The 118,363-nt window shown below is 41.6% G+C and overlaps 1 protein-coding gene across 1 annotated transcript; it reads left to right on the forward strand.

Annotated features, from left to right (window-relative positions):
- Positions 1-887: 887 nt before the first annotated feature.
- LOC117548924 (secreted frizzled-related protein 1-like) lies at positions 888-47,046 on the forward strand. Its single transcript, XM_034220456.1, has 3 exons — positions 888-1,631; positions 23,450-23,530; positions 45,275-47,046. The coding sequence occupies exons 1-3, from the start codon at positions 1,124-1,126 to the stop codon at positions 45,598-45,600; spliced, it is 915 nt and encodes a 304-aa protein (XP_034076347.1). The 5' UTR covers positions 888-1,123; the 3' UTR covers positions 45,601-47,046.
- The last annotated feature ends 71,317 nt before the right edge of the window (positions 47,047-118,363 follow it).

Below are 118,363 nucleotides of genomic sequence, written 5' to 3' on the forward strand. Positions count from 1 at the left end.
CACAGCATCATCCAGAGCTTTATTAAAGCCAGGGTCACAGAGATGGAAATCCTTCATTTACAAGAAAACATTTGGGGAAAAAGTGGGAAAATTACTAAAAATATTTAAACGTATTGTCTAGAAAAATGTTCCTGAGTTTATAACCTCACACATTTACAGAAAGAAAGTTTGAAAGTAATTTGTTTTGTTTTTCTCTGTAAGGTTGATCATTTGCTCTTAACTGAGCATCTCTCTCTGTGTGCATTGCATTTAGGAATACCTCATCATACATTCATTACAGTTGCATCCATTAATGAATGGAACTTCCCAGAGAACTCATGGGGTGTCCTGTGCCACACTTTGGGAACTTTCATTTGAAAAGAAAATATGCAAAATAGTTTTTAACTCTGTTTAATTCCATAACACTGTGTGTTTATGAGTGCTAATGTCTCATTCTGTGTTTTGTTCTGACAAAGGAAGTGCACGCTGGGGAGTGAAAGGGTGTGTGTGTGTGTGTGTGTGTGCGTGTGGGGGGAGGGGGTGGGGTCTCCTGCAGAGTTTAACACACTGTGTAATTAAGCTCTCTCTGACTGACAGCGCAGTGCCAAAAGGCGCAAGACGCGTTCCCATTGGCCGGAGCGCGCTTTACAATCTGCTCTTGTTTCCGAGCACACACACACACACACACACACACACACACACACACACACACACACACACACACACACACACACACACACACACACACACACACACACACACACACACACACACACACACACCACACACACACACACACACACACCACACACACACACACACACACACACACACACACACACACACACACACACACACACACACACACACACACACACACACACACACACTCTCAGAGGATCTACTTCACCCTCCTCTCAGAGCAGGAGCAGTCAGACGCGCAGCAGCAGCGGAAGGAGCCGGTGGACTTTACGCAGAGCAGAAAAACACGCTTTTTTCCTCCATGAAGTTGTGACTCTTTTTTCTCTGAGTTGATTCCCTCGTGCTTCAGACTGACTTTCCGCACAGCAGGAAACCCAGCATTTGTTTCTCCTTTTTCTTCTTTCCTGCGCTGATTCCTCCCCTCAGTGTCCTCTCTGAAGCCATGACGTCGCGCTGCAGGATGGAGCGGCTCGCGCTCACCCTGGTTCTCCTGTCGGTCTCGTGCAGCGCGTCAGAGTACGAGTACCTCTCCTGGAAGTCTGATGCGTACTCGCGCGGTTACGGGAAGGCCCCGCAGTGCGTGGACATCCCGCAGGACCTGCGGCTGTGCCACGCGGTGGGCTACGATCAGATGCTGCTGCCCAACCTGCTGGAGCACGAGACCATGGCAGAGGTGAAGCAGCAGGCGAGCAGCTGGGTGCCGCTCGTGCACAAGAGCTGCCACCCGGGCACGCAGGTGTTCCTGTGCTCGCTGTTCGCGCCCGTGTGCCTCGAGCGCCCCATCTTCCCGTGCCGCTGGCTGTGCGAGGCGGTGCGCGATGGCTGCACCCCCATCATGGAGTCTTTTGGGTTCCCGTGGCCCGAGATGCTCGCGTGCGACAAGTTCCCGCAGGACGACGTGTGCATCGCGATGACGCAGCCCAACGCGACCGAGAGCCCCAACCCGACAGGTAACTTTAACTTGATTAACCCCACAGGTAACATTTGCGTAACGGTTGACAGGTGTGGAAGAAGTACTCGGATACTTGACTTAAGTAAAAGTAGAAATACTACAGTCTTGAAATACTTTCAAATAGCAAAGAGTATTTCGATGTTGTCAAAGCAACACACATTTATCCTAGGGGTTAGGGTTATTAAGAGAGTCTGAAAAAAACAAAAAAAGTGGCGACAGATAACCCACAAGTACCAAATATTACTTAAAAAGCACACATGAGATATTAAAGATATAAGTACAAATTACACCATTTACAAAATACACATCCAGTACCAGTATTTAAAAGTATTAGTAATAGTTGTAAATTAGCAGCAGAGTGGTATTAAAACTTAAAGTGTCCTGCTTTGTCCGCATTTGTCCCACACATTGAGAAGATGTCCTGTATTTAATTGACAGTCAGAGTTTAAAGTGTGTCTTTTACCCAATGGCTGTTTAGACAGAGGGTTATCTCCATTAGCTGTGTCAGTGTCAACAAAGACATGTATTTATATTACATTTAGCTGTCATCCAAAGTGACAATAAGTGCCGCAACCAAAATGATTCAAGCTGAGGACGAAAACAGCTGATATATTCACGATAGCATTACAGCTGAATACACATTGATTCGACTCTAAAATGAATCACGTGTCAGTTGTTTGTTAGAGAAAAAATCCATTCGAACCAAATATCTTGAAGTCCTTTACTTGTTTGTGGAATCAACCGATTTTTAAACATTAAACTAACTCTTATCGTGTCTCACACACTCTCTGTCACGGAGGAACACTGAGACCTCCATATCGTTATTGTTCTGTTACGAGGAACATTCAGATATTAAAGTATACATCTCATTACATTTGAAAACACTGAAATGTTAACTTTAATTGAATGTATTGAATCCGCGCGTTTAACATAACTGTATTAGGTTACAGTTGGAAGCATTCACGTTAAGTTGAACCTGATATTTGATGTGAAAAGCAGTTATTTATGATCAGCTTTTCAGTGTGTACTCCATAAGAGAAGAGAGAGGAGTGTGCAGAGGAGCAGGACATATCTATAAGGTAGAGGTGGAAGAAGTACAACAGTAAAAGCAGAGACATAGTAGTATTTAAATACTCAATTGCAAGTAAAAGTATTTCAGTGTTGTAATATATCAGATTTGTGCCAATTTAATGTACTTTCTGTGTAGTTTTGTGTTTTTTACGAGTACTTTACTGAGAAGAGACATGAGGGTGCAAAGGGCTTTGGATGAGTTGAATATATATATTTTTTAAATACCTCGATATTGTTGCCACACGTGGAAGAAGTACTCGGATACTTAAGTAAAAGTAGAAATACTATGGTCTTAAAATACTACTCCAGGAGCAGTTCGATGTTGTGATACGTCACATCTTCCTGGTTAGATGACTGTGTGCAAAGGACTCGGCAATATGGAAGAAATGATCAAATGTTTCTGATCAAATACCTCGAAAGTAAAAGTACTCATTATGCAGAATGGCTTTTCCCCGAGTAGTAAAGTATTAAGTCACTTTAAGTGTTAAATAAATGTATAAAAGTGAGATATTTGCCTACAAAATGTACTGGATAGAAGTATATCAGAGTACTAGTATGTCTTTACTGCAATACTTGAGTACATTTGGTGCATTTCACCACATTTCTGATGCATGATTTCATGGCTTGAATACGGTCTCATATCACATATACATACATATACTATTGATACAACCTGATTACTGCCAAGAGAACTCAGCATGCCATCTATTTATGTACTCATACTTTATTAAGATGCACTTTGAACCACTGTTGTGGACGTCTGGAGGTGTGATGCCTTTTAAACATTTAAATATTTAATGTTATAGTCTAAGTCTGAAACAGAGGAAAGCACCAGATTCTCACATTTAATTCACACGGAAACAGCAAATATTTATTTATTTAATATTCTTAAACGTTTGTTTTGCAATCAGAACAGAATGTGCATTTTACATCACAGTCCTTTTTAAAATCATATCCTTTGTTTGCAAAACAAAACAAACTATTGATTAGAAGTCTGTCGTGTTTCTGAGAAGAGATGCAACTAAAGAGTATCTATTTTCCTGTCCGTCTAAATGCAGATTCAAAGCCTTCTCCACATGACTGTAAAGGTGGATACAAGTGGTGTTATTTAAATATAATGTGCTTTTATACTTCTTAAACTGAGAAACGCTTGATCCATTCATGTAGAATCTGGAAACAGAGAACATTGAGCATTTGCTGCTTGAAAACGGTTTGAAAAAAAGATTGCAGCCATTTGTGACTCTTTTATAAACCTGGCATTAAGCAGAGACTGAGGGAAGACAAACAGCTCTGCTGCGTTAGAGTCGACACCTGTGCAGCAAATGATCCTGAGAATGTTGTTTCAGGGAGGAAGGTGTTGGCAGACGCACATCCCCACGAGAGCAAAGCAAACACAACCTTTTGGGGGAAATCAGCTGTGAAACTTAAACTCATTTAAACCCCCCTCTGTAGCGTCTCTACTTAAAGAGTCCTCTCCTGCTGATGTTCAGGTGTATATCAGTATGTAGTGTCTCTACTTTAAAGAGTCCTCTCCTGCTGATGTTCAGGTGTATATCAGTATGTAGTGTCTCTACTTTAAAGAGTCCTCTCCTGCTGATGTTCAAGTGTATATCAGTATGTAGTGTCTCTACTTTAAAAGAGTCCTCTCCTGCTGATGTTCAGTGTATATCAGTATGTAGTGTCTCTACTTTAAAGAGTCCTCTCCTGCTGATGTTCAAGGTGTATATCAGTATGTAGTGTCTCTACTTTAAAGAGTCCTCTCCTGCTGATGTTCAAGGTGTATATCAGTGTATGTCTACTTTAAAAGAGTCCTCTCTGCTGAGTTCAGGTTTTCAATATGTAAGTCCTACTTTAAAAAGAGTCCTCTCTGCTGATGTTCAGGTGTATATCAGTATGTAGTGTCTCTACTTTAAAGAGTCCTCTCCTGCTGATGTTCAGGTGTATATCAGTATGTAGTGTCTCTACTTTAAAGAGTCCTCTCCTGCTGATGTTCAGGTGTATATCAGTATGTAGTGTCTCTACTTTAAAGAGTCCTCTCCTGCTGATGTTCAGGTGTATATCAGTATGTAGTGTCTCTACTTTAAAGAGTCCTCTCCTGCTGATGTTCAGGTGTATATCAGTATGTAGTGTCTCTACTTTAAAGAGTCCTCTCCTGCTGATGTTCAGGTGTATATCATAATGTAGTGTCTCTACTTTAAAGAGTCCTCTCCTGCTGATGTTCAGGTGTATATCAGTATGTAGTGTCTCTACTTTAAAGAGTCCTCTCCTGCTGATGTTCAGGTGTATATCAGTATGTAGTGTCTCTACTTTAAAGAGTCCTCTCCTGCTGATGTTCAGGTGTATATCAGTATGTAGTGTCTCTACTTTAAAGAGTCCTCTCCTGCTGATGTTCAGGTGTATATCAGTATGTAGTGTCTCTACTTTAAAGAGTCCTCTCCTGCTGATGTTCAGGTGTATATCAGTATGTAGTGTCTCTACTTTAAAGAGTCCTCTCCTGCTGATGTTCAGGTGTATATCAGTATGTAGTTCTCTACTTTAAAGAGTCCTCTCCTGCTGATGTTCAGGTGTATATCAGTATGTAGTGTCTCTACTTTAAAGAGTCCTCTCCTGCTGATGTTCAGGTGTATATCAGTATGTAGTGTCTCTACTTTAAAGAGTCCTCTCCTGCTGATGTTCAGGTGTATATCAGTATGTATGTCTCTACTTTAAAGAGTCCTCTCCTGCTGATGTTCAGGTGTATATCAGTATGTAGTGTCTCTACTTTAAAGAGTCCTCTCCTGCTGATGTTCAGGTGTATATCAGTATGTAGTGTCTCTACTTTAAAAAGAGTCCTCTCCTGCTGATGTTCAGGTGTATATCAGTATGTAGTGTCTCTACTTTAAAGAGTCCTCTCCTGCTGATGTTCAGGTGTATATCAGTATGTAGTGGTCTCTACTTTAAAGAGTCCTCTCCTGCTGATGTTCAGGTGTATATCAGTATGTAGTGTCTCTACTTTAAAGAGTCCTCTCTTGCTGATGTTCAGGGTGTATATGAGTATGTAGTGTCTCTACTTTAAAGAGTCCTCTCTTGCTGATGTTCAGGTGTATATCAGTATGTAGTGTCTCTACTTTAAAGAGTCATCTCCTGCTGATGTTCAGATGTATATCAGTATGTAGTGTCTCTACTTTAAAGAGTCCTCTCCTGCTGATGTTCAGGTGTATATCACTATGTAGTGTCTCTACTTTAAAGAGTCCTCTCCTGCTGATGTTCAGGTGTATATCAGTATGTAGTGTCTCTACTTTAAAAAGTCCTCTCCTGCTGATGTTCAGGTGTATATCAGTATGTAGTGTCTCTACTTTAAAGAGTCCTCTCCTGCTGATGTTCAGGTGTATATCAGTATGTAGTGTCTCTACTTTAAAGAGTTCTCTCCTGCTGATGTTCCGGTGTATATCAGTATGTAGTGTCTCTACTTTAAAGAGTCCCTGCTGATGTTCAGGTGTATATCAGTATGTAATGTCTCTACTTTAAAGAGTGCTCTCCTGCTGATATTCAGGTGTATATCAGTATGTAGTGTCTCTACTTTAAAGAGTGCTCTCCTGCTGATGTTCAGGTGTATATCAGTATGTAGTGTCTCTACTTTAAAGAGTCCTCTCCTGCTGATGTTCAGGTGTATATTAGTATGTAGTGTATCTACTTTAAAGAGTCCTCTCCTGCTGATGTTCAGGTTTATATCAGTATGTAGTATCTCTACTTTAAAGAGTCCTCTCCTGCTGATGTCCAGGTGTATATCAGCATGTAGTGTCTCTACTTTAAAGAGTCCTCTCCTGCTGATGTCCAGGTGTATATCAGTATGTAGTGTCTCTACTTTAAAGAGTCCTCTCCTGCTGATGTCCAGGTGTATATCAGCATGTAGTGTCTCTACTTTAAAGAGTCCTCTCCTGCTGATGTTCAGGTGTATATCAGTATGTAGTGTCTCTACTTTAAAGAGTTCTCTCCTGCTGTTGTTCAGGTGTATATCAGTATGTAGTGTATCTACTTTAAAGAGTCCTCTCCTGCTGATGTTCAGGTGTATATCAGTATGTAGCGTCTCTACTTTAAAGAGTCCCTGCTGATGTTCAGGTGTATATCAGTATGTAATGTCTCTACTTTAAAGAGTGCTCTCCTGCTGATGTTCAGGTGTATATCAGTATGTAGTGTCTCTACTTTAAAGAGTCCTCTCCTGCTGATGTTCAGGTGTATATCAGTATGTAGTGTATCTACTTTAAAGAGTCCTCTCCTGCTGATGTTCAGGTTTATATCAGTATGTAGTATCTCTACTTTAAAGAGTCCTCTCCTGCTGATGTTCAGGTGTATATCAGTATGTAGTGTCTCTACTTTAAAGAGTGCTCTCCTGCTGATGTTCAGGTGTATATCAGTATGTAGTGTCTCTACTTTAAAGAGTCCTCTCTTGCTGATGTTCAGGTGTATATGAGTATGTAGTGTCTCTACTTTAAAGAGTCCTCTCTTGCTGATGTTCAGGTGTATATCAGTATGTAGTGTCTCTACTTTAAAGAGTCATCTCCTGCTGATGTTCAGATGTATATCAGTATGTAGTGTCTCTACTTTAAAGAGTCCTCTCCTTCTGATGTTCAGGTGTATATCACTATGTAGTGTCTCTACTTTAAAGAGTCCTCTCCTGCTGATGTTCAGGTGTATATCAGTATGTAGTGTCTCTACTTTAAAAAGTCCTCTCCTGCTGATGTTCAGGTGTATATCAGTATGTAGTGTCTCTACTTTAAAGAGTCCTCTCCTGCTGATGTTCAGGTGTATATCAGTATGTAGTGTCTCTACTTTAAAGAGTTCTCTCCTGCTGATGTTCCGGTGTATATCAGTATGTAGTGTCTCTACTTTAAAGAGTCCCTGCTGATGTTCAGGTGTATATCAGTATGTAATGTCTCTACTTTAAAGAGTGCTCTCCTGCTGATATTCAGGTGTATATCAGTATGTAGTGTCTCTACTTTAAAGAGTCCTCTCCTAATGATGTTCAGGTGTATATCAGTATGTAGTGTATCTACTTTAAAGAGTCCTCTCCTGCTGATGTTCAGGTGTATATCAGTATGTTGTATCTCTACTTTAAAGAGTCCTCTCCTGCTGATATTCAGGTGTATTTCAGTATGTAGTGTCTCTACTTTAAAGAGTCCTCTCCTGCTGATGTTCAGGTGTATATCAGTATGTAGTGTCTCTACTTTAAAGAGTCCCTGTTGATGTTCAGGTGTATATCAGTATGTAATGTCTCTACTTTAAAGAGTGCTCTCCTGCTGATGTTCAGGTGTAAATCAGTATGTAGTGTCTCTACTTTAAAGAGTCCTCTCCTGCTGATGTTCAGGTGTATATCAGTATGTAGTGTCTCTACTTTAAAGAGTCCTCTCCTGCTGATGTTCAGGTGTATATCAGTATGTAGTGATATCTACTTTAAAGAGTCCTCTCCTGCTGATGTTCAGGTGTATATCAGTATGTAGGATATCTACTTTAAAGAGTCCTCTCCTGCTGATGTTCAGGTGTATATCAGTATGTAGTGTCTCTACTTTAAAGAGTCCTCTCCTGCTGATGTTCAGGTGTATATCAGTATGTAGTGTCTCTACTTTAAAGAGTCCTCTCCTGCTGATGTTCAGGTGTATATCAGTATGTAGTGTCTCTACTTAAAGAGTCCTCTCCTGCTGATGTTTAGGTGTATATCAGTATGTAGTGTCTCTACTTTAAAGAGTCCTCTCCTGCTGATGTTCAGGTGTATATCAGTATGTAGTGTCTCTAATTTAAAGAGTCCTCTCCTACTGATGTTCAGGTGTATATCAGTATGTAGTGTCTCTACTTTAAAGAGTCCTCTCCTGCTGATGTTCAGGTGTATATCAGTATGTAGTGTCTCTACTTTAAAGAGTCTCTCCTGCTGATGTTCAGGTGTATATCAGTATGTAGTGTCTCTACTTTAAAGAGTCCTCTCCTGCTGATGTTCAGGTGTATATCAGTATGTAGTGTTTCTACTTTAAAGAGTCCTCTCCTGCTGATGTTCAGGTGTATATCAGTATGTAGTAGTCTCTACTTTAAAGAGTCCTCTCCTGCTGATGTTCAGGTGTATATCAGTATGTAGTGTCTCTACTTTAAAGAGTCCTCTCCTGCTGATGTTCAGGTGTATATCAGTATGTAGTGTCTCTACTTTAAAGAGTCCTCTCCTGCTGATGTTCAGGTGTATATCAGTATGTAAGTGTCTCTACTTTAAAGAGTCCTCTCCTGCTGATGTTCAGGTGTATATCAGTATGTAGTGTCTCTACTTTAAAGAGTCCTCTCCTGCTGATGTTCAGGTGTATATCAGTATGTAGTGTCTCTACTTTAAAGAGTCCTCTCCTGCTGATGTTCAGGTGTATATCAGTATGTAGTGTCTCTACTTTAAAGAGTCCTCTCCTGCTGATGTTCAGGTGTATATCAGTATGTAGTGTCTCTACTTTAAAGAGTCCTCTCCTGCTGATGTTCAGGTGTATATCAGTATGTAGTGTCTCTACTTTAAAGAGTCCTCTCCTGCTGATGTTCAGGTGTATATCAGTATGTAGTGTCTCTACTTTAAAGAGTCCTCTCCTGCTGATGTTCAGGTGTATATCAGTATGTAGTGTCTCTACTTTAAAGAGTCCTCTCCTGCTGATGTTCAGGGTGTATATCAGTATGTAGTGTCTCTACTTTAAAGAGTCCTCTCCTGCTGATGTTCAGGTGTATATCAGTATGTAGTGTCTCTACTTTAAAGAGTCCTCTCCTGCTGATGTTCAGGTGTATATCAGTATGTAGTGTCTCTACTTTAAAGAGTCCTCTCCTGCTGATGTTCAGTGTATATCAGTATGTAGTGTCTCTACTTTAAAGAGTCCTCTCCTGCTGATGTTCAGTGTATATCAGTATGTAGTGTCTCTACTTTAAAGAGTCCTCTCCTGCTGATGTTCAGGTGTATATCAGTATGTAGTGTCTCTACTTTAAAGAGTCCTCTCCTGCTGATGTTCAGGTGTATATCAGTATGTAGTGTCTCTACTTTAAAGAGTCCTCTCCTGCTGATGTTCAGGTGTATATCAGTATGTAGTGTCTCTACTTTAAAGAGTCCTCTCCTGCTGATGTTCAGGTGTATATCAGTATGTAGTGTCTCTACTTTAAAGAGTCCTCTCCTGCTGATGTTCAGGTGTATATCAGTATGTAGTGTCTCTACTTTAAAGAGTCCTCTCCTGCTGATGTTCAGGTGTATATCAGTATGTAGTGTCTCTACTTTAAAGAGTCCTCTCCTGCTGATGTTCAGGTGTATATCAGTATGTAGTGTCTCTACTTTAAAGAGTCCTCTCCTGCTGATGTTCAGGTGTATATCAGTATGTAGTGTCTCTACTTTAAAGAGTCCTCTCCTGCTGATGTTCAGGTGTATATCAGTATGTAGTGTCTCTACTTTAAAGAGTCCTCTCCTGCTGATGTTCAGGTGTATATCAGTATGTAGTGTCTCTACTTTAAAGAGTCCTCTCCTGCTGATGTTCAGGTGTATATCAGTATGTAGTGTCTCTACTTTAAAGAGTCCTCTCCTGCTGATGTTCAGGTGTATATCAGTATGTAGTGTCTCTACTTTAAAGAGTCCTCTCCTGCTGATGTTCAGGTGTATATCAGTATGTAGTGTCTCTACTTTAAAGAGTCCTCTCCTGCTGATGTTCAGGTGTATATCAGTATGTAGTGTCTCTACTTTAAAGAGTCCTCTCCTGCTGATGTTCAGGTGTATATCAGTACATAGTGTCTCTACTTTAAAGAGTTCCTCTCCTGCTGATGTTCAGGTGTATATCAGTATGTAGTGTCTCTACTTTAAAGAGTCTCTCCTGCTGATGTTCAGGTGTATATCAGTATGTAGTGTCTCTACTTTAAAGAGTCCTCTCCTGCTGATGTTCAGGTGTATATCAGTATGTAGTGTCTCTACTTTAAAGAGTCCTCTCCTGCTGATGTTCAGGTGTATATCAGTATGTAGTGTCTCTACTTTAAAGAGTCCTCTCCTGCTGATGTTCAGGTGTATATAGTATGTAGTGTCTCTACTTTAAAGAGTCCTCTCCTGCTGATGTTCAGGTGTATATCAGTATGTAGTATCTCTACTTTAAAGAGTCCTCTCCTGCTGATGTCAGGTGTATATCAGTATGTAGTGTCTCTACTTTAAAGAGTCCTCTCCTGCTGATGTTCCAGGTGTATATCAGTATGTAGTGTCTCTACTTTAAAGAGTCCTCTCCTGCTGATGTCAGGTGTATATCAGCATGTAGTGTCTCTACTTTAAAGAGTCCTCTCCTGCTGATGTTCAGGTGTATATCAGTATGTAGTGTCTCTACTTTAAAGAGTCCTCTCCTGCTGTGTTCAGGTGTATATCAGTATGTAGTGTCTCTACTTTAAAGAGTCCTCTCCTGCTGATGTTCAGGTGTATATCAGTATGTAGCGTCTCTACTTTAAAGAGTCCTCCTGCTGATGTTCAGGTGTATATCAGTATGTAATGTCTCTACTTTAAAGAGTGCCTCTCCTGCTGATGTTCAGGTGTATATCAGTATGTAGTGTCTCTACTTTAAAGAGTCCTCTCCTGCTGATGTTCAGGTGTATATCAGTATGTAGTGTATCTACTTTAAAGAGTCCTCTCCTGCTGATGTTCAGGTTTATATCAGTATGTAGTATCTCTACTTTAAAGAGTCCTCTCCTGCTGATGTTCAGGTGTATATCAGTATGTAGTGTCTCTACTTTAAAGAGTCCTCTCCTGCTGATGTTCAGGTGTATATCAGTATGTAGTGTCTCTACTTTAAAGAGTCCTCTCTTGCTGATGTTCAGGGTATATGAGTATGTAGTGTCTCTACTTTAAAGAGTCCTCTCTTGCTGATGTTCAGGTGTATATCAGTATGTAGTGTCTCTACTTTAAAGAGTCATCTCCTGCTGATGTTCAGATGTATATCAGTATGTAGTGTCTCTACTTTAAAGAGTCCTCTCCTTCTGATGTTCAGGTGTATATCAGTATGTAGTGTCTCTACTTTAAGAGTCCTCTCCTGCTGATGTTCAGGTGTATATCAGTATGTAGTGTCCTCTACTTTAAAAGTCCTCTCCTGCTGATGTTCAGGTGTATATCAGTATGTAGTGTCTCTACTTTAAAGAGTCCTCTCCTGCTGATGTTCAGGTGTATATCAGTATGTAGTGTCTCTACTTTAAAGAGTCCTCTCCTGCTGATGTTCAGGTGTATATCAGTATGTAGTGTCTCTACTTTAAAGAGTCCTCTCCTGCTGATGTTCAGGTGTATATCAGTATGTAGTGTCTCTACTTTAAAGAGTCCTCTCCTGCTGATGTTCAGGTGTATATCAGTATGTAGTGTCTCTACTTTAAAGAGTCCTCTCCTGCTGATGTTCAGGTGTATATCAGTATGTAGTGTCTCTACTTTAAAGAGTCCTCTCCTGCTGATGTTCAGGTGTATATCAGTATGTAGTGTCTCTACTTTAAAGAGTCCTCTCCTGCTGATGCTCAGGTGTATATCAGTATGTAGTGTCTCTACTTTAAAGAGTCCTCTCTGCTGATGTTCAGGTGTATATCAGTATGTAGTGTCTCTACTTTAAAGAGTGCCTCTCCTGCTGATGTTCAGGTGTATATCAGTATGTAGTGTCTCTACTTTAAAGAGTCCTCTCCTGCTGATGTTCAGGTGTATATCAGTATGTAGTGTCTCTACTTTAAAGAGTCCTCTCCTGCTGATGTTCAGGTGTATATCAGTATGTAGGTATCTACTTTAAAGAGTCCTCTCCTGCTGATGTTCAGGTGTATATCAGTATGTAGTGTATCTACTTTAAGAGTCCTCTCCTGCTGATGTTCAGGTGTATATCAGTATGTAGGATATCTACTTTAAAGAGTCCTCTCCTGCTGATGTTCAGGTGTATATCAGTATGTAGTGTCTCTAATTTAAAGAGTCCTCTCCTACTGATGTTCAGGTGTATATCAGTATGTAGTGTCTCTACTTTAAAGAGTCCTCTCCTGCTGATGTTCAGGTGTATATCAGTATGTCTCTACTTTAAAGAGTCCTCTCCTGCTGATGTTCAGGTGTATATCAGTATGTAGTGTCTCTACTTTAAAGAGTCCTCTCCTGCTGATGTTCAGGTGTATATCAGTGTGTCGTGTCTCTACTTTTAAAGAGTCCTCTCCTGCTGATGTTCAGGTGTATATCAGTATGTAGTGTCTCTACTTTAAAGAGTCCCTGCTGATGTTCAGGTGTATATCAGTATGTAGTGTTTCTACTTTAAAGAGTCCTCTCCTGCTGATGTTCAAGTGTATATCAGTATGTAGTGTTTCTACTTTAAAGAGTCCTCTCCTGCTGATGTTCAGGTGTATATCAGTATGTAGTATCTCTACTTTAAAGAGTCCTCTCCTGCTGATGTTCAGGTGTATATCAGTATGTAGTGTCTCTACTTTAAAGAGTCCCTGTTGATGTTCAGGTGTATATCAGTATGTAGTGTCTCTACTTTAAAGAGTCCTCTCCTGCTGATGTGCAGGTGTATATCAGTATGTAGTGTTTCTACTTTAAAGAGTCCTCTCCTGCTGATGTTCAGGTGTATATCAGTATGTAGTGTCTCTACTTTAAAGAGTCCTCTCCTGCTGATGTTCAGGTGTATATCAGTATGTAGTGTCTCTACTTTAAAGAGTCCTCTCCTGCTGATGTTCAGGTGTATATCAGTATGTAGTGTCTCTACTTTAAAGAGTCCTCTCCTGCTGATGTTCAGGTGTATATCAGTATGTAGTGTCTCTACTTTAAAGAGTCCTCTCCTGCTGATGTTCAGGTGTATATCAGTATGTAGTGTCTCTACTTTAAAGAGTCCTCTCCTGCTGATGTTCAGGTGTATATCAGTTAGTTAGGTGTACTGTTCTCTACTTTAAAGAGTCCTCTCCTGCTGATGTTCAGGTGTATATCAGTATGTAGTGTCTCTACTTTAAAGAGTCCTCTCCTGCTGATGTTCAGGTGTATATCAGTATGTAGTGTCTCTACTTTAAAGAGTCCTCTCCTGCTGATGTTCAGGTGTATATCAGTATGTAGTGTCTCTACTTTAAAGAGTCCTCTCCTGCTGATGTTCAGGTGTATATCAGTATGTAGTGTCTCTACTTTAAAGAGTCCTCTCCTGCTGATGTTCAGGTGTATATCAGTATGTAGTGTCTCTACTTTAAAGAGTCCTCTCCTGCTGATGTTCAGGTGTATATCAGTATGTAGTGTCTCTACTTTAAAGAGTCCTCTCCTGCTGATGTTCAGGTGTATATCAGTATGTAGTGTCCTCTACTTTAAAGAGTCCTCTCCTGCTGATGTTCAGGTGTATATCAGTATGTAGTGTCTCTACTTTAAAGAGTCCTCTCCTGCTGATGTTCAGGTGTATATCAGTATGTAGTGTCTCTACTTTAAAGAGTCCTCTCCTGCTGATGTTCAGGTGTATATCAGTATGTAGTGTCTCTACTTTAAAGAGTCCTCTCCTGCTGATGTTCAGGTGTATATCAGTATGTAGTGTCTCTACTTTAAAGAGTCCTCTCCTGCTGATGTTCAGGTGTATATCAGTATGTAGTGTCTCTACTTTAAAGAGTCCTCTCCTGCTGATGTTCAGGTGTATATCAGTATGTAGTGTCTCTACTTTAAAGAGTCCTCTCCTGCTGATGTTCAGGTGTATATCAGTATGTAGTGTCTCTACTTTAAAGAGTCCTCTCCTGCTGATGTTCAGGTGTATATCAGTATGTAGTGTCTCTACTTTAAAGAGTCCTCTCCTGCTGATGTTTCAGGTGTATATCAGTATGTAGTGTCTCTACTTTAAAGAGTCCTCTCCTGCTGATGTTTCAGGTGTATAATCAGTATGTAGTGTTTCTACTTTAAAGAGTCCTCTCCTGCTGATGTTCAGGTGTATATCAGTATGTAGTGTCTCTACTTTAAAGAGTCCTCTCCTGCTGATGTTCAGGTGTATATCAGTATGTAGTGTTCTACTTTAAAGAGTCCTCTCCTGCTGATGTTCAGGTGTTATATCAGTATGTAGTGTCTCCTGCTTTAAAGAGTCCTCTCCTGCTGATGTTCAGGTGTTATCGTATGTAGTGTCCTCTACTTTAAAGAGTCTCTCTCCTGCTGATGTTCAGGTGTATATCAGTATTGTCAGTGTCTCTATTTAAGAGTGCCTCTCCTGCTGATGTTTCAGGTGTTTAATTCAGTATGTAGTGTCTCTACTTTTAAGGAGTCCTCTCCTGATTGATGTTTCCAGGTGTTAATCCGTATGTAGTGTCTCTACTTTAAAGAGTCCTCTCCTGTTGATGTTCTAGGTTGGTATATCAGTATGTTAGTGTCTCCTACTTAAAGAGTCCTCTCCTGCTGATGTTCAGGTGTATATCAGTATGTAGTGTTTCTACTTTAAAGAGTCCTCTCCTGCTGATGTTCAGGGTGTATATCAGTATGTAGTTGTCTCTGCTTTAAAGAGTCCTCTCCTGCTGATGTTCCGGTGTATATCAGTATGTAGTGTCTCTATTTTAAAGAGTGCTCTCCTGCTGATGTTCAGGGTATATCAGTATGTAGTGTCTCCTACTTTAAAGAGTCCTCTCCTGCTGATGTTCAGGTGTATATCAGTATGTAGTGTCTCTACTTTTAAAGAGTCCTCTCTGCTGATGTTCGGTGTATATCAGTATGTAGTGTCTCCTACTAAAGAGTCCTCTCCTTCTTGATGTTCAGGTGTATATCAGTATGTAAGTGTCTCTACTTTAAAGAGTCCTCCTCTGCTGATGTTCAGTGTTAATCAGTATGTAATGTTCTCTATTTAAAGAGTCTCTCTGCTGATGTCATGGTGTTATACAGTATGTAGGTGTCTCTTTTTAAAGAGTCTCTCCTCTGATGTTCAGTGATATCCAGTTATGTCGTGTCTCTACTTAAAGAGGTCCTCTCCTGCTGATGTTCAGTGTTATCAGTATGTGTGTCTCTACTTTAAAGAGTCCTCTCTGCTGATGTCAGTGTATATCAGATATGTAGTGTCTCTACTTTAAAGAGTCCTCTCCTGCTGATGTTCAGGTGTTTATCAGTATGTAGTGTCTCTACTTTAAAGAGTCCTCTCCTGCTGATGTTCAGGTGGTTTTGTCCTTAAATCTCAGTATAAATTCCAGTTGCTTTCGACTGGCCGTAACATATTGGAAAACAGCAGCAGATGGAAGTGATTTTTTCCGAAGTGTTTGTTGAGAACAATGCTGGCAGGAAGTCCAGCAGCGAAAAGTGAATACCTGAATATCTATTAATTCCCATTTTCTACTGCGCAATCACTGACGAATGCATCAAGAGATGGAAACAGAGGGGAAGACATAATGTGAAAAACATGCAGCGTCCAAATAACGTGCGTTAAATTCTCCGTCTGGAGGCCAGCGGCTCTAAACAAAGCCAGACACCTCGAAAGGAAAAATGCTCTTACAGAATAAACAAGATGCACCAGACCGATAAATAACAGAGCAAATCTGAGGAGCTCCAAAATCTCAATTTAAAAGGGACATTAACGGAGCGTCCACACTACAGCTTCAAAAAAAGCTTGGAGCTGGGCGTGTCTGAAGCTTGGGGATTGTATTCGAGCAACACGACCAACAACCAATCACATGAATCTCCCGCCCCCGACATACAAAGCAAAAAACCCCGGGGATTTTATGCGAGCAATATATATATATATATAAACTCCCCAAACAGGCGAAAACCTACCAGTTTCACCCACTGTCTCTGCCACCTCCCTCCATGCCTGGTTCCTCCGGTTTGTATCCCGGTAGGTGAAGAGGGTCTGCTCATACAAAACTGGGTGATTTGCTACGGCGATAATTAGTTTCTCCTCCATCTTTTTTTGAAATATATAAATGAACGGCGGGATATCTCTCCCAGCTTAGTCGCGGTTTGATTGGCTACGGCTTGATCTGTCAGATTTTCAGAAACGGGATTTGATTGGCTGGCGCTGGCTACGCTGGAGACGCACCGCTATGCTACCCACAATTCAGTTCGGCGAAAAGCGAGGCGACGTGACGTCACCCCATTCAAAGTGAATGGGCAGACGTGTTGGAAACCGTTTTTGAAGCTGTCGACGCTGTAGTGTGGACGGGCCGTAAGCGTGCTTTACCTACAGTACAGTAAATAAGAGCCATTGTTCATACAACATACTGTAAACCTTGCCCATTACAATGTACATTTCTTCATCATTTTACCCCTTCAAATTGTGACATATTTCACTTTCTTCTGAATATTTTGTGCATATTTATATTTCTTGTAAATATTTCTTAGGTTTTTATAATAGATGTTATGAGGCATCTATACTTGCTCCATTTGTGTAAATTAATTCCTATTGTTGTTTTTATGTTTCCACCAAAGAAAATTCCTTATCTGTGTCAACCGGCGATTTTGATCCAGTACTAATAGCAAGAAGCTCGCGGCAGATTAACGTATTTCAGGCACCTAAACATATACAGAATCTGAATTAATGTGTATAATATATTTAGGATATTATCACTGATTCACCTCGCTGTCAGAAAGTTAAACGGTCTGTTTTTTAAGTTTTTTATTATGAACACCAGACGTCATTTACAAAAACAGGATACAAATTCCATGATACATTTAGTTGTGTAATTATGTGACTTTGGTTAGTTTAGATTCACTAAAATGACACAATAACACAAAGTAATTAACCAAATCGAGGCAACGTTAAACCAGAAACTCCAACAGCTCCAACATCACTTAAAAGGGGGAGTTTTGACTGTAAGTTAGTTTGTATGTGGTACTTCTCCATAGTAAATGTATTACCTACAGTAGATGACAGTAGAAACAGACAGGAGGAAGCTAAGCTATGCTAAAGCAGCAAAGCATATATTAGCATCCTTCGCTAGCAGCTACGTAGCAACTCCACGCTATATTTAGGATATTTACATAGATTTACCTCGCTGTCAGACAGCTAAAGACTCCGTGTTTTGGAGAGGTATTGAAGCTATACAAAACAAAGACACCACATAACACAAACTACCTTAAGTGATTAAGGCCATGGTAAACCAGTAACTCCCATTCTTAGGCTTTAAATTCACCATTTAGGTAACTAAAGTTGGTGAAACTAAGTCCATTTACTCCAATTTAAACGGGAAATAACACATATTTACTCCCATTTTTCTTTCAGATTAATATTTCCTCTTAAAAGACGTGTGATTCACGTCATCGTCTCGGCCCCAAGCCTGTTTTTCAGGTTTCAGGCTCGAAAATGACATTCCCAGAACAAATGACCATATCTTCCCTTCTAAAAGGGTTACATTAATAATCTTTTTTCTCAAAGTAATGATAAACCTGTGAGTTGGATGTAGAAGAGTCAGAATCAATATAGATGTTTTTTATTTTAAACAAAATTCAGATTGAACATGGTAAAAAACTGTAAATTATAGTGTCCGTCCAAAACATATTTTGTACTTATAGTGAAAACTAACCTTGGATGATGGGTTAGTAGACTAAAAGCTTTAGGAATCCAAAGTACAACATATAATAAGTACCCTGTATCAAGATTGATGCAAAACAAGTGAAATTTGACCTTTTTAGAGAGATTTAGCAAAAAAGAAACCTCTTCTGGGGCCATTTGGGTGGATTTTCCTTATCTCTGGCCCCCCTTGTTCGATTTTGACACGTGACATCTCTTTCTGACCGTTAGAGCCAATAGAATCGAAGGGAAATCATCCTGCACACACTCATGTTAAAAAAAAAGGTAGCCTGTCTGTGCATGCTAGCTTGCAGCAGAGGGGAGAAATATCGCTGCTCTGATATCAAGCAACGGAAAAGCTGTTTTATTGCTTATGGATTATCAGAACATTTCAAAGGGGACGCAGACACATTGGATTATGAACCTATGGATTAACTACACCATCGTTTTTATCGTTTTAATGCCATTGAAGATTTTTGGGTAAAAATGGTTTGTATCGTCAGTTAGCTGAGATTATTCCCGTTAATCTGGTATAACACATTAATAGGTTCTTAAATATTAAGATCCCCAGTGTCGTGAAAAAAAAAAACTAAATTACCCGCCGGCGGGGACCTTCGGGCTTAAGATTAAACCAGTAAAAGGGTCTACAATTGTAAAATTATCCAATATATTACAAAAAAAGGTGTAAACTTGTACAGTTCTTGAATCAGATCTTGATGCAACGTTGCCATTACTTTGACATTTATGTATCCGTATTTCCACCATTAGTGACGGTTAATAGAGCTAACAGTGATTATAATGAATGTTAATAGAGGTCAGCTAACAGTGATAATTGATTTAAAGGAGCAGCAGGCGGAGGAACTCTTTAAACAGTCTCTGTTTTCATTAGCTCTTCACACCTAGCCGTGACTTTCACGAGTTCTCGCTGAACAACTGGTGACGGAGAGAGAGACTCCCCTACTACTACTACTACTACTACTACTACTACTACTACTACTACTACTACTACTACTACTACTACTACTACTACTACTACTACTACTACTACTACTACTACTACTACTACTACTACTACTACTACTACTACTACTACTACTACTACTACTACTACTACTACTACTACTACTACTACTACTACTACTACTACTACAGGGAAGTAGTATAGTGAGAGTCTGGCAAGACCGCAGAGACAGGTTCAGCCACGACTCGAAGTCCAGGACTCAGATCCAGTGCTCAGGATAGAGGATCCAGGACACACGACCACAGCAACAGGATTAGCCTCGACTCAGGATCCCGGCGTATGTATGGACACAAAAAAGAGATTTGGGGGAAGCTGGGTTAATCGGAACATGAGAGTACACAGGTACAAACAGCCAGAAAGACAGAGTAAGGTGCCCCCCCCCCCAACAGTCCAAGCCTATAGCAGCTAAACTAACGTGTATACATACATGCACTCCCTTAGGATAGGTTAAGGGAAAAGGGTAGCAAGTAAGAAGTAGGAAACAGAGGTGGAGAGGCACACGCAGGGAGAAAGGTCCCCGCTGGAACCTGAATTGGTTAGAGGTAAGGAGTAGGTCTGTGGCTACGTTCCACACTCCCGGGCCGGGCTCGGCCTTCTCTGCAACCTGTTACCCTCTAATAACCTCGAGAGGTCAGAGAGGGGAAAGGTTTGGATAAAGTTTTAAATATAAGATCTAAGTTTTTAGGATTTAAGTGAAAGAGTAAGAACTAAAATGTATAGGTGAAGAGGCACAACGTATCTACGATAATGCACTCTTATTAGATTATTTTATTTGATCACTATAAGCTTTATCAAAAAGGAAGGTCTTAAGCGCACTCTTAAAAACGGATAGGGTGTCTGCCGCCCGAACACAAACTGGAAGCTGATTCCACAAATGTGGAGCTTGATAAGAAAAGGCTCTGGCTCCCATTGTACTTTTAGAGACTCTAGGAACAACCAACAACCCTGCATTCTTGGAACGCAATGCCCTAGTAGGACAGTAGGGTATAATGAGTTCTTTAAGGTAAGATGGCGCCTGCCCATTAAGGGCTTTGTAGGCGAGAAGAAGAATTTTAAATGATATCCTGTGTTCTATAGGGAGCCAGTGTAAGGCAGCCAGAACAGGAGTAATGTGGTCCCTTGTCCTAACTCTGGTTAGTACACGAGCTGCAGCATTTTGAATCAGCTGAAGCGACTTGACTGACTTCTTGGTACACCCTGATAATAAGGAGTTACAATAATCCAGCCTTGAAGTAACAAATGCATGGACTAGTTTCTCTGCATCGTTTTGAGGCAAGATATGCCTGATTTTTGCAATGTTACGTAGATGGAAGTAGGCGGTCCTTGAAATTGATTTTATGTGGGCGTTAAAGGATAAATCCTGATCAAATATAACACCAAGATTCCTTACAGTCTCACTGGAGGCCAAATTAATGCCATCCATAGTTAGTGTATCTTTAGATAATTTGTTTCGTAGATTCTTCGGGCCAAGTACAATAACTTTTTAGCCGTGTTTAACATCAAAAAGTTCAAAGTCATCCACGTTTTTAAGTCCTTGAGGCAGTCTTGAATTTTATTTAGATGATTAATTTCATCAGGCTTGATTGATAAATATAGTTGAGTATCATCCGCATAACAGTGGAAATGTACAGAATGATTCCTTATAATATTGCCTAGCGGAAGCATATATAATGTGAACAAAATAGGTCCGAGCACTGAGCCCTGTGGCACTCCATGGCTAACTTTGGTTTGCGTGGAAGATTCATCATTGACACGTACAAACTGAGAGCGTTCAGATAGATAGGACCTAAACCAGTCTAAAGCAGTTCCCTGTATGCCAACTAAGTGCTCTAGTCTTTGCAATAAGATATCATGGTCGATAGTATCAAATGCAGCACTGAGATCGAGCAAAACAAGAATAGAGACACGTCCCTTGTCAGAGGCTATTAGAATGTCATTTGTGACTTTAACCAGAGCTGTCTCTGTGCTATGATGTGTTCTAAAGCCAGACTGAAAAGCTTCAAATAAATCATTGTTTTTTAAGTAATCACACAACTGTTTTGCGACCGCTTTCTCAAGAATTTGAGAGGAACGGAAGATTAGAAATAGGTCTATAGTTGGCTAAAACCTCTGGATCGAGGTTATGCTTTTTAAGAAGCGGTTTTATCACTGCTACTTTGAATGATTGTGGAACATAGCCTGATAATAAAGACATATTCATAATATTTAATAAATAAGTGCTAATTAATGGAAAAACTTCCTTCAACAGCTTAGTTGGAATTGGGTCTAACATACACTTTGATGGTTTAGAAGAGAGAATCATTGAATTTAATTGTTCAAGGTTTATGGCTGAAAAGCATTCTAGTTTACTATCTAGTGTAATATTAGAAGTGGAACGCCATATCCTTTCAAGTTGTCTCGACTTTTGCTTTATTTTGCGGGTTTCGGCATTATGCCATGGAGCTAATCTATGTTGTTTTATTTTCTTCTTTTTCAAAGGAGCAACAGAGTCTAATTTTATTCGCAGCGCATCTGTAGCACCATCAACAACATGATCAATTTGGGGTGGTGTACATTTTGTATAAGTTTCCTCCCCTACATGCAGACATGCTATCGAGTTAAGTATTGGTGGAATCTCTTCCTTAAATTTGGCTATAGCACTAACAGATAGGTTTTCTGCTGCAGGAGCCTTTTGACTAATGCTTTGTAGTCTCGTAACAGTACTTCAAAGTTACTAAAGAAATGGTCGGATAAAGCAGGATTATGCGGTTCGGACTAATAGTTTGCTCAATTTCAATACCATAAGTCAGAACAAGGTCGAGAGTGTGATTATAGCAGTGGGTTGGGTTATTTACACTCTGACAGAAACCAACATAATCTAATATAGAGTTAAATGCAACAGTAAGGCTATTTTTATCATCGTCAACATGAATATTAAAGTCACCTACGATAATTACTTTATCTGTTTTAAGAACCAAAGTTTCTGAATCTCCTCCTCCTCCTCCTCCTCCTCCTCCTCCTCCTCCTCCTCCTCCTCCTCCTCCTCTCCTCTCCTCCTCCTCCTCCTCCTCCTCCTCCTCCTCCTCAAGTAGAGTCAGCTGTTTGGCACGGAGTGATCATTTGAAAAATGTTGTCAGTTAAATATCAGCAGATAATCGAGTGAATGACTCTCTGGCAAACACACACGTTGTCTTCAGGAGGTCTGTTATAATAATATTACGATGTATTTGTTTTTTATCTGGGAATGTCAGAGCATTCCTTTGAATGTGATTCCCATGCACGTTGGCAGTGCTTTTTGTGAGGTGTATACGAGTTTTATTGAAATGTCCTTTCTGAGCGCTGTGTTAAAGGATCTCTCCGTTACAGCTGGTTAATACAAACTGCAGACATTCCTGAGTGATGTCATCAGAGCGAGACACCGTCACTCAGCACATCTGCAGGAAGCACACTTTCATTAAAAAATGAGTTTAAATCCACATTTGTGCAATTATCCAACTGTGCAAAACTCATATTATATCGAAAGGTGGTCACACATGCACACATTAAGGCAGCTATTGTACAGTGCCCGGGGAGCAATGGGAGTGGGGGGGAAGGGAGGTGTCCGGTGCCTTGCTCAAGGGCACCACGGCAGGGCCAAGGAGGTGAACTGGGACCTCTCTAAGTAGCAGTCCACACTCCATCTTTTGGTCTGGTCGGGGACTTGAACCGGCGACCCTACGGCTCCCAGTCCCTACTGACTGAGCCACTGCCACTATGTCTGTATCAGCTGGCGTCCCCCAAACCCTAAATATTCTTGAATGGACGAATAACAAAATACAAAATAAATCAAGCATGGGTGTCCAGAAAATACTTGAAAATGAAATATATAAATATTTTATTTCACATTGTCTGTTTTCTGTTTACTTTAAATCTATTTAAGTGTTCTTATTGCAATTTCTTACTTATTTTATTTATACTACTCCAATTGCTGTATTCGTCCTTTATTTTACTTCTTGTGTTTGTATTAATATTTGTATTTTATATTATATATTATTTTACAAATTCACACTTTTCTTTCTGATGTTAATATAGATTTATTTCCTATTCTCTATTATTTGTTTCATGCACATTTTGATTTTGCCTTTTATTTTATCTTGTTATTTATTTAATTCTAAAATAGAGCAACTGTCAAAAAAACTAATTTCCCACCCAGAATAAATCAAGTGTTCTGATTCTGATCCAAAGTCCACGTGAATAACTGCAGTCGATTGGACGGATGTATCCTCGTCTTCCCCACTGACTGTAACCCTCCATGTCTCCTCTCAGGCTTCTCTTCGATCTGCCCTCCATGTGACAACGAGATGAAGTCGGACGCCATGTTGGAACATATGTGCGCCAGCGAGTTCGGTAAGAGTCCAAAACACACTGTGCAAAACACACACTGCAAAACACACACTGTGCAAAACACACACTGCAAAACACACACTGTGCAAAACACACACTGTGCAAAACACACACTGCAAAACACACACTGCAAAACACACACTGCAAAACACACACTGCAAAACACACACTGCAAAACACACACTGTGCAAAACACACACTGTGCAAAACACACACTGCAAAACACACACTGTGCAAAACACACACTGTGCAAAACACACACTGCAAAACACACACTGTGCAAAACACACACTGTGCAAAACACACACTGTGCAAAACACACACTGTGCAAAACACACACTGTGCAAAACACACACTGTGCAAAACACACACTGCAAAACACACACTGTGCAAAACACACACTGCAAAACACACACTGTGCAAAACACACACTGTGCAAAACACACACTGCAAAACACACACTGCAAAACACACACTGTGCAAAACACACACTGTGCAAAACACACACTGTGCAAAACACACACTGTGCAAAACACACACTGTGCAAAACACACACTGTGCAAAACACACACTGTGCAAAACACACACTGCAAAACACACACTGTGCAAAACACACACTGCAAACACACACTGCAACACGTGCAAACACACACTGCAAAACACCACACTGCAAAACACACACTGCAAAACACACACTGTGCAAAACACACACTGTGCAAAACACACACTGCAAAACACACACTGCAAAACACACACTGTGCAAAACACACACACTGCAAAACACACACTGCAAAACACACACTGCAAAACACACACTGTGCAAAACACACACTGTGCTCCGCGCTGACGTGCATCACAGCGTGAAATCAGAGGAACAGCATGAGATGAGTCGGTCTCTATCTTTCAGCCCTTACATCCTGATCCAAGTATACACGGATCCACATAGAGTGCCGCAGTGACGCGCCCTAAAACCCGGAGGTAAACTCCTTCCGGTTCCTTCAACAAAAACGCAATGCAATCTCTCCATAGGATTTTGGAAATTAGCTGGAAATCAGGTCTGTGGTTGAGACACATTAAAGAGACGGATCACGTTTTGTTCAGCCGGATCATCTCCACACGTCTACTTTCATAATGTTCTAATCATAAATCTAATCTCCAGAAGCTAAATGCTAACGTTATGCTATAAAGGAGCTACAGCAGGGTCGCTGCTTCAACGTCACGCCAACTTCAGATCCAGATTCAAACACACAGATTCTAGATGGAACGAGTTGAAGCGTTTGTTTGAACAGTCTGCAGGAGGCAGGGACTTGCTTTCAAGCAGAACAGAAACTAACTCAGAGGAGTGTTCACGTGTTCGGCGTAATGACGTACAACGGCCTGGACAACTTCTGTAGTCCTATTCAGCCACTTGGTAACAACCATCGTTTCTCAGACACGTCAACTCTTCAGAAATCACAGTGGGGTCACTGCTGATGATTTAATGTCCTAGAACAAAACGTGATCCGTCTCTTCAATGTGTCTCAACCACAGACCTTAGTTCAGATACTTTCCCAAACCCTATGGAGAGATCCCATTGGCTCTGAGACCAGGGAACAGGAAGTGGAGAAATGCTGACTCACTTCCTGGCTTTAGGACGCGTCACTGCGGTTCTCTATTGCACACTGGACTTCATACTGTTTCTGCTCAGGTTTCCAAAGCTCAAAGGTTAACGTGAGGTTCTCTCTCCTGGTCAGACGCACCGTGGTCAAGATTCAAAGGTGTTCTCATCCGATGCTCAGCAGCTTCTTCTGACCCGAGCTCCTCCCACAATGCAACATAATAAAATACAAAAATACAAATAAAAAATAGTGCAAGAAGTCTATATGTGAATAGAATATGATATGAACAAGAACAGAATGTGAAATTAAATAATGTACATTAAGACAAAATGAAATACGGTTTTTAATAATAATAATAGGGGAGTTAAAGAGTGTGTGTAAGGATGTTTGTTCTGCTGTCTGTTTGCTCTGTTGCTGCAAAATAAGATACAGCTAGCTAACGTAGCTAACCTTTTGTATACGCACATTAGCATCAGTGTCTTCAGAAACGAGAAGTTCTCGAGTATCTTTCCAGAAACCAATACTTACAGTTACGAAACTCTGCCAACTGTCTCTGCTGTTGGAAACTTACCTAAAATGCTTCATGGTCTTATTTTAACAGTGTGGTCACATGACTCCTTCTGATGTCGCTGCAGATCTGCTGTGAGCTAGCTAGCTAACGTAGCTAACCTGGTCCTCTCAGATATTCTGACAAACACTTAGTTATGAGACGACTGACTCTGAACAGAGACAGTTGTTCAGCTTTATGATCCTGAGCGTCACCAAGCTGTCCCAGCTGTGTGCGTCACTCTTTAGTGTCCCCTGGTCTCCCAGCTGTGTGCGTCACTCTTTAGTGTCCCCTGGTCTCCCAGCTGTGTGCGTCACTCTTTAGTGTCCCCTGGTCTCCAGCTGTGTGCGTCCCTCTTTAGTGTCCCCTGGTCTCCCAGCTGTGTGCATCACTCTTTAGTGTCCCCTGCTCTCCCAGCTGTGTGCGTCACTCTTTAGTGTCCCCTGGTCTCCCAGCTGTGTGCGTCACTCTTTAGTGTCCCCTGGTCTCCAGCTGTGTGCGTCACTCTTTAGTGTCCCCTGGTCTCCCAGCTGTGTGCGTCACTCTTTAGTGTCCCCTGGTCTCCCAGCTGTGTGCGTCACTCTTTAGTGTCCCCTGGTCTCCCAGCTGTGTGCGTCACTCTTTAGTGTCCCCTGGTCTCCCAGCTGTGTGCGTCACTCTTTAGTGTCCCCTGGTCTCCAGCTGTGTGCGTCCCTCTTTAGTGTCCCCTGGTCTCCCAGCTGTGTGCGTCACTCTTTAGTGGTCCCCTGGTCTCCAGCTGTGTGCGTCACTCTTTAGTGTCCCCTGGTCTCCCAGCTGTGTGCGTCACTCTTTAGTGTCCCCTGGTCTCCCAGCTGTGTGCGTCACTCTTTAGTGTCCCCTGGTCTCCAGCTGTGTGCGTCACTCTTTAGTGTCCCCTGGTCTCCCAGCTGTGTGCGTCACTCTTTAGTGTCCCCTGGTCTCCCAGCTGTGTGCGTCACTCTTTAGTGTCCCCTGGTCTCCCAGCTGTGTGCGTCACTCTTTAGTGTCCCCTGGTCTCCAGCTGTGTGCGTCCCTCTTTAGTGTCCCCTGGTCTCCCAGCTGTGTGCGTCACTCTTTAGTGTCCCCTGGTCTCCAGCTGTGTGCGTCACTCTTTAGTGTCCCCTGGTCTCCCAGCTGTGTGCGTCACTCTTTAGTGTCCCCTGGTCTCCCAGCTGTGTGCGTCACTCTTTAGTGTCCCCTGGTCTCCCAGCTGTGTGCGTCACTCTTTAGTGTCCCCTGGTCTCCCAGCTGTGTGCGTCACTCTTTAGTGTCCCCTGGTCTCCAGCTGTGTGCGTCCCTCTTTAGTGTCCCCTGGTCTCCCAGCTGTGTGCGTCACTCTTTAGTGTCCCCTGGTCTCCAGCTGTGTGCGTCACTCTTTAGTGTCCCCTGGTCTCCCAGCTGTGTGCGTCACTCTTTAGTGTCCCCTGGTCTCCCAGCTGTGTGCGTCACTCTTTAGTGTCCCCTGGTCTCCAGCTGTGTGCGTCACTCTTTAGTGTCCCCTGGTCTCCCAGCTGTGTGCGTCACTCTTTAGTGTCCCCTGGTCTCCCAGCTGTGTGCGTCACTCTTTAGTGTCCCCTGGTCTCCAGCTGTGTGCGTCACTCTTTAGTGTCCCCTGGTCTCCCAGCTGTGTGCGTCACTCTTTAGTGTCCCCTGGTCTCCAGCTGTGTGCGTCACTCTTTAGTGTCCCCTGGTCTCCCAGCTGTGTGCGTCACTCTTTAGTGTCCCCTGGTCTCCACGCTGCATGTGCTGTCAAGTTGCTGAAGATGTTTCTTCATGTGGAACCTTTGGGTTTTTATATCTGCACCGTAGAATACAGACAAACAACACATTATTTAGGGATTGCTTCTGAAAACAACAGCACTAAACCAGGTCATGAGGAAGATCTTTATCTGATGGCGGCAGCTGATTAACTTTAACTTGAGGAACAAACGAAGGTCTGGAGTACAATTAAAAACATGAACCGAGCTGCATTTCCAGAACTATATGAGCACGATGATGTGTGTAAGATGTATTCAGCTTTCATGTTTCCACCAAAACGTGTGGCATCTTAAATCCCAGGTCTCATGCTGCTAGATGCACATTGGAGCCTGATGTATTTCTCAGGAAGAGTTTAGAGTTATATTTGTTTAACGAATTGCCTCACTGTTTACGCTGCGGTGACGGGACTCAGTCTGAAACCGGAGTGGCACATTGTGGGTTTGTTTCATCTCAGAGCAAAACAGATGTTGTTTTGGTTTCATGTCATAAGCGCCTTAACCAGCCGACATGTGAGGAAACACAGACAGAACCAAGCCGAGGAAAATGCTTTCTTTGGTATGCAACACACATGAGATTTCAGCGGGAGTTTACCGCAGCCGGAAAACAACTAATGCTCAATGAAGAGATAGCATCGAAACGAAGGATGTGTTTAATGGCTTTGGTCTGAGGAGAAACGATACATGTAGAGCAGCTGAAGACAGATTATGATTTAACGTCTTGTCGAGAGGAAACTGAAAATATCCCACGCTTTAATCAGGATGTGTTTCATCCAGTGGAGGAATGTAAAGAAGTACATTTACTCTGAGATACTTGTACTTGTACCTAAGAATATTTTAATGATATACTACTTTAAACTTCTACTCAACAGCATTCACTGGCCAATATTCCACTTTTACTACATTGTGCATAACAAGTACGTTTATTTTCTTAAGTATAAAAACAGGACTTTTACTTTGCTTTTATTTGAGTAAACAATACGCTGACGATACACGATAATACTTTATAGTCAGTTCAAGTCAGAGCAGCTCTGTAGCTCCATCAACAAATATTAAAGAGTCCTCACCTGCTGATGTTCAGGTGTATATCAGTATGTAGTGTATCTACTTTAAAGAGTCCTCTCCTGCTGATGTTCAGGTGTATATCAGTATGTAGTGTCTCTACTTTAAAGAGTCCTCTCCTGCTGATGTTCAGGTGTATATCAGTATGTAGTGTATCTACTTTAAAGAGTCCTCTCCTGCTGATGTTCAGGTGTATATCAGTATGTAGTGTCTCTACTTTAAAGAGTCCTCTCCTGCTGATGTTCAGGTGTATATCAGTATGTAGTGTCTCTACTTTAAAGAGTCCTCACCTGCTGATGTTCAGGTGTATATCAGTATGTAGTGTCTCTACTTTAAAGAGTCCTCTCCTGCTGATGTTCAGGTGTGTATCAGTATGTAGTGTCTCTACTTTAAAGAGTCCTCTCCTGCTGATGTTCAGGTGTATATCAGTATGTAGTGTCTCTACTTTAAAGAGTCCTCTCCTGCTGATGTTCATGTGTATATCAGTATGTAGTGTCTCTACTTTAAAGAGTCCTCTCCTGCTGATGTTCAGGTGTATATCAGTATGTAGTGTCTCTACTTTAAAGAGTCCTCTCCTGCTGATGTTCAGGTGTATATCAGTATGTAGTGTCTCTGCTTTAAAGAGTCCTCTCCTGCTGATGTTCAGGTGTATATCAGTATGTAGAGTCTCTACTTTAAAGAGTCCTCTCCTGCTGATGTTCAGGTGTATATCAGTATGTAGTGTCTCTACTTTAAAGAGTCCTCTCCTGCTGATGGTCAGGTGTATATCAGTATGTAGTGTATCTACTTTAAAGAGTCCTCTCCTGCTGATGTTCAGGTGTATATCAGTATGTAGTGTCTCTACTTTAAAGAGTCCTCTCCTGCTGATGTTCAGGTGTATATCAGTATGTAGTGTATCTACTTTAAAGAGTCCTCTCCTACTGATGTTCAGGTGTATATCAGTATGTAGTGTATCTACTTTAAAGAGTCCTCTCCTGCTGATGTTCAGGTGTATATCAGTATGTAGTGTCTCTACTTTAAAGAGTCCTCTCCTGCTGATGTTCAGGTGTATATCAGTATGTAGTGTATCTACTTTAAAGAGTCCTCTCCTGCTGATGTTCAGGTGTATATCAGTATGTAGTGTATCTACTTTAAAGAGTCCTCTCCTGCTGATGTTCAGGTGTATATCAGTATGTAGTGTCTCCACTTTAAAGAGTCCTCTCCTGCTGATGTTCAGGTGTATATCAGTATGTAGTGTCTCTACTTTAAAGAGTCCACTCCTGCTGATGTTCAGGTGTATATCAGTATGTAGTGTATCTACTTTAAAGAGTCCTCTCCTGCTGATGTTCAGGTGTATATCAGTATGTAGTGTCTCTACTTTAAAGAGTCCTCTCCTGCTGATGTTCAGGTGTATATCAGTATGTAGTGTATCTACTTTAAACAGTCCTCTCCTGCTGATGTGCAGGTGTATATCAGTATGTAGTGTATCTACTTTAAAGAGTCCTCTCCTGCTGATGTTCAGGTGTATATCAGTATGTAGTGTCTCTACTTTAAAGAGTCCTCTCCTGCTGATGTTCAGGTGTATATCAGTATGTAGTGTCTCTACTTTAAAGAGTCCTCTCCTCCTGATGTTCAGGTGTATATCAGTATGTAGTGTCTCTACTTTAAAGAGTCCTCTCCTGCTGATGTTCAGGTTTATATCAGTATGTAGTGTCTCTACTTTAAAGAGTCCTCTCCTGCTGATGTTCAGGTGTATATCAGTATGTAGTGTCTCTACTTTAAAGAGTCCTCTCCTGCTGATGTTCAGGTGTATATCAGTATGTAGTGTCTCTACTTTAAAGAGTCCTCTCGTGCTGATGATCAGGTGTATATCAGTATGTAGTGTCTCTACTTTAAAGAGTCCTCTCCTGCTGATGTTCAGGTGTATATCAGTATGTAGTGTCTCTACTTTAAAGAGTCCTCTCCTGCTGATGTTCAGGTGTATATCAGTATGTAGTGTCTCTACTTTAAAGAGTCCTCTCCTGCAGATGTTCAGGTGTATATCAGTATGTAGTGTCTCTACTTTAAAGAGTCCTCTCCTGCTGATGTTCAGGTGTATATCAGTATGTAGTGTCTCTACTTTAAAGAGTCCTCTCCTGCTGATGTTCAGGTGTATATCAGTATGTAGTGTCTCTACTTTAAAGAGTCCTCTCCTGCTGATGTTCAGGTGTATATCAGTATGTAGTGTCTCTACTTTAAAGAGTCCTCTCCTGCTGATGTTCAGGTGTATATCAGTATGTAGTGTCTCTACTTTAAAGAGTCCTCTCCTGCTGATGTTCAGGTGTATATCAGTATGTAGTGTCTCTACTTTAAAGAGTCCTCTCCTGCTGATGTTCAGGTGTATATCAGTATGTAGTGTCTCTACTTTAAAGAGTCCTCTCCTGCAGATGTTCAGGTGTATATCAGTATGTAGTGTCTCTACTTTAAAGAGTCCTCTCCTGCTGATGTTCAGGTGTATATCAGTATGTAGTGTCTCTACTTTAAAGAGTCCTCTCCTGCTGATGTTCAGGTGTATATCAGTATGTAGTGTCTCTACTTTAAAGAGTCCTCTCCTGCTGATGTTCAGGTGTATATCAGTATGTAGTGTCTCTACTTTAAAGAGTCCTCTCCTGCTGATGTTCAGGTGTATATCAGTATGTAGTGTCTCTACTTTAAAGAGTCCTCTCCTGCTGATGTTCAGGTGTATACCAGTATGTAGTGTCTCTACTTTAAAGAGTCCTCTCCTGCTGATGTTCATGTGTATATCAGTATGTAGTGTCTCTACTTTAAAGAGTCCTCTCCTGCTGATGTTCAGGTGTATATCAGTATGTAGTGTCTCTACTTTAAAGAGTCCTCTCCTGCTGATGTTCAGGTGTATATCAGTATGTAGTGTCTCTACTTTAAAGAGTCCTCTCCTGCTGATGTTCAGGTGTATACCAGTATGTAGTGTCTCTACTTTAAAGAGTCCTCTCCTGCTGATGTTCATGTGTATATCAGTATGTAGTGTCTCTACTTTAAAGAGTCCTCTCCTGCTGATGTTCATGTGTATATCAGTATGTAGTGTCTCTACTTTAAAGAGTCCTCTCCTGCTGATGTTCATGTGTATATCAGTATGTAGTGTCTCTTCTTTAAAGAGTCCTCTCCTGCTGATGTTCAGGTGTATATCAGTATGTAGTGTCTCTTCTTTAAAGAGTCCTCTCCTGCTGATGTTCAGGTGTATATCAGTATGTAGTGTCTCTTCTTTAAAGAGTCCTCTCCTGCTGATGTTCAGGTGTATATCAGTATGTAGTGTCTCTTCTTTAAAGAGTCCTCTCCTGCTGATGTTCAGGTGTATATCAGTATGTAGTGTCTCTCTTTAAAGAGTCCTCTCCTGCTGATGTTCAGGTGTATATCAGTATGTAGTGCCTCTACTTTAAAGAGTCCTCTCCTGCTGATGTTCAGGTGTATATCAGTATGTAGTGTCTCTACTTTAAAGAGTCCTCTCCTGCTGATGTTCAGGTGTATATCAGTATGTAGTGTCTCTACTTTAAAGAGTCCTCTCCTGCTGATGTTCAGGTGTATATCAGTATGTAGTGTCTCTTCTTTAAAGAGTCCTCTCCTGCTGATGTTCAGGTGTATCAGTATGTAGTGTCTCTACTTTAAAGAGTCCTCTCCTGCTGATGTTCAGGTGTATATCAGTATGTAGTGTCTCTACTTTAAAGTGTCCTCTCTCTGGCAGTGAAGTAGAGTTTCTTCCACTGAATCCTCTCTTACTGGAAGTTGTGAAATGTTCTCGTCCGAGGTGTAATGTAGTTTTCGTTATAATACTTTCTGTTATTGGATAATTACTTCTCAACAATTGCACAAGCGGATAAGCTTTTTCCTGCGGCTTGATAAAGGCGTCTGACTCAAGGTTGTTCTGGCAGGAGGAGAAAGATTCTTGTGTTTCAACATCATGTAACAAGAAGCAGCTTCATAATCCAGAACGCCCATTTCTCTAGTGAAGAAGAAAGAACCAATTAAATATACTTAAGTACAATTTAGATGTACATATTATGCTACTGTGTACTTCTACTCTATTACAGTTCAGAGCTGAATGGTTTACTAATTTTGTACTTTAACTATATTATATATATATATTTTGATGATAACACTTTTTTACGTTTACTTGAGGAACATTTTGAATGCAGGAGTTTTACTGTAACATAGTATTCCTAAACTCTGGTACTTCTACTTTTACTACAAGTACAATATCTGAGTACTTCTACTTTTACTAAAGTACAAGATCTGAGTTCTTCTACTTTTACTCAAGTACAAGATCTGAGTACTTCTACTTTTACAAAGTACAAGATCTGAGTACTTCTACTTTTACTCAAGTACACAATCTAAGTACTTCTACTTTTACTCTAGTAAAATATCTGAGTACTTCTACTTTTACTAAAGTACAAGATCTGAGTACTTCTACTTTTACTGAAGTACAAGATCTGAGTACTTCTACTTTTACTCAAGTACAAGATCTGAGTACTTCTACTTTTACTCAAGACCTGAGTACTTCTACTTTTACTCTAGTACAAGATCTGAGTTCTTCTACTTTTACTCAAGTACAAGATCTGAGTACTTCTACTTTTACTCAAGTACAAGATCTGATTTCTTCTACTTTTACTCAAGTACAAGATCTGAGTACTTCTACTTTTACTCAAGTACAAGATCTGAATACTTCTACTTTTACTCAAGTACAAGATCTGAGTTCTTCTACTTTTACTCAAGTACAAGATCCGAGTACTTCTACTTTTACTGAAGTACAAGATCTGAGTACTTCTACTTTTACTCAAGTACAAGATCTGAGTACTTCTACTTTTACTCAAGTACACAATCTAAGTACTTCTACTTTTACTCTAGTAAAATATCTGAGTACTTCTCGCTCTTTTTAAATGTATACTGATGCTTTTAAAAGTAAGATAGTAAGTCATAGTTTGAATGCAGGACTTTTACTTTTAGAAAAGTATTTTCACACTGTAGTATTGCTACTTATACTTAAGTAGTATGTCTAATGCAAGACTTCACTTGTATTTTTAAACCGTAGTATCGCTACTTTTGCCCAATTGAAATGTCAATGCTGGTATTTTCTTGTAAAAAGTAAGAGTATCGATGCATTGTAAACAGACTTTAGTCAATGTTGGCTGCAGGACCTTTCCAGTATATTCTCCACTCTGTAGTTCTGCTCCTCTCCTGAATCATCTGAGTACTTCTTGGTCCTCACACACCGGTTGTTTGCAGCTGGTAACAGATTTACGGCTCGTCGCAGTCCACACTTTGTTCCCGCCGCTCTTTATCTCCATGCTTAAGGTTTTACGGTTCCTCGTTGTCCCTGAACCTCTCGCAGCCTTCAATTAAAGCTCTCGGCCTCGGACACGGCACTTTGTTGTCGTTGCCAAATTGCTCCTTTCCTTTACAACAACAGGGCAGATCTCCTCAGCTCATCAGTTGTGTTTCCATTACTGTGAATGGGGTCAAACACACCCCCCTGCTGGGTTTATGACCCCCCCCCCACACCCCCTGTCTGAGGAAATCAGGTCAAGGGTCAGGAAACCCCCCCAAACTAAACAACAGTTGATTCTTCAACGCTGGGGATTATCCAAAGTAAAGTTACACATTTGACACATAGGACAGTGTCTCAAATAGTGAAGAGGATTGGGTTCACATGTGGATTTTCAGAGATAACAGTCATAATTCTGAGATAAGTCAGAATTCTGAGAAAAGTCAGACTTATGAGAAAAGTCAGACTTATGAGAAAAGTTTGAAAAAGTCAGAATTCTGAGAAAAGTCTGAAAAAGTCAGAATTCTAAGATTATTTTTATAAAAGGTCCCAAAAAAGTCTATAGTCTGAATTCTTCTTTCTAGAAGTTTTGAAATGGAGTCAGAAATCAGAGAAAAGTCTGGAAAATTCCCACTAAAGTCTAGAGTGGGAATTCTATTTTTGAGATTTAAGTCAGAATTCTGAGAAAAGTCAGAAGAATTCTACATTTTTCTTACTAAGAATTCTGAGAAAAAAGTCATAATCCGTCTCACAGAATCTCAGAACTCAAAACATTTGATACTGCAATGCTGGAGATTAACCAAAGTCAAGTTATACATTTGACATAACATAGGACAGTGTCTCAAATAATGAAGAGGATTAGGGTCACGTGTGGATTTTTGTCAGGATTCTGAGAAAAGTCAGAAATCTCAGATCTTTTTTTAAAGGTCCCCTATTATGCAAAATCCACTTCTTCATGTCTCTTCTACATCAACATGTGTCCCCTCTTCTTCATGTCTCTTCTACATCAACATGTGTCCCCTCTTCTTCATGTCTCTTCTACATCAACATGTGTCCCCTCTTCTTCATGTCTCTTCTACATCAACATGTGTCCCCTCTTCTTCATGTCTCTTCTACATCAACATGTGTCCCCTCTTCTTCATGTCTCTTCTACATCAACATGTGTCCCTCTTCTTCATGTCTCTTCTACATCAACATGTGTCCTCTCTTCTCCATGTCTCTTCTACATCAACATGTGTCCCCTTTTCTTCATGTCTCTTCTACATCAACATGTGTCCCCTCTTCTTCATGTCTCTTCTACATCAACATGTGTCCCCTCTTCTTCATGTCTCTTCTACATCAACATGTGTCCCCTCTTCTTCATCAACATGTGTCCCCTCTTCCTCATGTCTCTTCTTCATCAACATGTGTCCCCTCTTCTTCATGTCTCTTCTACATCAACATGTGTCCCCTCTTCTTCATGTCTCTTCTACATCAACATGTGTCCCCTCTTCTTCATGTCTCTTCTACATCAACATGTTGTCCCCTCTTCTTCATGTCTCTTCTACATCAACATGTGTCCCCTCTTCTTCATGTCTCTTCTACATCAACATGTGCCCCCTCTTCTTCATGTCTCTTCTACATCAACATGTGTCCCCTCTTCTTCATGTCTCTTCTACATCAACATGTGTCCCCTCTTCTCCATGTCTCTTCTACATCAACATGTGTCCCCTCTTCTTCATGTCTCTTCTACATCAACATGTGTCCCCTCTTCTTCATGTCTCTTCTACATCAACATGTGTCCTCTCTTCTTCATGTCTCTTCTACATCAACATGTGTCCCCTCTTCTTCATGTCTCTTCTACATCAACATGTGTCCCCTCTTCTTCATGTCTCTTCTACATCAACATGTGTCCTCTCTTCTTCATGTCTCTTCTACATCAACATGTGTCCTCTCTTCTTCATGTCTCTTCTACATCAACATGTGTCCCCTCTTCTTCATGTCTCTTCTACATCAACATGTGTCCCCTCTTCTTCATGTCTCTTCTACATCAACATGTGTCCCCTCTTCTTCATGTCTCTTCTTCATCAACATGTGTCCCCTCTTCTTCATGTCTCTTCTACATCAACATGTGTCCCCTCTTCTTCATGTCTCTTCTACATCAACATGTGTCCCCTCTTCTCCATGTCTCTTCTACATCAACATGTGTCCCCTCTTCTTCATGTCTCTTCTACATCAACATGTGTCCCCTCTTCTTCATGTCTCTTCTACATCAACATGTGTCCCCTCTTCTTCATGTCTCTTCTACATCAACATGTGTCCTCTCTTCTTCATGTCTCTTCTACATCAACATGTGTCCTCTCTTCTTCATGTCTCTTCTACATCAACATGTGTCCCCTCTTCTTCATGTCTCTTCTACATCAACATGTGTCCCCTCTTCTTCATGTCTCTTCTACATCAACATGTGTCCCCTCTTCTTTCATGTCTCTTCTTACATCACATGTGTCCCCTCTTCTTCAGGTCTCTTCTACATCAACATGGTGTCCCCTCTTCTCCATGTCTCTTCTACATCAACATGTGTCCCCTCTTCTTCATGTCTCTCTACATCAACATGTGTCCCCTCTTCTTCATGTCTCTTCTACATCAACATGTGTCCCCTCTTCTCCATGTCTCTTCTACATCAACATGTGTCCCCCTCTTCTTCATGTCTCTTCTACATCAACATGTGTCCCCTCTTCTCTCATGTCTCTTCTACATCACATGTGTCCCCTCTTCTCCATGTCTCTTCTACATCAACATGTGTCCCCTCTTCTTCATGTCTCTTCTACATCAACATGTGTCCCCCTCTTCTCCATGTCTCTTCTACATCAACATGTGTCCCCTCTTCTTCAGTGTCTCTTCTACATCAACATGTGTCCCCCTCTTCTTCATGTCTTCTACATCAACTGGTCCCCCTTCTTCATGTCTTCTACATCAACATGTGTCCCCCTCTTCTTCATGTCTCTTCTACATCAACATGTGTCCCCTCTTCTTCATGTCTCTTCTACATCAACATGTGTCCCCTCTTCTTCATGTCTCTTCTACATCAACATGTGTCCCCTCTTCTTCATGTCTCTTCTACATCAACATGTGTCCTCTCTGTGGAAAGAGACTCTGAAAGTTTCAGGAACAAAGATTCTCTCTCTTTTTGATCCATTTCTATAAAAACCTGTCTGAAAATGAGCTGATCAGATTTTGGCCACTTTATGATGTCATAACGATGTTTTGTCTCGTGTAACCATTAGCCAATCAGCAACCAAGGTAACCCCCCCCCCCCCCTTATCACCTGAATCTCCTCCTAGAGCACCATTAGGCGCGTTCACACCGGAGTACTGTTCCCCGTACTTTTCCCGTTTAGTTCCTTTAAGCCCCTGTCACACTGTCCCGAAATTGACACCCAATGGACACACGAATATAGAATTGTGAATTTCGCACGAAGATGGCCCCGAACCACACACGAAGGCAACATTTACATTACATTTAAGACATACAACTGCAATGAAAGTACCAAAAACAATTATGTTACAGTACTATGATACTGTACTGATATCTTCAGACTTTGTTCTTTACTTTATCCGTCGTTATATGTAGAAAATATTACGTTTTCTCCGTAATGTTGTTTCCATAACAACAACAACTTCCTGTCAACTGTCCTTCAAAATAATATATTATATCCTTTTTAGTTTCACAGAACACAAATTGGGTTATTTACATAATATATTTACATGATTTTGTTGTGCAATAAAACAACACGATAAAGGAAATGTTCAAATTCGGCTGTGATCGTAGCAACATCGGGCCATTCGTGAGGGCATCTTAAGCCTTCGTATGACCGCCGGTGGAGTTTCTCAGGCTCCGGCAGCAACTTCGTGAGCGGTGGCAAAATCTTTGGCATGCCAAAAAATTGCCGAAGGACCTTGAGAAGGTTCATTTTCGTGTTGAATTCGTGTGTCAATTTTGCCCTTCGTAAGGCCATCGTGAGGGCATCTTGTTATCATCGGAGCCATCGGGCATTCGCCCCGATCAGAGTGAGGGTGAATGCACCGATGATAACACGAAGATGACACGATTTGACAAGATGTCCTCACGAGTGCCTTACGAAGTTGCCGCTCACGAAGTTGCTGCCGGAGCCTGAGAAATTCCACCGGCGGTCATACGATGGCTTAGATGCCCTCACGAATGGCCCGATGTTGCTACGATCACAGCCGAATTTGAACATTTCCTTTATCGTGTGTCCATCGGGTGTCAATTTCGGGACAGTGTGACAGGGGCTTTAGTAGTAGTAGTTATTTTACGTTCACACCAAAAAGAGTACTTAGTGCTGGGAACTTTTACCCCCATTTTTAGTCCCTGCTAGAGAGGTGGTAATATCCTGGCGATAAAAAAGTACCAATTTCTATTGGCTGGGCCAAACTCTGAAACGTTTTTTGAAGCCGCCATTGTATTTGCTGGCATTAGCTGTGCAAAATGATGTGATGTGAGAGATGAGGAGGTGTCGGCGTTCTGGCGATTTACTCGGAAGGCTTCAGTAGAAGCTGCTGGGAGTCCCAGCAGCTTCTACTGAAGCCTTCCCCAACTCCGGGACTTCCGGCCGGGGCAGTATACACCGTGAAGTTGTTTGCGGCCTGCCAGTAAACCCAAAGCAGAAGAAGAAGAAGTGACGTCAGCGACTTCATTTGCCCAATCCTCCCTCAGGGACTTATTCCGGTGTGAACGCGATCTGTACTTGGTTCCATGGGGGTACTTGGTGCCGGGGTACTAAGTGCGGCAAAGTACTTGGTGTGAAAGCGGCTATTGAGTTCTTTTTAACCAAATGTCTCTCAGAGGGGCGTGGGGAGGGGCTCCTTATTTTCATCTAAAGTAACAGACAGAGAATCAGCACTTTGGAAACAGGGCTGAAACAGAGGGGATTATGGGTAATGCTGCAATGATCTGTTTGGTGTTTCAGCCAATCAGAGGCAGGTTCTGGATATATCTGAGACCTGTGATATATTGATGAGAAACAGTATAATAGGAGACCTTTAAAGTCTATAGTCTTCTTTCTAAAACTTTTGAGATGGAGTCAGAATTCAGAGAAAGACTGAAAAATATCTAGTAAGGTCGGAATTCAATTTTTCTAAGACATTTTAGATTAAAGTCAGAATTTTTCTTAATAAGAATTCTGTTCTCACAGAATCTCAGAAAAAAAACAAAAAACCTTTGGTCAGATTTCATTAAAATGTTCACATGTGGCTCTAATCTTCCTCCATACTGCAGTAACGTCAAAGCCAGGCAGAATAAGTATTGTTCTGTTTGTCGTTTACATTTCTACTTTATTCCAAACATCCCAACTTCTCACCAAATGGGATTTCTACTTTTCTCAACATTTAAACTTAATTCTCAACATAATGCTTTTCTCTTCTGTTATATTGAACGTTATTCCTGTCAGTGGGACTTCAATCTCTACATTCTTTATTCTCGAACTAAATGAGTTCTCATAGTATCTGGCCCTAACGGCCCGTCCACACGGCAGCGTTGCGTGCTTCAACGGAGACGCTGCCCTTTCACTTTGAATGGGGTGATGTCACGCTTTGCCGAACTGCATTGTGGTTCCGTCGCTTTGCCTCCAATGCTCGCTTCGAAAGTTGAGAAAAGTTCAAATGTTCAAGCGTCGACGGAAGCGCCCGCCAATCGAATCATATGCCAGTACAAGCGCTAGCCAATCAAACCGCGTGCTTGTGTGTCCGGGGCGGGAGATTAATGTGATTGGTTGTTGGTCTCACGCCAGACACGCCCACCGGCAAGCTTCAACGCGACGCTGCCGTGTGGACGTACCGTTAGACTTTTGCATATAACTATTCTATTTTATTTTATATGTCGAGTTAAAGTTGCCCAAATCAAGTCTTATAATAGGTTCAGCTGGGCATTTAGTATTAACATTTTATAATGATACCATGATATCTTTTATTTTAATCTTATTTACAAAATTCTGATTTCTTAATGGGTTTTATTGACACTAGAGAATTGAATGTTTCGTTATCCACACTTTTAGCTTTTTCTGGTTCAATAAAAAACCTTTATTCTCTCCGTACAATCGCTCTGTGTTGGAAAAATGGCCTCTTATTGAGCTTTATATGTTTGAATTGTCAAACAAGCAGCATAGGCGCGTGAGCAATGAATATAATGAATCTCTATTGTTCATTGAGGGGGCGAACGTTATGTATTATACCCACTTTTTCTAATGCAACACATAACTAATGTAGACTAGTGCAGGAAGTTTGATGGTGTATAAACGCAGGAAATTACTTTTAAATCACAGAAACCCCCATACATTCGGCAATTATATATCCAAAGTTTGCTCCCCCATTGTAAAATATAACCAGGCGCCCCGCAGATGTAACAGCGGTGAAGACCACCTACTGAAATCATGTTAAAGTGGAAATATCTTTATAATTCTGTTTTCCTTGTTTCTTCCACTAAATACTTTCAGATACACTTGTAGAGAGTTTGTCGTTTACATTTCTACTATTCTTAACACATCTACTTCTCTCCTTTAAACTTCTTTCTCAACGTTTAAACTTAATTTAAACTTAATTCTCATTAACTGTAAAATGGTAGAATTTGAAGTAGTTTGTAAGGAATTGGGTTTCTTGGCAGTTTGTGATTTTAAGGCTGTTTAAAGGTGGGGTAGGTAATTCACTTCAGAAACACGTGTTATATTCCATGGAACGCTCTTAACATCCCGATAGCAATGAATACATTAAATGCTTTGACAATAGATACATTCAAATATTTCATCTGTGGAAGCCGTGGCGCTGTAAAAAGCACGACCAATCATCTGAGCCGGCTAAAGTAACTGGATGGCCTACCTGCCTGTCAGCCTACCATCTGTGCACAAACTGATCTCTGCCCTCATTGGTCATGTGCGCCTTGAAGGAAGGGGCAGATTTTTACGATTACTTTCAAATTCTAGCGCACTCGAGCTGGTTTCTCCGTTCTTACCTCCCCTACTTTTAAGCGAGACAATGACATGTTGATAACTAGCTTGATTCGTGCTTAGTTCTCTCACAAATGTACTGCAAGATACACTTTTATGTATGACACCTTAAAACTAGGAAATTACGTTTTGGTCGAATAGATTTTCCTTAAAAATAGACTCTTAAACGCTATTTCAGTGAAACAAAGCCATGTTGTCAACATCAATGATTGTTGCTTGTTTCTTCTACTAAAATCGTTCAGATACACTTGTATGTATGAACAACTGTACAACTGGTAGACTCTGAGGTAGTTACAATACAACTTTATTTATAAAGCACTTTAAACCTCCAGACCAAAGTGCTGTACAGGCAAATAGATCAAACAAAGCATACAAAAAAGTAACACAGCTCAGCTCACACACCATAAAACAAGTACAAGTACAAACAATTTAAATGCAAAAAAGCAACGCTCTGAAAGATGTTGAAACGCCAAATGTTAAAACCCTAAGGAGAAGAGGTGGGTTTTAAGAAGCGATTTAAAAGCAGGCAGTGTGGAGGCCTGTCTGATCTCCAGGGGCAGAGCGTTCCACAGTGTGGGAGCCGCTACAGAGAAGCAGCGGCCCCTCTGAGCTTTGACCTGGTTTTAGGCACATTCAGGAGCCGTTGGTCCGCTGACCTGAGAGGGCGGTTCGGCGTGTAATGCTGTAGCAGCTCAGCAAGGTATGCTGGGGTCATGCCATTTAGGGATTTAAAAGTAAATAAAATAATTTAAAAATGGATCCTAAAATAAATTGGCAGCCAGTTTGTAAGGAATAGGGTTTCTTTAATGGCAGTTTGTGAATGTAAGGTTGTGTTAGTTGATAACTAGCCTGATGTATGCTTAGTTCTGATAAGCATAGGAAGGCATTCTTAAAAATGATTTCATGTGAACTTCTTACTGTATGAGGAGATTAAACTCTAAGAAGGTGCAAAGAAAGTTCATAGCGTCAAAGGATTACGGAGGATGTCCTTTCAGGGGTGGTCCTTCCCTTTTACCACTCGCTAATTATGAATGCTACATAATTCATAATAAAGAATTGAAATGTCGGAATTCTGAGAAAAGTCAGAAAAAGTCAGAATTCTACGATTTCTTTCAGAAAAAGTCTGAAAAAGTCCCAATAAAGTCTTTAGAATTCTTCGTACTAGACGTTCTGAGATGACAATGTCTAAAGTATTGAAGAGGATTAGGGTCACATGGGGATTTTTTCAGAAATTAAAGTCAGGATTCTGAGAAAAAGTCAGAAAAAGTCGGAATTCTGAGAAAGGTTTTTTTTTTTTAAAAGTCCCAATAAAGTCTATAGTCAGAATTCTTCTTTCTATACGTTTTGAGAAAGAGACAGAAATCTGAGAAAAAGTCAGAATTCAGAGAAAGCCTGAAAAGTTCTCACTAAAGTCGGAATTCTATTTTGAAATAAAAGTCCAAACAATGATTTGATGTGAACTTCTTACTGTATGAGGAGATTAAACTCTAAGAAGGTGCATAGAAAGTTCACAACGTCAACGGATTACAGAGGATTTATCGAGATTAAGAGATTTCAGGGGTTCCCTTTTTACCACTTTTCAGCGAACACTAAGCCTGCTCACAGAGAATAGAGACAGGCGATAAGGGTCTTAATCCCTACCATGTGCACTCTTAAGACTGGGGGAAAAAACAGCGCTGCTTGAACACTTTAATCAGCGATTGGGAGATACCGGCGAAAAGGAGGAGATGAAACGCTTGGAAGTGCCAGATCAGGATTTTACGTCAAGCATGATTGTGCAAAGAATGACTCAAGGGGGATTTGGTGTCTAAAGTTTAATCCAGATCTTTGCTGGAGTGTGAAAAAAACTCATGTTCAATCAGGCACTGCAGGTCACAAGACTTTATCTCCAGTCTCGCAGATTGGAAGTAGCACGCGGAGATTTCTCCTCTCACGTTGACGTGTCACAAGGTCACGATGTGTCAGAGGTGAGCGAGAGGACGTAATTAAAGAGAGATTTGGACCACCGGAGTCTGACTCGTGCTCTGATTCAGAGAATGGGAGGAAACAGAGAGATTAGAAAAGGTTAAATAGAGTTTAGTTAGAGATCAGGAGCAATCTGGAAAAGAAGCATGGGAGTCGGTTCAACAAACCTTCGGTACTTTTTATCAGACTGATGTGTTCTCTTGATTTACGGATTGAGTTGACACTGATAGATCTAGGTTTGTTTTGCATTAGTAGGATTATAAAGAGCATTGGAAATTATATTTGTATCATTTCAACCATATTCAATGTAAATATTGCTATATTTTACAATTTGTTTTAATCAATCAATCAATCAATCAATCAATCAATCAAGGTTTATTTATAGCCCAATATCACAAATGTTACATTTGTCTCAGTGGTCTTCACAGTGTGTACAGAATATCAGTATGACAATACGACACCCTCTGTCCTCAGACCCTCTGTCCTTAGACCCTCTGTCCTTAGACCCTCTGTCCTTAGACCCTCACATCGTACAAGGAAAAACTTCCGGAGAAAACCCAGTTTAAAGGAAAAATGGGAGAAACCTCAGGGAGAGCAACAGAGGAGGGATCCCTCTCCCAGGACGGACAGACGTGCAATAGATGCCGTGTGTAAATTGAAAAGATAATACATTTGCAGCATAGGTAGTCCAAATGTTTGGAAATGCATGTGTGTATAATAGGAAGATGAATCCACGAGGATATCCATCCAGGACCTATGATCCAGGACCACAGCCACGACTCAAGATCCAGGGCTCGCGATCCAGGACAGAGGATCGCAGGATCATCCATGACTCCGGATCCCGGCGTATACAGACACCAAAAAGAAAGAAATGTGGGGAAGCTGGGTTAATGGGAACATGAGAGTACACAGGTATAGACAGAGAGAAGGAAGAAGTAAGATGTCCCCCGACAAACTAAGCCTATATCAGCAAAACTAGGGGCTGAATCTAATCAGCCCTAACTATAAGCTTTATCAAAAAGGAAGGTCTTAAGCGCACTCTTAAAAACGGATAGGGTGTCTGCCGCCCGAACACAAACTGGAAGCTGATTCCACAAATGTGGAGCTTGATAAGAAAAGGCTCTGGCTCCCATTGTACTTTTAGAGACTCTAGGAACAACCAACAACCCTGCATTCTTGGAACGCAATGCCCTAGTAGGACAGTAGGGTATAATGAGTTCTTTAAGGTAAGATGGCGCCTGCCCATTACGGGCTTTGTAGGCGAGAAGAAGCATTTTAAATTCTATCCTGTGTTCTATAGGGAGCCAGTGTAAGGCAGCCAGAACAGGAGTAATGTGGTCCCTTTTCCTAACTCTGGTTAGTACACGAGCTGCAGCATTTTGAATCAGCTGAAGCGACTTGACTGACTTCTTGGTACACCCTGATAATAAAGAGTTACAATAATCCAGCCTTGAAGTAACAAATGCATGGACTAGTTTCTCTGCATCGTTTTGAGGCAAGATATGCCTGATTTTTGCAATGTTACGTAGATGGAAGTAGGCGGTCCTTGAAATTGATTTTATGTGGGCGTTAAAGGATAAATCCTGATCAAATATAAAACCAAGATTCCTTACAGTCTCACTGGAGGCCAAATTAATGCCATCCATAGTTAGTATATCCTTAGATAATTTGTTTCGTAGATTCTTTGGGCCAAGTACAATAACTTCAGTTTTGGTCGTGTTTAACATAAAAAAATGTAAGGTCATCCACGTTTTTAAGTTCTTGAGGCAGTCTTGAATTTTATTTAGATGATTAATTTCATCAGGCTTGATGGATAAATATAGTTGATATATTTTACAATTTGTTTTAATGTTATTATAGTTTTCTTCAAATAGTTCTCTATCTGTGTTTTTTATTTTTGTTTTATTTGTATGTATATACCACAACACCAAGTCAAATTCCTCGTATGTGTTACCTGGAAATAAACCTGACTCTGCTTCTGATTTCTGAAAGACGTTGTTGACGTTTTCTGGTTGAACGAACTGATTCCATCCTCCTGACTGGAAACATCTCTAAAAGCCCTTGAGAGAATTTCTTTGAATTCTGCACAAAAATCCACTCAGATTCAAGAATGAACTGATGAGAACATGGAGAGAAACTCCCTCCGGTGGGAACACAGGGATTTTAGCCTTTGCAGACCATTTACATGCACTACAACCTATAGAACACACTAGAGGAAAAGGGAAAACCCCATAATGAAGGGCTTCTTTAGTTCGAAAAACAACCCATTCATACCGTTTAAAGACAGTAGGGAAAGACAAAATGGTACATTCAATATTCCAGTGGAAGTGGAATCCTTTACTCCAACATTTTACCCTTACAGGATGACATTAGCTTACATATTGTATGGTGTTTTAATTTGCTAATGCAGAGGTTGAGACACCGTGCATGTCTGGTATGTTTGTACCGACAAAATATTAACTAGACTGGACCTTTTGTGCAATCCACCTTTAAACTGATTAACTGATTGTTCCCTTTGTTTCTTCCACCAACAGCTTTCAAGACCAAGATCAAGGAGGTGACGCGGGAAAACATGGACCGCAAGGTGGTCCTGCAGAAGAGGAAGAAGATGCTGAAGACGGGGAACCTGAAGAAGAAGGACATGAAGTCGCTGGTGTTGTACTTGAAGAATGGCGCCGATTGTCCCTGCCAGCAACTGGACAACCTGGGGAACCAGTACCTGATTATGGGCCGCAAGGTGGACAAGCAGTTCCTCCTCACTGGGATCCACAAGTGGGACAAGTCCAGCAAAGAGTTCAAAAAGGCCATCAAGAAACTCAAGACCTACAAATGTCCCGCCTTCGAGAACGTCTTCAAATAACGCGTCCCCCGTCGTCCTTCGTTCGCATCTCATCCTACATATGAACTTGCACAAAATCCTAAACTTTGCTTTCTATTGTCCTGTTTATATATCTATATCTTTGTATATTTACAGATATACTTTGGAAACGTCCTTTTGTTAAGTTTTAAAATGATTGTGGTGAGTGATGACACCACAGTAAACTGGCTTTCCTTTTTTTAAATCTGCCTTAAGAAAAAGGACTTTGTAGTAAAAGCCCTTCCTCACTGAAATCATTTCCACTATGTTTGTAGATACAGTATCTTTCTTACTCTTGCTTAAAAGTTGAGTGGATTTTATCACGAAGCGCTCAATAAGAAGATCGATACCACTCTTCTATCTCTACTTTAAATATTAAGCTATAATCAGAAGGTGGCTAACTTAGCCTAGCCTAGCATAAGTAGCAGAGGTTAGCTGGGTTTGTCCAATAGCTAAAACACATACCGTTGGTTGTTATTGGTACAGATTAAACTAATGAAATGTGTGTCAATTAGTGAGTTAAAAAAGTTCTGATAGACATGTTGTGGACCAACCAATGCTAGATGCCTCAAGTCTTTATGCTAAGCTAACCATGTGGCGCTAGCTTCATATTTAGCTTGCAAGTAGAGTGGATTTTATAACTGAGAGCTCAATAAGAAGATACCACTCTTGTATCTCTACTTTAAATATGAAGCTAGGATCAGAAGGTGGCTAGCTTAGCTTAGCTTAGCCTAGCATATGTAACAGAAGTTAGCTGGGTTTGTCCAATAGCTAAAACAAATAGCATTTGTTGTTATTGGTACAGACTAAACTATGAAATATGTGTACATTAGTGAGTTTATTGTTGACATGTCTTGAACAGAGCCATGCTAGCTGCCTCAAAGCTTTATGCTAAGCTAACCATGTGGAGCTAGCTTCATATTATAGCGTACAGACTCAAGAGTGGTGTAGATCTTCTCCTCTAACTCTCAGCAAGACAAATGTTTAACTTTTCTTTCAGATAGTCTTATCATTTAATAACAAATCATAAAACCAGTTATTAGACTCCAGATTACTGTTGAATAACTTATGGACAGAGTTCTGCCGTCAGCTGATTGAAGAATGCACTACCAATCATTTTGATCATTTCCTTTTCATTTAATTATTGACTAACCACCAATCTGCGTCATGAGATAACATGAGGCCTTTATGGTAGATTTCTTTATACCTGTTGTGCGTTGTTACCTGATATGTGTGGTGTTAGCACCACTTTTCTTACTCTCTACATCCAGTCTTCAGTAATCAGTACAACAAGTGCAAAAATTGCAATTTCTGTATTCTGTTTTTTTTGTTTTTCTCAATTGTCACAATCGGTTTTAGCACTATTTTGTTTCAGTTTGAATGTCAGCGGTGCATTGCTGCCTATTACTTGTACATACACATTTTACATAAATATGTAAAACTGAAAAAGTGTCTCTTTTATTATTTTGTTATAGTTTTAAATCTGTTTTTAAAGGGTGTGTTTATGTCCATTTCGGTTGATTGGTTTGTCCTGTAACATATCTCACCAACTACAGGATGGATTGAAATTACATGTGGTACAGACATTTGTGGCTTAATAACAATATGGAGGTGATCACGTGACTTCACCTGTAGCAGCGAGGAATCAATATTTCCAGACTTTTATTTTCCATTTGCTAAAAGAAACGTAGCATTATTTAAATTCACTGTTTATCACTGTTATGGCAACAACATAAAACCGTTTTATTCAAATCTGATGTTTATAAACTGCTTAGTTTCTGCAACTGTAAAAATATCTGTGAATATTCAAAACGTTACAGTCAAATGAACAAGTCTACAGTTTTCTAGACTAGACATGGGTATACAATCATAAGTAAAACGTAACCATGAAGTTATTCAACACAGTCTGAATAGCCATTAACCTGTTAAGCCCCATAGCCCAATGTGTCTGTGTCACTTTGAAATGATTACTGATAATCCATCATACATTTTTTGTCAAAAACCCTAAAAAACTGAGATTTCATATAGAGTGTGTGAGGAATACAACCCATCTTCCGGTTTTGGGCGTGCTGGCATGCATTCACCAATGGGTAATGTTTAGATGGATTGTAGGAGCTTCCCCTCAATTATATTGGCTCTAACTGTTAAAATGTCAATCATCAAAATCGACCAATGGGGGCCAGGATATGGAAAATCCACCCAAATGGCCCCAGAAGTGGGTTTCTTTTGCTAAACCTCTCTAAAAAGGTCAAATGTCACTTGTTTTGCATCAATCTTGATACAGTGTACTTATTATATGTTGTAGTTTGAATTCCTAAAGCTTTTAGTCTACTATCCCATCATTCAAGGCTGGTTTTCACTATAAGTAAGTAATGGGTTATTTTTGGACGGACACTATAATTTACATTTTTTGTTCAATCTTAAATTTACTTTAAAATAAAAAACATCTATAGATTCTGACTTTTCTACATCTAACTCACAGGTTTATCATTGCTTTGAGAAACAGGATTATTAATGTACCCCTTTTAGAAGTGTCATTTGTCTGGGCATGTCATTTTGGAGCCTGAGGCCTGAAAAACAGGCTTGGGTCTTAACAGGTTAAGAAAGAAGTAAATGCAGCATACAAGTGTTGTAATTTGCTTATTGAATATGTCCCTAAAAGCTGTTTCAATGTAAGTTAGTTTCTTTTGAATCAGAAATAAAGAAATAATAATAAGTAATGATTATGATAAAACTCAACAACTTAAGTGGCGGTTTTTTTTTTTGTAAACGTTTTTTTATATTTAAAATCGATGTTTATAAGCTGCTTAGTTTTTGCAACTGTAAAATATCTGTGAGTATACAAAAACTTTACAATCAAATGAACAAGTCTACAGTTTTCTAGACTAGACACAGGTATATAATCCTAATTAAAAAGGTAACCATGAAGTTGTTATCATCGAAAGCACAAACGGAGTGGAAGTGGGTAGGGGTCGGTTTGGGATTGGGCCAACATACTAGAAAAACTAGTGAATTCCAGTCGACAACATCTGTGTGCGATACCTATTGTGCTAATTAGCAAAATGGCCTTTCAAACACCAGAGTGACAGGCTTACAGCAAATGTATTTTTATTCGAATTGTCACGTAGCTTTTTGCTGGTAATCCTAATGGAGCTGATGTATAAATCATGTGAGATTGTAGGAAACAACACGTGATTTTAAAAATGCCGTAGTTTGCTTATTGAATATGTGCCTAAAAGCTGTTTCAAACTAAGTTAGTTTCTTATACACTTGTGGCTTCCCAAACCTTTATTTCAAAGACCTTCCATCCTCTCCTTTTTCCTCTTTAAACCACAATGAGGGCCTTTGTATGTGCTGTGTGATTTTTATTAAATCATCCGTGCCAAAACAGCCATCCTGTGTTTTGACGGTTATGTCAAACAGAGGACTTTTTGTAGCTTTGCCAAACCTACATTTTAACGATTTTTGGGAGAGATAAAGCAAAATCTACTCAGCGAAGAACCCTCTTGTTTTCATTCCCCTCATGTCTGCGAGGGTTTCTGTGGTTTCACAGGCTGCCTCGGTATGCGGTGTTTAAATGCTAATCCTGAGACATAGCTCATTAAGATCTCATGCTGATAGAGAACTCCAATGCTTTCTTAACCAAAAGGCTAATCAACTGTCAGACCCTGAAAGATTTGTTTTCACAGAGTCTGCTGATGGATGTGGTTTCCATGCTGAGCAGGCGTCACTTTCCCGCTGCATTTCATTTGATTCATGAACGGTAAGATGCAAATGTGCACAGAACACAAACAGCAGCTTTTTGTTTCCCTCGCACACAACAGAAACATAGATCCGAGTCACTGGATGATAAATGTTTGAATGTAAACAATTTTACGAGCTGAAATCCATCATGTCCGTGCAACAGGCGTAAACAACAAAACATGAAACCATTGTGTCAATAAAAAGGCTTGTTAAAAAAAACAGGAAGTATCAAACGGACCAACGTCTCGGCCCATCTGGTTCCAGTAACGGCTCTGGAATTGGAAAATATATCTCAGATGTGGACTTTGCTTTCTAATCATTACTTCAGCTGCCTTCAAAAGAGTCAGAAAACCCCGGGCCCGGATCCAAATTTGTCCTATTACGAGAAAATATGAAGAAACATCCTGATGCATTCCTTCGTTTACAGAAAACCTCAAAGATGATGAAGTGCTTTTTTGATTGTTTCCACCTCAGGAACATATTCGATCATCACTCCAATATGATTACAACACACTTCAAGTCTTTGTCCTAACATGCTGCTACAGGTCTGATTGGATCAAGAAACATCTCCAGCAACTTGACAACACATGCAGCGTTTAGAGGACATTCAGCAGCTCGAGGAGACGTTTACTAAAAGCTGCAGGAACCAAACGCTGAAGAAGCTCAAAACACAACGGAGACCAGGGGACACTAAAGAGTGACGCACACAGCTGGGAGACCAGGGGACACTAAAGAGTGACGCACACAGCTGGGAGACCAGGGGACACTGAAGAGTGACGCACACAGCTGGGAGACCAGGGGACACTAAAGAGTGACGCACACAGCTGGAGATCAGGGGACACTAAAGAGTGACGCACACAGCTGGGAGTCCAGGGGAAACTAAAGAGTGACGCACACAGCTGGAGACCAGGGGACACTAAAGAGTGACGCACACAGCTGGGAGACCAGGGGACACTAAAGAGTGACGCACACAGCTGGGAGACCAGGGGACAATAAAAGGTGACGCAGACAGCTGGGAGACCAGGGGACACTAAAGAGTGACGCACACAGCTAGGAGACCAGAGGACACTAAAGAGTGACGCACACAGCTGGGAGACCAGGGGACAATAAAGAGTGACACACAGAGCTGGGAGACCAGGGGACACTAAGAGTGACGCACACAGCTGGGAGACCAGGGGACACTAAAGAGTGACGCACACAGCTGGGAGACCAGGGGACACTAGATAGTGACGCACACAGCTGGGAGACCAGGGGACACTAAAGAGTGACGCACACAGCTGGGAGACCAGGGGACAATAAAGGTGACACACACAGCTGGGAGACCAGGGGACACTAAAGAGTGACGCACACAGCTGGGAGTCCAGGGGAAACTAAAGAGTGACGCACACAGCTGGAGACCAGGGGACAGTAAAGAGTGACGCACACAGCTGGAGACCAGGGTACACTAAAGAGTGACGCACACAGCTGGGAGACCAGGGCACACTAAAGAGGGACGCACACAGCTGGGAGACCAGGGGACACTAAAGAGTGACGCACACAGCTGGGAGACCAGGGGACACTAAAGAGTGACGCACACAGCTGGGAGACCAGGGGACACTAAAGAGTGACGCACACAGCTGGGAGACCAGGGGACAATAAAAGGTGACGCACACAGCTGGGAGACCAGGGGACACTAAAGAGTGACGCACACAGCTAGGAGACCAGAGTACACTAAAGAGTCACGCACACAGCTGGGAGACCAGGGGACAATAAAGAGTGACACACACAGCTGGGAGACCAGGGGACACTAGAGAGTGACGCACACAGCTGGGAGACCAGGGGACACTAAAGAGTGACGCACACAGCTGGGAGACCAGGGGACAATAAAAGGTGACACACACAGCTGGGAGACCAGGGGACACTAAAGAATGACGCACACAGCTGGGAGACCAGGGGACAATAAAAGGTGACACACACAGCTGGAGACCAGGGGACACTAAAGAGTGACGTACACAGCTGGGAGACCAGGGGACACTAAAGAGTGACGCACACAGCTGGGAGACGAGGGGAAACTAAAGAGTGACGCACACAGCTGGGAGACCAGGGGACACTAAAGAGTGACACACACAGCTGGGAGACCAGGGGACACTAAAGAGTGACGCACACAGCTGGGAGACCAGGGGAAACTAAAGAGTGACGCGCACAGCTAGGAGACCAGGGGACACTAAAGAGTGACGCACACAGCTGGGAGACCAGGGGACACTAAAGAGTGACGCACACAGCTGGGAGACCAGGGGACACTAAAGAGTGACACACACAGCTGGGAGACCAGGGGACACTAAAGAGTGACGCACACAGCTGGGAGACCAGGGGACACTAAAGAGTGACGCACACAGCTTGGAGACCAGGGGACACTAAAGAGTGACGCACACAGCTGGAGACCAGGGTACACTAAAGAGTGACGCACACAGCTGGGAGACCAGGGGACACTAAAGAGTGACGCACACAGCTGGGAGACCAGGGGACAGTAAAGAGTGACGCACACAGCTGGGAGACCAGGGGACAATAAAGAGTGACACACACAGCTGGGAGACCAGGGGACACTAGAGAGTGACGCACACAGCTGGGAGACCAGGCGACACTAAAGAGTGACGCACACAGCTGGGAGACCAGGGGACAATAAAAGGTGACACACACAGCTGGGAGACCAGGGGACACTAAAGAATGACACACACAGCTGGGAGACCAGGGGACACTAAAGAGTGACGTACACAGCTGGGAGACCAGGGGACACTAAAGAGTGACGCATACAGCTGGGAGACGAGGGGAAACTAAAGAGTGACGCACACAGCTGGGAGACGAGGGGAAACTAAAGAGTGACGCACACAGCTGGGAGACCAGGGGACACTAAAGAGTGACACACACAGCTGGGAGACCAGGGGACACTAAAGAGTGACGCACACAGCTGGGAGACCAGGGGAAACTAAAGAGTGACGCGCACAGCTAGGAGACCAGGGGACACTAAAGAGTGACGCACACAGCTAGGAGACCAGGGGACACTAAAAGGTGACACACACAGCTGGGAGACCAGGGGACACTAAAGAGTGACGCACACAGCTGGGAGACCAGGGGACACTAAAGAGTGATGCACACAGCTGGGAGACCAGAGGACACTAAAGAGTGACGCACACAGCTGGAGACCAGGGGACACTAAAGAGTGACGCACACAGCTGGGAGACCAGGGGACACTAAAGAGTGACGCACACAGCTGGGAGACCAGGGGACACTAAAGAGTGACGCACACAACTGGGAGACCAGGGGACACTAAAGAGTGACGCACACAGCTGGGAGACCAGGGGACACTAAAGAGTGACGCACACAGCTGGAGACCAGGGTACACTAAAGAGTGACGCACACAGCTGGGAGACCAGGGGACACTAAAGAGTGACGCACACAGCTGGGAGACCAGAGGACACTAAAGAGTGACACACACAGCTGGGAGACAAGGGGACACTAAAGAGTGACGCACACAGCTGGGAGACCAGGGGACACTAAAGAGTGACGCACACAGCTGGGAGGCCAGGGGACACTAAAGAGTGACGCACACAGCTGAAGACCAGGGGACACTAAAGAGTGATGCACACAGCTGGAGGCCAGGGGACACTAAAGAGTGACGCACACAGCTGGAGACCAGAGGACACTAAAGAGTGACGCACACACAGCTGGAGACCAGGGGAACTAAAGAGTGACACACACAGCTGGAGGCCAGGGGACATAAAGAGTGACGCACACAGCTGGAGACCAGGGGGACACTAAAGAGTGACGCACACAGCTGGAGGCCAGGGGACACTAAAGAGTGACGCACACAGCTGGAGACCAGAGGACACTAAAGAGTGACGCACACAGCTGGAGACCAGGGGACACTAAAGAGTGACGCACACAGCTGGAGGCCAGGGGACACTAAAGAGTGACGCACACAGCGGAGACCAGAGGACACTAAAGAGTGACGCACACAGCTGGAGACCAGGGGACACTAAAGAGTGACGCGATGTTTCTTCATAGCATGTTTTGGAACGTTTGTGTTTCTATATTTCTATTGTTTCTGCTAGTGGAAATGTTTTTGGACGCTGAAACTTGTTTGCAACGTTCTGCTTCCTTACAAAGACTTTCTTAAAGCAGTCTCACACTCAAGATAAACTCTAGCTAACGCTGCATTTTAGGGTTTCAAAACCAAGCGTTAAAGAGGATTCATGTCAGATTTTAACTACAGGAAATCACTTTTACGTTACATAATAAATGTGATTTGTATCCCATACTTTTTGATGGCAACACAAAATCCTCCCAACCTTTGAAGTTCCTGGCTACTTGTGGTGGCGGTGCCATAAAACAGAGAATACAGCTATACCGTTAAACACAAAGGACAGATTTATAGCAGTGGTGGTGCTTTGAAAGCTCAAACATGGATTAGGAACAGAGGAGTAACTCACTTTTTAAAACCTCAAGACTCAGCCGTGGTTCAGAGATCCATCAAACTAAAGCTGGTGAAGAGACGTGAGAAACAGAGTCGTGTTATGATGGATTACCGGCTGCCAATATGGCTGTTATCCTCTTGGTGATGTGAGGCAGTGGCGCAGCATCTTAAACAGACAGTGGTGTCCAGATGTGTCTTTGAAAACTCTGACTGTTGTGTGTGCTTATGCACCAAACAGCAGTTCAGAGTATACGGCCTTCTTGGAGACCCTGGAAAGAGTCCTGTATGGGGCTCCTGAAGGGGACTCTTTAGTCTTGCTGGGAGACTTCAACGCACATGTGGGCAATGATGGAGACACTTGGAGGGGCGTGATTGGGAGGAACGGCCCCCCTGATCTGAACCGGAGTGGTGGTGTGTTACTGGACTTCTGTGCTAGTCAAGGATTGGCCATAACAACCACCATGTTCGAACATAAGGATGCTCATAAGTGTACGTGGTACCAGAGCACCCTAGGCAGAAGGTCCATGATCGATTTCGTTATCGTATCATCGGACCTGAGGCCGTATGTTTTGGACACTCAGGTAAAGAGAGGGGCGGAGTTGTCAACTGATCACCATCTGGTGGTGAGTTGGGTCGAGTGGCGGGGGAAGCCTCTGGATAGACCTGGTAAGCCCAAACGTGTAGTTTGGGTGAACTGGGAACGTCTGGAGGAGGCCCAAGTTCAGGAGGCCTTCAACTCACACCTCCGGCGGAGCTTTTCGGGCATTCCTGTGGAGGTTGGGGACATTGAACCAGAGTGGTCGGTGTTCAAAGCCTCTATTGCCGAAGCCGCGGCGGGGAGCTGTGGTCTCAAGGTCTTAGGTGCCTCAAGGGGCGGTTTGATTGATTGATTGATTGAAAAGTTTATTAACAGCTTGTATATTGGGTACAGTACAGTACAGCTCAAAACCCTCGAACCTCCTGGTGGACACCGGTGGTCAGGGAAGCCGTCCGACTGAAGAAGGAGGCCTTCAGGGATTTGTTATCCCGGGGGACTCCCGAGGCAGTTGCAAGGTACCGACAAGCCCGAAGGGCAGCAGCCTCATCCGTGGCCGAGGCAAAGCAGCGGGTGTGGGAGAAGTTCGGAGAAGACATGGAGAAGGACTTTCGGGCGGCACCAAAGTTGTTCTGGAAAACTGTTTGACACCTCAGGAGGGGGAAGCAGGGAACCATCCAAGCTGTGTACAGTAAGGATGGGACGTTGTTGACCTCAACTGATGGAGTGTTAGGGCGTTGGAAGGAACACTTTGAGGAACTCCTGAACCCGACAACTCCGCCCTCTATGTTAGAGGCAGAGCTGGAGTATGACGGGGGATCAACACCAATCTCCCGGGGGGAGGTCACTGAGGTCGTCAAACAACTCCACAGTGGCAAAGCCCCGGGGGTGGATGAGATCCGCCCAGAAATGCTGAAGGCTCTGGGTGTTGAGGGACTGTCATGGTTGACATGTCTCATCAACGTTGCGTGGAAGTCGGAAACAGTACCGAAGGAGTGGCAGACCGGGGTGGTGGTTCCCCTTTTCAAAAAGGGGGATCAGAGGGTGTGTGCCAATTACAGAGGCATCACACTACTCAGCCTCCCCGGGAAAGTTTACTCTAAGGTACTCGAAAGGAGGGTCAGGCCGATTGTCGAACCTCAGATTGAGGAGGAACAATGCGGATTCCGTCCTGGTCGTGGAACGACGGATCAGCTTTTTACTCTCGCAAGGGTCCTGGAGGAGGCCTGGGAGTACGCTTATCCGGTCTACATGTGTTTTGTAGACTTGGAGAAGGCGTATGACCGAGTTCCCAGGGAGTTACTGTGGGAGGTGCTGCGGGAGTATGGGGTGAGGGGGTCTCTACTCAGGGCCATCCAATCTCTGTACTCCCAAAGCGAGAGCTGTGTCCGGGTCCTCGGCAGTAAGTCGGACCCATTTCCGGTGAGGGTTGGCCTCCGCCAGGGCTGCGCTTTGTCACCAATCCTGTTTGTAATATACATGGATCGGATTTCGAGGCGTAGTCGTGGGGGAGGGGGTCTGCAGTTCGGTGGACTAAAGATTGCACCACTGCTTTTTGCAGATGATGTGGTTCTAATGGCTTCATCGGTCTGCGACCTTCAGCACTCACTGGATCGGTTCGCAACCGAGTGTGAAGCGGCTGGGATGAGGATCAGCACCTCCAAATCTGAGGCCATGGTTCTCAGCAGGAAACCGATGGACTGTCCACTCCAAGTAGGGAATGAGTCCTTACCCCAAGTGAAGGAGTTCAAGTATCTCGGGGTCTTGTTCTCGAGTGAGGGAAAAATGGAGCGTGAGATGGGCCGGAGAATCGGAGCAGCTGGAGCGGTACTGCAGTCGCTTTACCGCACCGTTGTGACGAAAAGGGAGCTGAGCCAGAAGGCAAAGCTCTCTGTCTACCGGGCCATTTTCGTTCCTACCCTCACCTATGGTCATGAAGGATGGGTCATGACCGAAAGAACGAGATCGCGGATACAAGCGGCCGAGATGGGGTTTCTCCGCAGGGTGGCTGGTGTCTCCCTTAGGGATAAGGTGAGAAGTTCGGTCATCAGGGAGGGACTCGGAGTTGAGCCGCTCCTCCTTCGCGTCGAAAGGAGCCAGTTGAGGTGGTCCGGGCACCTAGTTAGGATGCCACCTGGGCGCCTCCCTAGGGAGGTGTTCCAGGCACGTCCAGCTGGGAAGAGACCAAGGGGTAGACCTAGGACCAGGTGGAGGGATTATATATCTTCGCTGGCCTGGGAGCGCCTTGGGATCCCCCAGTCAGAGCTGGTTGATGTCGCCAGGGAAAAGAAAGTTTGCGGCTCTCTGCTGGAACTGCTACCCCCGCGACCCGACCACGGATAAGCGGGAGAAGATGGATGGATGGATGTTGTTGGAAACTTACCTAAAATCTTTGATGGTCTTATTTTAACAATGTGGTCACATGACTCCTTCTGATGTTACTGCAGATTTGCTGTAAGCTAGCTAGCTAACGTAGCTAACCTAGTCATTTGAGATATTCTGACAAACACTTACAGTTATTAGACAGAATAACTGAGACAGTCAACGTTATTCTGGTCAACTTTTTTTTAATCAACTTTTTTTTGGGTCACCATTTCTTAGTCAACTTCTTTAGGCCAATGTTTTTGGGTTACATTTGTTCTTTGGTCAAATGTATTTGTAAAACATTTTTTTGGTCAACTTTTTTTGGGTCAACTTTTTTTTGTCCATTTTCTGTTTTTTTCGCCAACAAATTCGTTTTCATCATTTCCCTTTTTGTCATCAACTTTTACCTGTTCGTTTGCCATTTTTTTTGTTGCCATCAACTTTTTTAGCATTTTATCAACACATGTTTTGGTCAACTTAACCAAAAATATAAACGCAACACTTTTGTTTTACTCCCATTTTTCATGAGATGAACTCAAAGATCTAAAACATTTTCTATATACACAAAATAACCATTTCTAATGTTGTGAATCGAGTGGCCCATGGTGGTGGTGGGGTTATGGTATGGGCAGGCGTATGTCATGGACGACGAATACAGGCCACTCGCTCTTCCCCAACCTAACCCTAACCCTACCCCTCACACCAGATACTGACTGGTTTTCGGACCCCCCCAGACCCCCCCAATAAAGCAAAACTGCACGTTTCAGAGTGGCCTTTTATTGTGGCCAGCCTAAGGCACACCTGTGCAATAATCATGCTGTCCAATCAGCATCTTGATATGCCACACCTGTGAGGTGGGATGGATTATCTCTGCAAAGGAGAAGTGCTCACTATCACAGATTTTTTCAGATTTTTGAACAATATTTGAGAGAAATGGTTATTTTGTGTATTTAGAAAATGTTTTAGATCTTTGAGTTCATCTCATGAAAAATGGGAGCAAAAACAAAAGTGTTGCGTTTATATTTTTGTTCAGTGTAGCCGCAATCATGTGATCACATGGTTAAAATAAACCCATAAAACATTTCAGGTAAATTTACAACAACAGAGTCAGTTGTCCAGCTTTATAATCCATATTTATGTTTGGCCGTTTTTAAGCAAAGCATTAAAGGTCCTCTATTATACTGTTTTTCATCAATATCTATCCAGAGCCTGTCTCTGATTGGCTGAAACACCAAACAGATCATTGCAGCATTACCCATAATCCCCTCTGTTTCAGCCCTGTTTCCAAAGTGCTGATTCTCTGTCTGTTACTTTAGATGAAAACAAGGAGCCCCTCCCCACGCCCCTCTGAGAGACATTTGGTTACAAAGAACTCAATGGAGCTCTAGAGGAGATTCAGGTGATAAGGGGGGGGGGGGGGGGGGTTACCTTGGTTGCTGATTGGCTAATGGTTACTCAAGACACAACATCGTTATGACATCATAAAGTGGCCAAAATCTGATCAGTTCATTTTCAGACAGGTTTTTATAGAAATGGATCAAAAAGAGAGAGAATCTTTGTTCCTGAAACTTTCAGAGTCTCTTTCCACAGAGGGGACACATGTTGATGTAGAAGAGACATGAAGAAGAGGGGACACATGTTGATGTAGAAGAGACATGAAGAAGAGGGGACACATGTTGATGTAGAGAGACATGAAGAAGAGGGGACACATGTTGATGTAGAAGACATGAGAAGAGGGGACACATGTTGATGTAGAAGAGACATGAAGAAGAGGGGACACATGTTGATGTAGAAGGAGACATGAAGAAGAGGGGACACATGTTGATGTAGAAGAGACATGAAGAAGAGGGGACACATGTTGATGTAGAAGAGACATGAAGAAGAGGGACACATGTTGATGTAGAAGAGACATGAAGGAGAGGGGACACATGTTGATGTAGAAGAGACATGAAGAAGAGGGGACACATGTTGATGTAGAAGAGACATGAAGAAGAGGGGACACATGTTGATGTAGAAGAGAATGAAGAAGAGGGGACACATGTTGATGTAGAAGAGACATGAAGAAGAGGGGACACATGTTGATGTAGAAGAGACATGAAGAAGAGGGGACACATGTTGATGTAGAAGAGACATGAAGAAGAGGGGACACATGTTGATGTAGAAGAGACATGAAGAAGAGGGGACACATGTTGATGTAGAAGAGACATTGAAGAAGAGGGGACACATGTTGATGTAGAAGGAGACATGAAGAAGAGGGGACACATGTTGATGTAGAAGAGACATGAAGAAGAGGGGACACTGTTGATGTAGAAGAGACATGAAGAAGAGGGGACACATGGTTGATGTAGAGGAGACATGAAGAAGAGGGGACACATGTTGATGTAGAAGAGACATGAAGAAGAGGGGACACATGTTGATGTAGAGGAGACATGAAGAAGAGGGGACACATGTTGATGTAGAAGAGACATGAAGAAGAGGGGACACATTTTGTATCTACCCTGTTGATGTAGAAGAGACATAGAGGACAGAAGAAGAGGGGACACATGTTGATTGTAGAAGAGACATGAAGAAGTAGGGGGACACATGTTGATGTAGAAGAGACATGAAGAAGAGGGGACACATGTGATGTAGAAGAGGACATGAGAAGAGGGGACACATGTTGATGTAGAAGAGACATGAAGAAGAGGGGACACATGTTGATGTAGAAAGAGACATGAAGAAGAGGGGGACACATGTTGATTGTAGAAGAGACATGAGAAGAAGAGGGGACACCTGTTGATGTAGCAAGAGACATGAAGAAGAGGGGACACATGTTGATGTAGAAGAGAGACATGAAAGAAGAGGGGACACATGTTGATTGTAGAAGAGACATGACGAAGAGGGGACACATGTTGATGTAGAAGAGGACATGAAGAAGAGGGGACACATGTTGATGTAGAAGAGACCATGAAGAAGAGGGCGACAACATGTTGATGTGAAAGAAGAGACATGAAGAAGAGGGGACACATGTTGATGTAGAAGAGACATGAAGAACGAGGGGACACATGTTGATGTAGAAGAGACATGAAGAAGAGGGGACACATGTTGATGTAGAAGAGACATGAAGAAGAGGGGACACATGTTGATGTAGAAGAGACATGAAGAAGAGGGGACACATGTTGTGTAGAAGAGACCATGAAGAAGAGGGGACACGTGTTGATGTAGAAGAGACATGAAGAAGAGGGGACACGTGTTGATGTAGAAGAGACATGAAAGAAGAGGGGACACATGTTGATGTAGAAGAGACATGAAGAAGAGGGGACACATGTTGATGTAGAAGAGACATGAGAGAGTGGGACACTGTTGAGTAGAAGAGGACATGAAGCCGAGGGATACATGTTGATGTAGAAGAGACAGGAAGAAGAGGGGACACATGTTGATGTAGAAGAGACATGAAGAAGAGGGGACACATGTTGATGTAGAAGAGACATGAAGAAGAGGGGACACATGTTGATGTAGAAGAGACATGAAGAAGAGGGGGACACATGTTGATGTAGAAGAGGACATGAAGAAGAGGGGACACATGTTGATGTAGAAGAGACATGAAGAAGAGGGGACACATGTTGATGTAGAAGAAGAGACATGAAGAAGAGGGGACACATGTGTGATGTAGGAGAGACATGAAGAAGAGGGGACACATGTTGATGTAGAGAGACATGAAGAAGAGGGGACACATGTTGATGTAGAAGAGACATGAAGAAGAGGGGACACATGTTGATGTAGAGAGACATGAAGAAGAGGGGACACATGTTGATGTAGAAGAGGACATGAAGAAGAGGGGACACATGTTGATGTAGAAGAGACATGAAGAAGAGGGGACACATGTTGATGTAGAAGAGACATGAAGAAGAGGGGACACATGTTGATGTAGAAGAGACATGAAGAAGAGGGGACACATGTTGATGTAGAAGAGACATGAAGAAGAGGGGACACATGTTGATGTAGAAGAGACATGAAGAAGAGGGGACACATGTTGATGTAGGAGAGACATGAAGAAGAGGGGACACATGTTGATGTAGAAGAGACATGAAGAAGAGGGGACACATGTTGATGTAGAAGAGACATGAAGAAGAGGGGACACATGTTGATGTAGAAGAGACATGAAGAAGAGGGGACACATGTTGATGTAGAAGAGACATGAAGAAGAGGGGACACATGTTGATGTAGAAGAGACATGAAGAAGAGGGGACACATGTTGATGTAGAAGAGACATGAAGAAGAGAGGACACATGTTGATGTAGAAGAGACATGAAGAAGAGGGGACACATGTTGATGTAGAAGAGACATGAAGAAGAGGGGACACATGTTGATGTAGAGGAGACATGAAGAGGTGGATTTTGCATAATAGGGGACCTTTAGCGTCTCTGGTCTGTCTGCAGGATTCAGGGGGAGCGAAGCGTCGCAGCGTTTCAAACCAGGTTGCTCAGGAATTCTGGGACCGCAGTCAAATTGGTGGATTAGTCATATCAATCTTCTGGCTGTGAGCCGCCCAGAACCCTCGGGCGGTTTGCCTCTCGCAGCGTGAGATTACGACTACATACACCGCTGAAATCCAGGGGGAGAAAGGGGATAACCTGAGAGGAAAATGGAAACAGAGAAACAATTGTTTTCTTTAGCGCTGCACAAGTAGCAGACGGAGGAGGGGAAGGAGGGGAAGGAGGGGAAGGAGGAAGGAGGGGAAGGAGGGGAAGGAGGGGAAGGAGGGGAAGGAGGGGAAGGAGGGGAAGGACTACACATGTGGCCCGCGGGCATATGTTTTTGAATAATAGCCATTAGTTTTAATAGGGTGATGTCATTGTAGGGTTGCTGTTCCAGTAACTATACTCCTGCTGTCCTGGATCAGATCCTGGATCAGATCCCTGACTCCTGCAGTGCACCAAGCGTTTTGCTCACGCAGGAAAGTGAGTATGGCTGATAATATAAAGTTCAAGCTCTTCTGAATCTCTCACAGCTTTCAGCAACACTTCTTCTACTTCGCTGAGACGGATCCTCTTGCAATTTTTCATCTGTTTTATTAGTTTTTAACAGCCAGGGACTCTTAAGATGTTTCATCCCACAGGCCATAAGACTGTTAAACACCTGAACCTTTTAAAGAACACCCATAAACATTCATCTGATTGCATCTTGCTAATTATTGATCTTATATATTATATTCCAATGACTTGTATATAGACTCTTCTTGCACTATTTCTCTTTCATTTATATTTACTTGCACATCTCAAAACAATTTGAACACATTTCTGAGGATGAAGTGGTGTGATGCCAGAGTCCACATGGCCTTCGCCGGCTATCAGCAGCGAGCAGCCACACGTTGTAAAAACATTTGGTGAAAAAGTGAGAATTTACGAGCGGCCATTAAAAAACCATGAAGGCCTGTCAGGAATAACCACGAGGGGGGGGGGGGCAGAGTCATTCTGTAATGGAGGCAGCTCTGGGGAGATTAGGGAGAATTAAGCATCGGTCAGAAAACAAGAGACGCGTTCCTACAAAGCTTTCACTTCTATAATCCTTCCTCACAAACCCACTTATCATCAGTTAGAGGTGGGGAGTATCTAAGTACATTTACTCGAGTACTGTACTTAAGTTCAATTTTTTGCTACAAGTATATTTACTCCACTACAGTTCAGAGGTACATGGTGTACTTTTCCTCCACTGCATTTATTTAATCCCTTTAGTTACTTCACAGATGTGGATGAATGATGTGAAATCTAATCAAGTGTTGAATCAGACTTTAGTTCCACCTGGAGTAAATCCACCAGCTACCCTGCAGTATACAAAGCCATTCAGACTAGCTGCACCTTCACCAGCTTTGAGAACACTTTAATGATCAATCATTATAAAACATATCATATATATTATTCTGAAATGGACCAATCTGCACAACGACTACTTTCACTGTCTTTCACTATATTTAGATGAGAATACTTTTCTACTTTCACTTGAGGAAAATTTTGAATGCAGGACTTTTACTGTAACAGAGTATTCCTACACTCAGGTACTTCTACTTTTACTCAAGAACAAGGTCTGAGTACTTCTACTTTTACTCAAGTACTAGATCTGAGTACTTCTACTTTTACTGAAGAACAAGATCTGAGTACTTCTACTTTTACTCAAGTACAAGATCTGAGTACTTCTACTTTTACTCAAGTACTAGATCTGAGTACTTCTACTTTTACTGAAGAACAAGATCTGAGTACTTCTACTTTTACTCAAGTACAAGATCTGAGTACTTCTACTTTTACTCAAGTACACGATCTGAGTACTTCTACTTTTACTCAAGTACAAGATCTGAGTACTTCTACTTTTACTCAAGTACTAGATCTGAGTACTTCTACTTTTACTGAAGAACAAGATCTGAGTACTTCTACTTTTACTCAAGTACAAGATCTGAGTACTTCTACTTTTACTCAAGTACACGATCTGAGTACTTCTACTTTTACTCAAGTACAAGATCTGAGTACTTCTACTTTTACTCAAGTACAAGATCTGAGTACTTCTACTTTTACTCAAGTACACAATCTGAGTACTTCTACTTTTACTCAAGTACAAGATCTGAGTACTTCTACTTTTACTCAAGTACAAGATCTGAGTACTTCTCCTTTTACTCAAGTACAATATCTGAGTACTTCTCCTTTTACTCAAGTACAAGATCTGAGTACTTCTCCCACCTCTGTCCTTAATCAGTTTTCTATTTTCTAACCAGATAAAACACATTTACGGTAAATGTTTCTCTGCGCCAGCTTTGCAGGACTTCATTCGATGTTTGAGGATCGGCCAAATCCATCCCGACAGGCTGTTAAAAGTTCAGTTGTTGCTCAATAATGTGTCTCCTGCTTCCAGAGCCAACAACTGTAAGTGAAATTCATAAATTGTTCCCCCAATAAAAACCAACCAAGCATCTGTTACTTAGCGAAGACCAGGATGTCGGGGAGTGTAAACGCACCTAAACTCACTTTCACCAGAGTTTACTGCACACTGGGGTTTACTCATTCATCAGAAATCCTCATTACCTTATGATGTTTACAGTAATACAAACTGATGTCATGCTTTAAAGCCTCATGGGATTTTAATCATCTCACAAAGAAAATGAACAGTTTAGTCTCAAATCCAGCAAAAATACCACAGGATCACTTTACAGCAACTATAGGTATACAAGGGTCTGTGAAAACTGATAGGGAGAGGGAATACACCTCCTATTGGCTAGCGCTCAAACACATTTTACGCTTTTAGGCTAAGGGGCGGGACATCTCTAAATGGTTGATCTATCACAAAAGAGCCGACCAGCTAACCAATCAGAGCAGACTGGGCTCTGGTTTCAGACAGAGGGTGAAAAGAGGTGCTGCAGCACAGACAGTATGAGAACAATGAAGAGCTTTTTGAACATTAAAGCATGGAGACATGTAGAGACACTAGATACTGATATACACCTGAACATCAGCAGGAGAGGACTCTTTAAAGTAGAGACACTACATACTGATATACACCTGAACATCAGCAGGAGAGGACTCTTTAAAGTAGAGACACTACATACTGATATACACCTGAACATCAGCAGGAGAGAACTCTTTAAAGTAGAGACACTACATACTGATATACACCTGAACATCAGCAGGAGAGAACTCTTTAAAGTAGAGACACTACATACTGATACACACCTGAACATCAGCAGGAGAGGACTCTTTAAAGTAGAGACACTACATACTGATATACACCTGAACATCAGCAGGAGAGAACTCTTTAAAGTAGAGACACTACATACTGATATACACCTGAACATCAGCAGGAGAGGACTCTTTAAAGTAGAGACACTACATACTGATATACACCTGAACATCAGCAGGAGAGGACTCTTTAAAGTAGAGACACTACATACTGATACACACCTGAACATCAGCAGGAGAGGACTCTTTAAAGTAGAGACACTACATACTGATATACACCTGAACATCAGTAGGAGAGGACTCTTTAAAGTAGAGACACTACATACTGATACACAGCTGAACATCAGCAGGAGAGGACTCTTTAAAGTAGAGACACTACATACTGATATACACCTGAACATCAGCAGGAGAGGACTCTTTAAAGTAGAGACACTACACACTGATATACACCTGAACATCAGCAGGAGAGGACTCTTTAAAGTAGAGACACTACATACTGATATACACCTGAACATCAGCAGGAGAGGACTCTTTAAAGTAGAGACACTTCATACTGATATACACCTGAACATCAGCAGGAGAGGACTCTTTAAAAGTAGAGACACTACACACTGATATACACCTGAACATCAGCAGGAGAGGACTCTTTAAAGTAGAGACACTTCATACTGATATACACCTGAACATCAGCAGGAGAGGACTCTTTAAAGTAGAGACACTACATACTGATATACACCTGAACATCAGCAGGAGAGGACTCTTTAAAGTAGAGACACTACATACAGATATACACCTGAACATCAGCAGGAGAGGACTCTTTAAAGTAGAGACACTACATACTGATATACACCTGAACATCAGCAGGAGAGGACTCTTTAAAGTAGAGACACTACACACTGATATACACCTGAACATCAGCAGGAGAGGACTCTTTAAAGTAGAGACACTACATACAGATATACACCTGAACATCAGCAGAAGAGGACTCTTTAAAGTAGAGACACTACATACTGATATACACCTGAACATCAGCAGGAGAGGACTCTTTAAAGTAGAGACACTACATACAGATATACACCTGAACATCAGCAGGAGAGGACTCTTTAAAGTAGAGACACTACACACTGATATACACCTGAACATCAGCAGGAGAGGACTCTTTAAAGTAGAGACACTACACACTGATATACACCTGAACATCAGCAGGAGAGGACTCTTTAAAGTAGAGACACTACATACAGATATACACCTGAACATCAGCAGAAGAGGACTCTTTAAAGTAGAGACCACTACATACTGATATACACCTGAACATCAGCAGGAGAGGACTCTTTAAAGTAGAGACACTACATACAGATATACACCTGAACATCAGCAGGAGAGGACTCTTTAAAGTAGAGACACTACACACTGATATACACCTGAACATCAGCAGGAGAGGACTCTTTAAAGTAGAGACACTACATACTGATATACACCTGAACATCAGCAGGAGAGGACTCTTTAAAGTAGAGACACTACATACAGATATACACCTGAACATCAGCAGGAGAGAACTCTTTAAAGTAGAGACACTACATACTGATATACACCTGAACATCAGCAGGAGAGGACTCTTTAAAGTAGAGACACTACATACTGATATACACCTGAACATCAGCAGGAGAGGACTCTTTAAAGTAGAGACACTACATACTGATATACACCTGAACATCAGCAGGAGAGGACTCTTTAAAGTAGAGACACTACATACTGATATACACCTGAACATCAGCAGGAGAGGACTCTTTAAAGTAGAGACACTACATACTGATATACACCTGAACATCAGCAGGAGAGGACTCTTTAAAGTAGAGACACTACATACTGATATACACCTGAACATCAGCAGGAGAGGACTCTTTAAAGTAGAGACACTACATACTGATACACACCTGAACATCAGCAGGAGAGGACTCTTTAAAGTAGAGACACTACATACTGATATACACCTGAACATCAGCAGGAGAGGACTCTTTAAAGTAGAGACACTACATACTGATATACACCTGAACATCAGCAGGAGAGGACTCTTTAAAGTAAAGACACTACATACTGATATACACCTGAACATCAGCAGGAGAGGACTCTTTAAAGTAGAGACACTACATACTGATATACACCTGAACATCAGCAGGAGAGGACTCTTTAAAGTAGAGACACTACATACTGATATACACCTGAACATCAGCAGGAGAGGACTCTTTAAAGTAGAGACACTACATACTGATATACACCTGAACATCAGCAGGAGAGGACTCTTTAAAGTAGAGACACTACATACTGATATACACCTGAACATCATCAGGAGAGGACTCTTTAAAGTAGAGACTCTACATACTGATATACACCTGAACATCAGCAGGAGAGGACTCTTTAAAGTAGAGACACTACATACTGATATACACCTGAACATCAGCAGGAGAGGACTCTTTAAAGTAGAGACACTACATACTGATATACACCTGAACATCAGCAGGAGAGGACTCTTTAAAGTAGAGACACTACATACTGATATACACCTGAACATCAGCAGGAGAGGACTCTTTAAAGTAGAGACTCTACATACTGATATACACCTGAACATCAGCAGGAGAGGACTCTTTAAAGTAGAGACACTATATACTGATATACACCTGAACATCAGCAGGAGAGGACTCTTTAAAGTAGAGACACTACATACTGATATATACCTGAACATCAGCAGGAGAGGACTCTTTAAAGTAGAGACACTACATACTGATATACACCTGAACATCAGCAGGAGAGCACTCTTTAAAGTAGAGACACTACATACTGATATACACCTGAACATCAGCAGGAGAGGACTCTTTAAAGTAGAGACACTACATACTGATATACACCTGAACATCAGCAGGAGAGGACTCTTTAAAGTAGAGACACTACATACTGATATACACCTGAACATCAGCAGGAGAGGACTCTTTAAAGTAGAGACACTACATACTGATATACACCTGAACATCAGCAGGAGAGGATTCTTTAAAGTACAGACTCTACATACTGATATACACCTGAACATCAGCAGGAGAGGACTCTTTAAAGTAGAGACACTACATACTGATATACACCTGAACATCAGCAGGAGAGGACTCTTTAAAGTAGAGACACTACATACTGATATACACCTGAACATCAGCAGGAGAGGACTCTTTAAAGTAGAGACTACTACATACTGATATACACCTGAACATCAGCAGGAGAGGACTCTTTAAAGTAGAGACACTACATACTGATATACACCTGAACATCAGCAGGAGAGGACTCTTTAAAGTAGAGACACTACATACTGATATACACCTGAACATCAGCAGGAGAGGACTCTTTAAAGTAGAGACACTACATACTGATATACACCTGAACATCAGCAGGAGAGGACTCTTTAAAGTAGAGACACTACATACTGATATACACCTGAACATCAGCAGGAGAGGACTCTTTAAAGTAGAGAACCTACATACTGATATACACCTGAACATCAGCAGGAGAGGACTCTTTAAAGTAGAGACACTACATACTGATATACACCTGAACATCAGCAGGAGAGGACTCTTTAAAGTAGAGACACTACATACTGATATACACCTGAACATCAGCAGGAGAGGACTCTTTAAAGTAGAGACACTACATACTGATATACACCTGAACATCAGCAGGAGAGGACTCTTTAAAGTAGAGACTCTACATACTGATATACACCTGAACATCAGCAGGAGAGGACTCTTTAAAGTAGAGACACTACATACTGATATACACCTGGACATCAGCAGGAGAGGACTCTTTAAAGTAGAGACACTACATACTGATATACACCTGAACATCAGCAGGAGAGGACTCTTTAAAGTAGAGACTCTACATACTGATATACACCTGAACATCAGCAGGAGAGGACTCTTTAAAGTAGAGACACTACATACTGATATACACCTGAACATCAGCAGGAGAGGACTCTTTAAAGTAGAGACACTACATACTGATATACACCTGAACATCAGCAGGAGAGGACTCTTTAAAGTAGAGACACTACATACTGATATACACCTGAACATCAGCAGGAGAGGACTCTTTAAAGTAGAGACACTACATACTGATATACACCTGAACATCAGCAGGAGAGGACTCTTTAAAGTAGAGACACTACATACTTATATACACCTGAACATCAGCAGGAGAGGACTCTTTAAAGTAGAGACACTACATACTGATATACACCTGAACATCACCAGGAGAGAACTCTTTAAAGTAGAGACACTACATACTGATATACACCTGAACATCAGCAGGAGAGGACTCTTTAAAGTAGAGACACTACATACTGATATACACCTGAACATCAGCAGGAGAGGACTCTTTAAAGTAGAGACACTACATACTGATATACTCCTGAACATCAGCAGGAGAGGACTCTTTAAAGTAGAGACACTACATACTGATATACACCTGAACATCAGCAGGAGAGGACTCTTTAAGTAGAGACACTACATACTGATATACACCTGAACATCAGCAGGAGAGGACTCTTTAAAGTAGAGACACTACATACTGATATACACCTGAACATCAGCAGGAGAGGACTCTTTAAAGTAGAGACACTACATACTGATATACACCTGAACATCAGCAGGAGAGGACTCTTTAAAGTAGAGACACTACATACTGATATACACCTGAACATCAGCAGGAGAGGACTCTTTAAAGTAGAGACACTACATACTGATATACACCTGAACATCAGCAGGAGAGGACTCTTTAAAGTAGAGACACTACATACTGATATACACCTGAACATCAGCAGGAGAGGACTCTTTAAAGTAGAGACACTACATACTGATATACACCTGAACATCAGCAGGAGAGGACTCTTTAAAGTAGAGACACTACATACTGATATACACCTGAACATCAGCAGGAGAGGACTCTTTAAAGTAGAGACACTACATACTGATATACACCTGAACATCAGCAGGAGAGGACTCTTTAAAGTAGAGACACTACATACTGATATACACCTGAAATCAGCAGGAGAGGACTCTTTAAAGTAGAGACACTACATACTGATATACACCTGAACATCAGCAGGAGAGGACTCTTTAAAGTAGAGACACTACATACTGATATACACCTGAACATCAGCAGGAGAGGACTCTTTAAAGTAGAGACACTACACACTGATATACACCTGAACATCAGCAGGAGAGGACTCTTTAAAGTAGAGACACTACATACTGATATACACCTGAACATCAGCAGGAGAGGACTCTTTAAAGTAGAGACACTACATACTGATATACACCTGAACATCAGCAGGAGAGGACTCTTTAAAGTAGAGACACTACATACTGATATACACCTGGACATCAGCAGGAGAGGACTCTTAAAGTAGAGACACTACATACTGATATACACCTGAACATCAGCAGGAGAGGACTCTTTAAAGTAGAGACACTACATACTGATATACACCTGAACATCAGCAGGAGAGGACTCTTTAAAGTAGAGACACTACATACTGATATACACCTGAACATCAGCAGGAGAGGACTCTTTAAAGTAGAGACACTACATACTGATATACACCTGAACATCAGCAGGAGAGGACTCTTTAAAGTAGAGACACTACATACTGATATACACCTGAACATCAGCAGGAGAGGACTCTTTAAAGTAGAGACACTACATACTGATATACACCTGAACATCAGCAGGAGAGGACTCTTTAAAGTAGAGACACTACATACTGATATACACCTGAACATCAGCAGGAGAGGACTCTTTAAAGTAGAGACACTACATACTGATATACACCTGAACATCAGCAGGAGAGGACTCTTTAAAGTAGAGACACTACATACTGATATACACCTGAACATCAGCAGGAGAGGACTCTTTAAAGTAGAAACACTACATACTGATATACACCTGAACATCAGCAGGAGAGGACTCTTTAAAGTAGAGACACTACATACTGATATACACCTGAACATCAGCAGAAGAGGACTCTTTAAAGTAGAGACACTACATACTGATATACACCTGAACATCAGCAGGAGAGGACTCTCTAAAGTAGAGACACTACATACTGATATACACCTGAACATCAGCAGAAGAGGACTCTTTAAAGTAGAGACACTACATACTGATATACACCTGAACATCAGCAGAAGAGGACTCTTTAAAGTAGAGACACTACATACTGATATACACCTGAACATCAGCAGGAGAGGACTCTTTAAAGTAGAGACACTACATACTGATATACACCTGAACATCAGCAGGAGAGGACTCTTTAAAGTAGAGACACTACATACTGATATACACCTGAACATCAGCAGGAGAGGACTCTTTAAAGTAGAGACACTACATACTGATATACACCTGAACATCAGCAGGAGAGGACTCTTTAAAGTAGAGACACTACACACTGATATACACCTGAACATCAGCAGGAGAGGACTCTTTAAAGTAGAGACACTACATACTGATATACACCTGAACATCAGCAGGAGAGGACTCTTTAAAGTAGAGACACTACATACTGATATACACCTGAACATCAGCAGGAGAGGACTCTTTAAAGTAGAGACACTACATACTGATATACACCTGAACATCAGCAGGAGAGGACTCTTTAAAGTAGAGACACTACATACTGATATACACCTGAACATCAGCAGGAGAGGACTCTTTAAAGTAGAGACACTACATACTGATATACACCTGAACATCAGCAGGAGAGGACTCTTTAAAGTAGAGACACTACATACTGATATACACCTGAACATCAGCAGGAGAGGACTCTTTAAAGTAGAGACACTACATACTGATATACACCCTGAACATCAGCAGGAGAGGACTCTTTAAAGTAGAGACACTACATACTGAGATACAACCTGAACATCAGCAGGAGAGGACTCTTTAAAGTAGAGACACTACATACTGATATACACCTGAACATCAGCAGGAGAGGACTCTTTAAAGTAGAGACACTACATACTGATATACACCTGAACATCAGCAGGAGAGGACTCTTTAAAGTAGAGACACTACTACTGATATACACCTGAACATCAGCAGGAGAGGACTCTTTAAGTAGAGACACTACATACTGATATACACCTGAACATCAGCAGGAGAGGACTCTTTAAAGTAGAGACACTACATACTGATATACACCTGAACATCAGCAGGAGAGGACTCTTTAAAGTAGAGACACTCCATCATGTATTAATGTCCAGCCAGGATCATTTGTGAAACTTCTGGTACTTGTTGAGATATTTCCATCTGGAGCAAAGTGTTGCGTCGATGTAACGATAGTCAGACATGAACAATGAACAGTAGATCCATGAAGCCGCGGTAATGTGAGGGTAGTTACTCATTTATAATAGCAGCTTTCACTGACTACTGTCTTTCTCCCAGGTTTGTTCCATCATGTCCTTTGTAACTCCATTAGTGATTATTCTCATCTTTCTACCTCTCTCCTGTGGGCGGCTTTGAACTGTGGCCGCCTACTTATTATGTTATAATGGTATATTTATGCAAAAAAGACAGCTTTATGGGGTTTTTCCGCCTGAAATGAATGCACATTGCATATTTAGTTTTCCTGGCATGCTTCCCTATGGAACATGTTGAAGCTACAGATGGTATTTAAAAAGAATGCACACATTCAGAAGCTGTTATTACCAATCTACTCTTCCAGGTATCAAGTGAAACTATTTACACTCAGAACAGGTGAGATGATTTGAAAGCCTGTGTTATTGCAACATCTAGTATATTTAAATGATAGCATTGAGATACAATATGTCCTTTATGTTCAACTCTGCAACAACAAGCAAGTTCCTGTAAAAACCTAAATTACTGCAAAATGTGAATGGACAAGGACATCATGATCGTTGGATTGCTGACGCTCAGATAATTGAGTAAATGATGGTTGATAATGGCCGCAGGTGAACGTAGGAAGACTAGTCTAGTGTCTGTTTGCCTACAAGACCTACAATTTAGCTTTTGAGGGGCTTTAATTTGCTTGAACAATCATAATTATATGATTAAAACTAAATTGAATATTCGGATGCTGTACGTACGTTGGATCAGTTCCACGAGTCATGATGTGGATTTTACTTCTACGCACGTAACTCCACGTAAAGCCCAATAAACACAGTAGATACCTTCAAACTATCACTCTTTTAACCTATCTTTGTTACAAAAATGTGACTTTACAAGTTATAATTATAAGATATTGTATATTATATTTAAAATGTAGTCGACAAACCTAGTCGAAATTAGGAAATAGTAAGTCAAATTGTTCCAACAAAACATTCATCCAACCAACAACCAAATACCAACCAACAAATCATTCATCCATCTAACTAACTAACTAACTAACTAACTAACCAACCAACCAAATTCGTATATCAAACTTACCAAGAAGCATTTTTAGGAATGCTCTCATAATTACTATTAAAACTTTGAGTGCATTCATAAAGTATTCAGTAGAAATCTTGCCTTAATACCTCACGATAATAATGTAGTTAGTGAAGTATGTGAAGTATCTCCTAGGTTTGCCTTACCATGAACCTTTTCTATTTTCATAATCATACATTTCATCAGTTTTCCTTTGTCTCTCAACGAGCTACCATAACCTGTTTTTCGAAAGGTATTAAGTGACTTTTACTCAAAACAACTTTATCCTACACAACCAGCTGGAAGCAGGAGGCCTACGATTACAGCCATGAATGTAACTAATGGAGTGTTTACTGTGTGTGACGGGACATGAAAATGGTTGTTTAACAGGCATGATGTAATGGTTGTTTTAGCCGGCTGTTTGAGCGATTCAACCCCAAACACTGTGCATCTCTTTTTCATCAAGTGTGTCCTGACGTTACAGCCAACATGCTTCCCATTGTTTCTCTCACATCAGGAACTCTATGTAATTTAAACCAGAGCCCTGTGTGCTCTGATTGATTAGCCAATAGAAGCGCTTCCATAGTGATGTCCAGTGGCGGACTGGCCATCGGGACGTTTGGGACGAATCCCGATGGGCCGGTACTGAAGTGGGCCCCCGTTGACAATTTACTAGTGGTATTTGAGAGGAGGTGTGTGGCGCAGTGGATAGAGCCTTGGTGTTAGTATCAGGGGGTCACAGGTTCGAACCCCACTGCAGTCAGCATGTCGTTGTGTCCCTGAGACACTTCACCCCAAATTGCTCCTGTGGGGATTGGCCACAGTACTGAGTATGTAAGTCGCTTTGGATAAAAGCGAAGTGGGCCGGTCGAGAGTCCCAGGCTTTTTAGTCCAGTCCAGTCCGCCCCTGGTGATGTCACTATGTTCCTGAAGTAAACAAAGGAGTCAAATGAATGCGTTTCAGGCAGGGGGAGAGATACTCTGGAGGGAACACAGGGATTTTAGCCTTTGCAGACCCTTTACATGCACTAAAACCTATAGAACACACTAGAGGAGAGGTAAAACAAAAAAAGCAGAAGAGGGCCTCTTTAAAAGCTGTATAGGTATATACATATGTTTTATAAATGATTGACTTACTATCAATAACACCTCAAACGTATTAATTATTTGTATTAATATACAAAACATAATTCAAATGTACCTACAATTATATATTGTTTAATTAAAAAAACTGCATTGGCGACGTTCACAAGGCTTGATTGGTTTTTGTGATTTTAGTTATTACAAATGTCAAGCTGATTATGAATGAGGCTCTCATACCCCAGCAACAACACACAGATGTATACATTATTAAATATTCACAACGAGCCAATCTGACATTTAGTCCAATTTGAAGTGAAAGTGTAAAGTTTATGTTGGCAGTTTTTCAGGCAGTCATCAAGGTAATGCTCTTTGGAAATCACCAACCTCCAATTACTTTCTTTTCGAATTATTGTCATGAAATGAAACAGGTTAGGTGTTATCTTTACACTTTGCATCACAAATCATGTATTCTTTATTTTCTCAGCGTTTATTCATCACCACTGTTAACGCTGCGAGTTGCTGCCAAATCAAAGCTCATGAAAAAGACCCCGAGGCGTCTCGGCACCCTGTGATGATAAATCAAGTCCGGGCACGGCTTTTCTCAGTGGTTTGTTCACAACATGTCTGATGATTTGAGTCTTTGTGTGTTTGCTCTGATTAAATAAACTTGCAATCACAAGCTGCTGAGAAAACGCTCGGAAATCTGATGTCAGAATGATATTCCAGTGGGAGGATTTTTCCAGCTCTCTATGTTTATATAGGACACTTGAGATGGAAAAAAAGAATCCCTGTAACCTTTTCTGACCCATCTTTCACAAATGTTTTTCATTCTAGCAATTAAAATCATCGTGCATATTTTAACGCAATTAAGCAAAACCACATAGGCCTAAAACATGTTTTAACCACAAAGCTTGAGCAACTTTACTTTCCCATATAACACAGGTTGCTTTCCTACACTGCACAGATGTACCTAAAAAAAGTAATGCAATGTTATTTAATATATATATATATCATCTGACCGGGGACAACAGCTAGAAATTAGCAATGTTGGCTAAAGCTGCCCATTTACTGTTTTGTGTGACAGTTGATTAATGGGGACTGTTCACGACACTATACACAAATAAACTAAACTAAACTAATATCCCCAGAAATCCATTCGTATTTAATTCAGGTTATTGTAAACTCAGATGTCCATAGAATGGCAAAGTCCATGTAATAAGACGGTCCAACTTTAACTCATACCATCAACTTTCCCTAATCCTAACCAAGTAGTTTGTGTGAGGACGGGCATTTATTTTGAAAATATTGTATGTTACTGTGTGTAACCAGTGGAAATTGACACGTGTTGATTCACTAAGAACAAGGTATAGCTTTCCATAGGTTATCATAAGAACTGTTGTTCGAGGATATAATGCACGGTTTAGGGGTTTGAAAGGATCGGTCTGAATCATGTTTTATGTGAACATTTTGGTCTCGTTCCTTCTGTCTTTGTTCAGCCTTTCTGTATTTTTCTATAGCATGCACAACATGAACACTGATTGTGTTTGTGGCATTAAGATTAGTCCTACAACATCTCCCAGCCGGCTCTGAGCACGGTTGATAACACTGGGCTCTCATTGCAATTCATTCCTGGGGTCCCTCAGGGCTCCAACCTGGGCCCCCTTCCTCTTTTCTTCGTACGCCAATTCACTTTGTTCTTTCATTTGCTTCTCCTATCACAGATATGTAGATTAACACTCATCTGATTCCTTCTTTTCCCTGGTCTGAAACCCAAGTGGTCTCATGAAACTCGGCTTGTCTGGCTGACATCTATCATGAATTTGTATCATCATTGTACAGTGAAGTTATTGTAAGTAGCTTTTTATTAAATAGCTAAATGTAACGAAGTGAAATGATTCCTGCCAGAAGCCCTTCTCACCTACAATTGGCCAACCTCAAAGTTTTTGTATTTTTTAGCAAATTCTGTGAAAGTGATTGTTGTTCATATGTAATCTGTACTATATTTCAAGAACTATGAAGCCAATGAAAATACTCCTAAGCTTAATATGACATATATCCTTTCTTTAGGATTGATTTGTTTGTCCAGTGTTTCCAACACTTTTCTGCTGCTCTTTTGAAGAGTAGTGGTTCTAGCCTGAGCTCCTATCAAAGATGTGAAGACTGGCTGTGGATCTTTTCATGTCAAGAACGCATGGTAATGAGTTCTTGGGCCAAACTATGTTGCCTTCAAGTTGAAAGAAGTCTGATTGAATGACCCACTGATGTGGTATTCAAGGGTTTTGAGGGGAAAGTTGGAATTTTCTAATAGCTTCAAGATTTCAAGTTGCATTTTTAAAGGGGTCAGTTCATTGTAATCATAAAACAACTCCATATTTTTTCACTTACGTAAAGTGGTAAACAGCCATGTAAAAGTTTTTGCTTTCAGTTTGCTCGGATTTCCAAGTCTGAGATGTGTTTCCTCTACTCAAAGTTGGTGAAAGGGATTCTATTTCTGGTACATGTTGCAGTAAAATAAAATAAAGACGGAGATTGTAATCAATGAGACCCGTTCAATCAACACATTCAGAAACACTTCATCACAGCTACATTATGATGCTAATGAGGAATTTGTAATGTTCAAAGTCAAAGTGGTGACTGTAGATGCTGCATTATAATGTAAAACACTGACAAGCCAAGGAAATAATAGTTTCAGTGTAAGTTACTGCCTGTCACTCGTTCACCGGCTGACTGACTGGAAATCGACCCTAAAGCTTTTAATTAAACTATATATCGACAGCGATCTTCGATCTCCAATTTCAAAACTTTCAAAAATACAGTACCAATCAATGACATTGTGTCATTTTCTGCTCGACTGACCATTGTAATTGGGCTACTTATACATTTAACACATTCTCACTCCCAGCTCGGCCTTTGTTGACGTTATGTCAGGGTCCCTGTCGTCACTTTCCAACGCAAGGGGGGGGGCTTTAGCGTCGAGTTTCAACTATCAGGGCGTCCCATTGACTTGCATAGAGCTCCCTGAACGTTGGTAATAGACGAGTTGGGATCGTGGCAAAATGCTCTCCGCAGATCCATTCTCACAGCGTTTATCAACCTTTTTCTAACTCAATATCAAGCCACACTTATTGTTTTTACTTCTTTATTTTAATTGACTAATGTCGGACTTTTGTTGCCGTCAGTTATGGGGAGAGAATACTGAAATCTGTATTGTTTCATCTTTTTTTTTTTTCTTCTAATTTTGTATTGTTTTCTAAACCACACACTAGGGATGTAACGATATATCGAATATCGCGATAAATAAATGTCTCAATACCGTCGTGAGACTGACAAAATCTACCGCGATAAAAAATAAATAAATGTAAATCTTTTTTTATTTATTTTTAAAAACCTTTATTTAACCAGGTGGTCCCATTGAGATCATCAATCTCTTTTTCAAGGGAGACCTGTCCAACATGGCAGCACGTAGGTTACAACATGAACATAAAACAACAGATAACACAAAAGGACATCGTATTGACAGGGCTACATGTACATACCTAGAGACATTGACAAGTACCAACAGTATATTTATATCTCGCCCTGTCAATAAGCCTCACCTTCTTGGCAACAACGGTATTGTTTTTGAAGTGGTGGAGAGACAATGCACAGTTTGACCCACTGCTGTCACCCATGGCCAACGCATATCTCTCTGTCCCAGCAACATCAGTATCAAGCAAGAGAGTTTTTTCCACAGCAGGGGATTTTGCAAACGCCCAAACGTCCCAGCTTCTACCTGGAAATGTGGACATGCTCATATTCCTAAAAGATAACCTTGATGACGCTGAGTGAGTGAGTTAGAGTTGAGTTACTTGAAAAACTAAAGTGAAACTTGATTTATCCTATTGCAGGGTCTGATTATTATATTGTTGACACTTTAAAATACTACTATCTACTAAAATACTGTACAAATCAGATTTATTATTTAATAAAGAAAACAAATTCAAGTAAAAAAAAATAAAATTAAAGAAATTCACTTTTTTTTCTTCAATATCGCGATAAATATCGTACCGTGGACTTTTTATCGCGATATTATCTTACCGTGAGTTTTTGGTATCGTTACATCCCTACCACACACTGTTATTTACTCAACAATAAGACACAATTATCCTTGTGTTTATTTATTTGTTTGATTAATAAACACAAGTTGGAGTCCGTCAGGACCAAGGGTCGGAGCAGCTCATAGTAGTTGCTTAAGAGAATATTACACCGGGAAGTAAGTATTATCTCCCCTTCGCTTGACAAACCCCGTAATAGTCCTCAAGCTCTGTGATTGGATGTTTGAGTGTGCGCCGAGGGTTACGCCGAGCGTCGAACAGCACTTGAAATGGGATGGAACCACGGCAGACTGTCCCAAAACTGGATTTGAACGGGTCCACGGCGTCCCCCCCCTCCCCCACCCCGTCCCCAGAACTACACATGCTGGCTATTGTGTTTCGCAACATGCTCTCTATCTATGGCACGTCTCTACTGGGAGTTGTAGTTCTAAAATACGTTTTCGTATTTCCCATAATAAGAAGTTGCCAGTATTAAACTGTGTACATCCCTGGAGGTTTAGGGGGTAGGAAACACTCACATTTAAAACATATAATTAATAAATGGGTGAAAATTGCTTGTGCCCATAATGGGCAGCATTAATATATATACACACATGCCAGCTAAGGTCAGAAGAGCTTTATTTAACAGCTGGTCTTATGTCTGTGACCCCTCCTGTTGTTAATTGATAAGCCTGAAACATGCACTTGTAAAGGTTCAGAGGCACATTTTGCAAATATGGCAGTAGCCATCGATCATCTTAAGATAAGATATACTTTATTGATCCCAAGTTGGAAATATTTGCGTTACATCAGCATGTGTAACAGTTGTAAATATGCAGTGGTGTTTATTTGTAAATCATTTAGTATAATCACACAAATTCTGTGTTTTATATTTAATAATTCTGTGTTCTTTATTTCCAATTGTTATGGAAATCTAAAAACCCCAATACTGTAGAGTACAAGTCAGAAAACAAACAAATGGTGAATCAGACAGAGTTGTCTTTCTGGTGATGTTTATTCTTTAGTTTCTTGATTTTTAATTTACTCAAAAACCTCCCTTTGGAAATCCGAACATTTCCCTCCATATACTTAATTTAGACAGACTGTCCTCACCATATCTTACTCTCATGACGTCTACAATCGGGCCCTCAGGAGGGTGTACAAGCCCCCTACTTTGCCTTGCTCCCATGATAAAATCACCTCATTTGTTTCACAGTACAAATCGCGCAAAAACTAATCGTAAACCCACTTCTAAGACGGGATAAACCCTATGTGATGTTTGTTTCACAGTACAAATCACACAAAAAACTAATCGTAAACCCACTATCTACGACGGGATAAACCCTATGTGATGTTTGTTTCACAGTACAAATCACACAAAAAACTAATCGTAAACCCACTATCTACGACGGGATAAACCCTATGTGATGTTTGTTTCACAGTACAAATCACACAAAAAACTAATCGTAAACCCACTATCTACGACGGGATAAACCCTCTTCGAGCAGCCCCTTTCATAAACGTCATGGAGTTTTAATTACGTTTAACTTTAAACAATTTAGACATTGTACATCTCACCCAGTATTGGAAAGCCTTTTTAAGTCCGTTTGATCTCGTGAAGTCAATCAGTTCCACCCCTGCCGCTGGTCCTCTCGTCCCGTACTGTTTTTGTCGTGGGGTACATTTATTTATTTATTTGTTGTTCAATACCTGACAAGGCCGGAGATCAAATATCTACATACATCTTATGAGAGTATAATACATTATTTATAATATCAGTTAAAATAAGTGCTTAAACATACAGTAGTTAACATTGCAGGAAAGCAATATATTAGTACTTTGTCAGGCTTAATATTTATACCCCCAAAGCTTTTTTCTTATTCAAAATAAGACTTTAACCTAAAGTATTCTTTAATGTTTAAATAAAGCCTTATCAGTTTGTCTGTCTGTGTCTCCTATTAATATCTAATAATAAAAATTATGCATTTCAATAACGTGCTTTAACCACCAGGTGTCCCTTTCTATCAGCTTTGCACCGTTATGGTGTAAATATACCAATATACCAATTGGATCAAATATAAAAGTCAGCCGAATTAGTGTTGATACTGCAAGGAGACGTATTGTGTGAAACGAAATGTAAGATGTTGTTTAATTGCTTATATATCTTCTCATCAGGGCTCTATAAATAGAGAACTACGGCAGATATGTAATATTTAATGCAGCCGAACCGTGTATTACAATGCCGTTATGTGATGAATTTCAAAGAGAAAAGCAAGAACACTCGGAATAACGTTTTTTTTTTTTTTAAATGTTTTTGGATTTCACATCACATAAACCCCATTTCCCAGCGTGCATTGCGGCTAAACCATCCAATCACCGAGCTGAGGATCTTGCCTACGTCTGTTTCCAGTATTGCTTATGACGGGTGTATTTTGTTATACACACATTCCTTCACATTTACATTTACATTTACATTAAAGTATTTCGTGAGGCCTTCTAAAATGTTTTTATATATAACTACGGTTCTAGTTGAAGAGTTTGTAAATTAACATGAACCGAAGCTGTTGCTTGGCAACTCAATCGCACAACGTCACGTCCGTTAATTCCACATCCACACGCATGGATTAACATCGATTTAATACATTAATGTAGCCTTTGTTTCTGCTCAAAGAGGTGTCGACCAGCTGGGGCAACAAGAACATCGCTGTAATCGAGTGTGACTATTAAAAAATAAATCATTATTATATTAATATTGATAATAACAACCGACCGTCGGGGTAGAGCATTTGCTTGGCATTTCCGGGTATTTCTCCACTGGTTGGGCCATGTTAACAATACCGTGTAACTGTCACGTTTGAAGGGACAACATCGTGACCTCTTCACGTCTCCCAGCATGGTAAATCGTCACATGTTCACGTCTTGCCGTGATACCGGGTTGGTCAAATGACAGTGAGTGTTTTCACCAGAAAAAGCGGCAGGGTCACGAGGGAAAATACTCTCATCTAGATCTAAAAAACACTTGTTCAAATAAAACCCCAACCCTCAGTGCAACTACAAAAAACTTAAAGTCAGTGACAGATTATCGTTTGGGGTTAACTGGCTTGGAAATGCAAAAGAAAATGCAATTCTTTCAATACTTTTTAAGAAGACGAAGGGTTATATCAATCTCCAGCAACATTGTTCCCTTGATTTTCCTGCATTGCCTACTCAATTTAAAATAAGTTCTTATAAAATCAGTTTCTAGGTAGTAAAAAGATCAGAAACTCAATGACCTCCAAAATGTATGGGTTTCCTCCAGGAGAAATCTGCCTGTGGAAATCCAATTTATCTTATTCCCAAACCGGATTATGGTAAACGTCTTTCCCATATGATGTTTGAAAAATCTGATCCAGTTCTTTAAGATGCACGGGAATCCAGGGTCTCAGTTTCAGCATTTAAAGGTAATTGTATGGCCTTAGAAATAGCCCAAAAGTTAAATTGAGCAAAACTCTTGGATATCGTCCGCTACGGAGTGATGACAGGTGCTTAATGTGAGATAGAGCTGCAAATCCTTAAAGAATTCAGACTGTGTTCCATGTGACTTAAAATCCCATTTTCTTACCACCGAAGGAATAATTGGACGTTTTGTTGAGAAATGAGCAGTTTGGCGCTGAAATGAAAGCAGAGTTGAGGAGGCTAGATGGATGGATTGGATGGAATCGCTATAAACTCATATAATACGGTTTTTTGTCTCATTAAACCATGACCAGAAGCTCCTACAGCTAACTTTGAATAAATTGTATCCGTCAAAATATAAGCCATAATGAAAAACCCAATCCTTAAGCTAATTTTGACTATTGTAGTTACAATAAAGACAGTTACTTTAGTTTCTGTCAGTCGGTGAGTCCAGACTGTCAATTATTAACAGTTGACTTTGACTTCCATCAGCTGGTCAACATTTTAACTACAACCAAATATATTCCCAGGGTTTAGCCTGCACCGGGTAACAGGAAAAATGAGCGCCCTCATAGAAAAATGCAGATTTTCCCCGTAAAATGTTATAGTGATGCCAGAAAACAATATTTCTGTTCCTCAAAAACGGTATAATTACTTCAGAAATAAGAGTATCAAACGGCAGAGAGACAGCTTTGTTTTTACGGAGAATACTTACACTGAAACTGAGATTTCTGAGTTTGTTTTCCTTTTTTCTGTAGAGGAAGTAAAGACACCATAACTCTGGGTGTATTTGTTGTTTGAGGTGCAATATATGACTCAGCAGCTTTAAGACATGAAGATTATATCCCGCTTCGCTCTGATGCATTAGTTTCACCATCAAGTGGGCAGGGCCGTAATTTTGACCGGAAGTGCCTTCATGCAATATCTTTTTGGAAAACCCCCTATATTCCCATATGTACTTTATGTGCTAATGATCAAATGATAGCATGCTAACCCACCAAACGAGTGCTACTGCTACCTGCCTTCCTTGTGAACCTCATTGTGAGACAGATGAAGCGTATAACCATTTACTAATGCAGCCAATATATATGATTCCTATAACACTCAATATAGCTACTCAATTCATACTCAAGTTGGCTGTATGGGATACCAACATGGGGCGGTCAAATCCATCTCAGGCAAACTAACCCTAACCCAAATTCACCAGTTTTGGTATCCCTCTGAAAGGTACAAGTGGTGTTGGACGTTTAATATGTAGGTGCTGGTGTAGGATAGTTGGGGTTATTAAACAATATTACATACAATTACATAGATCTTAATTAACACCCTTAGGGATATTCAGTAAGGGAAAATCTGTTATTGCAGCATAAGAGTTAACGAGTAAACGTGAAAATAACCGTATGATTCGAATAACAAGGTTTGGACCACACACACACAACTGCTACATGCAACACACACCACACACACACACACACACACAACTGCTACATGCAACACACACCACACACACACACACACACACACACAACTGCTACATGCAACACACACCACACACACCACACACACACACACACACACAACTGCTACATGCAACACACACCACCACACACACACACACACAACTGCTACATGCAACACACACCACACACACACACACACACACACACACACACACACACACACACACACACAACAACTGCTACATGCAACACACACCACACACACACACACACACACACACACAAACTGCTACATGCAGACACACACACACAACTTGCTACATGCAACACACACCACACACATACACAACTGCTACATGCAACACACACCACACACACACACACACACACAACTGCTACATGCAACACACACACACAGCCGCTACATGCAACACACACCACACACACACACACAACTGCTACATGCAACACACACCACACACACACACACAGCTGCTACATGCAACACACACCACACACAACTGCTACATGCAACACACACCACACACACACACACACACACTGCTACATGCAACACACACACACACAGCCGCTACATGCAACACACACCACACACACACACACACAACTGCTACATGCAACACACACACACACACACACAACTGCTACATGCAACACACACACACACAACTGCTACATGCAACACACACACACACACAACTGCTACATAAAACACACACACACAACTGCTACATGCAACACACACACACACACACACAACTGCTACATGGAACACACACACACAACTGCTACATGCAACACACACCACACACACACACAACTGCTACATGCAACACACACACACACAACTGCTACATGCAACACACACCACACACACACACAACTGCTACATGCAACACACACCACACACACACACACAGCTGCTACATGCAACACACACCACACACAACTGCTACATGCAACACACACACACACACACACACACAACTGCTACATGCAACACACACCACACACACACAACTGCTACATGCAACACACACACACCACTGCTACATGCAACAAACACACACACAACTGCTACATGCAACACACACACCACACACAGCTGCTACATGCAACACACACCACACACAACTGCTACATGCAACACACACCACACACACCAACTGCTACATGCAACACACACACACACACAACTGCTACATGCAACACACCACACACACAACTGCTACACTGCAACACACAGCCACACACACACACACAACTGCTACATGGCAACCACACCACACACAACTGCTACAATGCTAAGCACACACACACACAACTGCTACATGCAACACACACCCACAACACAACTGCTACATGCAACACAACACACACACACAACTGCGACATGCAACACACCACACACACAACTGCTACATGCAACACACAACTGCTACATGCAACACACCACCACACACAGCCGCTACATGCACACACACCACACACACACAACTGCTACATGCAACACACCCACACACAACTGCTACATGCAACACACACCACACACACAACTGCTACATGCAACACACACACACAACACTGCTACATGCAACACACACCACACACAACTGCTACATGCAACACCACACACACACACAACTGCTACATGCAACACACACCACACACACACACACACACACACACAGCCGCTACATGCAACACACACCACACACACACAACTGCTACATGCAACACACACACACACAACTGCTACATGCAACACACACCACACACACACACAGCTGCTACATGCAACACACACACACACAACTGCTACATGCAACACACACACAACTGCTACATGCAACACACACCACACACAACTGCTACATGCAACACACACACACACACAACTGCTACATGCAACACACACACACACAACTGCTACATGCAACACACACACACACACACAACTGCTACATGCAACAACACACACACAACTGCTACATGCAACACACACACACACACACACACACACAACTGCTACATGCAACACACACAAACACAGCTGCTACATGCAACACACACACAACTGCTACATGCAACACACACACACACACACACACACACACACACAACTGCTACATGCAACACACACCACACACACACACAAAACTGCTACATGCAACACACACACACACTGCTACATGCAACACACACCACACACACACACACACACACACACAGCTACCACTGCTACATGCACACACCACCACACACACAACTGACTTACATGCAACACACACCCACAGCACACAACCTGCTACAGGCACCACCACTACCACACACACAACTGCTACATGCAAACACACCACACAACTGCTATGCTACGATGCAACAACACCACACACACACACACCATGCTTCGACCTATGCAAACACACACACAAACCACAGCAACTGCCTACATGCCAACACACACCACAACTGCTACAGTGCAACACACACCACAGGGCACACACGGCTAACATGCAACACACACACACACACCACACACACACACACAACTGCTACATGCAACACACACCACACACACACTGCTACATGCAACCACAACCACACACACACACAACTGCTACATGCAACACACACAAACACAGCTGCTACATGCAACACACACACACAACTGCTACATGCACAACACCACACACACACACACACAACTGCTACATGCAACACACACAAACACAGCTGCTACATGCAACACACACACACACACACACAACTGCTACATGCAACCACCACAAACACAGCTGCTACATGCAACACACACACACACACACACACACACAACTGCTACATGCAACACACACAAACACAGCTGCTACATGCCACACACACACCACACACACACACACAACTGCTACATGCAACACACAACACACACAACTGCTACATGCAACACACACAACACACACACACACAACTGCTACATGCAACACACACAAACACAGCTGCTACATGCAACACACACACACACACACACACACACACAACTGCTACATGCAACACACACAAACACAGCTGCTACATGCAACACACACCACACACACACACAACTGCTACATGCAACACACACACACACAACTGCTACATGCAACACACACCACACACACACACAACTGCTACATGCAACACACAAACACAGCTGCTACATGCAACACACACACACACACACACACACAACTGCTACATGCAACACACACAAACACAGCTGCTACATGCAACACACACCACACACACACACAACTGCTACATGCAACACACACACACACAACTGCTACATGCAACACACACACACACCACACACACAACTGCTACATGCAACACACACACACACAACTGCTACATGCAACACACACACACACACCACACAACTGCTACATGCACACACACACACACAACTGCTACATGCACACACACCACACACACACACAACTGCTACATGCACACACACACACACAACTGCTACATGCAACACACACCACACACACACAAAACTGCTACATGCAACACACACACACAACTGCTACATGCAACACACACACACACACACACACACAACTGCTACATGCAACACACACACACACAACTGCTACATGCAACACACACACACAACTGCTACATGCAACACACACACACACACACACACAACTGCTACATGCAACACACACCACAACTGCTACATGCAACACACACACACACACACACACACACACACAACTGCTACATGCAACACACACACACACACACACACACAACTGCTACATGCAACACACATACACACAGCTGCTACATGCAACACACACCACACACACACACACAACTGCTACATGCAACACACACACACACACAGCTGCTACATGCAACACACACCACACACACACTACATGCAACACACACACACACACACACACACGTTGATATTATAGAATTGTTGAGGATAATCCGTCTCTTCGACATATAGTGAAAGAGTACCAACATGTATTTGTCAACCTATAAGAAGTCCCGTTAGCATGTTGAATAAACATGTCCGCCTTTATGGACTTCTTAATAGTGCCGTTACCGGGCAGACTCTGACGTTGTGGAACAACTGTATACACTGAAAATGGAGTTTCTGAGAGTGCTTAACCTTGTCGGTCTTTAGCAGAAGATCTGTTCCCAGTGACCTAACATGCATAAAACATTTTCATAAATAATGACAATAAGAGTTTGTGGACAAGGCCTACATTTAAAAAAAATATGGTGGAAACTGTCACCAATCAGGTAACACTGCTCTCTCATCAGAACACAGGTGAAATCAATTACATCAATAACGACAGGCCTTCAATTCAGCGGAGTGTGTTTCAGGCTCTCTCACTTTGGAGCAGAGACATTTTTAATGTAATGTGTTTCACCTGCTTTTTCCTGCTATGGACTTAATGCAGTGGTTCCAAAGTGGGGGGTGAAGAAATTATTGATTCTAAAAATAATATGATACAGTAATATTACGTCTGGGTCTCTGTGTTCATTAAAGCTCGGCTCTGTGTGTGTGTGTGTGTGGTGTGTGTGGTGTGTGTGTGTGTGTGTGTGTTGTGTGTGTGTGTGTGTGTTGTGTGTGTGTGTGTGTGTGTGTGTGTGTGTGTGTGTGTGTGTGTGTGTGTGGAACGAGCCATTTGTGTGCGTGCGCGAGCGAGAGAGAGAGCCACCGGTACCGAAGATCGTTGTTGTTAGCTTCTGGTGCTAGCGAGCTACGCTAACGGATATAAGGAGCTTTTTCCACAACAAAGTGGAGGAGAGTCCTCTCCTGTCAGACTGAGAGGCTCAGTGAGCTAAAGGACTCTCTGAGTGTTTAGATAGTTTACTTTAGTCTAAGTTATCTCAGTGTAGGGCTGTGCAATTAATCGTATTTTAATCGCGATTACGATTATGGCTTGCGACGATTATGAAAAACAGCATAATTGACAAAATACGATTATTTTGCTGGGTGCGCTTCGCCCCTCCCTGAAAGCCCACTCGGCCACGTGGGAGTGACATGTGTTGTGAGTGTTCAGCGAGAGCGAAGATGTCAGAACAAGAGCAGCAACTCGTTAAAAAGAAGGGTACAACTATTTCCACTATTTGGAAGTACTTTGCCATTACATTTCACATCGCTAAAGATATGTGCCCAGTTAGCACTGTTAGCAACCAGGGCTTTAAGCAACTTGTCAACACGTTGGACAAGCGTTACGCGATGCCGTCTCGGTATTATTTCAGCAGGTCTGCGCTGCCTGCGCTATATGACAAATGCCGTGGGGAAGTTGAGAGAGATGTGGCTTCAGCTGACTACTTTGCTACCACAACAGACCTATGGTCTAGCACAGGGGTGCCCAACCAGTCGATTGCAAGATGTGTCTAAAAATAGAACAACAATATTCTGTTTTATCGTTAATGTCCTGTAACATAATCTTCCTGTGCCAAAATAATGCACTTGAACGCATCAAAGCTTTGTGATTGGCCGGCGTCACCCCATGTGTCGGGGCGTGGCTGAGGGTCTTCAGTACAGGTGGCAATATCGTCACCTGCCTGCGCTCATCTCTGAAACCAGACCATGTCAACAGGCTGGTGTTTCTTGCGAACAATCTTTAAGAGATGACACGAGCAGCCCTACCAGCATTTGCCATGGTGGCCTAAACATTTTTATTTGGTCTTAAATTGTAGTTCAACATTTATTTCCTGTTACTTCTGGACCATGACGGTTGGCCAGCCTGAGTGGAATATGTTGAATATGTTTTACCAACATGTTGGCTATATGTTAAGGAGTGTTCAGTAGGTTGTGACAGTGCACTGCATCATATTTGATTTAATTTATTTTGGTCCAATTTATTTTTATTTATCATATTAATAATATATGTTTAGTATGGTTTTGGAAGTGCGCTCCAACATATTTGTTCTTGTTTATTGGTAAAATATTATTTGTTTTAAAGTTCAATAAATGGTAAATGAATAATCGTCAAAATAATCGTGATATCAATTATTGACCCAAATAATCGTGATTATGATTTTTGCCATAATCGCACAGCCCTATCTCAGTGGGTCTCAAATGTTTTGGTCACTATTAATGTAAACAATTATTTCCGAGGCACACGTTTATATGATCATTATAGTTATAAAAATAAGAGAATAAATGAAAAACAGGTATAAAATACTATATGACAGTAAAAAAAGAATAATGTTTAAAAGGGGTGATTTGTAAAATATCCATAAAGAAAAAGTAAATCTGTTAACAGTTCTGTTTCATCTGGGTGCTGAGAGATGTATCCATAGATCTCTTCATGTTGCTCTCAAAGTGCACCAGATTGATGCTTTCAACTTCAATATTTAAAAATAAATCTTCCCGGGGAAGCATCCACCCGGACCCCCCTATGTGAGGTCCACACACCACCTGTAGAAATAGCACTTTACCCCTGCTTACACCTGTATGCCTCGAGCCTTCATTGTAACTGTCACACTGTGTTTGCGTGGGGAGTGTTGCAGTAGAACATTCCACTGTAGTGACCAGTACATTAACAGGGTTCCTGCAGGTTTTCCCAACTCAAATTTAAGACCTTTTTAAGACCACTTTGAATAGAATTTAAGACCTATTTCACGGCAAGAAAGTATGAAGGAAAATTGCTATGAAAGAAGAAATACGTCCCATAATTACTTACAAAGCAAATGTATTCATGTTCAACATAAGAACAATGACTGAACATAACAGCATAACAGTACAGAACTGTGTTAGCCAAAAGGTGTGTGTGTGTGTGTGTGTGTGTGTGTGTGTGTGTGTGTGTGTGTGGTGTGTGTGTGTGTGTGTGTGTGTGTGTGTGTGTGTGGTGTGTGTGTGTGTGTGTGTGTGTGTGTGTGTGTGTGTGTTAGGGCTGTGCAATTAATCGTATTTTAATCGCAATTACGATTTTGGCCTGCCACAATTACAAAAACAACATAATAGAAAAAAACTATGATTTAGCTTTGCTAGGTTGTGACAGTGCACTACAACATATTTGATCTAATTCATTTTAGTCTAATTTATTTGGATTTATCATATTTATATATGCTTTTAGTAAACGCTGCATTTCTCCTCAAGTTGCTGAATGTTCTCTAAACGCTGCATGTGTTGTCAAGTTGCTGAAGATGTTTCTTCATGTGGAACATCTGGGTTTTTATATCTGCATTGTTTCTGAAGCTTCAACGTGTTTCTCCTGATGGAAGAGATTGTCGTGAATGTTCTCTAAATGGGTCATTCTACAGAAAAGGTGGAAGTGCTGTCACTTACTTTTGCAGACACCAAAATACATGACGTTGACCTAATACTCACATTCATTATATATGTTGAATCAACACATCCTCACTCCCAGGTCGGCCTATGTTGACGTTATGTCAAGTCCCCTGTCGGCTTTTTCCAACGCAAGGGGGGGGGGCCTTAGCGGCCATTTTCAACGCAAGGGGGGGGCCCTTAGCGTCCATTTTCAGCTTTCCGGGATGTCCATATGCTTATATGGACGCTCATGGAAGCACGGCATTCGTTTGTGTCGGCTGCCCTTAAAGGCAATGTGAGCGTCCATTTTCATTGGATAACGGAGAATTGTACACCCGGAAGTAAGTATTCCCCTTACTGTCGATTGATTTTACAGTGATATCTGCACTACTCATCGACTAAAAAAACACCAGATTATCCTTGTTAATTACACAACATTGATTGGTTTAAATTGTGTGCAATGCTTTTGTATTTTTCCCCTTCCATTCGGAGAAACAAATGTTTTTTCGGAGTAAAGGATGGCAGAAGACACTATACTACCCAGAATCCCCAGCTATCGTTTGGACTACACCATGTGCTCTGTTTGACGTCACGTGATCTTCAAATTTCTCCCTGCAGAAAAAAAAAAAACATGGCCGAACTTCGTTTTATTCTCGGTGGAAAATGCCTATTTTAAAGTTAGTTTGGCCATTAAAATGCGTTTTGATGTCATTTGATGCGAGAAATATGAGTTGTTATTTCAGATGATGTGTGCAGTGGATGTACATGATCTTTAGTTTGCTAGTTATTGCGAAGATTACTTCAGGAAGTTTTCATTGTTACCAAGGTGGTTGCTAGGGACGCTGCTATCGATATTATTTCTGTTATGTTGTGTAACTGTTTAATGGTGTTATCTTTATTGCTACCCCCTTCCCCGTCAATGTATAGTGTTGGTCCACAGCGCAAACATATTAGTTTAACAAAATCCGCATCTAAAGATACGTTATTTTCCCCTGTGCAATTCCAGTCTCACATCTCACAGCACATCGTCATTAACAAATCACGGAAACAGACCGAAAACATTTTAAAAAAAATACAATAACACTTTATTCCGAGTGTGCTTGATTTTCTCTTTGAAAGTCATCACATAACGGCATTGTAATACACGGTTCAGCTGCATTAAATATTACATATCTGCCGTAGTTCTGTATTTATAGAGCCCTGATGAGAAGACTTCTGGACAAACATGAGGAACTGAAAACGTGACGTGGATCATAAATATATCAGCCATTAAACAACATCTTACATTTCTTTTCACACAATACGTCTCCTTGCAGTATCAACACTAATTCGGCTGACTTTTATATTTGATCCAATTGGTAGATAGGCTGTATTTACACCATAAAGGTGCACAGCTGATATAGAGGGACACCTAGTGGTTAAAGCATGTTATTGAATTTCATTATTTTTATTATTAGATATTAATAGGATCCCTATAAAGTATATTCATTACTCGTTATTCTCTACTAATAGTTAATTAAAGACTGTATATAATGACTATTTTGCACATCCCTTTCAAGATTTCAAGATTTTCTAAGGTTTATTGACATATCATATAGGCCCACACAACTACGGTGTAGTTCTGCATTGAATGAAAAACGTGGGTCGCAGGTTCCTCAATATTGCATTACAAGACATCTATCAATATTTGTGCATACCTCCAGCAATGTTATGTTGAAGCACTTATTTTAACTGATATTATACATAATGTATTATACTCTTATAAGATGTATGTAGATATTTCATCTCCGGCCTTGTCAGGTATTGAACAATCAATAAATAAAGAACACAGAATTGTTGAATATAAAACACAGAATTTGTGTGATTATACTAAATGATTTATAAATAAACACCACTGCATATTTAACTGTTACACATGCTGATGTAACGCAAATGTTCCAACTTGGGATCAATAAAGTATATCTTATTTTAAGCTGATCGATGGCTATACTGCCATATTTGCAAAATGTGCCTCTGAACCTTAACAAGTGCATGTTTCAGGCTTATCAATTAATGTAATGTAATGTAATGTTATCAATTAACAACAGGGGTCACAAACATAAGACCAGCTGTTAAATAAAGCTCTTCTGACCTTAGCTGGCATGTGTGTATATATATATTAATGCTGCCCATTATGGGCACAAGCAATTTTCACCCATTTATTAATTATATGTTTTAAATGTGAGTGTTTCCTATCCCCTAAACCTCCAGGGATGTACACAGTTTAATACTGGCAACTTCTTATTATGGGAAATACGAAAACGTCTTTTAAAACTACAACTCCCAGTAGAGACGTGCCATAGATACAGAACATGTTGCGAAACAGAATAGCCAGCATGTGTAGTTCTGGGGACGGGGTGGGGGAGGGGGGACGCGGTGGACCCGTTCAAATCCAGTTTTGGACAGTCTGCCGTGGTTCCATCCCATTTCAAGTGCTGTTCGAGGCTCGGCGTAACCCTCGGAGCACACTCTCCAATCACAGAGCTTGAGGACTATCACGGGGTTTGTCAAACAGAGCACATGGTGTAGTCCAAACGATAGCTGGGGATTCTGGGTAGTGTAGTGTCTTCTGCCATCCTTTACTCCGAAAAAATATTTGTTTCTCCGAATCGAAGGGGAAAAATACAAAAGCATTGCACACAATTTAAACCAATCAATGTTGTGTAATTAACAAGGATAATCTGGTGTTTTTTAGTCGATGAGTAGTGCAGATATCACTGTAAAATCAATCGACAGTAAGAGGAATACTTACTTCCGGGTGTACAATTCTCCGTTATCCAATGAGAATGGACGCTCACATTGCCTTTAAGGGCAGTCGACACAAACGAACGCCGTGCTTCCATGAGCGTCCATAGAAGCATATGGACATCCCGGAAAGCTGAAAATGGACGCTAAGGCCCCCCCCCCCTTGCGTTGTAAATGGCCGCTAAGGCCCCCCCCCCTTGCGTTGGAAAAAGCCGACAGGGGACTTGACATAACGTCAACATAGGCCGACCTGGGAGTGAGGATGTGTTGGTTGAATAAATAGAGATTGTCTTTGCTATGGTACGAAATAAAATAAAAAAATGGTTTTATACGTAAATTGCAATTTATTTAAAATGCCAAGTTCCAGGAACTGATTTCAATAAATAAATCAAATTTATATTTACATAACATTACAAGCATTAAATATAGGCTAACACTGAAATGGTAAAAAAACCCGGAAATTATTATTAATAATATAAAATAAATGTCAGTCACCCAAAATGACGTCATTGGTGTTACTGCTACACAAAACGCTTTGATTTTGAAATGATGTACTGTCTCTGAAGTGCCTCCTGTACCAAGAGATCCTTTGAGGCAGTGCACAAAGACATAAGTCAGATACTTCTTACTTTGTTTGTTAAAGGTGTCATTTTATCTTCAAATTGTACATGCGTCTTTCAAGTCTGTCATTAGTGACTCATTGCATAGCCCTAGGGGTGAACATTGGAATGGGAAAATGTATTGTATTGAAGAGTTAAACGATTTTGATATTGACTGAAGCCATATTTGGTCTGACACATGGCAGCCATTTTGTTAAAATGGTAGTGTTTTCTCCCAATTGTCACTGGTGTTACTCTTCTTCCTGGTAACACGTAACACCAGTGACGTTCCTATGCAAATAAGCTTTGTATAAAGTATACAAATAATAAAAAATACTTTAAGCTCTACTTGTTGTGGATTCATCAAGTTAAGAGTTAGTTATTGCTATTTAACAGGTTTTAGATGTTTTTAGAAGGAATATATTTCAGCAGATTTGTATCACCCAGATTCCACCTTTTCTGTAGAATGACCCAAACGCTGCATGTGTTGTCAAGTTGCTTGTCATGTGGAACATTTGTGTTTTTAGATTTGCACCGTTTTTGAGACTGCAGTGTGTTTTCTCCTCGTGTTTTTGGCCGTTGTAACGTGTTTGCAAACGTCGACCCACCTTACGTCCTCGCCTCAGAAAGAATAACGGCTGTAAAAACTAGAGTCGGTTCCCTGCTCGGTGATATAATGCATACCTTGTGCTGCGATGGCCTTTACAGTAGAAATAGAGGAATGCCTGTGACTCTGGACAGCAGGATAGTCTGAAGTCTGGAGGAAAGCCTGTCTCGTATTTCACTGGCCTTGAATGGGAGATTGAACCGTTATTTGTCCAAGCCTGCAGACTTATAATGAAGGACATGGTTTTTCTGTTATACATCACCAGTATCAGGTCGTAGATCTGCAGTGTCAGCAGTAAACTTTACTTGTTGAAGCTGAAACCAATAGAAGTGTTTTCAAACTGAACATGCTGACAGGGAAATACCTCAGAAGCTGCTACGCTAAAGGAAACATCCATCAGACTGATAGTTGATGGTGCTAACTGTCTGAATGTAGTAGACAGAAAGGTATATCAGGATGGATTTGCCAGCAGCAGGTAATGGGAGGGGAATCCAATGTGGCTGAATAATCATATGCCTCCCTGTTTGTTCCCATCACACCTTCCATCTATCTCCCATTCAAAGTTGTTTTCTTTCTTTCTCAAAGTTAATCTCACCGACATTTTTCCTCTGATGTAGCCTGTTGAGGAAAAGGGAAACCCCGCATAAAAATCTGTGTTCTTACCTTAAAGGCTGACATAAATCTTAATTATGGGAAGGCACACATCACAGGGAGTGCAGTCAAAGGGATGCAGGCTAAATAAGGACAGGGTTTTATATGGAAAATACACAACTCATGTTTTATAATTCTTTATGGGAATGCTATTTTATAAACGACTGCATTTATTTGACAGCTAGCATTAAAACTGTCCGACCACATGAAAAGTAGTTAAATGAAAGGTTTGGAACCATTTTCTTACCAGGAATAAGATAAGAAGATGAAGGGCACTAAATGTTTATGCGCTAAATAAGAAGCTACAGCTAGCAGCCAGTTAGCTAGCTTAGTTTGTGCTAAGAAACAGACTACAAACAGTTAGCTTTGCTCGTGCTAACGGTAACAACATCAACGACGCTTATTTGAACGTTTTTTATAATACTAAGGTGTTAGCAGGGTTGCCCAACTCTCACGCATCTGGCGTGTGACACACGCTCTCACGCTGCCCAAACTATTCTCACGCCACAAACAAGATGAACCGGCGATCGGTTTTGGTTGGTTATTTACAATGTTGAGTTGACAGCTGCTCAAGCTGTCGACCCGATCCCTCCCCGCCCCCACCACTCCTAACAACGTTAACAGACAGCAGAGCAGTGGGAGCCGGTTGGTCAATCCCCGACCCGTATTGCGCATGCTCAGATCTAAGATCCAGTAGAAATGATAACAAGTAAAAGTCTTCTGCTTATTGTTCTACTTGGCCAAAATAGAGTCAAAGACTATATGAGAGTGAGTTAATCAATATATTTAGCAGTTTGGAGTAAGTCTGTAGATGTGTGTGTGTGTGTGTGTTTCATGTGTAGGCCTCTCACGATAATTAATTTTGTTGGATACATTTTCCCGGAAATTATTGCGATAAACGATAATATTGTCGGCACCGTTGTATGACCATTTTAGACCACTGACATAATGATCATATATAATAATAATTCAAGTACATCCTTTCAAACTGCTAGTCACATCCTCATGTCAATGGAAATGTATCGAGGTCAGAAAAGTTATGGAGTTCATTTTTATTTATCGTACGATAAGTCAATGAATTGCTTATCGCGACAGGCACACAATAAAACAGTGGAAACAAACATGTGTTTGACTTTCATTGGTGAATGAAACTGTGTGCCCTTTATAGTCTGTGTCCAATATTATGTATTTGTATGTACAATATATCCTATATGCTAAGGTCCCGCTGCGGACACGGTAGCAGTCATTTAGTGTGCATATGTGTAATTAAACCCATGATATCAAAATCTCACTCCAGCCAGGTGCCCAAAGTTGTTAGTTAGTTAGTGAAAAGTCATGTATTTGTAAAGTTGTGAGCAAGACTGGATAAATGGTTTTGAGCTAAAGTTACAGCTAGGAGCCGGGTAGTTAGTTTAGCACTGAAACAGTTAGCATAGCTTTCTAACGGCATAAACCTTCATTATGGGAAGGCACACATCCCAGTGAGTGCAGTCGAAGGGATGCAGCCTAAATAAGGACAGGGTTTTATGTGGAAAATACACAACTCATGTTTTATAATTCTATGTGTAATGCTACCTATGCATTTATTTGACAGTTAGCAATAGTAAAACTGTCCGACTACATGAAAGGTAATTAAAGGAAAAGTTTGACATTCTGAGGAACAAAAATGGATTCACTTTCTTGCCGAGGTGTAAGATGAGAAGATGAAAACAGTTAGCCTAGCTCTGAATAAAGGTAACAAAATCCTAGAAGTTTATGTGAAATAATTCAAATATTAAGATTTTTTGTGAAAAGTTGGTTAATGAGACTTGGATTATAGTTTATGAGTTGTATGCAAATGTGTAGATTGATTGTTTTTATATATATATTTTTTTTAAATGGTGTTTTTGTTTTTAACCCGGCCCCCATTTATTTTAATTCATTACGACTTGTCTCGTATTTTATATTGTTCTTCCACCGTGGAGTCATGCAGGATAATTGAAGGTAAAACTATGATGATTATACAAATCATCCTTTTGTAAGTGTTAGAATTGCCTTTCTAAATGTGTTCAAATTATGGTTTTTTAGGCAAACTATTCGTACACTTACCTGGAGTTACACTTACTTTGGGTCTAAATAAATGCCAACAACCATTCGTTAACATCCACAAATGATTAAATTACCTCTATTTATTATTTCTATACATGTTTCTATGCCTTTTGTGTTCTCATAAACCAATATAAATGTGTATTACTCCATATATTAGAATCAGACTATGGGAGTGTTTCCATTTCTCTGTTGGGATTACATTAAAGGAGGCCTGAACAGTGAGCTGTTGCCATGTGGCGCCCTCTAGTGCTGCATGAGATTCAGTGCACCAGTAACGCAGCAAGGGTCATCCAGTTCACAGCTTTTCTTAATGGTTCTGGCTCATTAATGGAAACTGGGATTTCTAAACTGAAGGTGTATTCATCATAACAGCATATCATGTACAGCACAACCATAGCTCTCCCTCAAAAGCACATCACTTACTTTATGTGACTCAATGTCTTTCTGGCTATAGATTTCAGGATTAGTTATTCTGGATGGAGGCAGTCAATTATATAGTAGAGAATAGAGAGTTAGGATTATTATTATATTACTGTTTTCAAGCTCAAAAGTGAATGTTCATGCCTTAGTATGTCATTTCTCATGTCATTTGCTAATAGGTCCTCAATACAGATCTAAAACTAAACAATTATTTCATGATATTGCGGTCTGAAACACATCTGATTAATCTCCTCAACATGAAAAAGGTTTGTTATCAACCCAATGATATGGATATGATTATTGAAAGGGTAAAAAAAAAGCACGTTTTAACACATGAGGAAGAGGAGGGACGACATGTTGGTTTGATTTCTCTTTGAAAAATTGCTGTTAGGTAACATAAATCCGTTTTTGGATTGTTGATAGGACTCAAATGGATTAATACCTAAATAATTTGTATTTAGCAGATTCATATTTTTGACAGAGGGCTTTATAGAAGTGATAGAAAGTTGAAAATATTCAAATTTGAGGGTTTTTCTTTCAGACAGCTGATCCTCAGTGAGGTAAATCACACTGATCCAGGGTCTGGAGCAGCTTAAACTAAAGGATGAGTTGATCCTCACACACTGCCTGACCTCAGGTCTGCTCTCTGGAGACAGCAGAGGATCAGGTGAGATGCTGTTGCACATTTACACTGATATTCAATCGTCCGCCTGGCAGCACAGGAGGGTCTTACTCTCCATTCGTTCCACGCCAGGATGCCAAGACAAACATGGCCGCTCTCCATCTCTGTGGGCTGGCGTACGACCGACTCCCCCCATTGACTCTCTGCTGAGAGGTGACATCTGTGTGTGTGTTCACATTGTGCTTCTAATGTTTGACTTATTTGCTGCGTCCTGGCCAGATGTGGAATGGTAACTATAAAGAATTACTCAGTGGTGGAAGAAGATATTTTAGTTTAGTAAAAGTAGTAATAGCCTCTCTGAAGAACCAGCACCTTACCGTGGTAGAGAGGTTTGTGTGCCCTGATGAACCTGGGGGCTGTGTTGTCTGGAACCTTGTGTTCCTGGTAGGGTCTACCATGGCAAATTGGTCTCAGGCAAGGGGTCAGACTAAGATTGGTTCAAAAGACCTCATGAAAGAAAAAACAAGAAGTGAGGATAACCGGCCCGGAGGAAGCCCGGGGTCCCCTTCTGGAGCCAGGCCCAGAAGGAGGACTCGTCGGCGTGCGTCTGGTGGCCGGGCTTGCCACGGAGCCCGGCCGGGCCCAGCCCGAAAAGGCAACACCTCCGCTTCTCCGTCCCGCGGGCCCACCACCTATGGGAAACAGCGATGGGGTCGGGTGCGCTGCCAGAAGGGTGGCAGTGAAAGCGGAGGGTCTCGACGGACCAGACCCGGGCGACAGAAGCTGGCTTTGGGGACGTGGAACGTCACCTCTCTGGGGGGGAAGGAGCCGGAGCTTGTGCGGGAGGTGGAGCGTTACCAGTTGGATCTGGTTGGGCTCACCTCTACGCACAGCGTCGGCTCTGGAACCTTACTTCTGGATAGGGGTTGGACTCTATTCTTCTCCGGAGTTGCTCAAGGTGTGAGGCGCCGGGCGGGTGTGGGGATACTCACAAGTCCCAGGTTAGGTGCTTCGTTGTTGGAGGTTACCCCAGTGGACGAGAGGGTCGCCTCCCTACGCCTGCGGGTTATGGGGGGGAAAACTCTGACTGTTGGGTGTGCTTATGCACCCAACAGCAGTTCAGAGTATACGGCCTTCTTGGAGACCCTGGAAAGAGTCCTGTATGGGGCTTCTGAAGGGGACTCTTTAATCTTGCTGGGAGACTTCAACGCACATGTGGGCAATGATGGAGACACTTGGAGGGGCGTGATTGGGAGGAACGGCCCCCCTGATCTGAACCGGAGTGGTGGTTTGTTACTGGACTTCTGCGCTAGTCATGGATTGGCCATAACAAACACCATGTTCGAACATAAGGATGCTCATAAGTGTACGTGGTACCAGAGCACCTTAGGCAGAAGGTCCATGATCGATTTCGTTATTGTATCATCGGACCTGAGGCCGTATGTTTTGGACACTCGGGTAAAGAGAGGGGCAGAGTTGTCAACTGATCACCATCTGGTGGTGAGTTGGGTCGAGTGGCGGGGGAAGCCTCTGGATAGACCTGGTAAGCCCAAACGTGTAGTTCGGGTGAACTGGGAACGTCTGGAGGAGGCCCAAGTTCAGGAGGCCTTCAACTCACACCTCCGGCAGAGCTTTTCGGGCATTCCTGTGGAGGTTGGGGACATTGAACCAGAGTGGTCGGTGTTCAAAGCCTCTATTGCCGAAGCCGCGGCGGGGAGCTGTGGTCTCAAGGTCCTAGGTGCCTCAAGGGGCGGTAACCCTCGAACCTCCTGGTGGACACCGGTGGTCAGGGAAGCCGTCCGACTGAAGAAGGTGGCCTTCTTACCTGCCTTGTTACCCGAGGCAGTTGCAAGGTACCGACAGGCCCGAAGGGCAGCAGCCTCATCCGTGGTCGAGGCAAAGCAGCGGATGTGGGAGAAGTTCGGAGAAGACATGGAGAAGGACTTTCGGGCGGCACCAAAGTTGTTCTGGAAAACTGTCCGACACCTCAGGAGGGGGAAGCAGGGAACCATCCAAGCTGTGTACAGTAAGGATGGGACGTTGTTGACCTCAACTGATGGAGTGTTTAGGGCGTTGGAAGGAACACTTTGAGGAACTCCTGAACCCGACAACTCCGCCCTCTATGTTAGAGGCAGAGCTGGAGTATGACGGGGGATCAACACCAATCTCTCGGGGGGAGGTCACTGAGGTCGTCAAACAACTCCACAGTGGCAAAGCCCCGGGGGTGGATGAGATCCGCCCGGAAATGCTGAAGGCTCTGGGTGTTGAGGGACTGTCATGGTTGACACGTCTCATCAACGTTGCGTGGAAGTCGGAAACAGTACCGAAGGAGTGGCAGACCGGGGTGGTGGTTCCCCTTTTTGAAAAGGGGGATCAGAGGGTGTGTGCCAATTACAGAGGCAGCACACTACTCAGCCTCCCCGGGAAAGTTTACTCTAAGGTACTCGAAAGGAGGGTCAGGCCGATTGTCGAACCTCAGATTGAGGAGGAACAATGCGGATTCCGTCCTGGTCGTGGAACAACGGATCAGCTTTTTACTCTCGCAAGGATCCTGGAGGGGGCCTGGGAGTACGCTTATCCGGTCTACATGTGTTTTTTAGACTTGGAGAAGGCGTATGACCGAGTTCCCAGGGAGTTACTGTGGGAGGTGCTGCGGGAGTATGGGGTGAGGGGGGTCTCTACTCAGGGCCATCCAATCTCTGTACTCCCAAAGCGAGAGCTGTGTCCGGGTCCTCGGCAGTAAGTCGGACCCATTTCCGGTGAGGGTTGGCCTCCGCCAGGGCTGCGCTTTGTCACCAATCCTGTTTGTAATATACATGGATCGGATTTCGAGGCGTAGTCGTGGGGGAGGGGGTCTGCAGTTCGGTGGGACTAAGGATTGCACCACTGCTTTTTGCAGATGATGTGGTTCTAATGGCTTCATCGGTCTGCGACCTTCAGCACTCACTGGATCGGTTCACAACCGAGTGTGAAGCGGCTGGGATGAGGATCAGCACCTCCAAATCTGAGGCCATGGTTCTCAGCAGGAAACCGATGGACTGTCCACTTCAAGTAGGGAATGAGTCCTTACCCCAAGTGAAGGAGTTCAAGTATCTCAGGGTCTTGTTCTCGAGTGAGGGAACAATAGAGCGTGAGATGGGCCGGAGAATCGGAGCAGCGGGAGCGGTACTGCAGTCGCTTTTACCGCACCGTTGTGACGAAAAGGGAGCTGAGCCAGAAGGCAAAGCTCTCTGACTACCGGGCCATTTTCGTTCCTACCCTCACCTATGGTCATGAAGGATGTGTCATGACCGAAAGAACGAGATTGCGGATACAAGCGGCCGAGATGGGTTTTCTCCGCAGGGTGGTTGGTGTCTCCCTTAGGGATAAGGTGAGAAGTTCGGTCATCAGGGAGGGACTCGGAGTTGAGCCGCTCCTCCTTCGCGTCGAAAGGAGCCAGTTGAGGTGGTTCGGGCACCTAGTTAGGATGCCACCTGGGCGCCTCCCTAGGGAGGTGTTCCAGGCACGTCTAGCTGGGAAGAGACCAAGGGGTAGACCTAGGACCAGGTGGAGGGATTATATCTCTTCGCTGGCCTGGGAGCGCCTTGGGATCCCCCAGTCAGAGCTGGTTGATGTCGCCAGGGAAAATAAAGTTTGCAGCTCTCTGCTGGAACTACTACCCACGCGACCCGACCACGGATAAGCGGGAGAAGATGGATGGATGGATGGATGGATGGATGGATGGATGGAGACTGTAAATATACACAATCATCCCGGTGCCGAAAAAGAACAACATCAGCTGCCTAAATGACTACCGTCCAGTGGCACTCACCTCCACCCCCGTGACCAGCTTCTCTAAAGTTTTTGAGAAGGTGGTCCATCCCCACATCGTCTCATCCCTTCTTCCCGGTCTGGACCCCCACCAGTTCGCCTACAGGGCCGACAGGTCCACGGAGGACGCCATCGCCACAGCTCTCCACTCTACTCTGTCTCACCTGGAGAGTAGGGGGAGCTACGCACGGATGCTCTTCGTGGACTTCAGCTCTGCATTTAATACCATCCTCCCTGACAGACTGGTGACCAAGCTATCAGTCCTGGGAGTATCCCATTCCTTGTGTCTATGGATTAAGGACTTCCTGTCTGAGCGCCCCAGAGAGTGAGGATAGGCACCCACACCTCCACGTCCCTCAGTCTCAGCACCGGGTCACCACAAGGCTGCGTGCTGAGCCCCCTACTATACGCCCTCTACACCTATGATCTCGTCCCCGCCCACACCAGCAACTCCATCATAAATTCAATATTATGGAGTCAATGGGTTAAAATATTCGAACGTGATCGCTAGCGCCACCTATCAAAATCCCATTTCGGAATACATTTACAAAGTCGCACCCTAACTCGGAATGACCTGAAATGTTGCACACATATCCGGGTGGACCTGCTCTACAAATAATCCTCTTGGAACCCTAAACTCCGCCTACATTTTTGTTCTTCTAAATTAGCAGAATCTTCAAAACAGTAAAATATTCACTTACATTTCAATTTTTGTTTTTTTTACCCTAAACTTAGTGTTCAGCATCCGTGGAGGGTCAGACACATTACCCTAGGAGATGAGCATGTTCAAACGATAAATATTTCCGCCATGAATTAAAACGTACTCGCAAAAAGGCGGGGCTTAGAAATAAATGCTCATAACTCAACAATGTATCCATTCACCACAGATTTTGGTGGATAGGTTCAATCTGTCTTGGGAAATAGGCACACCAAACCATTTTCATTTTGGACTATAGGGGGTGCCAATAACACCACACATTTATAACTCGAGAACGGTTGGACACATTTTTTTATTTTTTTTACATATTCTCTGGGTGGGAATGACTACAAACTGAGATTTAAAGTGTCGTAAAATGCAGACTGTGGGCGTGGCCTATACCGTTTTTTTTACATTGCGAAAGCATAAAATCAGCTTCGGACGCAAAACTTGGGACACATGACTTTTTCGAGAATGTAAAAAAAAAAAGTAATTTTTCAAAAAAACTGCTCTCTAGCGGCCCCTATTGTGTGGTAGTCACATATAGTTTCTCAGAACTTCACGAATTTTAGCACAGACATTCCTCATGGAATTGCGGACATATTTCTAATTTGCTTCCATTATGGCCCGACAAAGTTGGCCATATTGAAAAATGTGCGTTTTCCAGCCATTTTAAGCACATTCTTGCAAACTCCTCCTAGGGGAATGATCGAAAAAAAATCCAATCCAGGACACGTTCAGCCCCTATCCAATATGATGCTACATTGAGAAGGAATAGTCCTTCGCTCAAACGGGGAGCTCGTTGGCTAACCGAGAATGAGATGTGATTAGTGAGTAAACAAACGGTAAAGGGCAGAAAATCTGATGCACATTTGATCATCTTAAATAACTTATAATCACAATGGGAACAGTTTGCAGAGCTGTGCTTCGTTGACATAAGGCCAGCCATGCGTCACACCTCTTTTGAACATCACTGTTGGCTGAAATCGTCTCAGGAGAATACTTCAGTGTACCCTCGGTTATAGCTCCTCCAGAGAGGCTCCTCTCTCCACTCTCCTCCACATCTTTGTACCCTCGGTTATAGCTCTTCCAGAGAGACTTCTCTCTCCTTTCTCCTCTAAATCAGTGTACCCTCGGTTACGGCTCCTCCAGACAGCCTCCTCGATGATCGATCCTCGACGACCCTTTAGAGAAATGTGTTTTCCTTCGAGATGGCGCGCCGACATCCGTTTCCGGGTCGCTGCAGGAGGACCTGGGAGACTGGGACGCGAAAATTAGAGAAATGACAAACGGCTCATTTCCGAGGACTCGCGCGCGTCTGCTTGACGCCGGGACGACCGGCTGCCCTCCCCGACAGGCGCACGGACGCGAGGGCCCGCTCATCACTACGCGCACATGTGCGACCGCAGTTTTAATTATTATTATTATTAATAAATACAAAATATTACTCGGAAAGAAACACTACAAGACTTAAGATTGTTAGATAATCAATTTGGTGAAAAAAGTATAAGTTATTTGAGCTACAGCAAGAGGACAATATTTAAATGTAACTATGAGGCCTTCAACAGGCTCACTATTTTGTTTCTGTGTGTTGGTTTATCTTCCTGCACATGATAAACTCATACTCAAATAAGTTTTCATTTAACTGTAAATTTAGTTTGTCCTTAGCAGAATCTCTTCCTCCGTCTTCTCTCTTTATAAGCATAGTCTGACGTATACAGTTTGTGAGGCAAGGCAAGTTTATTAATATGGCAGCTTTCAACACAAAGCAATTCAAAGTGCTTGTTACGACTGTCCCCTTCCTGGTCGTCTTAACTCTGTTAAGCTGTGTTATATACAAATGAGCTGTGCGGTTGCCCTAACGTCATTGGCTGCCATCTCCTGGTCCGGCCCCTGAAGATTGTGATTGGAGCACGCCGGGCCCGACGCACACCTGCTGGATATGACTACAAAGCCTGGGGACAATTATCACTCTGGAGGCTCTGCTGTGTGAACAGATGCCTCTCGCTATTGCTCTACAAATCTGTTAACAGTGGTTAACTCCTGTGGTCTGTGTTCGTCAGTATTGTTGTGATTAGATGTGCTTAGATTAGTTTAGTATTGTTTGACTGTTGTCCTCTACCTTAGCTGTGTTTTCTTACAGCCTCCCTTTGTTAGTCTGTACCACTTTAATAGTGAGGGTTGTTTTGTTCAGTGCTTGAATTGGAATAATAAAGGTGCCAGTACTCTAAATCAGCAACCGTTTCAAGTCCATTTATGTATACAGCCCAAAAACAAGTATTTGGCTCAAAGTCATAGTATATCCTATAATGCTGGTGGGTTTTTCTCTTTACTGTATATTTTAGAAAGGCTCACTGTACTTAAACAAAATGATGGGTGCATCTGAGATTAGAGGGGGTGCAGGGGTAAAGTGCTATTTTTATAAGTGGGGAGTGGACCTGACACCCTAGGGGGGTCCTCACCTCCTCTAGGAGATTTTTTTTTTTTTAAATATTGAAGTTAGATGCATCAATCTGATGCACTTTGAGAGCAAAATGAAGAGATATATGGATACCTCTCAACATCCATAATGAAACAACTGTAAACAGATTTACTTTTTCTTTATGGATATAAAAGAAAGTAAAGCCTGACTCCTACTGGCGGCTGGTTAAATGACTCCTCGTCCCTGAGTACACTCACCATCTTTCAGCAGGAAAGGAGAGAGGGAATCCTTGTCCGGCGACAACTGCTGTCTTTTCGCACTATTATTAAGCCACGCTAACATTTTAGAAATGCTAACGCTATGTGATGTCTTTTCTGCTCTAGTCTATCGCTGCGCCACGTCATAGGTACGCTGGGAATATTTGTTGTCATGCGTCAATCAGGGCCGGACTGGGACAATAAGTCAGGCCGGGAATTATACACCCAGCCAGGCCACTACCAGTTTTTTGTGCCATTTTGCTGGATTTATTTGTCAATATTTACAGCGTTGCTGCCCGTAGTGATAGCCCTCTAGTTTAAATCTACCCAAAAATATATATATATATATGGAGATGGGTTACTATTTAAAAAAATGTGCAAATCTATTTAGGAACCTATTCATGTGAACATATTTTAAGTGGGGGTGGACCTCAAATCCTATCTAGGGGGGGGCATGCTCCTCCGGTAAGATTTGTTTTTAAATGTTGGACTTAAATGCATCAATCTGGTGCACTTCGAGGGGGAAATAAAGAGACTACACCCATATGAAACAGAACTGTATACATTTAAATAATCATAAAATCACAAGTACATGGCCATAACCAATAATGAAAAAACATTGAAACTTGTTTAATTATTTATTTTTGGTTCATTTATAGTTGTGAGTGTGTCTGTGCTCCTGAACCAGCCTCTCCTGTCTCCCTCCTCTCCCCCTGCTCCTCTTTGAGGCAGCAGCAAAGACTAGTTTTAGCTCTCAACAAGTTTATTTTACCTTTTTTCACCTAGTTATCATTTTATTTTTATTATTCATGCATATTTTACTAACCACTACCCCCTCAAATGAAAATATGTGTTTACATAAATGGTGACCGAACCGTTTGAGACCCACTGAGATAACTTAGACTAAGTTAACTATCTAAACACTCAGAGTCCTTTACCTCACCTGAGCTGTAGTTATCAGCCTCTCAGTCTGACAGCAGAGGACTCTCCCTCAACCTTGTTGTTGAAACAGCTCCTTATATCCGTTAGCGCAGCTAGCTAGCACCAGATGCTAATAACAATACACGTAACCGGTGCACGCTTTATCTCACTCGCTCGCGCCACACATACATACCCTCCCGAGCTTGAATGACACACAGAGACCAATCGAGGGCATTAGTATGATCTGTATGAAAGTGGCCATGTCGGCAGGCCACATCATGTAGACAGCCAGTCACCCTCTGTGAGCAGGGCCGCCTTAATGCACGGGCTGACCTGGGCTGAAGCCCAGGGGCCTACGGAGATCAGGGGCCTATCATGAGCCAATAAAAAATAAATTAAATTAAATTAAAAAAAGAGTTTTTTATTTCGGATGTTTTAAAAAATGTTTTTAAATAAACAAAGTCTTGGCTTTCAGAATATGAAACTTTTATTTCCAAAATCCCAAAATAAATACACTTTTGAAGCGTGTAAAGGGAAGAAGACAGCGCTCCCTCGCCACTCTGCTGTTCTGCTGTTCCCCTCCCTCCGCTGACATTATGAATGTAAGCGTATAGTAATCATAGATAACACGGCAGGGTCCGTTACAGTTTGTTTTCATCTGGTTTCAAATAAACAAAGTCTTGGCTTTCAGAATATTACATTTGTTTCGTCAAATTCAGATGATAAATACAGCTTTGAAGCTTCGGCATAATTACAAGCGGAGAACGGAGTAACTTAACGTCACAGCAGGCACAACAACAGCCGGTGTTTCTCGTGAGTGTTTTCCCCGGGAAACAAACACAATACACACAAATGCAAAAATACACAAAACACACACACACGTATACACACACACACACACACACACTCGTGAGCTTCCCCCAGACCAGTAATCCAAACGAAAATATTTCGACATTTTTCTCAAAAATGATGACTCCGTAACAGTCAGTGGGCACCACTTAGCAGCCAATCAGAATGAGAATATGTTTCACATGTGACTTATTCAAATTGCGAGTGATTGAGTGACAGATGAAGGTTGTTTAGGAGAAAATGTCAGAGAAGAAAAAGTTTGAGAGTGGTGCTCGGAAAAGGAAATTGTTGAGGGAAAAGGAGTTTCGAGACAAGCAGCCATTACAAAACATGTCGAAGCTTACATGTTATTTTAAAAAACCTGTAGGCCAGGATGAGGAGGAAGGAACAGATGAGTTCTGTACCGAGCGGCAGCGGTGCCGGCCGCGGGGCCTCGGAGTAGGGCTGGGCGATTTGGCCTAAAAATAAAACCTCGATTTTTTTCTAACTAATGGACGATTTCGATTTAAACCTCGATTTTTTTCTGAAATGATATGGATCCTCCTGGATGTGGTGAGTTAAGTATGGCGAGTAAAAAGAAGAATAAAACAGATGGTTGGAGTGAAGATGCGAGGACTTGACATTTTATTTTGGGATCATCCACATTTCCAACAAAGGTTCACGGATGAAAAAAAATGCCAATACTGAATCTGATGTTAGAAATGTTGACTGCATCTGGTTTCATTTCAATTTCAACATTTCTATTATTTCCAAATGCACCTGCATGGAAAGAAAACCTATTAAATATCACTGTCCAGAATAATTTGGGTTGCATATTTAGTTATGTGAGAAAAATATACATTATACACTTTTGTCAATCATTTCAACAATCATATCTCAAAGAAAATTAAAAGAAAGTATAAAGCCTCATATATCTTTGAAAATGTAAAACTGTTTTATGAAATATGTTTTTGTTATGTTCCAATACAAAATATAAAGGCTATAGGTCATCAGTTAAACATTTTAAAAATAAAATATATATTGTTATATGTTTTTAATATAATAGTGAAATAGAAAAACATGTCCAAAATAAATCAGGTTACAGGATGTTGATTTCAGGAAAGGTAATATTGGGGTTTGTTATAGCTTGCAGGAAGTTAACCATTAGAATAATTGCAATGCATGAATTCCAGGTTAGTCAAACAAAAAAATCACTTCAGACTGGTTTCATCATTTAAAAAATATCATCATGTTGAATGATACAAATACAACAAATAATGATAATGAAATGAATAATAAAAAAATACCCTCAAACAAAATAACATCCCTTTAACTTTCTAGGGAAGTTTTCTACAGGTTTTTCGCGAGGAAGACAAGCCTGTCTACTGCCTCTGGCTTGAGGCATGCTCTTTGGCATGTTACAATATTACCCCCCGTACTGAAAACCCTCTCCGAAGGGGCACTTGTGGCAGGAATGGAGAGATATTTCTTGGCCAGATAACTCAGTCTTGGGAAGTTTAGCTTCATGTAGCTTCCACCCACTGCAGTGGTTCTGTCTCAGGGTCTGTCTCAGGACGACAACAAGTAGGATGACAGCTCAGCTTCAATTTTGTCCTGCTCTGACAGGGAGGGAGACGACACTGTCGGTGTCTTGTTCTTGAAGAAGGCTTGCTAGAGTTTTCTTCTTCTTTGTAAACAGGTTCAGCAGCTTCTTCTTGGTGCAGGTCCTGCACAGATGTGCCAGGCTGGGATTTGCTTTCTCAGTTGGAAGAGACATCAGCTCAGTAACAGCTCTTTTCTTGATTCCGTCCACTTGGTCATCTGCTATATAGGTTGTCCGGAACGGGGGTCCATGAGTGAGGCCATGTCCAGCAGTTCCTGTGTTACAGGGTCATTGTATTTATTGTTGAGGTAGTTGAGTATGTTGCTCTTGATTTGTTTGGTGAGCTCGGTCTCACCCTCCTCTGGCTGCAGAAGGCTGTTGCTTAACAGGTGGATTACCGGTTTGAGGTAGGAGACACTCACGTAGGCCTCACCAGATAAGGCATTAGTGAATTCCTTCAGTAGACTTACAGCTTTATTAATTGACTCCAACACGTCAATGTCCTGCCAGGTGGGCACCAGGTGCCTGCTTTTCTTGTCTGCTCCCAGGACCTGTGCTATGGCCTTCTCCTGTTCCAACAGTCGTTCTACCATCAGTTGTCTCGAACCCCACCTGGTTAGGGACTCGGTGATGAGGTTATGAGATGGTAAGTACCGAGCTCAGCCTGTACCACTGCCATATCTCTTCCTCTTCTTCCAACTGAAGGAAAAGGTACTTACAACCTTTTTTGCAAACCCCGATGGCACGGTCAATCCGTGGATCTTTCATACCATTCACTGTAAAAAGGAAAGAAAAAGGGAAGAAACCAAAAAGGAACATTTTAGAATGGCACCATTTAATCAATGTGACAAGGACAGCATTCACACATTGTGATAGTCTTTTTTTATGATTTAAATATTATACATTTTCCATGACAGACCAAACACAAGAAAAAAACTGTATGACAATACAATGACATGGCTGTAGCACAAAACAGTGGGAGGAGGGAGGGTTACAGTGTTAAATTATTGTATGCATGTGTTTCTCTTTAACACATAGCCTAGTGTGTGTGTGTGTCCACAGGAACACACACACACATTATCTTACACATTATGATAATCTAACACTTCTTAATTAAGCTTAATTCTGTTTGACAAAGAAAAGTATAATTTAATGAATGCGTAGCCTACACACACACACACACACATTAGTATTACATTATTTATGTACTTATGGCAACTATGCATAACTGTATCAAGGCTCCAGACTTTTTTACTGAATAGATAGGTTGTCTTGCATTTCCCCTCCCCCACACTAAAGCCATCACTGAACCTAATATGCAACTGCATCAATCCATTCAATTCGTTTTTATACATACATGTAGCACTTTGTTATGCATTGTGTAGTCACTTACTGATGGCATTGTGAAGTCTGTGTCCAAAGCATTGGAGGTTGGGCCACTCAGTCAGTCTCAAGGCTTTAATCATGTTGGAACCGCTGTCCGTAGTCATGCAAACAAGACGGTCTTCTCGAAGCTTCCAGGAGGCCAGCGAGTCTTGTAACCCTTGGGCTATTACTTCGCCAGTGTGGTCGTCCGGGAAGTACGATGTCTGCAGGCACATGCCTCGCAGGGCCCATTCTCCATCAATAAAATGCACGGTCAGACTCAAATATGGGTGTGTGGTTCGGCTGGACCATAGGTCGGTAGTGGTGGAATAATAAACTACGTTTTGCATCTGCTCTGCGACTGTAGCTCTTGTTTTGTTATATAAATTGGGCAATGCAACTGTGGCGAAATGTTTGCGGCTGGGCAGTTGATATTTCGGGTCTATCGTTTGCAGCATCTTAATGAACCCGTTTTTTTCTATGGTATAGATGGGGACCATATCTTTTGCGATGTAATATGTCACCGCATCTGTGATCGCCTGCCACCGGGGCCCTTTCTTGTCATAAAGAATGACTGTTGAAAATGCTGCTGCCAAGGTTACCTGCTTTTTTGCAGGCGCTTTGTGGCTTGAGCTAGCATCTGCATCTCTTAGTGCTACACACTGCTGCCATTCCACTGCATGTCTCTGTCGCAGGTGCTGGAATAAGTTGGTTGTGTTCCCATGTTTTGCAGCGATCGTCTTTCTACAGACCTTACACAGAACAGTTGTTTGTTCTATGTCTGACTGCTTGTACCCAAACCACTTCCATACAACTGAACTTACTGAAGTGGTACCTTTTTTAGGAATGAGTTCTTCTTCATCTGTGTTCGTGGACATTTTATGATACGTCTGTCGTAGTGATGTGTCGGTCGCAAAACTATTTAAGTGAACGACGGGAGCCGGCTCTCGCCCGCGAACGAGCCGTTTTTTTTGCGGAGGGATCGGCATGAAGGCACATTATGCAATGTGCAATGTGCACATTATCCCGCTTATTACATGGCCAAATTCTCAACAAAGTAACGACATGACTCCCAATATTAATTGAAATGCTTTTATGGATTTAGAAAATGATTTTATTGATTTAAAAAATAGTTTTGTATTGATTTAAATGACATGCATCCGCTAAGAAAAAATAGTGCGTTGTTACTGTTTGAACTACGTAGCAACGGCAGGAACTGCTTCGATAAGTGTTTTTTGAGGAGCTTTTTGATTACAGATCCAAAAAAAAATCACGGGTTTTTCCGGTTTAGCCATTTCACAAACCGTAGGAAAGTAAAAATGCAATTAATCGTGAAAACCAAAAAAATCGACCCAGGCCCTACCTCGGAGCCAAGTAGGCCGTCTGGTTCTGATAGCGATGGAGTAGCGGGAGAGGAAAAACAGACAAGAGGGATGTTGGAGGAGATGGTAGAGAACGACGAGGACTTGCTACGTGGAGGGGAGCCAACGGCAACCGGACAAATGACACGAGGGATGCCGGCTATACGTCACTCATACTGGAGGAGAGGACCAAGCGCGTAGTGGAGAAGTGCGATCACAGAGCCTTCCGAGGCTATAAATGACTTTGATTTGTTGTTTAAATAGGGGGCCTACAAAACCGATCAGCCCCAGGGCCTGATCGCAGGTTAAGGCGGGCTTGTCTGTGAGGCAGAGTCAGACCCACATTTGCGCAGCGTTGCGTTCACAATACATACGTAGCCTATAAAAAAGAAATCCTCAGGCCAGCAGGCCACTTAACAGGCCTGGCCATCGGGAAACCTCCCGGTCCTCCCGATGGCCAGTCCGGGCCGTCATGACGTCAAGAAGTGCCGGTACCACATGGGTAAAAATCAGAAGTGCCGGTACTGCGTACCGGTGAGTACCGGCCCAATTCAAGCTCTGGTTTTGTTATTTAGTTCGTTAGTACCTATTTCTTTGTATGTAAGTACACTGTAAAAACTGTGACTGGGGTCAATTAATTTTAAATAAATAATTTGTAGTAGCCTTTACATAATAAAAAAGACTTTGTGCATTTAGGAATCACATTGAGCTGAATTCAACAAACTTAAAATATGTATTATTGCATAATAATTACTTTTTTAATATATAAAATCAGCTACGAAATTTTGAGTAGAAATTAATTGAATTTGATGAGAGCCTCAAAAATGTAGAAAATTTAATAGAAGTTACTCATTGGGAGCTCTTTAGTTCTAATCTCTTCACACTCCCGCCCATTTCGCGCCACATTGAAGTTCTTCACTTGCTGCCACAGCTATAGCTTCTACAGACCTCCACCCTGATGAACACAGAGCGCGACTGGACGGCAGCACGACCCGCTGTTCACACTGAGATCACGGCCTACAGAAACAACCTGATCACGTGACTCACTACAGAGGCCTTCACACACCGGGGGGTTCGTCTGGTCCTCTGAATTGCTGCTGGAACAGAATTGGGACACACTTTACCAAGAAAGGGACAATTGATACTAATTATGAAACCTTTCTAAGGATATTTAGGGTCATTATATGACAAACTGCCAATTAAAGAATACAGCAGAAAACTAAAATATATTCATTGTCCATGGATCACAAAGGGATTACAAAATGCCTGCAAAAAGAAACACACATGATATAGGGACTTCATTAAACAAAGAACTCAAAGTGCAAAGGATAAATATAAAAAAATATAAAAATAAATTGACTAATATTATAAGAACAAGCAAGAAAGACTATTGTAAGGAATTAATAGATAAAAAACAAAAGCAATATTAAAGGAATATGGGATATACTTAACAGTATTGTAAGAAATAAGTCTAAACAGAAAGGATACCCTGAGTATTTTATTGATAACTATAATGAAAAGTATAATGTAAATAATGTAGCTAACAACTTCAATCAATTCTTTGTGAATGTTGGACTCGATTTGGCGGGAAAGATCCCTGATCCAGGGACAGCTGGGGAACATCAAGACCATGTTTTGGAGAGAAATCCCAATGTTCATTAAACCAGTTGATGAAAGAGAGATATTAAATATTGTTCAACAATGTAAAAATAAAAAGTCTACTGATTATAATGACATTGATATGACATTAGTAAAAATGGTCATTGGGGGATTTCAAAACCATCTGTAACCTGTCATTCCAAACCGGTACTTGTCCAAACTAAATGAAAATAGCTAAAGTCATACCTGTAATACAAAACTGGGAACAAGCATCACTTCACGAACTACAGACCTATCTCTTTACTTCCCCAATTCTCAAAAATACTAGAACAAGTATTTAACAACAGACTGGACGCATTCATAGAAAAGCACAAATTAATCACAGACAGTCAATACGGATTCAGATCAAACAGATCAACATCACTGGCAATTATGGAATCAATTGAGGATGTCACAGATGCCCTTGAAACACATCAAATATGCAGTAGGGATTTTTATAGATATTAAAAAAAGCTTTTGACACAATCAACCATGACATCCTAGTATATCAATTAGAAAGGTATGGTATCAGGGGTTTAGTTTTAGACTGGATTAAAAGCTATTTAAGCAATAGACAGGCAGTATGTAAAGATGGGAAATGACTGTTCTTCATGTTTGGACATTGCTTGTGGTGTCCCCCAGGGGTCAGTGTTGGGTCCTACATTGTTTAGACTGTAGTGCACATCAATGACATCTGTAGAGTATCCAATGCACTGAGGCTAGTTGTGTTTGCTGATACAAATATATTCTGTTCTGGGAGGATTCAGAACAGCTAGTGGAGAACATAGACGATGAAATGCACACATTAAAAACATGGTTCACAAAAATAAACTCATTAAACTTGAGTAAAAACAAAATGAATGCTGTTCGGTAAACACAGAACAAAAACACAAATAAAAATAGATGCGGTTGAGATTGAAAGAGTCCATGGAGTGAAATGTCTTGGGGTAATAATAGAGGACACAATACGTTGGAAATGACACATCAAACATGTACAATCAAAGCTGTCAAGAAGCATTTCCATACTAAACAAAGTAGAACAAGTTCTAGATCAGAAAGCACTTTGCATTCTCTTCTGGTCACTAGTCTTACCATATCTGAGTGACTGCTGAAATGTGAGGCTATAAGTCCAACAGTTCAATACATGCAGTCTCTATTCTACAGAAAGAAGCCCACCAATCATTCACAACGCCAAATACCTTGATCACACTAACACATTATTCCTGCACTCACAACTGTTCACATTCACAGACGATCAAATCATGTTTAAGCATCACAACGTTTTACCAGGAAACATCCAACAAGTATTCACTCAACGAGTGGGGGGGTATAGTTCAAGGAGACCATTTCAATTCTAAATGCATAGGGTCCGTACAACCAGAAGAACTTTCTGTATCTGCGATGTCCAGACATGAACCAGTTCAAGAGGGAATACAGAGACATGATGTTCTCCAGGTGCAGGGATGGGGAAGGTGTTTGACTATGTGTTTATGTGTGAGTGTGTAGGCGTGTATATGTATGTGTGCATATATGTATATCAGTGTATGTATATGTGTATATGTATGTGTGCATATATGTATATCAGTGTATGTATATGTGTGTATGTATGTGTGCATATATGTATATCAGTGTATGTATATGTATGTGTGCATATATGTATAGTCAGTGTATGTAGATATGTATATGTATGTTGTGCATATATGTATATCAGTGTAATGTATATGTGTATATGTATGTGTAACATATATGTATATCAGTGTATGTATAATGTGTATATGTATGTGTGCATATATGTATATGCAGTGTCTGTATATGTGTATATGTATGTGTGCATAATATGTATATCAGTGTATGTGTAATATTATGTGTGGCATATATGTATATCAGTGTATGTATGATGTGTATATGTATGTGTGCATATATGGATATCAGTGTATGTATATGTGTATATGTATGTGTGCATATATGTATATCAGTGTATGTATATGTGTATATGTATGTGTGGCATATATGTATATCAGTGTATGTATATGTGTATATGTATTGTGCATATATGTATATCAGTGTAATGTATATGTGTATATGTATGTGTGCATATATGTATATCAGTGTATGTATATGTGTATATGTATGTGTGCATATATGTATATCAGTGTATGTGTATATGTATGTGTGCATATATTTATATCAGTGTAGTATGTATTGTATGTGTGCATATAGTATATATCAGTGTATGTATATGTGTATATGTATGTGTGCAGATATTTATATCAGTGTATGGTAAATGTGTGATATGTATGTGGTGCATATATGTATATCAGTTTGTATGTATATGTGTATATGTATGTGGTGCATATATGTATATATCAGTGTATGTATATGTGTATATGTATGTGTGCATATATTGTATATCAGTGTATGTATATGTGTATATGTATGTGTACATATATGCTATATATCAGTCAATCCAATGTTGATTTATATAGCCCAATATCACAAAGTTACATTTGTCTCAGTGGACTTACAGTTTGTACAAAATATCAGTATGACAATACGACACCCTCTGTCCTTAGACCCTCTGTCCTTAGGACCCTCTGTCCTTAGACCCTCACATCGTACAAGGAAAAACTTCCGGAGAAAACCCACAGTTTTAAAGGGAAAAATGGGAGAAACCTCAGGGAGAGCAACAGAGGAGGGATCCCTCTCCCAGGACGGACAGACGTGCAATAGATGCCGTGTGTAAATTGAAAGAGATAATACATTTGCAACATAGGTAGTCCAAATGTTGGAAATGCATGTGTGTATAATAGGAAGATGAATCCACGAGGATATCCATCCAGGACCTATGATCCAGGACCACAGCCACGACTCAAGATCCAGGGCTTCGCGATGCAGGACAGAGGAGCGCAGGATCATCCATGACTTCCGGATCCCGGCGTATATAGACACCAAAAAGAAAGACAGTTGGGGAAGCTGGGTTAATCGGAAACATGAGAGTACACAATATAGACAGAGAGAAAGGAAGAAAGTAAGATGTCCCCCGACAAACTACGCCTATATCAGCAAAACTAGGGGCTGGATCTAATCAGCCCTAACTATAAGCTTTATCAAAAAGGAAGGTCTTAAGCCCACTCTTAAAAACGGATAGGGTGTCTGCCGCCCGAACACAAACTGGAAGCTGATTCCACAAATGTGGAGCTTGATAAGAAAAGGCTCTGGCTCCCATTGTACTTTAGAGACTCTAGGACAAACCAACAACCCTGCATTCTTGGAACGCAATGCCCTAGTAGGACAGTAGGGTATAATGAGTTCTTTAAGGTAAGATGGCGCCTGCCCATTAAGGGCTTTGTAGGCGAGAAGAAGAATTTTAAATTCTATCCTGTGTTCTATATGGAGCCAGTGTAAGGCAGCCAGAACAGGAGTAATGTGGTCCCTTTTCCTAACTCTGGTTAGTACACGAGCCGCAGCATTTTGAATCAGCTGAAGCGACTTGACTGACTTCTTGGTACACCCTGATAATAAAGAGTTACAATAATCCAGCCTTGAAGTAACAAATGCATGGACTAGTTTCTCTGCATCGTTTTGAGGCAAGATATCCTGATTTTTGCAATGTTACGTAGATGGAAGTAGGCGGTCCTTGAATTTGATTTTATGTGGGCGGTTTAAAGGATAAATCCTGATCAAATATAACACCAAGATTCCTTACAGTCTCACTGGAGGCCAAATTAATGCCATCCATAGTTAGTGTATCTTTAGATAATTTGTTTCGTAGATTCTTCGGGCAAGTACAATAACTTCAGTTTTGGTCGTGTTTAACATAAAAAAGTTTAAGGTATCCACGTTTTTTAAGTCCTTAAGGCAGTCTTGAATTTATTTAGATCAGTGTATGTATATGTGTATATGTATGTGTGGCATAGATGTATATCAGTGTATGTATATGTGTATATGTATGTGTGCATATATGTTATATCAGTTTTGTATGTATAGTGTATATGTATGTGTGGCATATATGTACATCAGTGTATGTATATGTGTATATGTATGTGTGCATATATGTATATCAGGTATGTATATGTGTATATGTATGTGTGCATATATGTATATCAGTGTATGTATATGTGTATATGTATGTGTGCATATATGTATATCAGTGTATGTATATGTGTATATGTATGTGTGCATATATGTATATCAGTGTATGTATATATGTATGTGTGCATATATGTATATCAAGTGTATGTAAATGTGTATATGTATGTGTGCATATATGTATATCAGTGTATGTATATGTGTATATGTATGTGTGCATATATGTATATCAGTGTATGTATATATGTATGTGTACATATATGTATATCAGTGTATGTATATGTGTATATGTATGTGTGCATATATGTATATCAGTGTATGTATATGTGTATGTGTGCATATATGTATATCAGTGTATGTATATGTGTATATGTATGTGTGCATATATGTTATATCAGTGTATGTATATGTCGTATATGTATTGTGTACATATATGTATATCAGTGTATGTATATGTGTATATGTATGTTGCATATATGTATATCAGTGTATGTATATGTGTATATGTATGTGTGCATATATGTATATCAGTGTATGGTATATGTGTAAGGTATGTGTGCATATATGTATATCAGTGTATGTATATGTGTATATGTATGTGTGCATATATGTATATCAGTGTATGTATATGTGTATATGTATGTGTGCATATATGTATATCAGTGTATGTATATGTGTATATGTATGTGTGCATATATGTATATCAGTGTATGTATATGTGTATGTGTGCATATATGTATATCAGTGTATGTATATGTGTATATGTATGTGTGCATATATGTATATCAGTGTATGTATATGTGTATATGTATGTGTGCATATATGTATATCAGTGTATGTATATGATGTGTGCATATATGTATATCAGTGTATGTATATGTGTATATGTATGTGCATATATGTTATCAGTGTATGTATATGTGTATATGTATGTGTGCATATATGTATATCAGTGTATGTATATGTGTATATGTATGGTGCATATATGTATATCAGTGTATGTATATGTGATATGTATGTGTGCATATATGTATATCAGTGTATGTATATGTGTATATGTATGTGTGCATATATGTATATCAGTGTATGTATATGTGTATATGTATGTGTGCATATATGTATATCAGTGTATGTATATGTATGTGTGCATATATGTATATCAGTGTATGTGTATGTGTATATGTATGTGTGCATATATGTATATCAGTGTATGTATATGTGTATATGTATGTGTACATATATGTATATCAGTGTATGTGTATATGTATGTGTGCATATATGTATATCAGTGTATGTGTATATGTATGTGTGCATATATGTATATCAATGTATGTATATGTATATATGTATGTGTGCATTAAACAATTAACATTAAACTAAAC

Source organism: Gymnodraco acuticeps, unplaced genomic scaffold (assembly GCF_902827175.1).
Source record: "Gymnodraco acuticeps unplaced genomic scaffold, fGymAcu1.1, whole genome shotgun sequence".
In the NCBI taxonomy this organism is placed as follows: Eukaryota; Metazoa; Chordata; class Actinopteri; order Perciformes; family Bathydraconidae; genus Gymnodraco; species Gymnodraco acuticeps.

Coding starts and splice junctions, on each gene's coding strand:
- LOC117548924 (XM_034220456.1), top strand. CDS start 1,124: ATGACGTCGCGCTGCAGGATGGAGCGGCTCGCGCTCACCCTGGTTCTC. Junction 1,632..23,449: donor CGAGAGCCCCAACCCGACAG/GTAACTTTAACT, acceptor GTCTCCTCTCAG/GCTTCTCTTCGATCTGCCCT. Junction 23,531..45,274: donor TATGTGCGCCAGCGAGTTCG/GTAAGAGTCCAA, acceptor TTCCACCAACAG/CTTTCAAGACCAAGATCAAG.